Below are 137,173 nucleotides of genomic sequence, written 5' to 3' on the forward strand. Positions count from 1 at the left end.
CCCTCTCATAATCAGGTAACTACACTGTGAGCTCAAACTTACTTTGGAGCCAGATGTCAGTTCAGTCATGTCTGTGATATCTGCCTTGTACGAAGCTGATTCCAGCTCTTGGTCAGAGTGGTCATGGTATGTCTGTTTGGTTCCAGGTGGTACACATCACAGTGGATGATCTCCATCATGTTCCAATCAACTGACAGCTTTTTCATTCTTATTTGTGTGGCTCATTGTTAATGCAAAAGTTGCAGTTTTTCCTCAGTACTTCGGGTTATGTTGAGTCTGAAAACTAAGATGTTATGTACAGGTTTTGCTGTTAAGTTTTTGCTCTAAGTTCTCTGATAAATCTGCAAATACCCTGCTGTGATTAACTTCCCAATTAAAAAAGTAGTTAAATGTTATTATTGTGACTCTTACAGGTTTTCAATTTGTTGTGCCTTTCAGATTAATCTGTCATGATGTGCCATAATCTGCTCATGATCTCACATTTGATTGTAACTATCAGTCCATGTTTGAGAAGGCACGGTTTAAAGGTGACATATTTTACCCTTTTAAGACAAGTTTAGATTGGTCTCAGAGGCCCCCAAAACATGCCTGTGAAGTTTCTTGCAGAGAAAACACTCTAGTATTGGATTTTTGCATGTCTAAAAACCCCTCTGTTTCAGCCCTGCTCAGAACAAGCTGTTTCTGTGTCTGTGGCTTTAAATGTTGATGAGCTGTCTGACTCCGTCTGAGAGGAGGATCAGGAGAGGAGGGCGGAACTTTCTTCCAAGCGGGAACCTGAGGATGGGGCTAAATCCCCACGTGACATCATGAAGGGAAAATCTGAGAACGGCCAGGGGCACACATGTTTGCTAGAAAAGCCTAAAAAAGTGTATTTTGCACCTCTAAGTCAGTGGCCTAAAGTGGGCCGTGGGCCCCCGGGGGGGGGCACAGCAAGGTAAAGCTAAGCAACACCAGCTGATGACTTCAGTACTGCAGAAGAGGAGCAGTTTTTTGATGTCACCTCAGATTCAACAATATTGCAGTTCAAGTCCAAGACATTTTCTGCATTTTGAATTGGAAAAGTGGAAAAGTAGTTCAGTACCCACTGCTAGGCTCGAGCCTTGGCTGCACTCTTTTCTTTTGCAACATCCTACCAGTATGAGTATACAAAAAAAAAAAAAAAAATCAAAGCTGGCCATTGAAAAATTAACTTAGATTGATAGTCTCACAGCTGCACCCAAGACTCAGGAAGATCCATAGCTCTAAATAAGCCCACAGTCATCAATGAAATTATTGCTGGACTGGGTGTATAAATTTTAAAGACGTCATAAAGTTTTTATTTTCAGGAATTGGTTCATATTCACAGAATTTTAAAACTCAAAATTTTTAGGTTTTATGTTGTAAATTCAAGAAAAATCAGAATTTGCAAAAATCAGAATGACGGTGTGTTAGTCCTACATTTATGTTGATATGTAAGGTTAGGGGTGGGGGAGCTGAAAATATTTTCAACTGCCAGGGGGGCCTGACAGAAAATGTTTGGGACCCACTGGTTTAAGTTAACCAACTTGCATGTAGATTAATAGCTTTCTCAATTCACTTAATGAAGTTCTAAGAGTCAAGTAATTATGCCATTAAAAATGTATTGGTAGCTCTTGAATTGAAGGGGTGAGTCTCTCTGGAGGTAAGTCAGTGACTGGGGAGTAAGTCACAATTATGAGATAAAAAGTCAAAATTATGAGATAAAAGTCACAATTATGAGATAAAAAGTCAAAATTATGAGATAAAAAGTCACAGTTATGAGATAAAAAGTCAAAAATATTAGATAAAAAGTTAAAATTCTGAGATAAAAAGTAGCAATTTTTAGATAAAAGTCACAATTATGAAATAAAAAGTCAAAATTAAGAGATGAAAAGTCGCAATTACTAGATAAGTCACAATTATGAAATAAAATTTAACAATTTAGAGATAAAAACTCGAAATTATTACATAAAAAATGAAATTATGAAATAAAACAATTATGAGATAAAAGGTCGCAATTATTAGATAAAAAGTCACAATTATGAAATAAAAAGTCAAAATTAATAGATAAAAGGTCGAAATTATGAGATAAAAATACATGATTATGACCAACAAAGTTGAAATTAAGAGATAAGGCGTGATTCTGAAATAAAAAGTCAGAATTACATGGTTAAGTGTCAAAATTATGAGATGAAAAGTCACAATTATGAGATCGAAAGTCAGTGGTGAGACAAAAATCACAATTATGAGATAAAAAGTCGAAATTATGAACTAAAAAGTCAAAATTATAAGATAAAAAGTTGAAAATATGAGATTAAAGATGAAATTATACGTTAGGAAATCGAAATTATGAGATAAATCGAAATTATGACATAAAAAGTCTAAATTACCAGATAGACAGTCAGGCCTAATTATAACATAGAGGGTCAAAATTATGAGATAAGTCATAATTAAGACTTTTTTCTCACAATTATGACTTAGGATATTTTTTTTATTGCGTAACATCCACATTTTTCTCTTTTAAGTGGCGGAAATTGGCTTCCATACATTGCGCTTTGCCTGGTCATCAATGTAGCCATGGTTCCGACAGGTGGGTGTAATTGCAGATCATAGCCGCCACGGGGCGCTGTAAGCAAGGCATGACTTTGTTTGCCGGAGTCTGTATTGTTCCTGACGATGGATGACAGTGCAAGCACAAGAAAATCAGTGTGAGTACGAAGCAGTTCAGGGACTTTGTATTTGAGTAAAAACTTGGACAGCAGTGTTGGTCTCAGGTCTGGATTCAGTCTTCAGCTCGTGCTCGGGTCGGTGCGTCGTGCTGCAGCTGCGGCCATCATATGGAAGCAGCAGCGTGCACGTGAAATGACAGTGTGGGAAACTTCTCCTAAAGTGCCATGTAGCACACCAACACAACTCGGAGCGTCTTTTAGGTGAAGGGAGAACTTTCTCTGTTACGGCAGCACTTCAACGGGACACGATGCTGAATAACTCCGATAATAACGAACATCCAGCCGGGGAGAGCAGCGGAGACGAACCGAGCAGAGGGGGCCACTCCGAGCTGGTCATGTATCTTACCTGTCTACCGGAGAGATACCGAATCGCCAAGTTCACCCTGGCGGCTCACCTGCTCTGCTGGGCCCTTCTCAGATGGTACCAGGTGAGATTCCGTCCTACCGATTTAGGATTTAAAATATGTTGACGAATAGGACAAAGCTAGATACAGATCTGGAAACTTAGTGATGCTGGAGGGGAGAGCGAAGAAAACCTGAGGCTGCAGCCTGCTGTTGTAAACAGTAGGATGAATTGAGATAATATTAGGACACATTTTGTTTCTTTTCTTTCTTGCCATAAAGTTCATTTACATACACGGAAGATGTCACCCATCTATATCTAAAGAAAATCGTTATCTAAGGTTGAACGACCCGCACTTTCTTTTACAAACTGGTCACAACTTTCTGATGACGAACAAGACTTTAAAGGCTACCGAGCATTTTTAATTTCCCTCTATTGGGTCCAAACAGTGAAATTGAAATTTCACTGGAACACGTTTGACTAAGACAAGGTTTTAGACATTAAGGCATCATTTTAAAATAGAAAAGCAGGATTTATGTAGACATTTATTTTCCACAAGATGAAGGCAAAAGGCAGACACAAAGAAAGGTCCATGTCAGTGATCATCTTGTTGATGATAAGGGGTTTAAAGAGGAACCCTCTTTTTGCAGCATGCAACTTTTAACCCATTTCCCCACTTAGAACACATTTTGTCAATTTATAATCTCATTTCACCTTCATTTCTTCCCATTTTTGTCACTTTTAACTATTCTTTGCCACATTTAAACACATTCTTGCCACTTAATGTCCCATTTTACCTCAATTCCCCCATTTCTTCCACTTAAATACCCTTTCTATTACATTCTCTGCCTGTTTTTGTTTCTTTGCTTTTGCTTTCATTCCTATGAAACACTTCAACACTTAGTACCCCAACATTTGCCTATTCTAACCACATTTTACTTTTTGTTATGCCCATTTATGTCACTTTAAATGTGTTCCTGCCATTTTTCGCTAGTGTTTGCCACTTTTAACCAATTTTTGCAACTTTTTTTGCCTGATATCTTTTCCCTCTGTCAACCCACATTTGCCATTTTTTAATCAATTTTTGCCATTTTAAAGATTTCATTTCCCCTTCTTTTCTGCCCATTTTTTCCACCACTTTTAACCCATTTTAATTCTGTAAAAAAAAGGGGGTTAATATTTTTAAAGGCCACATGTTTAGCCCCTTTAGGACAAGTATATATTAGTCTCAGTGGTCCCCAAAACATGCATGGGAAGTCTGTTGCTGAAAAAAACACTCCAGTATTGGATTTTTGCATGTCTAAAACCCCTCCGTTTCAGCCCTGCTGAGAATGAGCTGTTTCTGTGGCTTTAAATGTTAATGAGCTGTCTGACTCCGCCCCTGCAAGGAAATGGGTGTGGCTTAATGGATGTGGCTCTCCTGAACCTCCTCTCAGCTGAGAGGAGGTTGCAGGAGAGGAGGGATGAACTCTCCTCCAAGCAGGGAGGGCCAACCGAACCTGGGGACGGGGCTACCTCCCCACATGACATCATGAGAGAAAAATCTGTGAACGGCTTGTTTCAGCACACATTTTCTGAAAGGTGGAGAAAGAGGTGGGGGGGGGGGTTGTATACTGGCCAGGGGCACATACTTTTGCTAGAGAAGCCAGAATAAAGTGTATTTTGCATAATATTTGATCTTTAACTTTACGTAAACCATGATTTTGACTGGGCCCAAGAGAGCTGTCGCTTTTATACCCCCTTATGGGCAGCCTTGATTTGATGTAAACTCCAAACGCTTTGACAGTTTTATGACCTTAAGATGAAATCCTGCAATGGCCAGTTCACCTAAGGAGCATGTCTTTGGTCTGTGGGAGGGAGCTGGAGTGCCCAGAGAGAGCCCACGCATGGACATGGAGAACATGCAAACTCTGCGAAGAAATACCATATAAATAACATAGATATACATCCACTACTGAACCAAGAACCTTTCAACAACACTAACACACACCTCTCCTCTTGTCATAGACACACCAGCTCTTCCTCACTCTTTTAGTTTCCTCTTCACAGTGGATCTCATCAAACATGCATATGAGAGAAAACTGGGTGTGCAGCCTTTTCTTTGCTAAAGTCAGCAGTTTTCAGCCTGAATGTGAGAGGAGGATCTGTTCAAACTCCACGCCAGGTCTCAGCTTGTTTTCATGTCAGTGTGGACTTGCAGAGAGGCATATCTGGCTGTCTGGGAGAATTATTAAATCACACTGCAGTGCCTGTTCAGACAGACAAAAAGAGGTTCATCGGTTTATAGTAAGATAGAGCAAATACAGCTTTTCAATGCAGGTAACATTACACTCCACCTTAACAATACATGTAGGCTATACTAGATTTCAATGATGATGGGCAGTGCCAGATTTCTGCTAACTCCTCAGTGTGATTGTAAATTAGCATTTCCTTTATCAACTTATTACATAGACTGGAGAAGCTGCTTTCAGTGATGTTTCAGTGTGCACAATAATGCCACTGTGGCAAAATTTCAGACAGATTTAAGCAGATAGACTAAAAACTGCAGTAATATGATGGCACAGAGGAAACTCAGTAAGTTGACTGAAAATATTTGAACCTGGGCTGTGTTTGCTACAGCTGACCATCTAAGAACCCAGAACATTCGTTTACATTGGATCATAACCAGATGAAGGTTTAAGTAATTTCCTGCTCTGTAGGAAACACTGATGCCAAGTGGGGATTAGAATGTTCAAGAATTAACTAAACAGTGGGATTAAAATAAAACAAGGAAGTTCCCCCCCCCGGGGCAATTCCACTACAAAAACCATTTAGACAAAGGAATGCTTAGTAAATCCCATAACCACAAGGCAAGCAATGTGATACTGACAACTACTGCTACTGCTACTACTAATGATAATGATGCTAGTAATAATGAAACAACAAGACTAGCTTAAAACCTATGGCTGACCACAACTGTCTGGGATGCCTGTTGAAATGTGCTCTGGCAGAGTGATGTTTTCATTTTAGTTTTTTTAGAATTGTAATTAGTTTTAGCCAAATTAATAGTAACTGGGTACTTAAATGTATCGCTACATGTTGTCCTCTTTCTCTCTCTCTCTCTCTGTGGAGACAAAGCCCTGAGCAATGCTATCCCCCCTCCCCTCCTGCTTTTCTGTTATCGCATCTGATCAGTTAAAATTCATACACAGAAACAAATGCACCGACACAGGCTACACCGATTCAGACAGCCCTTGAGAATAGTGAGGAGAAAATATCCAACCTTTATTCTATGCTCTTATGTGCATAGAGGACACATCACTACAAGAAACGTGCAGAAGTGCAAAAAAATTGCAGTACAACAAGTGTCCACTTGAGGCTGGCAGCAGGAACACCGGAAGTCCTGTCTGAACACCTGTAAAAAAGACATTTTTTTGCCCCTAGATATAAAGTAGTTTACAGCCTGGTTAAAAAAACAAATGTGTCTCATTCGCTAATGTCTTCATGTCCTCTCGCTGTATGGGGGTGGGGTTGTTGCACCACAATGGTTTAGATTATGCTTAGGAAAAACTTCACAGCAGAGTGAGAGGCACGTCTCATTTGATTGACAGATAGCTCGACAGTCAGAAGCTATGTTTCTGTCAACCAGAATGCTTGCTAGCTAGCTGACAGGAAGTTGAGCTTAATAAGCAGGCCTTTAGGTTGATCCAAAGTTCAATATGGAAGCCACCACAGACGGCTGATGTCAGACAGGCTTTGTCCAATTCTTTCTACAGTCTATAGTTTTAACAAGAACAGTGGTCCAGTTCTGAGTAAACTGCAGCAGTCCTACAGTGACATCTGAGCTAACAGCTGATGCGGCAGCCCACCACCATGATTGCAAAGCGATTGCGAAACAGGCCAGGAGTAGAGCGAGAACATGTTTTTCTGTTGCAGAAAGCTTTCAGTGTTGCTCTTGGCGCTTGCTGTAATGAAGAAATGATGTCCATTTCTGACAAAAGTGCAGCTGTGGCTACGTACGAGCTAACCGCTCCACTAGTAGGCCATGTATACAAGCATTCACACAAGAAACCCTTTCCCCCAAACTGTCACAAACCCATGCTGAAGCAGGTTGGCAGAAGAGCATAAAACCCCTTTCTTATTATTTATTTCATACAGAAACGTGATCCAGTTCTAGTAAAACTGATGCTATGCTAAAGCTACACCCAAGATAGTCATCACATCGTAGACAGCCTTTGAAAACTGCCTCAAGTACAACTAAACCTCGCCCATAGCTACTGCCTCGTACTCCTCCAGTGACATTGATTTGTCCAGAAGTGTTCGATATGGAACAAATGTTGTGAATTGAAGCTTTTCGAGGTGGATTTGCCTGATGACAGAGGTGCAGTCTGGCAAACCCATCTGCTTTGCAAGGTTACAAATCTGGAGGAGCTTGAACGGGCGGTCGAAGAAGAACGGGCTGGGATTTCTCAGGAGATGTGCCAGAGACTGCAGGCTGTTATCCAGCAACAAGGAGACACAACTAACTGTTAGCGAATAGTTTATACTCTGGTAGTTTTTTGTTTATGTGATATAATTTTATTTCTGTGTGCAAATTAAAATAATGTAAGTATCCAAAATAAAACTATGATGTTTGTAAAAAGTGTGTTTAAAAATCCTTGCTCTGTTTAACAGCACAGATAATGATACCAGCATCAAGTACTGGTGCTGAACAGTTATACAGCCCTTAGGAGCATCCCCAGTTTTTAATCCATAAGAATAAATCTTTGTGGCTCGTTTTATTTTGAAACCAATATTACGCATTTACTCTGAATACACTGTAGAATAACAGGCTGCTTTTAAGAATGTGCCGTGTTTTCATGAAAGGTCTATTATAGAGATATTATGCCCTTTCAGCTGACATGCCTGCACATTGACTTGACAAACAGTTAACCAGTTTAATACAGGGGTGTGTCAGGAAAAGGGTCAGCACACATGGTGTAAAACTTTCCTCAGGTTCTTGCCTTTTCAGCGCTGATTGCAGGGACAAGCAAAGTCATGTCTTGAATTTAAATGCAGGCTACTCTCTGCTCAGCAACAGAGGTGTAGTGGCTCAGATCCAGGCCAGACTGAGCCTGCTTATTTCAAAATATGGCTCCTTTAAGAAGCATGCTACCATCTCTATATCTCCAGGTGTACATCCAGTTGTGTTTACTTCAATTTTGAATCACAAAATAAGAAGAGAGAAGATGGCTGAAAAAATTCATGTTAGAGGAGTATTGGAGTATGCTGAAGTTTGCTGAATAACTTCTTGAAAGAAGAACCCCATTAAAAGAAGAATGTAAAAGTATTCTTGAAAATGCTCCCCATGCTAATTTTCTTTTTTTCTCCATAGAAACTCAGATGCCAGTCTGCTCCATTTGAGGTAAGAAACTACCAGAAAATTAACCATCATTAAAGACGCTGTGAAGTGAGAATAAATCAGTGTTTAGGTTTGTTGTGTCACTGTGTTATGAACTCCCAGGTCAAATTTCAGTCAAATAAAACATCTCTAACTTTATATATTAAGCTTCAAAATCATGAAAATTGAGGTGGTAAAATGTTCTCCAGGGTGGTGTGGCCATGTCTGTTGAATTAGGTGAAGCCACGCCCACTCAGGAGAAATAGGATCTGTTATGATGCATTAAATGATTCATAGACCACTGTGGTTTATAGATTTGGTAAATTTACCTCACAATGAACAAAAAAACAGAAATTAACTGGCTGTTAACTTTCAATGAAGGCAGTGACCTCAGCTATCAACAGACTGTACTGAGGTGAACTGCTATGTGATTTTATATTGTAGTGGTAGAGGGGCGGCACCATTCCCCACATATTTGCCCCGCCCACATTGAACCAGGAAAGAGGCAAAAAACTTTCTAATGGTCTAAATAAAAAATTCAGTCATATGTAGATCTCAGTGTTTTCACATGTTTACAGCAACCATATTCCATACCTAGTGTGTGCCCTGAAGTCAGGGGTGGAGTCAGACAGCTCATTAACATTTAAAGCCACAGACAAAGAAACAGCTCGTTCTGAGCAGGGCTGAAACAGAGGAGTTTTTAGACATGCAAAAATCCAATACTGGAGTGTTTTTTCAGTATCAAACAAACAGGCATGTTTTGGGGACCTCTGAGACCGATATAAACTTGTCTTAAAGGGCTAAAATATGTAACCTTTAATATCCTGACTGCCTCTGTAGCTGGGATGAGTAAATTCCCCCGACACTAAACGCAGTATTTGGCTGACTGCATTAAGTTAAGGTACTCAGTGCTTTTGTGTGTTTAGGGGATGGGATAGATCTTTGAAGCTCTCGAGCGTCAGTGAGCTCCACCTTTTCCCAAACAGCCTAGACCAAAAAGTAGCAGGAAACTTTATAAAGACTATTATTGCTCATACATGTGCATACATTCTAACATTGTTCTTAGTCTTGTCACATGTTATCAGCAATAAACAGTGCATTCTCAAAGTGTTCAGACCCCTTCACTTTGTTCTGTTTTCTTATTTTGCAGTGTGATGCTACAGTAAAAAAAAATCAATGTTATTCTCATTATTCTACACTCAGTTAGGGGCCTATGATTTCTGCGTTAACGGAATTGCGAACGGAATCGTGGAATTGGTCAATAAAAATGGAATTTACAATTTAACCTGGAAATTGCGGAAATTGAATGAATTTGACTGAAATGCTGTGTTTTTTTAGAAAGAGGAACGCATATCTGAGGATTATGTTGGGGGAGGGGCAATAAAGCGTGGCACAACTTGTCCCTCACTTACAAACACTCAACCCGCCCCCTCCTAAACAATGGGCTTTATGCATGAACTGCTTCCGCATTTGGCATTAGACTGCTCCCACACTTCCAATCGGAGAAGGGAAAGGCCTATGATGGCAAATTTGTTGCGGTTTACTCGCTGTTTGCATGAGTTACCTGAGCTGACTGTCAATGACGAGTTAAATTTAGCTGAAGACGTACATTGCAGCACGCAGCAACGATGTCCAGAGGTGCTTTTAACCTGTTTTTGAAACATCATTTTAGCATTTTTGGATGCCAAGCAATGATGATAGAGTAAACACAAACAACAATCGAAACAAAAAAAACAAACGAAACGGAAAAATGAAGGCAGTATAGGAGGGTTTAGATTCTGTTTTGGCCTAGCACGTATCGTTGGGCGGAAGTTGTGAAGCGGCCTTATTTTCCACCGGAAATACGCCACCCCCTGCCGTGCATAGAGCCCAATACAGCATGTCAAAGTGGCTTCACGAAACACCGTCAAACATCATGTAGCCCCATACGGGGCAGTACCATTGGACATAATGTTGCACCTTCAGGAAAACTCATCTGGCTCCGAGTTATTTTACTTTATCACACCACCTGAGCGGTGTGCCTCATGTTAGCTCAACCATCGGAGGCTCAAATTCAAGTCGGACGGACTCAAGATTTTATGAAGTCTAAATGATGTTAAATTTGAGCAACAGTTAGTTTAATAATTAACCCTGTAGATTGTGTAGTTCCCTTTGATTGCTTAACGAGCCAATATGTGTCTGTATTAACGTAGCGTTCTGATATGAGGCAGACGGACAGACAGTGAGGAGGGAGAGAGATGAGGAGAGAACCGTTACAGCCAGGAGTTAAACACAATGCATAATCAAACTGCATGCACTGTTACATATTGAGAGAGCAAAGGAAAGTTTAGGTAGGTAACAGGTTTAACCATTTTATTTTAATGTGACCTTCTTATTAAGTTACTATCACTCTGTGTTTGAGAGAACAGAAGGATTTCTTTGTTTACATTGTAAACATCAGTTAGGATGTGATTATACATGTGAATGTATCTTGAAATGTTGGAAATATCTGACTGTTACACTGGTTATAATTGTTTTATATCAAGGTTATCGAAACAACGGCTCCTGGGCCAATTTTGGCGCTTTTCCAATAAATATAAGGTTATTTCTGTTTAATTAGTGAACATTTGATTCATTTAGAGTGCTTAACAAATTTTTTGACCACCCTACCAAAGTAAGGTTTATGCCACAGCTGCCCTAAATTAACAGCATTGGTAATTACCAAAATCATTTTTTATGTTTCTGCAATGATTAATACACCAATATGTAGAAGCTCTTTAACCCAAATGATATTTTTAATGCTAAAATATAATTATTAATGTTATCCATGAATTTTCAAATTTACTGATTTACAAAAAAACTGAAAAAATAGTAAAGCACATTATTATTTCTTGATTAATATGTCAAATTATAGTTATTTACTTGCATTCCTGAACAGAAAAATGAGTTTTAGTGGTTGAATGTTATTCTTGATTCATTTCAGACTTCTCAGAGAAGCCCAGTGAGCCGCCTCAAATTTGGGTGAATTCTGTTTGAAATCCCTCATTCCTGTTCAAAATGGTAAAACGTAGTGAGCTCACTGAAAATGAAAGAGTCTGAATTAAAGCATTTCATGATGCTGGATGGTCTTTGAGACAAATATGACAGGTGGTCTAATAAATCCAGTTTCTCTTGTCTTTTCTGAGTATTGGCAAATGCACTGGGGAAAGCGGTTTTCATGTTTGGATGGAGCAGAACAGGCTGTAGCTTGTTAATGCCTTTGGCCATGAAAATATCTGTGTGAATACAGTGTTTCCCCTAGGTTTTCAGCTTTTTTTTTTTTTTTTTTTTGGTGGGGGGGTGCACCGACAAACACTTAAAGGCGTCATGGTGTTCATGTGGTTCTTTGATATCTATGATTATTTATTTATGCATGTATGATTGACAGGGTTGGAAATGAACTTTTTTGCCGTCCTGCCACATCAGGAGCAACTTTAGGACTGTATCATACCAGTATGAAGTGTAAAGTTAAGATATGCTGTCATAAAGGCCTCCCCACATGTAAATGTATCCGACATCTGATAGATTTAACAAATGAATAACCAAAAAATCTATTCAGAAAATAGTTTATTATAACATTTAACATATTTATAATAGGTAAGAATGTATTTTGGTAAATGTTTTTCACGATGATTGTCCTCCACTGACTTTATCTACTCATTTTCTCTTTCTTCACTATTATTCATACACATTGCATGTCTCCATCTCCTACTGTTGTCTCTATGCCTGTGATCTTTTGTCAATACTCCTACGTTTATAAAGGTTGAAGAGCTTCTGTCGTGATCTGCATGTGGACTAGGTTTATTTAAGAGCGTAAATAACTGTCATGAATATCGCCAATAGTGTCAGGTGCTATGAGAAACATGCACGTGAGGAATAAAAAAAATAAAAGGGGTCGTCCTCCAGTTTATTGATCCCTGGTAATTGAATGTTAAAACAATCACTGATTTTGATGACGTTTCCCATCGGTTTGTCAGTTTACAGCGTTATATACGGGGATTGCAGGACTTTCCGGTATTACAAGTGTCAGACTTGTTGCGAGAATTTAATGAATTGTGCGCAATTACTGCAATCTCGCACCGAAATCCAGCGCTTGTTTAACTATCTCAGACGTAAAACAAGCGGGGCATCGGTTCATTCACAACGTTGGGGGGGGCGCCCCCCTATAGAATGGTAGGGGAAACACTGCTTTGATTGATTTTGTAAATCCATTGTATAACTCAATCACTATCAATATAGTAATCTAAAAAACAGATTTCTACAAAGTAATGCCAGTTACAAAAAATGTCTGGTATGAAATAAGAGACTTCATTAATATTTACCCCCTTCAAGTCTGTATTTAGCAAATGCACCTTTGGCTGCAATTACAGCTCTGAGTCTGTATGGACAGGTCTCAGTCAGGCTCAAATGTCTGGACACTGCAGTTTTACTCAAACTCTGTCAGGTTGCACAGGGATCAAGCTTTTTATATCCAGCCACACATTCTCTATTGGACTGAGGTCTGGGCTTTGACTCAGCCACTCCAGAGCATTCCCCTCTTTGTCTTTAAACCATTTCTGACTAGCTCTTTATGCTTCAGCTCATTGTCTTGCTGGAAAACAAATCTTCTCCAAAGCCGTAGTTCTCTTGCAGACTGAATTGTGCTCCAGGATTTTCCTATATATTCATTTTAAACTCTACCTTTGCAAGCCTTCCAGGGTCAGCTGCTGAGAAGCATCTCCACAGCATGATGCTGCCACCATCATGCTTCACAGTGGGGGTGGTGTGTTTGTGGTCATGTGCAGTGTTTTAGTGTCTTGTCTGATGGCCTGTTTTCAACTGTAGCTTGTGACTGTTAAAGTGCTTTGAGTAGTCAGATGACTAGAAAGGTGCTGTATAAGCTCAAGTCCATTTGGTACCACAGTACTCTAAACTTTAGGGTGAGTTACCTTATCCTTGACTTTCTTCTTTATTTCTATGTTTTAAACAGGAATGCTTGATAAGTAAAATACTATGGACAGTTTTATCAGACCTCGATTGTTTCCCATTTTAAAGTGTATTTCCACAACAGTGATGCAAATGATGCTCAACCATCATTTTACCTCAAGTCATTCATAAAGCTTTTTGCAGTAGTACAGTGTCCCCTTCCCTGGCAGGGCCCCTTTGTCCCCCATCATGCCTCTGGGATATTCATATTGAGTGTAAACATCACGGGGACACCCTGAAATGGCACTATGAATAAGCCAAGTGCTTAGTTTCTTTGTCTTTTTAACCCCCGCGAAGGGCTAAGTTGAGTTTTAAGAGCATCAAGTGTTGCAGGCAAAGCTGTCACATTCCTCTCAGAAGTTTCATGGTGGAGTGGGGTTGGTGGGGTTACAGGGTGATGGGCTGCCGTCCAGGCCTAAACACACAGTGTTGAAGTTGATACGAGAGATAGCCAGGAATTTATCTCTTTTCACATTCAGCCAAGCTGAGGGAAATGGATGACTAGAAAACACTCAGCTGTCCCATTTCCCATGCTCCCTCATTGTATCTATGGCTCTGAAAAAGGCCTCAGTCTTTTCATTTAACTTACAGTGTCTCTACATTGTCCTGGCATGTTCCCAGTTGCTTTGATTGCAGACCCCTGACTTTCCAAGTACTGTAAAAAGACTTTCTTTGTGTAGGTATTGTTGTATCAACTGAGTTTGTGGTAATAAAATCACTTCAGCTGTTACTTTGTATTTGGGCCTAGTAAATAGTAACATTTCATCTGCAAGTGCAAAGCAACATCTCCTCTTGGCTGCAGGTATTACCCGCAATTTCCACATACGATGACTGCGCCACGCACCGAAGCACCACAGGTTTGCTCTGACAGAAGGTGAGCAACCTCGGCCACTGGAAACGTATTAGAGCAGCCTTGATCAGCGGGCAGAGATCACGGGAGAACATGCGTGTGCACACAGGAATAGTATATCAACAGTGGACTGTTTCACCTTTTGGGGTTCAATTTATTATCCATTCCAGTATAAGTCCATGATATTATTGCTTCCACCATTGGGTGAGTACTTTAGGAAGTTAAAAGGTTAATGTTTGCTTAAAGGATCTGTGGTTTTATTTAATGTCCTCAAAAGTTAACTTTTCCTCATCTATAGAGTGGTGCAGTCATGACGTAATTTTGTAGGCAAACCCAGAAGTTAGTGTCGCATGGGTTCCCTCGGCATTGAGCCTATGGGATTTTTCAATGGGTTTTTGGATTATTGCTAAGAATAAGATCTGTGTCCAATAAAAGTTTATGAAACTTACATGTTTTGTTCATAAAGATAATCATTATAAATTGATAATATAAGCATCATATCTGGTTCATTAATCTAACTGATAAAAGGAAAAAAAAAGCTAACGTCATGCTATATTGAACTACAACACGGTCAACTGAATTTAACGTCATCAGTCGCGGATACAAATGAACAGCAGGCTCAGTTGCTGAGCTTCGTATGATGATGTACAGGTACATATCAAAAAATGAGAATATCATGAAAAGGTTCAATATTTTTTGTCACTCATTTCAGAAAGTGAAACCCATATATTATATAGACTCATTACACAGAGAGTAAAATATTTCAAGCCTTTATTTCTTGAAATGTTGATGATTATGGCTTACAGATAATGAAAACCCAAATTGTTTAAGCAAACATTAACCCAACAAACGCTGTAGGCCTTGTCAGCTGTCTTTTAGCAACCGCCTTTATTAAGACGTGAAAAAATACACAATTCAAAGGTGGGACACATTTCAGATGTATTTTATGTCGTAGGATAAAACGTTAAACTCTCTTGAGCTCGTGTTCACCACAGATCTTATTTCAGGCATTTAACCGAAAAATCATTCAAAAATCCCATAGACTTTCAGAAGAGGGAACTGGAAGTGCTAAAATGCTAACTCACTTTCCTGTTTTAGGACTCATTCCTGCACCACTCTATGTAGCTCTGTGACCCACTGACCTCTTGGTGACCCTTTGCTCTCACTGCAGGATGAGACATAATGTTGATATAGTGATGATAGGAGTCCGTGCATGTGTATTATTTTGAAAGAACGGGATTGTAACCGGAGACTGTGTTGTAGGGTTTCCTTCAGCCCAATGAACATCCATGTGATCGCATATTAATGCAAAAGTTCTTTAATGATAACACTCACATACCACATAATCACCAAAACTAAATCAATTTCTTTGACCGGTGCCCGTCTTCAGTCCTTTCCAGTATTCAAAGTCTAACTCAAAATTCTTCTCCAGTGAGGAGCACAGCCTCACTGCTCTGCTGTGTGTGAGTCAGTCCCCAGCTCCAGCCTGCTACTGCAGAGAGACAAAAGAGCCTGATTAACTCACAGAAATCACCTGTGTCAATCAGCATTGACACTGCTTCCCTGAGCCACTCCCATACCTCTCTCCCCTTCAGCTCAGCTGAACCACACCCCACTACCACACGGATATTTTACGCTTGTGGCTTCCTGTTTGGAGCTTTCTGATTGACAGGCATTGATGTGGTTTGGAAGCGGCTGGCACTGAAAATAGACCTGCAGCATATCTCGAATGAAGCAAAGCAGAGTGGCGCTACAGGGACGCACTGCTGGGATCACAAGTTTCCACATTCCTGATTTTTTATCTAATTGTTTTTAATCTACATTTTCAAATTTAATGACTTCAAAAGGATATTTTGAATCATCGTGGTTACATTTTTGTTCTGGGTACATCTGCAGACTTTATACTGGTGGGCCAATTATAATAAAGCTATTATCTGATCTTGTGGACCTGGTCTAACTGTACTACAGGCCGGATTTGGCCCCCAGTCCTTGAGTTTGACCCCTCTGCTCTTGGTGTTAACTTTTAGCATTATGCCAATGTTGCAGTGCTGTGTTAGCAACAGTGCACTGGCCGCTGCCAGAACTGTCCAACAGGAATAAAAGAAACAAGAGTTTCCCAAATCTCCAAGGTTTTCTTCTTTTTACAGCAGATGAGCTGGACAAACAGCCTGGATGAATGCTCACTGTCTTGGTCACTTGCTGAATGGTACCACCTCTGCCTCAATTTGAGCCAGGACTAACCCTGTATATCCAACTCTTGCTCTTAAGGAGGAAGGAGGGGAATGATGGATAACCCAGGTGGTAAACGACAGATTGTTGGCAGCTTATCTGTCTTGGGCCTTGCATCCACTATGTCCAGCACCTGGTTGTGTAAGACTCCTGCAGCGGCTGTATGTCTCCTCCATGTATTTTCTTGCTACAGCTTCTCAGTGTGGGTGAAGCAGCCACTGCAGGGCAGTTAGGACAATGCTGGCATGCTTTGGGCCCAGGCAAGACCTACTCTGGGGGTGGTAGTTAATCCAGTCCGGCCACTTAGACAAATCCAGATGTTGGACTTGGTTTCTTGGCTTTAAAAAATATCTTTTTTGGAATATGCTCTTTGTAGGGAAAGTGCTGCTGTGCTTCAAATTGCTGTAAAAAAAGAGGGAGTAAATTACATGGTCAAAGTTAAATAAATACCACCAAGGTGTTGCTTTACCTTGTGCCAATGCATAGGCTAAATTGATAAAGGTTATGAGAGACAGCTTCTACGTATGTTAGGCAAAAGGCTTTAGATGTCTCCAGCAATTTGTCTTTAAAAAGTAACAATGTATTTTCAGACTTTTTATCCTCTTATTAATAAAAGAATCAATAGGTAGAGTTTGAAACGGGATTGAGGGAATGGGGAATGATGTGGCAAAGGAGCCACAGGTCAGACTTGAATCTGAGCCACACACTAACGTGGGCTATGACCTAAAAATGTCATCTGTCTTCAAGTCTTGAATCTTCATTATGCTGTCCAAGTTGTGATTATCCTGAGCTGTCTTTTTTATATGGAAACAAGACAAATGCTTTATATCTGCATATTTGTTAAAATCTCACCAAGAAGAAAAGGACAAAAGAAGTTGCTCCAACCCTTGACCTCACAAGAAGCACTGCCCTCACTGATGATGATGATGATGATGATGATGTGTGTTCTTTTTCCTTGTCTGTGACATCATTTGTTTGCCCTGTCCTCGGGTCGGACCAGGTTCCTTTGATCCACCTCTAACCCAGATTCCTCCAGCAGCTGAAAATAAAAAGCAGAGAACAGGGTAGGAAAGGCCAGTCGATGGGCAGAATGGAAAGGGGAGTGCCAAAGAAAGCATTCCATAAACAGGAGGATGAAATGAGCCAGGGGGAACGCACTGACTGACTTTTCTTTTTCTGGACCTGTGGTTTCTATGCCTGGTCATTAGTTTTCTCTGTACCACCAGGCCAGGACAACAGATCTGTGTTTGTGTGCAAGGGTGTGCATGCAACAGACACAAGAGAGGGAAAATGACTGGACATGCAGCAGACAGCCTTCCCTCACATGGATCCTTGGTGTTGTTTTGCAAAGTTATACTGTGGTAGAGAATACTGTAGTAATGCTGTTAAACTAGAGAACGGTACTAGCCATGGTTAACCAACGGCGCCTAAAGTGAGCCCCCTGCCCAAGCATTGTTCAGCAACCTTTTCTATTTTCCATCTGCTGAAAGAGCTGAGACCCCCTCTCCAAAACAAGGCATCATTCAAAACACAGAGTAGTCACAGGTTAAAGGTTAAGCCCTGTATACAATTCAAGGCTTATGGACCTTGCACGATCTAACATCACAGTCAACTTTGCTGCAGTCATGCTGCTGTTGGCCACATATAAGGAAGCCTGATATTCTCACTTTGATGACACCATTTGCGTCAATGGCTTGGTATGGAGGCCTCCACATATACATGCATTGCCTGTAAAATACTTACTTCCCCTTTGATATTTAACTCTTTTTATTTGTCTTATAAATCAGTCATGGCCAATATAGTTCGGCTTTTTAAAAAATTTTTTGACAAAAAAACAAGAGTAACATCTGGACCCTGCATTTTACTCCATTCTTCTCAACCGCTCAAGTCCTGTCAGGTTGCACGGGGATCAGGCGTGAACAGCTCTTTTCAATTCCAGCCACAAATCCTCTATTGGATTGAGGTCTGGGCTTCAACTCAGCCACTACACAACTTTCACCTTGTTGTCTCTAAACCATTTCTGTGAAGCTTTCCCAGAATGCTTCAGGTTATTGCATTTCTGGAAGATCTTCCCCTAAGCTGTATTTCCCTTCTAGGATATCCTATATTTTACCATATTTATTTTACCTTCTACCTTTACCTTCCAGGGTCAGCTGCCAAGAAGCATCCCCGCAACATGATTCTGCCACCACCACCATGCTTAACAGAGGGGATGGTGTGTTTGTGGTGATGTCAGTGTCTGGCGTCTTGTCTGATGGCCAAAAAGCTCCACTTTGGTCTCATCAAACCAAAGAGCTTTCTTCCTCATGATCATGGAGTCTCCCACATACCTTTTGGTGAACTCTAGTCCAGATTTAATCTGAGTTTTCTTCAACAGTGGCTTTCTCTTTGCCACTGTCCCATAAAGCTTTGACTGGTGAAGAACCTGGGTAACAGCTGTTGTTTGCAGAGTCTCTCCCATCTCAGCTGCTGAAGCTTGGAACTCCTTCAGAGTTGCTGTAGGTGCCTTTGTGACCTCTCTCACTGGTCTCGTTCTTGCACGCTCACTAAATTTATGAGGACAACCTGATCTCATCTAGGCAGATTTACACGTGCTGTATTCATTCATTTCTTGATGATGGATTTAATTGAACTTCAGGGGAAGATTCAGTGCCTTGGAAATGTTTTTGTATCCATCTGCTGGCTTAAACTTGTCATTACCTTTTCTCTGAGTTGTGTGGAGTGTTCTTTTGTTTTCATGGTATAATGGTAGCAAGGAATAGTGATGAACGAGGGGGTGAACATTTTTTATAGACACTGTAACAATGCATCTGCAGCTTTAACATGGTAAGCTCATGGGATCTGACCATTAATTCAAAAAAGAAGGTTCCTGTCCTGATAAATGGTGTTCAAAGGGTTCCATAGTTTCCCAGGGTGGAAAGGTAGAGGGCTCAGCTTAGAGATAAGGTGAGACGCTTGGAAGGATCTCGAAGTAGAGCCACTGCTCTTTCACGTCGAAAGGAGCCAGTTGTGGTGGTTCGGGCATCTGATCAGGATGCCTCTTGGGCACCTTCCTGTGGTCTTCTGGGCACGTCCTACTGGGAGGAGACCCTGAGGCAGACCCAGAACTCGCTGGAGGGATTATATATCCCATCTGGCCTGGCAGTGCCTTGGAATCCCTCAGGAGGAACTGGAAAGTGTTGCAGGGGAGAGGGACGTCTGGGTTGACTTGCTTCGCCTGTTGCCACCATGACCCGACCGGGAGACAATGGATGGATGGAAAGGTAGAGGATGATGCAGTGTATGGCCAAACATGCTCCTGTCTGCTGTGGAAAGTGACTCTAGTAGAGGGTAGAGCATGTGAAAAACACTTGGACTTCATTTGTGCTCCTTTTCAACAACATAGAAACCAAAAACAGTGACTCTCCAAAAACAGTCAAGAGCTGCACTAATCCAGAGGAGGTTGAAAGGGCTTTCTTCCCTCTATAATGGAGCTCATTAACTGTACACAAAAAACAGCTCTGCTAACTTCACTGTTCAGTAGCCACTAGTTCTATTTTCATTCATGTTGACAAGCAGTATTAGTGGCAGAGAAATCATGAGTTTTATTGTGATATCTCTGCAGATCCTTAAAGCATGGAACAAAACAATTAAAGAATGGCATGGAGAGAAATTAATTTCCTACTCCAAGCTACTGCATGCAACATAATGCCACTTTAGCTTAAATTAATTCTGATTATTGCATGCCACTGAAATATAGATTGTGATATTATAAATGGCATTAATGCTTAAATTTCCCTTTGAATATTTTGTCCTTCAAAACAAAAACCTTAATAGGTCAGATTCAAACAACCACTCAGGGTAATGTTGCCTCCAACTAGCCAGTAACAGAGATGTAAGGAGAATTTTGTGATTACTTGGCATCAGTTTATACCTACCTATACAGGCACTCTACATTTCCTGGGTTACCAACAGCTACAGGAGGAAATCATCATGCATTTGCTCCTTCATTTGCATAACAAGCACTGCAGGGGCCCAGACCTACTCTGAGAACCCAAAGAACGTTGGTGCTTGTGCAGAGATCCCTCAACTTTTCTCTTCTCTGCCCACTTAATACTGTGCATTGCTTTCCAACACTGAATCATGACGACACAGTGGGCTAAACTACAGGGAGTCTAAACAGATAAAATCTGCAGAAACAAACAGAGAGACGGCATACTTTTGTTTAAACTGCACATTTTCTTTTGTGAATAGTTTATGGAAAGGTTTTGACAGCCCCTCTGTTGCCCCTTCAGTGGTTGAGGACAGCACATTCTGACTTTAGGGTTCATATAGGCTGTTAGATTGTGCTCATTTTGCTTTTAAATTAGTTAAAATCAGACAGTCAGCTCGATGAAAACAAAGCTGGTGTTATGCAACTTCATTGGCTGAACTTCTCACTCTCTCCCTCCCTCACACTCTCTCTGTAATCAGGCCTAAGTCTGTTTAAAATAGCCACAGGTTGTAACGTTGGAGCTTCCACAGACCTATAGACCTAGTTAAAGGAGCCACACTGAAACCAGCTCCTGGCAAGAGAAAGGTAGAGAAGAGATGTCAGCTATAAGCTACTATGACTAAATTCTACAAGAATGCTTAGTGTTTTGTATTTCCTCCACACTATTTTCCAGGTAAGCACTGTTGTATTGTTTTTAGTGTAGTGAATAGAAAATTAATGTTCTGACTTAAAGGTAGCTGCCCTTTACACATCCCTTGTTTGGAAATATCCATGTTCTAGTTAGGTAAATATGCTTCAGCATACTGTAGATAGAGAGAACAAGATGTATGAACCAGAGGGAATAATCAGCTTTTCTAAGGATGGAGCCTTTAGCAGCAGTTTGAACACTTCAGCTGTTAGAGCATCTGCTACTTCTGTGCTCTAGAAACTACATGTCAGAACAGACAGGAGCGGCATGGAGGCAGTGCTATTAATGAATCTACAATTTAAATGTGTTTGCACCTCACTTTGCTGCTGAATTTGCTAAACTACAGAGAGGAATGTACTGACAACTATTGTTGCTGGATCACTTAAGAATTTAAGGATCCATAGGATTTATTTTGGACTAATTCTTGGAGAAATTGTTGCCATTGAATTTCAAAACCAATATTTACCTTATGTGTATTAAACCTTGTCCAGCAGTTTGTTTATCTGGTGGAAAGTTCACACTGTACTTTCTTTAGGCTTGCACTGGATTGGTTGGCCTGTCAGTCAAAAGTGTACTGCTGTAGGAATATGGAGTACATAAAGCTTACTGTTTTAAGGCGCATTCACACCAGAGATGTTTGGTCCACTTTAAAAATTCTGGTCTGGGTGTGCAGATGGTCGAGTGGTTTACGGCGCTACCCATGCACACGGGTGGCCTGGGTTCAAATCCGGCCTGTTGCCCTTTACCGCATGTCTCTTCCTTTCCCTGGATTTCTGGTTTTGTCTTCTTCTCAGTGTCTTTTTCCTCTTCACCGCTCTTTGTTTGGGACAACAGAGCCACAAACGTTTTGTTTTGTTCGTTTGACCAAGGGTAATGTGAATGTGAACCAAACCAAAGTGTAACAGTGTTGATATTTCAGTTCCAAAACGAACTGAGTCCCCCGGACTATCAGGTTTGAAATTGACCTTAGAGTTTGAAGAACCTGATTGACCTGTTGATAAGGAAGAGAGACAAGGTCTCAGCTATCAGGGATGAAAAGTAACTAATTACATTTACTCATAATACTGTAAGTGAATAACTTTCTTGAGTATGTTTTTGCTACTGTGCGGTGCATCCATGGCCAGGCAGAATTTGGATCAATGACGTGGTTTGGTGCAATAAAAAAGTTACATAATAACCACAACTATAATCAACTCCAGTGTTCTTGTAATAAAAATCAAGTTCCTTATCATGACTTTTAAACTTCACAAAAAAATTAAGGAAATTTGTGTTTGTTAGATTATTTCTTTTTTGTAACAATGCTTCTTGGCTATAAATCTTATACTGTTGGAAAGCCTGTTTATTTCCCTTTTAAATAGAGCCACATTTGTAAGGAAAATGCATTTTTGGCATGAACAGCAGAATTAGGATGTGGGTTGAACCAATGCAAAATTTGCCAAATCTTCTTTGCCACTGCCAAACAACTTATTCTAGTGATGCTGTGACTCTTGTTTTGAGCCTCTGGTGCCTCCAGGTTCTGACAATCAGGAAAGATATTGAGATGAGAATCTGCAACCAGTGGCAATTAGGGCTGAACAATTTAGGAAAATAATAAAATTGCGATTTTCTTTACCCACTGTTGTGAATGTGATTTAATATGCGATTATTTATTTTGAACAAAAACAAGCAATAATTCATTCTGTACAATAGCCAACATGATATTAGATTAAACTAGGGCTGAACAATTGTGAAAAAAATATGGAATTGTGATGATTTTGACTCATTTTGCAAGTTGGATATGAAATGCTGCATTAAAGAGAATGGTCATTTTTATATAATTTTCATATTTGACAAGAAAAAACAAACAAAAATTAAGAAAGTAGGATTTTTTGTGCTCTATTCAAAAAATATGCCACCAGAAAGACTGCATGATATGTAATGCATAATGCCTCTGCTGCAAATAAGTTTCATGCTGGTATTTTGACACAAAATTCAGGTTAAATAAATATTGCACTTTCTGCGATTCAAAAATTGCATAAGGCCATATTGCGATTCAATCTAATTTGCGATTAATTGCCCATCCCTAGAGGCAATCCCATATCTTAACAGTCTGGGACTTAACTCCAAGATGAAAACTCTCTCCCCCACTCTGTGGGATGAGCTTGGGCATGCTGTTGGTGCCAGAGTGACTAACATAACCACACTGGCTGACTGGTGACAAATGCTGGTTGAAGAATGGGATGCCATTCCACAGCAGTGTGACCAGGTTGGTGACCATGCATGAAGAGGAAGTGCAAGATCTTCTGTTTGGCATTGGCAGAGAAGATTTGGCAAATTTGTCATGGGCGCAACCTACATACTCAGCTCTGCTGCTCATCCCACAAATGCATGTACCTTACAAAAGTGGCACCATTTAAAAGGAAATAAACAGACTTTACAACAGTATGATATTTATTTGCAAGAAAGATTTGTGCTAAGTTTAGATCTATAAAAGAGCTGTTTTTCTTTTTGTTTTGTTTTTTTCTGAAACTGGATGAAACAGTTGTAATGGTGCCTCCTCTGCTTGCAGGGATGCATGGTGCTCTGCACAGATCTTTGGCCTGCTTCTTGTATGATGTGATTTTAAATCATATGGTGGCAATTCTGTTTCCCATGGGGAAAGTCTTACGGGAATAAAAACTGGATACCACCCAATACTAGACTGGAGATTTGCTCACACTAGGTTTTGGGGAAGGAAAGAGCTTGAGTGAGCTGAAAGGGTCTGCAGAGTAAGAGCCACCATCATGGCTAACAATGGCTGCAACTGTGGAGAAGATGTGAAAGAAAGTTGCTGATTGCAGTGTGTCAGTAAAACCATTGTATCATCATGGTATAAAACCCCACTAAACCAATCTCGACATATTCTCCACAGAAAGCTCTATCCAGGATGAAGTGAAGTTTCGGCGAGTAGGATGCAAATGTTATATTCAGCATTATGAACACTGTGTTGATGGTCGGGGGCTTTAACCACAGTGATTCAGGCCTGTATGTGAGTGGAGCTAAGAGCTGGATTCCACCAAGGGAACCACACCCTGTGGTTCCATCAGCTGCTGTTTTTATGTCATTTTTGAGGTCGTCTTTAAGATTAGTCGTAAACAGTATACTTCTTAAATATTATAATCACACGTCTTGACTAAGCTGTCAAACTCAGTGAAATATACAGGGAGGATAAATTAGAACCTCTTGAATGTTAATTGAGAAGAAGACAGACAGTCCATAATGTGGCATGAACCCTTGCATCATCAGTGGATGTTCAAGTTGAATCATTATGTCAGTGTGGGACAGTGACAAGCTTGAATACTGCAGAGTTTCCTTTGCTTTCCCACTGCTATGACACAGATTCCCCTACGCATTCATTCCAGTTCCATGTCCTCTAACACCTTTTTAACTCTGGAAGAATACTTCCGTTATATCGAATGTAATATCTAATTCTGAGAAATTAGCATGACTTTCCAGATAAAATGAATGAAGCTAAGATTTCTCCAGTGAAGATTTAGTGTAGGAGAGCTGCTCAACAGAGTGTTTTTGGCCTGTTTCTTTCCCACACTGTGCTATTGGTATTCCGACCCACATCTCAGAGGCCTGTTTGGCCTCCCTTTGTGCTATGTTTCCATGGCAGTGTCCTCTTGAGGGGACACACAAGCTGGCTGTAGTCAAAGGCTGTTTGTGTGTTTGTGCATTTGTGTGCACATGTGTACTTTCATACATACCCAAAAGCTTTTTGCTTTTCAGATATACAAATAGAGCTCCCCCAGGGGATATTTTATCATCACTGTTGATTATGGTTTAGAGGTCACACATTTTACCCTTTTGAGACAAGTTTATATTGGTCTCAGAGGTCCCCAAAACATGCCTGTGAAGTTTGTTTCTGAAAAAAAAAAACACTCCAGTATTGGATTTTAGCATGTTTAAAAACCTCTCTGTTCCAACTCCTGTCTGAACAAGCTGTTTCTGTGTCTGTGGCTTTAAATGTTAATGAGCTGTCTGACTCCGCCCCTGCCCTCGCCCCTCTCAGGAAATTGATCTGGATGTGTACAAAAATATCTATCTATCTATATACATATATATATATATATATATATATATATATATATATATATATATATATATATATATATATATAATCGCCGATATATATATATCGCCCAGGCCTAATTTAACCGTTTACAAACTTTTCAGGGCTGTCCAATCGTTTCAAGGACTGCTTTTGACTTTTGGTTGTCATTTTCATCCAGTAGATCAGGGGCCAAAATCACAATTTGGGTCCAACCTGAGGGCCAAACAGGGTCAGAATTCCACCATAAACAATATAAGTTTAAAGGCTCAAAATCTGGGATAAAATTTCAAACTAATTAGCTCAAAAGGTCAAAACATGGCAATTCAAGTCAAAATAATGCTTTTAAAAGGCAAATATATGAGATAGAAAGTTCGAGTCATGAGTTTTAAAGGTCAATATATGAGATCAGATTTAAAATCATCAGTTTAAAACGTCAAGGCGTGAGAGAAAAAATTACATTTTGAGTTTTTAAGGTCAAAATATTACTTAAATTTAAAATAAATGATCTAAAATGGCAAATTATGAGATAAAATTCAAAGTAAGGAGCAAAATAGGTCAAAATGTGAGAAAAAAAATCAAAATCCTGAGTTTAAAAGGTCAGAATATTACTTAAAAAGTTTAAAATTGGGATTCTAGAACAGGGGTGTCCAAACTTATTCCTCTGAGGGCCACACACAGAAGTATAAAAACATGTTTGAGCCACTTTTATATCCACAAGGTGAGGTGTATGTTGTTAATTAAATCAGAAGCAGAATAAAGGAGGAGCTGGGGTGGAGGAGGGTACCAAGAGCAGCTTGCAGAGAGAGAGAGAGTATGGCCAGGCAAGAGCAGTTTAAATGAGAGTGGCTGGCCGATAGTGTGCTTAGAGCAAATCAGCTGGCCATCAGCTGATGAGGGTTTATGTTAGATCAGCTGATCGGGGAAGACCTTGACTCCATGGCCTGCCTGAACTAATGCTAAAAGCTTGATTTAATGGCTGACATGAAAAACAGACAATCAGTTTTAGGGTTTTGGGATGCCAGTTAGATTTCAGGGGGCCGTGTTTTAGTTACCAATGGCTCAGCCCTGGGAAAATTTTTGTTACTGCTATTTGCTGCTGAAACTCATCAGAGAGTTAGAAAACAAGATATTATTTTGATAAAATAATTTTACCATATACAGAGTTGTACCAGTCTAGTCACAAAAAACACTTTAATAAGTTCTTCTTGTTGGGATGTTTCTAGAATTTGCTGAAGGCCAATCAAAACTGGACTGCGGGCCACATTTGGCCCCCAGGCCATAGTTTGGACACCCCTGATCTAGAAGGTCAAAGAAAAAGATTAAATGTCAAAATTGTGAATTGAAAAGGTCAAAATATGAAATAAAAGTCAAAACCATTACTGTGTGTCTGCTGTGTGACTGTAAAATGCAAAATTAAGAATATAAAATAAAAACAGAAATGTGTTTTCCCACATTCCCACACTGTTTTTATCTAATTATTTTAACTTTTTACTTTTTTCTAATTTTTATGACTTAACAAGGATATCTTAAATCATCATGGTTAAGTTGACATTTTTACACTGAAGGAAATCTGTAGCCCTCAAACCAGTGGGCCAATAATAAAAATATGATAGGATCTGGTGGTCTGGGTGTGGTCTTGGCCCCTGCCTTGAGTTTAACACCTCTGCAGTAGATTGTTACTTCCTGTCTTCTGATATTCTAAATGACATCAGTGTGGCTCAGTCAAAGCTTTGCTCTTCCTCGTCTGTTTCTCCAGAGCTAAATGAAAAGCTGCCTCCTCACTTTTATGTGTCCCCTGAATGAAGACATTGTTTGAAACTGCGATGCTTTGTGCTCAGAGCTGATGTGATCATTTAGCAAGCAAATGTGCCCACCCCTACTCTGTGGTGAATCTTAACCTTTTCCCTTATTCATGACATCATTTCTACCCACACATCCCAGATTTATCAACTTCCTGCATATGAAATTATCAAATGAAGTAGAAATTCACTGTTGTTCAAGCTTCAGTCTCCTCTAGGTCAGTGATCATCAACTGGAGGCCCGGGGGCCACATCAGGCCCCTCACGGCTTCCCATCCTGTCCCCAGGGGATTATTAAATTCAGAAAATTTAAGAGGGAGAAATATGGCATGCTATTCTTAAGCTTTTTTTCCTTTGAAGTTTAGATAAAACCTTCAACCTAGCGGCTTATCAGACAAGAAGCACACTAGCATTTGTGTAATTTGATACCACATACTTAGTATTTTTATTTTGATCAAACTTGCGCATCAATTTTCCACATAAGCCTCTTTGAGAGTGTAACCAGCATATTAGCATCACACTCAGTGATAGACATCAAGAAAACTCCAGAAATATGTAGTGAAAATATCTTTAACGCCCCCTTGTTCCTGTCTGGAGTAAAGGCGATAGAGACTGGAGATAGTGAGGGGTTGGGGGTGGGAGATTTCTCAGATTCTTGGGAGAATTGTGGACAGGCCAGGGGCACATATTTTTATTAGAAAAGCCTGAAACGTGATTTTGCATTATATGTGACCTTTCAGAAGAGTCCATTTCTAACTTTGTAAGAGTCAATAATGAAACATAAATAGTGTTAAGGTTCCAACTCTCTAAAAAGAGTCACATCAACATTCTGTGCTGTGGATTCACATAGACACAGTAAAAGAAGTGCCAGTATGAACTCTGACAGTGTTAAATTGAGTTTGCCGGTTTTGCTGTGTAGGTTCTAATGCTGGGCAGGCTGTGGCACTAAAGGGTACAACTGGTACATGGCATTACTGTATCATGTAAAAATGTAGATTTGACTTAAGTCTTCTGGTTCTGAAGTTAAATAACCTGCCGATCACAATATGATTTATTTCTTAAAAAGTTTGCTGCTCTGGTCCCTTCTAGCTCAGTTCTTACTCACTCACACTCTCCCCTAATGTCCCACCCACAACGCGATCTTATTGGCTAAGATGTCACAAGTTCTAACCTCTCTCCACTGCAGCCTCACTGAAGAGAGACAGAGCAGGCTGGAATCTCAGATGTGTTGCTGCTGGACGGAGCTCGCCCTTGAAGCACAACAATCCCATATGATAAATTGATTATCATTTTTCACATTAAATCAGCGAGCAGGGGGGTGGAAGAGAGTGGAAAGGAGTGCATGTTTATGTGCCATAGAGTGAGAGAAAAAAGAGATGTACCTTGGTTTATTTATTGAGCATTAGAAAAATCCTTCAGCCTACTTCCTCCTGTAACCCTTGCCTTATAATCGTTATTTTTAGACTCATCAAGGATTTAATAGAAGGCTGGTGGAGGTGTGCGTTCTGCTCTGCATGTTGACAGGTGCCTGTAATGTGATTTTTAAAGACCTGGCAGTAATACCGTATACCCCGGTAAAATCTGGGAAGGGAACGACGGTGTTAAAAATAAATATCACCCAATCATTTCACTGGAAACCTTTCGCTCTATCTTAAATGAAAGACAACGCTTGACTATGAAAGAGTGCTTGTGCTTTTAAGTCCTTACTGTGGTTCCTAATCGTTCACTTTAAAATATGATCTAGCTCTAATTCTGAATTATTGTTTGTCTTAACATACTGTTTATTATCTGTCTCTTGAATTTATTATTTATTATGACGTGTGCTGCCAACCTCTCAGCCTTGTGAAAGAGATCTCGATCTCAATGGGTCTTCATCTGGTTAAGTAGAGGTTAAATTGAAAAAATAATAATCCTAGTGTGTAGTGCTTTAACCACCCCCAGGGAAAGTGGGGTCTCCAGTGTCTGGCACCTTTATTTAGGGATCATGAACTGGGAAGTTTGGGAACACACTGGATAATAGTATTGGCCATGTGCTTGCTTGGATAAGTATGGTGAGAAGCTGGAGTGCTGTGCCTCAACCAGTCACTCCACTATTTGCTAGAAAGGGATCTCTGCTAAGCCTGTAAGCTGATTTCAGACACTCAACTATAATTAATTAGCAGAAAATAAACACTGGTCACTCTGTGAATGGATTAACCAATGGTTAGAGGTTTTAGTTTTTGGCCCCGCCCCTCTAGCTGAGGCCTGCTCTGCATTGGTGTCCAGCTGGTTGGTGGGGGATTTTAGAATTGAACAGGAGATTCTTGACTAAAGACGACTTTTCAAACAACAGAGTTGTTTCCCTCTCTGGACAGTTCTTTAATCTTTAAATCATGAACGCGATGATATCATATCTTTTTTACATAATTACATATTTTTATTATATAATGTAATTATAATGTGTGTTTGTGTGAGATGTCACTTGTGTCAGTGTACTTAGTGTACCTTTTCCTGCCCTTGTAATGAGTTTGTCATGCAACCTGTGCAGCCTGCACTGTTGGAGTAGCACATCTTTATTTAGAGCCAGGCGTCTTAGTGTCTTTCCTTGTTATTGAGACACAGAGTTCACTGTGAACCTGCTGTGTTGAGTACGGATTAAGGCATAGCTGCTGGAGAAGATCCACTTCTTGGACATGCAGTGGAAAGGAGAGGTCTTCTTCAACAGCATGCTGCTTCATCTCTCATGTCAAGGCCAGGCACTGCATGTAGACGCCGATGGATGGATCTGATATATAAGACTCGGAGCTCTTATGAAAATGCTGAAGGAGAAGAAGGATGGAGTAAAAATGCAGTGGGAACTCTGAGCATGTGGAGGAACTTAAAGACCCCCTCAGTGCATCTATGAACTGTGTGGTTATGTTTATGAGCATATGTACCAGGGACATCATGGGAGCAGTGCTTAGCTGGCTTGCTGCTCGCCTTCATGCTCTGCTTCTGGATACAAGTGAAGCACTGAAACATTTACAGGTATGTTAGATTCTGATGTTTGCAGTATTTCATTAAGGTACTTAGGCTGTAGCAGCCTGTTGCTGGCATGCTAGCATTGTCTCAGTGCAGCTGCAGCAAAGACAAAATTTGCAATTATCTCTTGTATGTAAGAGTTTTTATTGATGTCATAGAAATCCTTGGATAATCATCTTCCTTTTTCATTCATTTATCAGTTTAAAGAAAGTTATAACTACAACTGGCTCTGGATGATGGTATGAGCACTGATTTTTTAAAAGTATATTTTATTACAACTAAAACAAAAACAAGTAAACTGGGAGAATAAGGTCTTTTCCTGCCACTGGATTAAGTAAATTAATCTCTCCCAGCTTGTCTGTACGGGGGCGGCAGTAAATCAGTTTGTAAGGACGTGGGTTGGGATCACAAGGGTCACCAGTTAAGTCCTGAAGTCTGGAAATCGGTCCTGTAGTTGGAGAGGTGCAGGTTGACTTCCTGGGTACAAGAGACGGGTGATATGGACTAAAAAATTTATCACGATAGTTTGCTGTATTTATTGCGATAATGATATAAATCACTATTAAAAAAATAGGACCGTTTAACAGAACCTTTTTGGCAAGGTGAAATGTATCAAATGGGCTGCTTAACTACACCAGCTACATATAAACATATCTACATTTCTATAATTATATAAATAGATATCAGTTCATGAAAGGCTATTTTAGTAAAAAAAAAAAAATACCTATGTTGTATCTACATTTAAAAGATTCAAAGAGAAGTTTAGTTGGAAATAGTACAAAGAATGTTCCAACTTGGCACATTATTAAAAATATCAGGGTTTGCATTAAAAATTGACCCTGAACTAGAAGTATTTACATCACTATTTTACCTCCATGTGGCCCATTCTGGACATGCCCTCTTTTGTCCAGTTTGCCTCTATCTCTAGTGTTTAAATCCAAAATGCAGTCTGATATCCTCTTTTAAGTCTGGAGCTTCCTTCAGTGGAGCAGAGCTGCCAGGCTCCACCATGTTTGTTTTTACATGTAAGTCACTTACTGCAAGTCCAAGTTGAAACTCTTGTTGTTATATTAATAAAAATAAAAATAAGTAAATTTGATCAATTATTGTTAACTAAGTTTGATTAGGGCCATAATTTGTGCGGCTGTGAAACGGAGGAATAGCTCCTCGTTTAACAACAAACTCATCCTCTGTTTCAACTCCGCCCTCCGCCATGTTTGTTAGGCTTCTGCATGTGAGTTGCGACTGCGTCGCAGTTGATGACATATTTGTGTGTGACGGTTGCAGACACGTCATCAACCATAAGTTATTGTTATTATCGGTGAATGCTGTTTTCTCATCGTGGAAAGTTTTTTTCACACTATATCACGATCACGAACGATAAGATATCGCCCATTCCTACTGGGTACTGCAGAGGTGCTGTTGAGCAAGGCAGTGAACCCTTAAACGTCTAAGATGTTCTTTTCTAGGCATCACCACCACACTCTGATATCTGTTAGTTTATTTCCATAGGAAGCTGCTTGTGCGTGGGGCAGCGGTGGCTCAGTGGGCGATGTTGGTTGTCTTAACTGGGAGGTTGGGAATTGATCTTCTGCAGTCACATGTCTGTGCATCCCTTACCTACTGCTGCTTCAATCATGTGTGAATGCTCATGGATGCGTATGAATGAGATTAGTCCACTGATGGCTGCTCATCATAGCAGCCTTCACCATCACTGTGTGGATGCAAAATAAATGACAGTGAATGGTTCAAGTCCCTCTATCATTTACCATTTAAATGTATTTCAGCCTGTGTGTGTGGCACATGCTCAATAACAAAGACCTGAATTTCCCCAGAAGGGATTTATTGAGTGTATATATCTTTTTCTTAAATAGCTGAGCATGCACGATTTGCACGAGTTCACTACAGGAAGCCAAAGATCTTTACAGTATAACTTCAAGTAAAAGCCTAAATGAGACAGGCTTCAATTATATGTATTTTATATGTGAATGTATATGTATGGATTTGAAAAAAAAAGTATGCAGAAAGGGTATAAAAAGATAATATCAAGTCAAATTTAGCACAGTTTTATTTTGAAAAAGACTTCATGAAATCTTTTACTAATAAATGAAAAAAATACATAAATTGTGAAATACTCTGTCTTTTACAGTGTTGACTATTGCTGATTATAAAATGATTATTTTCCTCATTAAGGGTGAAGCAAACCTACACAAAACTCACCAATCCTGCGTTCACCATTCAGACCAAAACCCTGCAATCTAGTTCACCGTTCAGGCCAAAACCCGGCAGTCTGGTCCACCATTCATGCTCACAGCTGTGATTACATTAGTCTGTTATCTGTGCTGATGAACACTAGACCAGTTTCTGAGAAGTTCATGACATGAGAGCGTTTTTAGACCTCATTCTAGAAGCTCTCCTGTGTGATCAGGGTGGGGAAAAAAGCTTGTTTGGAGGCAGGAACATTGTAAGTCCTCATTGTTGGTATTTTGAACTGTTAGGCTGAGATAAGTCTCCGTAGTTGTGGAGAGGTGGATCACATTTGTCCGCTGCTGGGATGGGCTGATGGGAATGTAGTTCCCATGTCCACGCTGCTCCACTAAAAAAACTACACTTTCTGCTCTGAAGACTTACCATTTGAAATCATCACATGTCCGGGATGGTATTTTTTACCAATACCGTTACACCCCTAATATCTAATGTGCTTTGATCAGGTGACAGTCAACACACACACAACATAAGTCAACACTTATTTTGAAGGACTGCTCATAGAGTTGCCTATTTGTGGTTTTGTGGGGATAAGCTGTAAGTTTCTTGCTAGTGTTGTGATCAGATCCTAGTTTCTACTTCTCTTATTTTTATCTTTTCTGTCCCCACAGCCCCAGGCTGCCCTTGAGGACTCCCCCCACACTGCACAATTATGCTTGGTGGAGGGCAATTTGTGTCCTGGCTCACTGGAATGGTGTGAAAACGGCGGTGGAGAGGCTGACACATCTGACGACTTTTTTGACTTCCGCTCTTGCCACAGTGACACCCTATCGGATTTAAGTCCCGATGAGGAGGACACTTTGGATGCCCTACTTGGACAAGAGGACACCTTTGTTGGCCAACAAGCATCTGGCAACAGCGTCCACATTAGACAGAGTAAAGCCAGACGGAGAGAGTCCGTGACGGCTAAGGACTCCTGCAGAAATGCAACAGGGACTTTTTCTGAAAAATCCACTTGTAGCAGGAGAAAAAGCCCAGAGAGCCATGCTGACCACGCTACTCCCTCGAAGCACAGCACAAGGGACTTTTGCTCAGTTGAGATCCGACCCTTTCAAAGAACGGTGGACTTTAACCAAGAACAGTCCCCTTTACAGGATGTTAGAACTGAAACTCATGTCAAGGAAACCACAGAGCCATACAGTTCGCATGCACAAAGCCAACAAAACACCTTTGACACAAAGGTAAATAGTACAAAAGACACTCAGGAAGTGAATGCACTGGCTAATGTAAGCAATTCCACCAGATGTGATGGATCAACAGACTCCGATACATTTGTGATACATATAGATCCCACAGGGGACAAGACTGTGGAGTCACAGCAGCAGCAAAGAAAGGAAGTTAAAAGTTTACAGCAAGAACAAACTGATAAAGAAATATGGGACACAGTAGAAGACGGATTTCAAACGTCGTTTTTGGGAAACACGGCATTAGGCAGATGCATCACTGACAATGATGATCAACATTACTGGGGAAGAAATGTGGACCTCCAGGGTGAAACCAATGAAGACTTTGAGAAAGAGGCTAGAAGAGTGCACAGTGAGGATAGAAATGACATGTGCAAGAGTGCAGGTGCATGTTTTACTAAAGCATGTCAGAAAATAGAGTCTGATTGTAAGAGCAATACATGCATAACTTGTAAAGATTTCCCTGATGTAGACGTACAAACATTTAACAGCACTTTAGCACCATCATGCTGTAAATCTGAGAAAAGATACTTCAAAACAGAAACTTCTGAAGCAAGTCCAGACATCGCAGAGTCAAAAGGTGCACCACATACCATGATGTCTGAGCTTAGGGCCACACTTGATATGCAAATCAGTTCATTGGCTCACAAGGTGGATACTTGTCGCTCAACATCTCATTGTGAGGAAAGCACAAATAGACATTTGACAGACTCTCAGGTTTGCACATGTGAAACAAAGCCCAAGGATACGGAATGGGTTTCACATGTCTGCTTCCAGACGGATGATATGGGATGTTTTGGTGCTTCAGCAGATGGAACTAAACCACCTGGGACTGTTAATGAAATCTGTTCTTCAATCACATTTTCCAAGGAAACTACAGCCTCTTTTCCATTGGATTTCTCTGTAAAGCCAACTGTTGATCCAAAACTTCCAGTTCCGGTCTTGCTTGTCCCATCAACAGACTCGAGCAAGAGGGATCTCACTGAGATGCAAGTAGATCAAAAACAATCTCAGAGCACAAGGTTACAACCACTGCAAGTTCCAGATCCAGCTCAGGATGTAATCCCTAATCACTTGGATCAGACTACTGCTGCAATAGAAATATCCACTCACAGGAAACTCAAAATCTCTTGCTCTGTAGGCAATGAGTCCCACTCAGTTAAAGTCAAATCGGACACTGATAAAGAGTCTGAAGAGTACCTGCCTCATCATGCATCCTCGAAAAATGTTCTGCTTTCTTCTGCAAACCAAGATACAGAGAGTATCTCCCCTGTGGTGTTGAGAAAGTTTGAAAGAGAGAGAAGGAAGCTTGGACCAACCTGCTCTCTTGTCTTGCACAGTAAGAAGCCAGAGGGCGGCCGTGATTATCTCGACCAGGAAGAAACTGTTGAAGCAGTAAGCAAAATTGATTATTCAGTTTCACAACTTAGCACAACAGAGCCTCAAATAGTTCCCATAGCTTCTGCCAGTGATATAGATGTGCCTTGTGTGCCTGGTGAGATACGAATGACATTGACCTGTCCTGAGTCGACTCTGGACAGCTGCAGAAAAGACATTGGCCTAGATGATGAAGCTCAGAAGGTTGTTTCCTACACAAATACCAGCACAGTTTCTAGTCAATTTAAACAGGTTTATCACAAGCATAACGGCTCTGAACGTCCCTGTAGCCCTCTAGCCTCTGTGTGTCTATTCTCAGACTCTAATAATAACACTAGGACAAGTTTGAAAGGTGTGGAGAGAGGGGACAACGTTGGATGTTTCCCAGGGGAAACCCAAGGCACCTATCAAAGCAATGGGAAAATAATTTGTCCCTTTGTTGGGCCATCAAATGTGGAATCTAGCTTGGAGACCACAGGCAAGCCCCAGATGTGCCGGTCTTTGCACGACCAAAGACACACCTGGAGCAGTGAGCACATTTACCTTGATAACTCCTGCAGTTTAAGCTTTGCTCAAAAAACAGAGAGTAAGAAGATAGAAAGAGATGGAAGTCCCAATTCTTTAGTGTTCACTTCAGAAAGCCCAGGCCTGTTAGCAGAAATAGAAGAACATTTTCACTGTTGTGTTGAGAGTTTACCAGACAGAGGAACAATTGGCTCATCCCAAACTTTTTTGGACAATGCACTGGCCGATGAGTGGAAAGACCACATACAGGTCAGCTTGCCAGCTCCACAGCAGGAAGTGGGGCTAGTTGGGTACCCAAACCTTGATGTCAACCACAGCCTGCTTGCGGTCAGTAGTTTAGATACAATTCTGGAGGCTGGGCGTTTACTAGAAAACTGCAAAACAGCAGGCACTGATTTTAAAAAAGTAGCTAAGGAAGACTTTGGGACCATGGGGCCTACTTATGAATTTATGGATGATCTGGACATTTCTAGTCTCGAGAGTCCACACTGTCAGCAAGACACTTCTGAGTTAGAATCCAATTACAACATTGCAAACCAAGAGCACTGTAGACCTATGAATTGTGCCTATGATGCTGTGTCTTACACCTCTGCTAGCAGCAGCTGTGATGACTTGGAGAATCCTAACTTTGCTCTTTCAGCCAAAAACTCCAGCACTGACAAAATGATCAAGAGAAGCAAAACAAAGGGCTACCAGATGGGAAAACAAAGCTCTAAGTTTTCCGTCTTTTCCAAAATCCCTTCCTTAAAGAAGGCTAAGGGCGCGAAGGGTTCCAAGAGTGAGGAGGTACCCAAAGAGGTATCTGATGGAGGAGGTGAGGGTCTTCTGATTGAGCAAGACAGTGAGGTTTCTTTTAAAGGTGACATCCTCTGCCAGCCAGTTATACAGTTATCCTCATTGCATTGTGATGCCGAGGAAGAGGACTATGGCTTTTTTTCTTCTATCCCGCACACTTGCCATGTTCGTCACGTCACCAGTGAGGGGAACAGCATGGGAGATAATGGAGTACCAGGTCCTGACAGTCCCCTCTTTGGGCAGGTCCAGTCACCTACTGGGGAGGCTTACAAGAGAAGCAAGAGCAATGACAATTTAAACATCCGCATGCGCTTTGCACAAGCACAGAAGTCGTTTTCCAGCCTGTTTGAGTCCCGTTCAGTTGACAAGGAGAATGAGGAACAGGCTACTGTTGGCATTGATATTGATCCTGGTAAAACAAAACAATCCTGGAGAAGACTGAAAAAGGCCAAGCAAGCTGAGATGCTTAAAAGAACTCGTTCAGTGCCAGACGGGGAATGTATAAGTAAGGCCTCTGGGAATGAATGCAGAGACTTTACATCCTCTCCACCTCTGCCTAGGCACAGCGGTCAGAGGTCACCTTCCTCTCTCCGAGCACTTTGCCACACTGATCCGCTCTCAAAGCGTGGAGTTCCTCAAGGGAGTGAAAAGGAAAACTACCATAGGTCTAAATCTGAGGGTCAGCAGAGAAAATGGTCATTAGGTGCTCAACCTTCCGCAATTTTTATGTCTAGTTCACCTCCAGTATTAAATAACTCTGATTCCTCCCTGTCCAGACAAACCAGCCCCTTTTCACCTTTGAGCCCCTGCTCACTTGGTTCCCTTGCTCATCAGGTTTCACCCCCCCACACCAGGTACCACCCTGCAGCTAGTGAGGGCTACACTGGAAGCCCCCTGAGACCAATGAGCCCTAAACCTCACAGCCCTAAATTAGCAGCTCAGCGGAAAATGTATTATTATCCTCATCTCGCGAAGTCTAGTTCTTTCTTACCTGTTCTTCTGGGCCAGTCGGTCAGTGTGGAGGGATTGAAAGACCCCCCTGAGAGACCCAAAACCCTAAAACCCTCAGCTAACTCTCTGGAACTCAGCCTCAACCCCCAGGATTTGGCCGAAAGCAGAACCGACTGCCATTCACACGTCAGTCTGTATGCCATTGGCTACATCAACGGAGAAGAGGTAAGGAAGCATCCTTCATGAAACAAAAATGTCTATTCACCAAAAATATACTGCTGTCTTAGTCATAAGATATGCAAGCCCAGTTCCAAAAAAGTTAAGACGCTGTGTAAAATATACATAAAAAGAGAATGCATTGATTTGATAATCTCAAAACTCAGATTTTATTCACAAAAAAACAAACAACATATCAAATGTTGAAAATGAGACATTTTACTATTTCATGAAAAATATTTGCTCATTTTAAATTTAATGTCACCAACAAAACTCAAAAAACATAGGGTTAGGGCCATGTTACCATTCTGTACCATCCTCTCTTCTTTAAACAACAGTCTGTAAACATCTGGGAAGTGAGGAGACCATGCTGTTGTGATGGATGTGGTATGTGGTCTAGCATTGTCTTGCTGAATTATGCAAGGTCATTCCTGAAAGAGACATCTTGATGGGAGCATTGATAATTCCTTTCCAGATGTGTAAACTGCTCATGCCATAGACATTAATAGGTTCTTTTAAGAAGGTGTCACGCAGCAGCGGAGAACACACCTTGGAGGGCAAGAAGTGATGTCTTCATAGAGAAACTGCCAAAAAGGCCATGTTTTGAGCATTTTATGACTATGTTAAGCATTCAGAGTGCTAAAATATAAACATTCTTAGTTATTAGGCTACTTTTTGTCCCGAAAGTTGTGAAATATTCAGTGGATTGAATAATGACAAAGGATGGAGGAAAGGAAACTGGCACTTAGACAGGAACTAGCTACTGTGGCTCACATTAAATAGCACAGTTTCATTTGTGAACGCCTCATTATCTCTTGACCCCTCACCCCACAAGGTTTATTTGGTTGATAGTACATCACCATTTCAGTTAAAGCATGTCTATGACAAAACAAGATATTTTTACATGTTAAAGGGGCTCACTAGCCTTTTAAGTTAGTAGAAGACTCCTTGAGACTCGTGTCTCCCTTCATCTGGCTAGATGACACTAGGAGGTCTGCAGGGCTGAGTATTTGCAATATTGATCACCCACCCTGTTTGTAATGCAGTGAGGGCCATCCAACTTTCAGCCTTGTTCCTTGCACACACAGATTTTTCCATATTCTCGGAATCTTTTTAATGATGTTGTGGACTGTAGACGGAGGGATATTCAAAGCCTTTACATTGAGGAACGTTTTTCTGAAATTGCTGCAGTATGTTAAAGTGTTTTTCCAGATTGGTGATCCTCTGCCTATCTTTACGCCTGAGAGTCTCTGCATCTCTAAAATTCTCCTTTTATTACTCATCATTTCTAATTAGCTCTATTAGTTGCAAAATGCTCCTCCAGCTGTTTTTCATTAGTATCATCATCATCATCATCATAGTTCATCTAGTATTTTTCATGAAATGGTAAAATGTCTTAGTTTCAACAACTGTTTTTAGGTTCTTTTGTGGATAAAAAAATTGGTTTATTAGAAAATTTCCCTTTTCATTTACATTTGACACAGCATCCCAATTCTTTGGTAATTGGGATGAACTTGTGTAGGTATTTTAACTCTTGAATGCTTTTATATAATACAGTAGCTGACTGGACTTACATGAATCATCAGCTGTTCAGTGGTGTATGTTTTGTGCCCCCTCTCCAAACAGTTTTCTACTCAGGGTTGGGCATGAACACTGAATACATCCCTTCAGTTAACGGGCTTGATGCTATGATGTTTTTGTTGGAACTGAAAGTTTCACAGAACATGAGTTTAGTTCACCCTTGAAATAGAGACGGATTGTTTGTGCTCTGAGAGGTACAGATAGTTTCTAGCACTGGGTGCCAAAGCAGATTTACTGCAACCTTAAGCCTCCTGCTCGTCAGTATATCCCAGCCTGAGTGTACGGTTACAGTACCACCTGAGGTATGCTTTTAAGAACGAGGGCCTGGTCTGATTTTCGTTGATGAGATTACTCACGTTTTCACACAATTGTTTTATTCTGAATTTGTTTCCGGGGCGGTTCGTTATTGAAGTCACCTGCAAAGTTTTGTAGCCCTTTGTTGGGTTCACTGCTGAACTGTCTTCACAACAAACGTAAGTCACGAAAAGGTGTTTGTGAAAGCTATTTCAATCATTTAAAACACACACACAAAAAAAAAATACAAAAAAACTCTTTAATGTCAAAGTGAAAACAGATGTCTTCAAAGTAATGCCAATTAAATAATAAAAATATGTAAGATAAAATGAGTGATTGCATAAATATTCACCCCCTTTCTAGTCAGTGTTTTGTAGATTCCCCCCTTGGCTGCAATCACAGCACTGAGTGGATAGGTCTCAACCAGACTCAAACATCTGGACTCTGCAATTTTACTCCATTCTTCTTTTCAAGACTGCTCAAGCACCAATTCTGTGTAGCTTTTGCTGTATTCTTTGGGCCATTTACTTACTGGAAAATAAATCTTCTCCCAAGCTGTAGTTCTCTCGCAGATTGAATAAGATTTTCCTCCATGATTTTCCTATATTTTCCTGCATTTATTTTACCCTCTACCTCTGCATGCCTTTCAGGGCCGGCTGCCTAGAAGCACCCCTACAGCATGATGCTGCCACCACTGTGCTTCACAGTGGGGATGGTGTGTTTGTGGTATGTCAGTGTTTGGCGTCTTGTCTGAAGGCCAAAAAGCACCAATTTGGTCTCACCAGACCAAAGAACTTTCTTTCACTTGACCACTGATTCTCCCACGTGCCTTTTGTCAAGATTGATTCTGAGTTTTCTTCAACAGCAGCTGTCTCTTTGCCACTCTCCCATAAAGCTTTGACTGGTAAAGAACTCGGCCAACAGTTGTTGTCTGCAGAGTCTCTCCCATCTCAGTTGCTGAAGCTTGGAACTCCTTCAGAGTAGTCATAGGTGTCTTGGTGGTCTCTCTCATCGGTCTCCTTCTTGCACACTCACTCAGTTTGTGAGGACGATCTGATCTAGGCAGATTTGCACTTGTGCCTTAGTCCTTCATTTCTTGATGATAGATGTAACTGAACTCTGGGGATGTTCAAAGCCTTGGAAATGTTTTGGCTCCATCCCCTGACTTGTACTTTTCAATAAGCATTTCTTTGACTGAATTGGAATGTTCTTTTGACTCCATGGTGTAATGGTAGCCAGGAATCCTGATTAGACAGTGACTAGACCTTCCTGACACAGGTGACTTTATACTTAAATCACTTGAGACACATTTACTGCAGTGATCCCCATTTAACTGATTTTTAAACTACTAGCACCAATTGCCTGGAGCTCTGTTGTATTCAGTCAGTCACTTTTGAAGGTGTGTGAATATTTATGCAATCAGTTATTTTACCTGACATATTCTTGTTTAATTGAAATAACTTTGTATAAATCTGTTTTCACTTTGACAATAAAAAGTTTTTTTTGTATTTTGTTTGGTCAAAAAGCCAAATTTTTTTAACCATGATTGATTTATAAAATCATTTGTGATGTAGCACATCAAAAAAGTTGTGAAAGAGGATTGAGGACTACAGCAGCTGTCGTATAGTGTTGGACTTAGCCACAATAAGGGGCATGTATAAAAAATAGAAATATATGAGCTCATTTTGAATCTGATGGCAGCAGAATGAAATGCCTTTACTGCCAAGGGAGCTCACACAATATCATTAAGCATTTATTTTAGCACACTGTGAATTTGAGGACATACATGTCAGATGTGTTGTGGTCTCCAGCCACAGGTAGCAGTATCAGCTGCTGGTCACAGAACGGTTGAGTCTGCTCCACTTACTATCATCTCCTAACATATCTGCCAGCATGGATCTATAACAGTAGGATTGAATTAATAGTTGTTTAATTGTCATCATCAGAGCCTTGCAGTGTTGCTGCTGGGGTATCTCCCTCTGTCTTCTGGGATTTAGAACAACTCACTCTTTTTCCTGTTTGCCCTCTGTGACCTCTGCGAGGACAGAAACAGCAGCCCACAGTAGAATTTTAGATTTCCATTCTGTGGTCAGCAGCTCACATCCTACCTCCCCGCCACTTCTCACAATAGTCCTGTACTCCACAAGAGATAACTGGAGCACAGGCCCCCCCTTGTGGTTCTTATCAGACTAGGAAATGAGATTTGACCGTCAAAAAGCTCTTTCAACACAGGATTTTCCCTCAAGCTAGACTCCTACTCAGTACACAATACCCTTCAGCCCTGCCAATCTCATAATCAGAACTATTTGTGTGGGTATATTGTGGTCTATTGTTCCTTTGCTCTTTCTTTAGCTACAGTATAGCAGCCAAGCTGTTACTATCTGGGCCTAACACGTGTACCCAAAGCACTCCACTGCAATGTGACGGCATGTTGCATCATCTTTCATTGTGATCTGGCTGATTAAAGCTACTATCACATTTAAAAACAGCTTATTGCTTAATTAATGGGGTCCTGCCAGTTCATCTCAGCTGTCTCTGAGTACTCTGAACTAATGACATCTCAAATGCCTTTACATATAAGAGGCAGGTACAACCCTACAGAAAACCAGGACTTCTTAGATCTAGGTGCTCCATCTTAACCTGTCCACTTATATTTACCAAGGTGCTTCTCAATAACCCTTAAACTGAATCTTTCACTTTGATTCAACTCAACAGCTGAACAAAAATGTCTGAATCTTCCTTATTTTTACTAGGGATGCATGATAGTGGATTTTTGCAGATATTTACAGATTAATTTAGGCCGATACCGATATTTACCTCCGCCAAGGAGGTTTTGTGATCAGCAGGGTTTGTTAGTTTGTTTGTTAGTTTTAGTTTGTTTGTTAGCAACATAACTCAAAAATGTATGGCTGCATTTTGATGAAATTTTTTAGGAAATGTCACAAATGGCATAAGGAAGAACTGATTAGATTTTGGGACTTATCTGGATCACCATCTGGATCCAGGAATTTTTTTAAAGGATTCTTTACTATTGGGAGATAGGGCTAATGGCGGAGGTCTGCGCTCTCCCTTTTCTTTTCTAGTTAAATATGCTTCTCTGACAAGAAATTTCAGTCCTTTTGGACACACTTTAAGATTTGAGGATGACCAAAGAAACAAACTTAAGTCCTTAAAAAGCACTTTAAAGTTTAAAGAATGGGGAAAAAAAAAAGATAAAAGACCTCAACTGACATAGGTTGGCTTAAAACTCCCCTAATTTATTAGCATATGTGGACAAAATTTAAAGTCGATGCTGAAATACAATACAATACTTATACCGATACCAGACCAAACCAGACCGATAATATCGCGCATCCCTAATTTTTTGCTAAATGAGAGCTAGTGAACTGTTCGTCTAAATGGTATTAAGAAACATTTCATGTAAGGGATGCATGATTTTGGGGAGAACAACAGTATCTGCTGCTGATGACTTATGAAGTTAATTATGGTTTTGGCAGATGTAAATATGCCACATTTATCTGCCATATTTTTTCATATTGATTCATTGAAAGTTGTAGGTCAGAAGTAGGGATGGGAATTTAATAGCAAATTAGATTAAATCAAAATCAGAATTTTCAAATTGCAGAAGTTGCAATATTTCTTTTACCTGAAATTTGTGCCAAAATACCATTTTAAAATATTTTTGTCATCAGAGAGATTATGCATTACATATGCAATCATAGTGCTGTTTTCTAGAATGGTCAACAAAAATCCTACTTTCTTCATTTCTGTACATTTTTTTGATTAAATATGAGGATGACATAAAAATTATGACTCCATTCATTACAATAATTCATATCCAATTGCAATAGCAGTCAAAATCACAACTGGATATTTATTTCAAAATTGTTCAGCCCTAGTTTTATCTAATATTGTGTTGGTGATAATATAGAATGATTTGTTGATTGTGTTTGTTGTAAAATGCATGAGGAAAAAAATTGCAATTACATTATTTTCCCAAATCATTCATCCTTAGTCTGAAGTACAACTAGTTTAATATTTTGCTCTTCAGAAGAGTTAGTTTTTTTTTTTTTTTTTCCCCTCAGGAAACCTGATGTCTTATTACGTATTAGGGGTGTAACAGTTCACGAGATCGGCACAGGTTCGGTTCGTTGATAAAAAAGGAAAAATAAGGTTCCAGATTTATAATTCTAGATGCCCCTTACCCTTTAATAATAATAACAATAATTATTATTATTGTTATTATTTTCCTTTATGAACATTAGTGCAGCTAATGCCTTTGTTACATTTGAAAAATACATTTGAATCAATAAATCCTTTGCTTGATCTAGTGTTATTGAGAACTATAGTTGGTAGCCTGTGATATATTACACATCAGACAAAAAGTGGAAAACATAAAAACATGCAAAATGAAATCAACACAGAAAATAACTTAATATCTCTTGATTTAAAAAATAAAAAAATAAAAATGAACACAACATGAAATGCAAATTGAAATGTGTGCTTTAAAGAGCAATTTATCATATTAATGATTTATAAAGTGCGCCGTCGATTCATTTTTAATAAAACGCCAGTGCAGTAGTTATTCGCGTTCAATCCTGACTCATGTTCGTCAGTGAAGGACCAAAGACTAGCTCATACAAACACAGGAGCTGAGAGGAGGATCAGGAGAGAGGGCAGAACTTTCTTCCAAGTGGGGAGGGCCAACTGAATCTGGGGGCGGGGCTAACTCCCCACATGACATCATAAGGGAAAAATCTGAAAACAGCTTTTTTCAGCACACATTTTCTGAAAGGTGGAGAGAGAGGAGAGGGGAATGGATTTTTCTGATTCTTGGGGGAATTGTGGACAGGCCAGGGGCACATATTTTAGCTAGAAAACCCTGAAAAAGTGTATTTTGCATAATATGTGACCTTTAAAGGACAGTTGATGCAATAGCTGACCCGAACCTAACCATTGAACTGTACCCTCATAAGGGAACGCAAAACGGTGGCTATCCTCCCCGCCAGATCAGAACAAGAAAGCAGCTGATGGGGATGACAGAGGGGAAAGCTTCTATGGTTCCTGCTTGGTTGAGGAGTGGCCGCTGGGTGGACGTGGACCATGATGGAAGTAGCCGACAGCAAAGGAGAAGGTGTTCAGACGACCTCTGGATTGAAGAGCAAAAGAAAAACAAACGTAAACTGGCCAGAGTTATCAGAGGGAGCCTGGACCAACTCAACACAATGTTATCTCAAGATATGGACAAAGTAAGATCTTGCCACTGCACTGAGCTGATTAAACAAAGATCCAGACCTTGGAAATCTTTGTAATTCTTATCGCCATCTTTCTCCGCCCTGCTTCTGAGATTCCATCCCTTCTGAATCGTTTGTTTCTGTCTGATGAATTCTTAAAGCCTTTCTTGGAAATTCAGCCTGGCTCTCTCTCTCACCACTTTACTCTTTGTCTTATATGGCCTTTTATTCTATTTTCCTGCATTGTTCTCCACTTAGATGCATGACCATTCATCTTGAAATCTTGTTGCATATAAATGTGTTGTTTCTAATGAAGTATTTTCCTCTTGGGGTTAATGCCCAGTTCACCAGTAGTTATTGGTATTGTCAATTGAACGTTTCCATTTTCTTTCCAACAGACTGATGCTGGAGTTGCTACAGGGCCCACCAAAGCCTTCCGGGGCATGCCCCTCAAGGCCCATTGCTTTTCCCAAAGCACCCCCATTGGTCTTGACTGCCTGGGCTGGAGGAGCCGCTTCTCCTACTCATGTAAGTACCAAATCTTGTTCAGGTTTCTTAATTTTAGCTGCTGCATTTGACCAAGATTTCTGCTGGGGTGTTATTGGCTGCATAGCCAGAAAAGGACCCTAACAACTCACTTATCACAAGCAATATGGGGAAGTCTGTGGTAGGTGTTGTCTGAAAGTGAGTTTGCCTCAAAACATGATGACATTTTAGCACCGTGATGGTGTAACTCACATCCTTGTGGGTGGAGGGAGGTTGGCCAGCAGAGGCAGTGGTTGCAGTGTTGTGCTTTAAAGCTCCCTAACTCTGATCGTCTTAAAACTTGGCTCACGTTATGTCAGTTTAGTTGTTTGTTGAACCAAAGAACTTACAAGTATTTAACATGAAGTGTGTTTGAATACAGTTAAACATTCAGCCTTTGAAATTAGTATCCTTTTGTCTCAGATTAAAGGTGAATTTACCTTATAGTGTAAGGTATTAATTTTCACCTCTTCCTTTACAAGCCTTTCCTGGAATGGCTGCTGAGAAGCATCCCACCAGCATGATGCTGCCACCACCGTGCTTCGCAGTGGGGGTGGTGTGTTTGTGGTCATGTGTAGAGTCTCAGAGCATCTTGTCTAAGGGTCAAAAGCACCATTTTGGTCTCATCAGACCAAAGAATTTTCTTCCTCTTGACCATGGAGTTTCCCACATTCCTTTTGGTGAACTCTAGTCTAGATTTGAACCCGGCCAAAAGTTGTTGTCTGCAGAGTCTCTCCAATCTCAGCTGCTGAAGCTTGGAACTCCTTCAGAGTAGACATAGGTGTCTTGGTGGCCTCTCTCACTGGTCTCCTTCTTGCACACTCACTCAGTCTGTGGCCTGATCTAGGCAGGTTTACACATGTTGCATATTCCTTCAATTTCATGATGTTGGATTCAACTGAACTCTGGAGGATGTTCAGTGCCTTGGAATTTTTTTGTACCCCTCTTGACTTAAATTTTCAATAACCTTTTTTCTGAGTTGCTTTGAGTGTTCTTATATTTTACTGGTGTAATGGTATCCAGGAATACTGATTAGACAGTGACTGGACCTTCCAGACACAGATGTCTTTATACATTAATCACTTCAGACACAATTACTGCAATTATCCCCATTTCACTGGTTAGGAGACTACCAGCACCAGTTGCCTGGAGCTCTTGGTCACATCAGAGGGGGTGAATATTTATGCAGTCACTTATTTTATATCACATGTTTTTGTTTAATTGGCATTTCTTTGTATAAATCTTATATTATATTGACCATGATTGATTTATAAAATTAACTAAAGGGTAAAAAACAATCCAAGGTGGTGTTTCAGGAACTGTGGTTGTCAAAGAGGAAACTAAAGGATATTATCTAGGTCCCTTCTTTAACTACCAGAGAAAAAAACCCATAATATTCTGGCATGGCACATCAACATGGCCACATTCCTCTTCTTCAACATCACAGACTGCACATCTATACTTTGTCCTTTAGGCACATTTTACACAATAAATATTTAATAGAATAAATTTTATCACTTGAATTTAGGGCATCAGATGGTTTTGTCCAATAATTCAGATTATCTTTCTTTACAGTAGATAGTTAACACTGTGCATCCAGCATTATCACAAAAGTACTTTGCACTAAATGAGTATTCTCACATTTTGTAGCTTGATCTTTTCCTTGTGGCACTAAAACATCATGAAAAGTCAGTGATCTATGTAGCTGATGAGCCTTTTAACTTTTGTGAGATTTCTTTTAGAAATGCAGTTCCTCGTTTGACCAGCAGGCTGCAGTAAACTCTCACTGAAACTCAAAGCTTTCAGCCCCTCTGATAATACAGCTGCTTACCGAGAGACACTATTCAATTCTACCATAATGTGGGGAGGATTTATTTATTTATTTATTTTGGCTCCATTTATATTTTGGGTTGTTGTAATTCCAAAGTAAAGATCAAATAACTGATCACCCTTAATTCAGAACAGCATTAGCAACATTAGAACGGGGGTTTTCAACTGGTGGGTCTGGACCCAAAAGTGGGTCGTGGAGCAGTTTACAATGGGTCGTGAATGTATGTCTGAAAAAATGGTGGCAAAAGTCTATGAAGAACATGCATCCATACCTTTTGTTTTACTGTTTTATTGTAATAATGGGTAAATTTAAATGTTGTATCAATATTTAAACTCATTTATCTCCTTTTTTTCCTTAAAAAAAAGCTGCTCTTACCATTTTAATGAAAAAATTTCACAAGATCTCTGGAAAACTGGCAAAAATGTACACGTTATCATGGGGAAAGGGGTGTAAAAAATGTCAGTTTTGTTCTGTTTTCCTTTTCCTGTCATAAATTCTGTTTCATCCAAGATCTTAAATGCATTTTCATTTACTAAACGTGCATTGTTGAACATTTTTGGAAATTTGGTTCACGATATGTCATCACTGATAGTAGTGGGTCCTGAGGCTAGTATAGTTGAGAACCACTGATCTAGAATGTCCGTCTGGGTTCAGGAAGTGGGAGGCAGCCATAAGGAATAAATGGGAATGGGGGAAGTTAGTACTTAACGGCTCTAAATGGATCTTTATGCTGCAACTGTCATAAAAACATTCTACTTACATTGAGTACGATTTCTACACTTTAAAGAAAAGTGATTTTTTTTTATCAGTTTTACAAATTTACCTGGGGTGGAGGAGATCAATATCACAAATACTCAGTCCTTCAGACCTCCTAGCATCGTCACGCCACATAAAGGGAAACAAGAGTCTTGAAGAGTCTAGTACTGAGCTAGGATTCTAGCTTAGCCTCTTTAACATACATGAAAATTCTCATTTTGTCCTAAACAGGCTTTAATTAAAATGTTGCTGTACTATCAGCCAAAATAACCTTGTGGGGTGTGTGGCCGAGTGATAACGTGCCGTTCACGAACAAGCCTGTGCTATGAAACGGCTCTTAATGTTAGCCACGGTATCTAGATCCCATTTGAGTGCCGGTTATCTCTCCTCCATCTTTTGCCTGTATTTAATCGACTTTTATAAAGCCAACCAAATGAAGAGCCATTTCGGAGTCAAACAACCAGCTCTATTGAGCTGAAGTGAATGATATAAATCTCTTAAAAGAAATTAATTTCTTTATGCAGGAATCCCTTCTTGGCCCCCAAGGGGAGTTCTAAGCTACTGCGTGACATCATTTGCAAACAACCTACTGAACCTTCTCCCCAGTTGACCTTGTCAACAAGATAGCAAGCAGAACACCGGTTTTATGTTGAATGGGCAATTTTAAAGCTCTGTACATTTTGTACATGTCCCTCACTTTACTTTTGGTTTAAATGCAATGCATATCATATTTTTACCCCTTTAAGCCAAGTTTAAATTAGTCTCAGAGAAACATGCCTGTGAAGTCTGTTGCTGAAAAAACACTCCAGTATTGGATTTTTGCATGTCTAAGGTGGCTTTCACACTAGGGGCCCGGTCCCTGATCCGAATGCACTTGAGCCCAAAGTCTGGTTCGTTTTGGTAGTGTGAATGCAAACGAACCGCGCCCAGGCTCCGGGCCCGGGGCCACTTGAAGAGGGTGATCTTGGGCGCGATTCAAGTGGACTCTAGCACGGTTCGGATGAGATGTGAATGCAACCGTGCCCAGATACGGGACAAAGCGTTGTGTCAGCTTTATGACGTCATGGTAAGAACTAAAGTTCTTTCCACATCGCGGCAGTTTGTTCACATTTTTCCTCAATAAAGGGCGGAAATCATCAGAATCCAGCCAATAAACAGTCAGTGAGTTGGCAAGTTAGAGTCAGTGAGAGGAGGTGCAAAGGCAATAAATGTCTCCTGTGCGACCCCATTTAATCCTCTGAGCTGTAGTAGATGTGCAGATACGAAGAGTGAAGTTGCTTAAAAATGATTTTAATCATCCATTGCTGCAGGATGGACTTTTTGCCGGGTCAGAACAAAAATAATCTTTGCTCAGGTCATGATCCCAGTGGTTGCCATGGTAGCTTCTTCTTCCTCCTCCTTTGAGGGGTTGTAAACCAGCTACGTGCATACCACTACATGTTGTTTCAGACTGAGTAAATACGCAATTGGGCCCCGGCATGGTTCTATGTTGCTAGTGTGAAAGCAAGGCGGGGTGGGGGTGGGGATCGCGCCGTGGCGTGATTCAAAACAACTGGGCCTAATGTGAAAGCGCCCTTAGAACCCCTCTGTTTCAGCCCTGCTCAGAACGAGCTGTTTCTGTGTCTGTAGCTTTAAATGTTAATGAGCCGTCTGACTCTACCTCTGACCCCGGCCCTCTCAGGAATTGGGTGTGGCTTAATGAATGCGGCATGCAGACAATGTAAAGGAATCCTGTCCTTACACAGGCAGCAGCTGCAGACCTGAAAACTACCTTTGGAGAAAGACGACTCTGATCGGTTTCTCTTCAGCTATCGTCTTAAGTCCTGCCCCTTCTTGATTCCAAGCAGGCTGACAAAAACAGCTGGCACTAAGCGCTCAGAACACTGGACTACATTGGTTTTGAATAAGAATAAGCACTGCCAGAATTAATAAAGCCAGCAATGGAGAAAAATATGAAGGTGTTTACTTAATTTCCTCATGAGTTTTTAAATGTACAACTACCACATGACATGTTGTTAAGCCAGTAAAACTATAGCAAACTGTAGCAATCTGTCTTTTTCTGTTTTTAAGAAATGGAAACCTAAATCCATCCTAAAGAAAGACACTAAGACTCTAAAAGGCAGATGTCTCAAACCTTAAAGGTCAAATATTATGCAAAATACACTTTTTCAGGCTTTTCTAGCAAAAATATGTACCCCTTGCCTGTCCGCAATCCCCCTTAGGAATCAGAATCAGCTGCCAGCTGAGTGGAAGATCAGGAGAATCACATTCATTTTCTGAGAGGTGTGGACTCAGGGGCGGAGCCAGACAGCTCAGTAGTATTTCAGTCTACAGTCACAGAAACAGCTTTTTCTGAGCAAGGCTGAAAGAGAGGGAATTTTAGACATGCAAAAATCTAATACTTGGGTTTTTTTTCATAAACAAACCTTACAGGCATGTTTTGGAGACCTCTGAGATCAATAAAAACATGTCTCAAAGGGGTGAAATATGTGCCCCTTTAAATGAAAGCAACCTTTTTTAATTTGCACACAGCATGAAGTTAATGTCAAAGGTGCAGGTAAAAAATGTGTGCCTGTCAGGGCTAGACGATTTTTGAAAAACAAAAGTGATTATTTTCCCCCAACATTGCGATTTTTACATGCAATAATTTTTTTTTAAGTTCCTCGTCTTTGTATTTTTCAACAAACACAAGTGATGAATCATTCCATATTTATAACATAAAACATACAAAAATTAGGAAAGTATTTTTATAAACACATTTTAGAAAATAACGTAAAGTTTGAATGATATCTAAAGCATAACATCCCTGGTGCAAAAAGTATTAAACTGGTATTTGGACACACATTTCAGGTTAAAAAAGTATTGCATCTTCTGTGATTGATTTCAAGATTGCAGCAAGCAATACTGATGTTTAATTGAAATTTCAATTATCTGCCCAGCTCTGGCACCTAGTAAAAAAGCTTTAATTTTTTAAAGCTCAGATATCCTGAATTTTATTTGCCAAACACTGTTGAACTCTTTTTTTTCTATTTTCTGATATCTCTTTTCATAGAAAAAAACAATGAAATGAAACAGATTTTCTTGATGTAGAAGCTGCATCTATTAAAAGTGTACATTTCCAAAATGTTAACTTTATCTGACTCATTGTAGTTGCAGATTGTTAGTGCAGTGAAAGTGTATTCATTGAATGTTTACTCTGAGAGTCACTGTAGATTTTTAAAAATCAACATTTAGTCTGAACTTCTTCAGTCTATGTGTTTGTGTATGTGTTTATGTGGGTGTGTGTAAGGGTTGACTGAGGGAGGGCTGGCTCTTTCAGTATTCCGCTGTACCCAGTGTATCCTGCACCATTAGTTAGCCATCCATGCTGTCACTAGCAGGCAATTGACAGAGTCGGGCTGCAGAAACCTCCCTGTTGGACCCCCACTGATGTCAGCCTGGAGATACAGAGAGAGAGAGAGCGAGAGACAAACAGAGAGAGAGGCAGAGAGAGAGAGATTGACTGAGAGTTAATGTGAGGAAATGAAGCAGTGTGCAAATGGGTAGAAAGACCCAGAGCAACAAGAGCAGAGAGAGAGGAAGCAGCTTCTGCATAGGAAACGATCAGGAGCAGAGAGTTTGAGAGAGGAGAGAGCGCTGTTTTCTACATGTGAGGAGGACACAGCAAATTGACAGCTGAAGCTTACCTCAGCGAATAGTGCGGTTGATCAACCAGGAGGACACCTCCCCTTCCTCCTCCTCCTCTGCACTCTCTCCCTACTGGGAGAACAAACCACCTGCTCAGGCGCCTCGCCTCCTCTGCATTTCCACTAACGTCTTCACTGCCCACTTCCATTTACCCCCTTGTGTTGGGCATCTTAATTGGGATGCGGACCCAGCAGGGCTCAGATGGGGGGGTTCCTCTGCCAGGAGGCAGCTGTGGAAGCAGTGGCAGTGGCAGCTCGGGGCTGTCACCTGGGTCGGACTCAGATGGAGGAAGCCCCACAGGCAGGGTGGTGGACAGCATTGTGGATGGAGGTCTCGGGGTTGGTGGATGTATCGGAGGAGGTGGAGGAGGAGGCAGCTTGGGCGGCACTCTGAGGGGGGTCCTGTCTCGCTATTGGAGCTTAGAGAGTCTACACTCCACCACAGGTAAGCGCTCTGCACATACGATGCAGGTCTGTGCAAAAATCACTAAAGTACAACATGTGACTTGCACATTTTAGATATAAAGTATGCTTTTTAATGCACGGAAAGGCACTGTATACAGTCACATGTGCCTGCAGAGCTGACACACTGCCGTAAGGTTAATGTGAGCCACAGGGACGGATTAGAGGAACTGTGTGTGCACGTTTGTGTCATGCCAGTTGACACCCTCTGACAGTGTAGATCTTGTGTTGATGTTTGGGTGGGCCAGCTGCATGGCTCTGTATTCTTGCACAAAGAGCTGGGATCTTTAAAAGCTTTAGCTGTGGGTGCTTTATTTCTCAGTCGTATTTTCACTGGTTGAAATATATGTGCTGGTCGGTTTTACACACGGTTTTTATACGCTTCGTGCATGCATTGTTTGCCAAGGGTGAACTCACTCTGCCCCCAAGTAGCAAAAAAAAAAAAAAATGACTAAGCATCCCAAACATTCCCTACTTGGACTCCGTGTCATGTGCAACTGTTAAAAAATCAGTTATATATTTTAACTGTTTTATTTTCCTGATGTTATATGACCATTTATTTAAAAATGACAGCCCACAGGTGACTAGAAACACCATGAAAGAAATGTCATGGAGATGTTATGGACAAGGTATGTGAGGAACACCTATACCTACAATCCTGTGATTATATGACCAGTTTAATTTAGAAGCTGATGAGGTTTTGAGTTATATACATATACCTTTGCATCTCATGCAAAAGTATATGGATGCTCTACTGTCACCAACCTAGTCAGCCTTTTCCTCCACTGACATTGCAGAACAGCTACATGAAAGAATAGTATATAAGTGGCTCAACAGCATAGGACAAAGTGTGCACCTGTGACAAAACCAGTGGGATTTATTCTCTTTCCTCGTCTTTGTCACATTGTTATCTCTATGAATTGATGTGCATTTTAACTTATAAGACATGTAGTGTGTACATTTTGCTAGAGGAGGGTTGAAGTTGTACAGTAGAGTGGGAGGAGAGTGTGCAGAGCTGAATATTCCCATTGGACCACAGGGAAGTGTTTGTTGCCTGGTAGGAGGTGGACAAGTAAGCATACGTTCAGACATTTTGTTGGTAAAGAATGCATGCATAGAATAAGTTGTTTCCCTTTTTTTCTTAGTAATGGCAGTACTTCTTTCTCTAGCATGCACTCATGAACACACATATGGGAAACTGTCACACTTACAACCCTATACCACTCACGTATTTGTGCAAAACCAGGACAAAACATGTCAAAAGTTATTTTTTCCTCTTGGACGGATCATAACATTTCATTTTTGGAGGATAGAGAGTGCAAGCCCTAACACTGTCGGAGCAAGTAGCAAATGTGGATCCCAAACTTCTCAGTAATATTTTAATTTTCAAGTAGCGTTGTTACAATCCCAATTCCAAAAAAGTTAGGGCGCTGTGTAAAATGTAAATAAAAACAAAATGCAAATCCCACAAATCCATACATTATCCACAATAGAACATAAAAAAACATATCAGATGTGTAAACTGGGACATTTTACCATTTCATAATATATTAGCAGCAGCAACCCATCTCAAAAAAGTAGGGACAGGGTAACAAAAAGTGAGTGGCTCTAACGAAACAGCTGGAAGAACATTTTGCAACTCAACAGGTCAGTAACATGGCTGGGTATAAAAGCAGCATTTTGGAGAGGCAGAGTCTCAGAAATAAAGATGTGCAGAGGTTTAAACAGGGATGTAATTGTGGAACAATTTCAGAAAATATTCCCCAATGTAAAATTGTGAAGACTATGAATATCCAACCATCTACAGTACATAATATCATCAGAATATTCAGAGAATCTGGAGAAAACTCCGTGCAAAAGAGGCGAGGCTGAAGGTCAAATTGAATACCTGTGATTTTTGGGCCCTCAGATGGCACTGCATTGAAAACAGGCCTGCTTCTGTAATCTGCCATGTCATCCACAAATGCAAGTTAAATCTACTGTGCAAAGAAGAAGCCATATGTGAACAAAATCCAGAAAAGCTGCTGTCTTCTCTGGGCCAAATCTCATTTAAAATAGAGCAAAGCATAGTGGAAAACTGTTCTGTGGTCAGATTGTAAGTTTTTAGAAACCATGCACGCCATATCCTGTGGACCAAAGAGCAGAGAGACTGATCAGCTTGTTATCCTGACTCAGTTCTAAAGCCTGCATCTCTGATGGTGTCTGATTGCATTAGTGCCTATGCTGTGGGCAGCGTACTCGTCTGGAGCATTGCTGTTAGTGAGTATATAGAGGTTTTGGAGCAACATATGATCCCATTTAGACGTCTTTTTCAGTGAAGACCTTAGATATTTCAGCATCACACTGCTAAACCACCAAGAGTTTGGAACTGGTCTGAGAAAACATTTGGCACAGCAGAACACAAAAAAACCCAACAAGGAAGACCCAGGACTGTTGAGCAGCTAGAATTCTACATCAGATAAGAATGGGACAACATTCTTCTCCTAAAACTCCATCAACTAGCCTCATAATTTCACAGGCTTAGTTTACAGGCTGTTGATTAAAGAAGAGGGGGTGCCTTACACAGTGGTCAACATTGTACTGTCCCAATTTTTTTGAGATGTTTTCCTACCAACTTACTCTTGACTGCAGTCTAGCTTTGTGAAAAAACAATTTTTTTGAAAAAGTAGTTTGAATATTTTTATAAGCAAGAACTTTAACTCAAGAATTTGGTGAAGCAACTTCTGGAGCAATCACTGACTCTACTAATAAAGTTCTGTACTTTGTAAACCACATCAGCATTGAAGGCTTCGTCTTTGACCAAGCTTCATGATAGAGTTTAAGAAATGTGGGCTATTTTTAAATATCAAGAAGAAGACTTAATTGTCAAAAAAGTCAAATGCTGGTAAAGTTGTTCTTGTTATCAGCGTTGTTATTGCTTCCTGTAAGTAGGCCATGGGGTGAACAGTGTTTGGAGTTTATATCTTAACTGATAGATAATACAGATTAATATGGGAAGATTTTTATTTTATTAGGCTTGTGATTTATTTTCAAAGACGTTCTTATTTTGTGGTGGAGGCTGGGGTACAGTGGCACAATGACCTCTGTCTCCTGACAACAATGAGCCAGTCTGACTCATAGTAAACTCTTTTCTTTCTTTCTCTCCCTGCCTCCCCACATCTCTTTGTCTCTTGTAGTCTCTCTCTAACCCCTAAAGTAAGTGTCTGTTTTTAAAGTCCCGGGTTTAAAATAAGGTCACCCTTTTTGTGTTAGATCTTGTTTTTAAAGATTCAAATTTCCCTTTGTGAAAAGATCTGGAAATAATTTAACAGGAATAAGCTCCAGAAGTCCCGTCTCTGCACCCCGCCGCTGTATCCCACTTTTATCTCCAACTGCAGTTTTAACTCCAAATCAATTTGCAGAATTTGTGAAATGGAAATTACTTTGCATGTCATTATTTCAACCAGAGATCATAGACCAGGTAAAGAGTTTTTTAAACAACATGGTGCAAGGACCGAATGGTTAGAATAGTTTGCAGCCAAGTGTTGGATGAATTCCAATTTCAGTTGAACTTGTAGAACTTTGCCTACTTTGCAATTCCACCAAATGCCAAGAACATCTGAGTAAAATCCAAAACATTTTATTGAAAGGAATTTATACAGAAGAGTGCATTCACACCCTGGGAATGGGAAGTGCCTTTTTAGTGCATTTCTTCCTTAATATGAGACATTTCTGTTTAGTAAGTACACAACATGAGGTGCTGCTTTTATTGAACAGAGTCCTCAATTGAAAACAAGAAGTAAACAATGGGTGGAGCTGAGCAGCACTGCTCTTTTTCCATAATATAGTGTTTTTTTTACAGACGACATCACATCACCCCAATGTTAGCATCTTAACATTGGCTTCCTGTTAGTTCTAGAAAACATTTAAAGATTTTTCTCATTACTTTTAAAGTGCCAAAGGGTCTGGCTCCAATCTATCTAACGGAACTTTTAACCCCGTATGAGCCAGCCCGCACCCTGAGATCCTCGGGTGGGGGCCTCCTGGTCGTTCCAAAGTCAAGATTTAAAACTAAAGGGGACAGGGCCATTTCCATCAGGGCCCCTTGGCTTTGGAACGACCTACCTGAGGAGTTAAGGTGTGCAGAAACAGTCACTGCTTTTAAATCACTTCTTAAAACTCATTTTTACAGACTTGCTTTTATGTGATGTTGTCCTCTTACTCCTTCATATTCCTTTAATCATCTTTCTACCTTTTTATCTCCATTTTTTTATTATTACCATTACTACTGTTTTTACTATTATTATTTTTGCTACCACTGGGTTTTAGCTTTTACTCTTCCTATTCGTGTTTTAATGTCTCTTATTCCCTTTATTGTTTAGATTTCCTTTTAACCATGATCTTAGTTTTTATTTAGGCTGATCTTTTTGGTGTTGGCCTTTACCCTCATGCTACTTGCTTTTTCCTTCCTCTTACCTACTCACTTACAATTATGTTTCATTATAATAATACCTATTTCAATGTTTTTAGCACTTACTGCTTCTCTTTTAGTTGCTTTTTAAAACATGGTCCCCTTTGTCTCAGGTTTTGTAGCTGGGTTCCTGTGTTGGCTGGGTACTCATGGGTTCTCATGATACCTCGCTGATGCCTCAGTTCTGATGATATCCTAGGATGTCTTAGGTCTAATGACATCTTGGCTGTCTCATTTCTAGTGGTGTCATGGGATATCTAAGCTCTATGTTTAGGTTCTAGTAACGTCTCATATTGTCTGGGTAATAATGTTGTGTGTTGCTTCATTTTTTCTGCATGTCAAAGCACTTTGTAAATCCTTGTTGTTAAAGGTGCTATACAAATAAAGTTATTATTGTTATTATTATTATTATTGTTTTGGTTGAGAGCCCCCTGGTGGCAGAATTATACATACTGCACATTTAACCTCCAAAGAGAGATAATGCAGTGACATTTCATTGCATATCAGTGCAATGACTCTAAACTTTTCTATTTCTATTACTGGCATGTTTCTGCTAACTTTTGCCCGCGTGCGCTGTTAAGTACAACAAGGCCAACTAGTAACTCTGGAGTGCACTGTGCCCCCAAACACATCATACTCACTCACATACATGCACACACTGCCAGAGACCCTTATCTGAGGGGCAAGGAGCAGTGAGGGGAGGAGGGAAAGATGTCTGAAAGCATCCATCACTAAAAATGTGAGACACGGGGCACTCGGGGAAATGGGTCACTGTGGAAAAGCAAATCAGCCTGAGGCTTCTTAGTGCTTTACCTCTGCTAAAGTTACTCAGATGAGATAGGGACAATGGGAACAAGGAACTGCCTACTTCTGCTGTGAATTCTGTAGTTTTATACTTTTCATTTATTCACTTCAGCTCAACTTCACTAAAGAATTGATTTCGACCACTGAAGAGTACACTGCAGTGCTTCCACTTGTAGTGGGGGAAAGTAGTGCATTTGGATGCTACAGGACTACGAGATCAATCAAGCAACTTAGCTACTAAGCTATAGCTATGTCATCAGGCCACAGTAATGCCTTTTGGAGCAATGCCAGATTTTTCTTGGCACCATTTTATGAGTTTTAAATCCTCAGACATGAGCTTTTGGGTATTAGATAGTATAAAAGAAGAAAGACTGAGTGTGTGTTCATTTTACAGTCTGATATATGAAATGAGCTGTTTGGTCCTAAGGGACTCAGATTACTTTTTTTTTTTTTTTTTAACATTTTTAATTGCATAAAAATAACAATGCATGAAAATCAATGCTGCTGAAAATCATTGGCATATATCAGGCTATGATAACCAGAAAAAAATATTTTGGACTTTGCATGTAGTATATTGAAAATAACCAATATTTTCATTTTTTAAAATCTCAAACAGGGATTTCCGTGATAGAACTTGGCCAATAAGGGATTAAAATGTTTCAAAGTTATGAATTCTTGATTTTTATGGCAGGAAGAGGTGTTGCTTTAAAAATTAACTCAAAAAAGTAGAAGGAAAAAAAATTAATGTATGATAATTCAATTGCCTCATTTACACAATGAGCCATTTTGGTTCAAAGTGACATAAACATGTTTTTTTTTTCTTTTTATTTACATTTTAATTGCATAAAACTGACTGTGATAACCAGAAAAAATGTGTTTGACTTTGCATGCAGTATATTGAAAATAACTATTTTCATTGTTTACAATCTTAAACACCAGGGATTTCCATGATAGAACCTGGCCAATATATATTTTTTATTTTCTATGATAAGAAGAGATGTTGTGTGAAAAAAAGTCTGTAAAGTAGAAGAAAAACTCAATGAATGATTATTTCACAGCCTGATATATGAAATGAGCCATTTGACCTCAAACAGGTGTAATTAAAAAGTGTAGTTAGGCAAAAGGCTTCACCTTAACTTGCCCGCATTTATCTCAAACATTTACATTGAATTCGTAGATCCTTAGAAAGACTTCTCATGCTTAGGTTCCAAAGTTTTGTTTAATGCTGGAACTAGTTTCCAGTCACGAAAATCATTATTTACATTGACAAATACTTTTGATTGCTATTTCCAGAAGACCTAGTTAATGAACTGTCCCAGTTTGAGCTTGATGGGATTGATTCTGTAAAAGCTGAAATAAAACTCTGGCATGCTGTTGTGTAACTTACTCTCTTTAAGATAGTGAATGTGTTGTTGTAAAGGGGAGAACCATGGCTAGGCTCAAGCACAAAGTGTTGAAGATGACCTTATATGCAAACATTTCATCCCATCTTCTGTAAGAAAATCAGAAATATTACTGAGACTAATTTTGATAAGGAGAGGAAAACAATCACTCTGTTTTGAAATGGATTGAGAATCCTCGTGATCCTTATTGCACCATGTTGTCCTGGCTGTCTGAAGATGATCAATAAAATGTATGGTTTAAGTCATCTCAGCAGTGAACCTGAGTGTCAAAGCAGAAGAATGATCCAAAGTGCAAAGAGCAATTAACTCCTCTAATGGCAGTATTGTTTCCAAACAGCCCATTAGCTCATGTCAGAGGAGCATGCTGTGTTCCATAAAAGAGATTGAATGCTGTGGTGCTCCTCGTTCAGGGGCACATGTCATCATGTAGCGGCTGAAGAGAGGGTTTTTTTCTGTAATCAATCATTTACTTTTTTCACATTAGTATAGATAAAATTGAAAATTTAGACAAAACAACTGTTTTGGTTTTTTTTTTCCTAAAATGTGGAATAATTTGATAAAAGTTAGTCATTTTAATCAATAGGGATAGCTTCATGTTACATGATAAATTAATTCAACTCTTACTGATGTTTCTTCACACTTCTTAGTTTATTTTTGGGCAAACCCTTGAATACACCTGTGTTTGGTAGTGCCTTGTCATTTAAGTGAATATGCATCATTGCATGCCTTTGCCATACGTAGATTTTCTTGTTTTACCTTGAGGATACAAGATATTTTACTAGTAAGAGCAGAGTTCCTACATTTTACCTCAATACCATTACACTACAAAGTTATTTCATTTGGATACTTGTTAGGGCCTGAGCACTGACCTCGGAGTGAGGATCCAAGGGAAACTGCAGGGGTTTTTAGATATAATTAATATTTCAGCCCTATTCGGCTTGTTTTGAGGGCCTTAACATGCCTAAAACCCTCCAGATAAATGTCGTCCATGGGAATTGAGTGCATGAACGTGCATGAAAATTGGTACACAAATGTACCATGGTTAGACAAAAAAAATCTCTTGCGACCAGCCTCTAAATCATTGGTTCCCAATCTTGGGTCTTGGACCCTCCACGGGGGGCACAGGGCTATGTCTGCTCTGAGGCTGCCAAAACTAGATTTGCAAATATTGACTAAAACCATGATAAAGAAGTTGTTAAGAAGTTTATACAATGGTCTTTTAATAAGAAAAGCATGCATAGGACTTTTTTAGGGTTTTATCAGTGAAACTGTTAAAATCTATGTTGATTTTGATGGCAGTGTGTCACTTTTTCTTCTCTCTTGGGTCTTGGGGGAAGCTTTGCTTTTCTTAGGTACATGAAGGGGGGGCTCCAAGGAAAAATGTTTGGGAAACACTGCTCTAAATGTACAGGAAGTGCACTACAACCAGTTAAAGGTCATAATTTGGCCATTTATTGCTGTTTTGGAGAACCATCACGGGTGTCACATCTGAAGGATCTCCACCTACAGATTTCATTGGGTTGTCTCTAAATTTATTGTCCTTATACTAGACAAGATGGACATCTAAAAGTGTGCTGTGAGTTTTCATCATAGGGTGCAGTCATAACTGGCCGTAACTGTTTTTCTACTTTTTTTTAAGTGTTACAACTATTTTAATTCCATATAACTCTGCAGTGTTTATGTCAGTCATCACCAAACTTTAGAGGGCTACAATGACCCTGAATACGTTCATGCATCAACATCATTACTGTGTCACAGTGCCCCCCTTCTGCAAACTGGAAATTTCCTTATGATTTGTCATTTTTTCTTCCAAAACAACTCCACACATTCAGCCCCTGCAAACCATTCTTCCTAGGCTTATGATTTTTGGTCTGCATATTGATCATCATCAGACCTACAAAAAAGCCTCTTGGATCAATGCCCAAATCCCAACAGGAAGTCCGCCAGCTTCATTTCAATGTCAAATTAAGGCATTTTTGATGATGCAAATGACTTCAACCTGTTGTAACATTTGTATTCATCATTCTATCTTCTTCTACAGTATCACACTGAGCTCACATGTGACCCTCTCATTTTTATATTTTTATCTTTCACAGTCTCCTCCCTATATTCTGCATATTCAATGTAGATATTTTTTTGTTGCTGTGACCTTAAAATCTATCAGTTTTGAACCTTTTATATCTGTGAGCCTCCATGATGAATTACACACACACAAAAAAGAGGGTTTGAGTATAGATGCTGCAGATGTTGGCACCTGTAGTGATTCAGATACTTCTTATAAAAGCTGTTTGACATACACACCATTGTATGCACTTTTTAAAGCAGCTAGTAGCTTATACCCAGGCTGAAAACAGGTTAACGCCATCTTTGTGGAACTAGGCATTTCATGGGTATGAATAATCTTCGAAAAGTTTAAAATCCAACATTACACAGTGTAATTAACCACTCCCATGTGGATGTTTTGGCTGCACCTCCACTAAACAGAATGCTAAAAATATTCCATTCTCTTTGTTGGAAAAAGAGGAGAAGAAGAAAGTGTTTTCTCCATGTCTGTGCTCTCCATTGGCAGGCAGATAGTGGCTTTTTCCTTTCTACTTTAAATAGATTTTTTCTCAGATAGCAAGGAATGACGACCCCCATTGGCTGAATAGAACAGGGACTAGAACTTGCTAGTTATTCTCATTCTGCTTCTCTGTGGAGCTTAAATCAGCATTTTTTTTATTTGTATTCTGACCCCTGCCTACCTGGAGGAAGCCACAGTGTGCAGGTTTCACCAAACATTTGATGATAAGAAAGCTGTGTACATGCTGGCTGTACAGCGTACAGTATTGATCAACATCCGTGCTGATAGACAGCACAGACCTGATCAGGAGTAATTCAGAAGCTGGAGGGAGTCCTGCTATGGTAACAGATCTCTCAACTGCAAACACCCGATCTAAATCAGACTGTAAGTCATTTTTAAATGTACAAACTTAGTTATCTTATTTAAACTATAGTTTCTCAAGACATTAATTTCAAACGCCTGCATCTCTCATGGTAAGGGGTTCCATTGGAGCCTATGGTGTGGGCAGCCCACACATCTGGAAAGGAACTATCAATGCTGAAAAGTATAGAGAAGTTTTAGAGCAACATATGCTCCCATCCAGATAACCTCTCTTCCAGTGCATATTTCAACAAGACCATCATAACCATATGTAGCATCCATCACAGCAGCATGGCGTTGCAGTAGAAGAGGTGCCTGCCTGCAGTCCAGACCTTTCAACAGTAGATAACAGTAGAAAAGAAGACCAAGGACTTTTGAGCTGCTAGAATCCTACATAAGACAAGAATGGGACAACATTCCTCCCCCAGATTTCCAGCAACTGGTCTCCTCACTTCCCAGACATTTAACATTGGTAAAAAGAAGGGGGGTGCACAATGGTAAACATGAAACTGTCCCAACTTTTTTGTGATGTGTTGCTGCCAGCATTATTTATACTTATAATTATGTTTCACGAAATGGTAAAATGCCTTGGTTTCAACTAGGGCTGCGTGATATTGGATTTTTGCCGATATCCAATATGCCGACATTTACAGCTTCATTTTAGCCCATACCAATATTTATTTTTATTTATGGGTTTTGGACAAACAATTTCAGTCATTCTGGACACACTTTATGGTTTGAGGATGACCAAGGAAACAAACTTTGGTCCTTTAAAAAACAATTTAAAGTTGAAAGAATGGGGATAAATAAGGACAGAGACCTCAGCTGACATTGGTCTGTTGGTTCTGCCAAAAAATCCACTAATTAATAAGTAATATTGAGAAATTTTACAGTTGGTGCAAAAATACACAGACAAAATATCGGATGTGAATATCAGCAGAAATTTTGATATCTGCCAGTAAAACAGAGCCCGACCTCTCTATATAGAAGATTGCTGATTTATGAATGGTACTTTTAATGGAAGCCGTTTCATTCCAAATACTTCTATAGGGATGCTCAGTATTGGATTTCTGCAGGAGCGTTGAAGCACACAGTCTAGTTGTTGTTTTATGTTTGGGCCTTCATTTGAAATGGTCAGGACTCTCAGTGGGCCCCCTTCAGTCTGCTGAGCCCTAGACCACCACCTCTGCCTGCTATGTAAGGCTAATATTCGATTGAAACTGCCGATACATACATATGGGCGACATGTGGACTCTAAATTTTCACAACTGCTGATACTTAGCTTTTTAAGCTAATGTGCTGATAATGTCATGCATCCCTAATATTTCTCAATGTTAGACCATTTGCTGCTGCATCTGAAGAAGGCTCTGAAGTCTTATCTTGACATTTAAAGTCTGACCTTTCAGGAAACACAGGGCAGGCTGAGAATGTTTGGTATGTAGTGATAGGATGCAGATCCTGTCCCCCTTAAGAAGGTAACACCTTATGGTGCTGACTGACAGAGCAGGTGTCACTAACAGGAAACTGGCAGCAGTATCAAAGTACTGTCAAAGTGATTGGTTCTCAGAATGGCCATTACCTTTAATGCATGGCAATCTGTCACTGGTACATTTTGTTTGAGATTTGCGCCAATATGGACTTAGCTCCACTGGTTTTACCCATGAACATTAGCTCAGTCTTGATGATGAGCCTTCCTTATATCATTCTTGTATAATATATTTTAGGGCCCTGAATTCGCTTACATTGGTTGTGCTTTCATCAAAGCTATTTCTCTGAACCAGGGGGTCGTACCATAAGTGAAATCAGACGGTAAGCCTGATCTTTTGAGCCTAAAGTCAGTTATCCATGCCATGAAACTGGCTCTCTTCACCTCTCTCTAGATCAGTGTGTGACTTACTCTTCACTCTTATCCTTGTAAGGACCAGGCTGTGAATCAGTATTAAAGTTTAAGAGTTGCACTGCATCAGGCTTAAAGATTAGAAATAAAAGACAATCACCAGCAGTATGTCAGATGTAGAAAAACAAGCGTTTCATTGATGTATAAATTAGGAATTTTCTGCAGTGTTCTTTAGTGCAGCAGCATTGTTTTCAAACACATCAACGTTAATGCATTTATTATCACATCTCATCATCTCTTCTCATTGGTTATTCAGAACTAGGCAGCCTGTGATCATTCCTGTTTTTTTGTGCAGAGGAAGTGTCAAATGACACACTTAACTTTCCCTTTTCTGTGAGCATACACACAGCCTGAAGCAGAAAGCCTGGGTCATCAGAGAAAATCAATAATCAGCTCCATGATATTCAAAATCTAAAACTAGGGCTTAAAGCTTTTTTAAACTTATAAATCCAAAGAAAGAAGGAAGTATGAAGTTTTCTTTTAAATGAACTAGGCCTAACCAGGAGAAAAAAACTTAAAAAAAAAAAAAAAAAGCACAGACGAGCAGCAGCACATGTCAAAGTTTAAGACAATGAGCAGCACAATTAAACTCTAAACGATTCTTCTTTCTTACAGAGGTGATTATTTCAGCATTCTACAGCCTGCTGTGCTGTGCACTACGGAGATGTAAATTATTTTGCATTAAAAGGCTTAGAAAATGTGTGCACTTTTTAGCATATTTGTAGGGCTTTTATCAGCTAGTTAAAATAATAAAGAAAACAGTACATTTACTGAAATTGCAAAATAAGTTTATATGAATAGGATGTGTGTGCTTAGGTGGGAAGCGTTCTAATCAGAAACTCATTACGGAAAACAGATTATATACCGATTATGATGCTGTATGGAGATCAGGTGTTATGTTTTAACAAGTGACCGTGTTAACTGGTGACTTTTCAGCTGAAGTGTCCAAAGCCCTGAACATTTTGTCTTATTTCTAATATATGCATAGAAAATATGACTTTAATAAATAAACTAAACAAAGGTTCCCTTTTGGTTTTCGGTAGCTGATATTACTCCAGATGGTGATTTGTGCTGGTCTTTATTATCACATGCCACATCAGAGAGTACAGGCTAGTATGGTGGCTGGAGGTGGCTGGAGCCTATCCAAGCTGTCATTGGGCAAGAGGCGGGGTACACCCTGGACTGGTCACCAGTCAGTCACAGGAGGGAAGCCATGCATGCACAGGGAGAACATGCGAACTCCCGGCTATAATGTGTTCTGCATAAATGTCATTGGTGACCCAAAAACAATCTCCCACAACCCATCTGTGGGTCCCAACCTAGACTTTGGGAATGAATGGTTTAGGCAGTACGTACGTTTAGCCATGTTAACATTACTGACAAGAGAGCTAATGCTATCAGCACAGCTAACACATCTGTCTGCAGCATCTGTGTTGGAGATGGTGCATGAGGAAACTACCAGCAGCAAGTTTGCTTTGCTCAAACTGTCTGCTGTTTAAAATGTTCATATTGATTCTTTAACATTTTGAATTAAATCAGAATCATACAATTTTTTTTTTTTGATTCTGACTTGAATTGCTTGTTTTGAGCACCTCTAGTGGAGTGGCCGGTGCTACATCTGAACAAGCATTTAAATAACTTTCTGTTGCGACTAATGAAAGAATGGATCATGACTACTTCCACTTGGGTTGCTGCAAAAACTAGATGAATAATCACTGTCACAGATGCAGTCAGAGGGTTCTCTTCTTTATGACCATACCATTTACTGTGCCCTTGCCAGTTCTATAGTGTAGTATTAGAGTAATGATACTGGGATATTAAAGCAGAGGCCTGCAATATGTATGAATGACTTTCCACTATGTATGTCTGAAAGTCCAAAGTCTTCATCTAAGATGTTTCAGATTCCTGAAAAGAGCCTCTACCTCTCTCTCCTCCTATTGTCCTTCATTTGCCCATCCCCCCCTCATGTCCTCTCCCTCCCAGTCTGCCCATTTCTCTTATGATAATGCAGACGAAGGTGTGCAGCAGCATGAGGAAGGATGCTGAGGGTTTTTACAGAGCTGAAGATTAGGAGATTGTGTTTGTGTGTCACAGTCCGTGACGTGCCAGTCATTGTGTTTGTGTCCTTGTACTGCATATGTGACGGCTTTCATGCACTGCCCATGTATGGCTGTAAACACAGAGTGAGAGGAATAATGCAGCACAGACTCCACACCTCCCCCTCCTCCCTCATTTCTCTTCACTTCACTTGGTCAGAGCCTGGAAGTCCTCAGACAGCACGCTTACATGTATGATATAGTGGAGCTGTGGTTCTAGCTGGCTAGACCGTTCAAATTGTTGACACCAGAATTATGAGTGGGTTAAACAAATTGTTAACATTTTTAGCACTTTAGGCACACAGTCTTGGTCAAATGCTCCACCTAAACTGTCTAAACACTAGTAGCCACTGTAGTTGTCCATAAAGGGGACATATTATAGAAAAATCACTTTTTCAGGCTTATCTAAAAAAAAGTATGTGCCCTTGGCCTGTCCACAATCCCCTCAAGTACCAGAAAAATCCATGCCCTCCCCCTCTCTTTCACCACCTTTCAGAAAATGTATGCTGAAACAAGCTGTTCTCAGATTTTCCCCTGATGATGTCATGTAGGGAGTTAGCCCCGCAGGTTGGGTTGGCCCTCCAGATTTGGCAGAAAGTTCCGCCCTCCTCTCGTGATCCTCCTCTCAGCTGGCAGCTGGGAGGAAGATCAGGAGCACCACATACATTAGGCTACATCCATTTCCCAAAAGGGGCGGAGTCAGACAGCTCACTAACATTTAAAGCAACAGACAAAAACAGCTCTTTCTGAGTAGGGCTGAAACAGAGGGGTTTTTAGACATTCAAAAATCCAATACTGGAGTGTTTTTTCAGCAACAAACTTCACAGGCATGATTTGGGGACCTCTGAGATCAATATAAACTTGTCTTAAAGGCTAAAATATGTCCCCTTTAATGACTACTGCCTTGCTGCCACAATGATCTTTAATCCAATATAAACAACATACTAACTGCTTTAGCAATGATAATATCTTGCAGGAACAGCACAGTTTAGCACTTTTTTCATCCAGAAAATTGGAATAAAGTTGTTCAGAGGTCATGTCAGGTTATACTCATGTACAACCGAAGTATCGTGTGGCGATTTTCAGCTCAGGATTGTGGACATTAACCTGCAGCACTGCTAGCACTGCTAGCCACATTCACATTGATGTCCACCAAACTAAGGGTTTTGTCTGGAGGCCATAAAGTACTATTTTGGTCGCATCAGACCTAAGAACTTTCTCCCACTTGACCATGGAGTCTCCCACATGCCTTTGGGTAAACTCTGGAGGAGATTTAATCTGAGTTTTTTTCAAGTTTATAACTCCTTCAGAGTAGTCATAGGTGTCTTGGTGGCCTCTCTCACTAGTCTCCTTCTTGCATGCTAACTCAGTTTGTGAGGACGGCCTGATTCTTGATGAAGGATGTAACTGGACTCTGGGGGATGTTCAGTGCCTTGAAGATTTTTTTGTACCCATGCTCTACCTTCCAGTTACCTTTTCTCTGAGTTGCTTAGAGTGTTCCTTTGTTTTCATGGTGTAATGGTAGCTAGGAATACTGATGAACCAGAGACCTTCCAGACACAGGTGTCATTACACTACAATCAATAAAAGGATAAAACATCCAAGGGAGTGACATTTTTTATAAGTACTCTATATTGTCCCAGTTCAGATCCCTTATAAACCAGTTGTCTATAACTGAGGCCATTCGACCTTTTTGTTTACCAGCAGCTGCCTTTCTGTCATCTTCTTTCAGTCTCTGGCTCTACTAACTGCAGTAAGTGTCATTGCTCCCTCTTCACCTCATCTTCATTTAAAATAAAGGGAGAGCTGTTTTGGTGAGAGGGGCAGACAACATGGACAACACAGCTTGCAGCACAGTAATCATTTAATCTTGGTTATCTTTTTGCCATGCTCGTGGGAAGCTAAACTCATGATTGAAAATGAAACTTGATTTATTGCTCAGCACCAGGTAAAATCACAGCAGAATTACAAAAGAGACAACAATAATGCATGCAGTTGTTTCACTTTATTATTTTAGAACACACAGTCTCACAGAGCTCTGCCATATACTTTCTAACTCTCTATTTATAGTTTTTATCCTTTACTTTATGTCTCCGGGGGGACTAAGTACTTTGTTGTGAGTCTTCTCAAAGCTCATGAAGGGAGATGTAAAGGTAAGCTAAGATTGAGCCAATTCTATGTTGTAATACATTTCCAAAGCTCTAAAATAACAAAGATTAGATTTTCTGCCTTGTAAATGCTTTTGTGTCGTGATTTTGAAATCTGCAGCAATGCAAATTGACATACTGTCCTACCATACAATTTAGTCCAGCAGCTGCTTGTCGCATAATGGGTTCTGATCAGCCACTGTGTTGTGAATTTATCCTTCTGGATCCAAAGATGTCATTGTATTACAGTTTTAACCACCAAATGTGGTTCAGATCTAATATACTAAATTTTCTATCCTGACCTTTCAAGAGTAACCTGTCTACAACCTAGAAAAGTCTTTGTCTTTGCAATCTGACATCTGCTTTTTGAGTGTATTTGATGCCTGGTTTTCAACCTTGATTGTCAACAAGGACAGGGCCAGTTACACTAGCTCATTTATTTATTTATTTGCATATGTTCACTGTTTCTGCAAACATTTAAAAAATTCGATCAAGACCTATCCAGACAGACTCAGAGCTGTGGTTGCAGCCAAAGGTGCATCTATTAAATACTGACTTGAAGGGTGTGAATATTTATTTATGCAGTCAGGCATTTTACATTACATAGTTACTTAAAGGTCACATATTATGTAAAATAGGCTTTTACAGGCTTTTCTAGCAAAAGTATGTGCCCCTGGCCTGTCCACAATTCCCCATACCAGAAGAATCCACCACCCCCTCCCCTCCATCTTTCAGAAAATGTGTGCTGAAACAAGCCGTTCTCAGATTTTCCATTCATGATGTCATGTGGGGAGTTAGCCCCGCCCCCATGTTTGGTTGGCCCTCCTCGCTTGGAGGGAAGTTCCGCCCTTCTCTCCTGATCTTCTGGATGAGGAGAGCCACATCCATTAAGTCACATCCATTCCCCGAGAGGGGCGGAGTCAGACAGCTCATTAACATTTAAAGCCACAGACACAGATACAGCTCGTTATGAGAAGGGCTGAAACAGAGGGGTTTTTAGACATGCAAAAATCCAATACTGGAGTGTTTTTTCAGCAACAAACTTCACAGGCATGATTTGAGGACCTCTGAGACCAACATAAACTTGTCCTGAAAGGGTGAAATATGTGACCTCGAATTGACATTATTTTGTAGAAATCTGTTTTCTCTTTGACATGAAATGTTATTTTTATAGCCAAATTAAATCTACCATGAATGATTTTAAAAATCAATAGAAGGGTAAAACATCCAAGGGGGTAAACATTTTATAAGCACTATATAAAGGATAATTTTTGACCTCTGATCTCAATCTACAAGGCATACTCTAAGGTAGTGAGCTTTCACAATAACAGCCTCCCTGGACATTAATCCTTATAAAAGTTAGCATGTGTATTTACACAAACAGCGCTGTAGCAGAAAGGGTTAACCTGAATGTAGATGAAATCCACTTCTCTCAGTGCTGTTACTCGTTCTAAAAATCCAACCAGCCACGTGCTTGGATCATCCAATTTATTGTCCTGTCAAATAATAAGAGCACACATAATCCCCACATTGGACAGACGCTTATGGTTGTTTTACTTCTATGCTTTTAACCAAAGCCTTTATTTTATGTCGCTCTGACCTCAAAAACCACCTACAACAATGTTACAGAATACTCCCAGTTCAGTACAGCAGTCATAACCACATTTTTAAAATACATTTGACTGAAATCTAACAGTGCATCAGCTCAGACGTATTCATTATGTGGCTGTATATGAACCATGGCATCCAAACCATGAAGGTTCAGGGACAACACAAATACTGTTTCACTGTAGGTTTTGTAAGTTGGGCTTTTTTTTTTGTCAAATTTGCAAACTTTCAACGTTTTAACTCCATATTGACAGAGCAAATGCTCATCAAATCTGTTGACCTACAAAACCCTAAAGCTGCATGTTCACACTTTCTGTCCATACCGTATTAATCCACGAGATCATAGCGCTCTAGTCTAAATCTGGGTTGGATGATTTTGGCCCCTGGGGGAAGGTGACAGTTTAAGGGTCATCCCAAGCCCCCCGTTTCCCACCAGTTTTTGTCCTTGAGGGATATTCGTAGGCTGACAGGGTGATGGCTGTTTCAGCCTCCAGAGGACAACATATTCCATAGTGAGTACATGTAAAGGCTTAAAACAGCAGAAGTGGAACCACTTTCACTCCAGAGGCGCACTTTTGTCCCTGTGACTGTAGATTACCAAGAGTTAAACACATGTTACTCCCAGAATCTCACAACCACAAACAAATGTTTTCAATCAAGGAAAGATTTTTTTGGCTTTCTCATTTGGTCACTTGATTTACACTTGAGCACTAGCCTGTTTTATTGTGTTTCCTGGCCACATTTTTTTAATTAAGTGAAGCAAAACAAGAAAAGACAGATGAACAAATTTTTTTTAACTTAAGAAATTTTACTTGACACTTCCTATTAAAGACATTGATTTCTTGATCATTTACATACAGCTGTTCATTGAAGCAGAGCATTTCTTAAGAGGAGTACAGCGCTTTACAATATGTAATGCTTTCATCTTCTTTTGATATTTACAGTTATGGCAGTTTGCAAACATCAAAAGTGCTACAACCTCAAGCCACTGTCTTTCTGTTGTGCTTCATTGCAACCAGGCAGTGATAATGGAATCAAATCTTACTACTGTAATTGGCAGTGAGTCTGTCTGTATGTCTCAATTTGCATGCCACATCATTGCTCCAATTCTCTTTGATTCCTCTCAGAGGACTTCTTGGGTGTACTGGTTCAAAACTGGTGCCAAACAAAAATCATAAATATATACAGATTTTCTTTAAAATCCAAAATTGTTGCAGCTTTTGCTTCACTTTGCCCCCCTCCCCATCCGGACCCCATTACATCACTTCTGCTGTATAACGCATATGCTTACTCCACCACAATGTTGAAGATGAGATGACTTTGGCTATGGAACAAACTCTCTAAAAGATGATAACTACTCCAAGCTCATGAGTCTGATTTTCTTTAAAACTGAGAGAGAAAGTGACAGAATTGGAAAACATCTGGTCAAGACAATGTATTTGGCATGCCTGGATGAGATGGTACACCTGCTCCATGATCCCAGGTTTAAGTAATCTATCTTTAAAACACTTCTCCATGCTCATATCAAACAAGATAACACTGGAGATGGGTTACAAGTTGGTGTAAGAAATCACAGTTTATTTGCTGTTACTTGTCAATTGTAGTTGGCCGTGCTGCAAAAGCATGATGTTTAAATATACGGCCGTCTCTGTGCAGCCAAACAGTGTGATGCTTTCTTTAAGCCCAACAATAAAGTGTGATCAGAAGAACCTAAATAAGTCAGAAAGTACAGCCTTGATGCTTCCATTGTCAAGTTGTAGGCCAATCACTGCACTTATGCACCGCTTTTCAGAGACGTTGAGCCATTATGGAGTTATTAAGGAAAAAACAGCCTTTTCCATGCACATTTGCATTATTGCATTATAAGTCACATATTATGCAAAATACAAATTTTCAGCCTTTTCTGACAAAAATATGTGTCCCTGGCCTTTCCACAGTTCCCTCAAGTACCAGAAGAATCCACCACCCCCTCCCCCTCCATCTTTCAGAAAATGTTTGCTGAAACAAGTCGTTCTCAAATTTCCTCTCATGATTTCATGTGGAGAGTTAGCCCCGCCCCCAGGTTCAGTTGGCCCTCCCCATTTCGAGGAAAGTTACGCCCTTCTCTCCTGATCTTGCTCTCAGCAGAATCAGGAAAGGCACGTCCATTAAGTCACGTCCTTTTCATGAGGGGTGGAGTCAGACAGCTCATTAACATTTAAAGCCACAGACACAGAAATAGCTCATTGTGAGCAGACCTGAAACAGAGGGGTTTTTAGACATGCAAAAATGCAATACTGGAGTGTTTTTTTAGCAACAAACTTCACAGGCATGTTTTGGGGACCTCTGAGACCAATATAAACTTGTCTTAAGGGTAAAAATGTGACCTTTAAGCATCTAATATAGAGTTAAGAGTAATCTACTGTCTGTGAGAGCTGATGAAAGTACGCTGCAGTTTTTATGATGCGCAAACTTTCCAGAGATTGGGAAACAAATCCACTTTAGTAAGACTTAAAAATACATAATGTGTATATCAGGTTGGTAAATATTGGTTTGACATTGCTTGTACTAAGCTACAACCAGGAGTTGAATCAGTCTGAGACTCCAAGCTTCTTCTTTTTATCTATGTGTGGCACTGTTATGCATGACAAGTGTTGTGGTTTTCTTTCACTTTTCCTTCATTCAGGGAGGAAACTGGTGCTTAAGTGTACAGGTTAAGTTTACCTGAGATAATAATCACATTTTTTTATTTATCTTCTATATCAGAAACTTTTTGAAAGTTCAAAAAAATCATTGCCCAACCAAAATTATGATGCATATTTAAATCTTATTTTTCCTGTTTTTGATAATTTTGTGTGTTAAACTGTCATGAACAGCTCTGAGGGTTTTAATGGAGCACTGTCTGTGCCCAAAACCTCTTTATGTGTCTGTAAACTTCTACTGATTTTTCTTTGATGGAATTTTTTGCATATTCATACAGAGCAGAAATCCTTAAAACTACGATGATAGATTTGCTTCTCCTCCTGGAATGAGGAATTAGGATCTTGATTAAGTGTTTAAAAGTGAGGATTTGTGTGCTGTATTTAGAGAAAGGATGTAGAAAATGATTTAAGCAGTGGCATAAACAGAAGGGGTTAGCTCATCAGCAGCCTTTCAGTTTGTTAAAGAGTTTCTTTCATTCCTTGTATGTTTTTTAGTGTGTGCTAGCAGCTTATCACACACAGCATGCAGACCTGGAAATCATCACTTGTCAGCCTTAGCATTCATTTGGTGGAAGTCTCCCAGTGTAGGAAAAAGCTTGTCAGAATTCCTCTTCAAGACTGCAGAACACAAGATACATTAAGTCAGTGACTTTCTTGTTTCTCTGAAACGCTGGTCAGAACAGGCCAGGAGGGTTGAGTGTATTGTTCCTTGAAAAAAAAAGTAAATAAAAAAGTGCTTTTCCTGATATAGCCACTTAGCCCAGCCTGGAGGTTTTACAGAACACATCAGAGTTAGTGCATACTGTCAAAAGCGTCCATGGGAAAGAGGAAGAAAACATCTTCCTAACTAATATACACAAATCAGTCAGAATGTTATGACAACGGAAAGGTGGAGTAGTTATCCCTGTAAAGTGAGACCTGTCTGTGGGTGGGATATTTTAGGCTTTTCTAAAGTTTTTGTGAAGGAAGCAGAAAAATGGGCAAAGAGTCAGAATGTGTGCAACTTTGACGAGGGCCACATAATAATAGGCTGGACAGCTGAGTCAGCACATCTCCAAAACTGCAGCTCTTGTGGAGTTTCCCTGGTCTGAAGTGGTTTTAGCTACCAAAGTCTTCCAAGGAAACAAAAAAGACAAGACATAGGGTGATGGACGGCCAGGATGATGTGAGTTGAAGCCACAGCTGGCCAGAGCAGTTTTTTTGAACAGAAAAGCTGTAATAGTAACTTAGAGCTCTGTGCGGGACTCTTTTAAAGGGATTTCTGACCATTACTGCTAGCTCCAGCATCATGTGCCATCCACTCCTGCACGCCCTTGCGACAGGTGTGTCAAATCCCACCCGCATCCTGCACAGATTCTGACAATCCATGTTAAATAATCAGAATAACAGTGCGTTTATTTAAGGGCTGTTTTGATAAGTTAAGTTAAGCACCACCCTGATTCAGTTTCCTCTCTGAATGAAAAAACAACCACATCTTTGTCATGCATAATGGTGCCACACATGGATTACCTACAAGACTGGAATAATATTTACTTTATAAGCCAGGATACCTTACCATACCACAGATTATCCAACACCAAGGCCATAATAGTGTCTGTTTTTATATTTATTGATTAATTAATTTTGTCTGGGGTTTTTGTTGGTTGTTTTTTTTTTTGTTGATTTGTTGTGTTTTCTTGTTACTGTTCTGTGTATTTCCACTTTATCACTAATAAGATGGAAAAAAAGTAATAGCAATTTCAAAGTAATATTTACCAGCCTTATATACATACATTTATCCTAATTTACTTTAAAGTCATACAGAGGGGAAATTGTTTCCTGATCTCTGTAAAATTTGTGCATCGTAAAACTGGAGCACACTTCCATCAGCTCTTGCAGATAGTAGTCTAATCTTTGTTAGCACTGTTATCGCCCTCATCATTGGGTGCTTTATGCAATAAGGCGAATTTGCATGGAAAGGGGTGTTTTCCCCCAAATAACTGCATAAAGGCTCAGCATCTCTGCACACTGGTGCGTATGTGTGGTGATAGGCCTACAACTTGATTAAGGCTGTGCCTTATTTGCAAAGCTTTAGTGTGTGCACTTTTAAGTGGACCTTAAACAAAGCGTCACACAGACCCCAACCCCCCAGACCCCAGCAACGTGTGACACATCTCCTGTATTATCTTGTTTTATATAAGCACGGAGAAGTTCTTCAAAGTCAGCGTACTTTGATCAGGGATTATGGAGCAGGTGCATCATCTCATCAGAATACGTTTCCTTGTGGGTGTGTGTCAAGAAAGTCCAGTTGTTTTCCTGCTCTGTCACTTACTCTTACGAGCTTGTAGTAAATTAAACGCTTTCAACGTGGGTGTGGCATCATTCACAGCTCTGACATCTGAATTTCGAGGTAAATGGAATGACGGAGAAGTCCCTGAACATTTGGGATTTTATTGAAAATCTGTAAATATTTATAATTTTTTGTCATGGCACTAGTTTCGAGCCAGTACACCCAGGAAGTCTTCAGAGAGGTTTAAATAACAAGTTGAGCAATGTTCTGGCATGCAAATTGACACAGACAGACATGCCCCCCATTTATAGTCAGAGAAGTAAAGTATTACTTCCTTATTTCTGCCATTGTTTTTCTTGTCTCAGTAAAATCTTGAAATGCCAGCTGAGAGCACAGTTGTATCTCTGAGGCACTTTAGGTTTCAGAGATAATGGTCGGGGTAGATAAGGCTATTCTAAACTGCTGCATAATCCATAATCTAAGTTAAGGAAAGCCAGAGAGTGCTGTGAAAAATGAACCCCTGAGACAGACAGAGTGTCATCAGCTCACAAGCAAAAGGACATTTAGGAAGTGTGTTTGTGTGGGGGTGGGGTTGGTATCACTTCTTCAGATTCAGAGCCTCAACGGAGACTTACAGGAACAAGAACTGTCCTTACTGTTGTAGCAACTCTCAGTTTCTACAGGTAGTATCAGAATGAACACAGTTGATCAGGCCCCCAGGCATGCAGTGTGTTTTCTTATTATCAGGTGTAATCTCTAAGTGTGTGAACATACAGGAAAGCCCGCTTGGAGTTTGCAAAAAAAAAAAAAAAAATCCAAATAAAAATGTAAGCTGGCTGGTATGTGCTTTGCACTGAGAAGAAGCTTCCGTCTAGCCACTCTGCCATAAAACCCAGATGGTGAAGAGCTGCAGTGATGTTTGTCCTTCTGGAACTTTGTCACATCCCCACACATCTCTGGAGTTCAGTAAGAGTCCATCAGGTTCTCTCTTACACAGGCCTTTCTTCCCAGATTGCTCAGTTTGGCCAGGCAACCACCCCTTGGAAGAGTCCTGGTTGTGCTCAACTTCTTCTATTTGAGAATTATGGAGGCCACTGGGCTCTTGGGAACCTTCTGTGAATATTTTTGTAGCCTTCCCCGGATCTGTGCCTTGCAACAATTCTGTCTCTGAGCTCTGCAGGCAGTTCCTTTGACCTCATGGCTTGGTTTTTGCTCTGATATGCTTTTCCAGCTGCAATGCCTTCTATAGAGAGGTGTGTGCCTTTCTAAATCATGTCCAATGAGTTTCATTTACCAGAGGTGGATTTTAATCAAGCTGTAGAAAAATCTCAGCAAAGATCAAGTGAGGCATTTGAGCTAAATTCCAAGTGTTTTGCAAAGGGTCTGGTTTTTAATCTTTAATAATTTGCTAAAATTAGTTAGATTCTGTAGTGTTGTTTTGATTCTGATACCAGTATCAGAAATACGTCTGATACTGCTTAAAGTGCAGGTATTGGTATCGGCGAGTGCATGAGTTTATGCACCGATCTGATACTGTTTAGCTTAATATTTTGCTTCATTTAGCCATGCTAAATGTTTGCGCTATAAACCGGAAATCAATTCTTCTTTGCTGCTGGAAAGCACTGCATGCACTGGCTACCATTTTTAGAGCACTGAAGAAGCAAAGGACTCAATGCAGCAGCAAAGAATGGTCAATGCGTGACAGTTTTTCTCTGCATGTGATCTTTAAAATGCCTCCCAGACTTGTGCTGTTTTTCCTCTTGAAGTTAGCCATTGTGCCTCCCAATAAACGCTATTGATGCCTTTGAATCCCGTGCAGCAGCATTTTCAGCGAGCCTGGAACTTGTATGAGTTTTGGGGACTTAAATGATTAAATCCACACCAGTAAACCCAATATTGAACGTCTTTTTATCCTCTTTAATTGAATTACGATCATTTATTACTGCTAACGTGAATGCTGTATCATGTGATGCTGCCTGAATAGAGCATGATGTAGATAGAGTCTGTGATGCATCCCCCTGTATTATTGTTAATTTGATATTTAGCAGTAAAACTCACAATAATCAGCAGAAAAACAACTTTAAGGTCACAGAGATGCTGTAGATTTTGATTCTGTTTGTTGAGCCATGATCTGAGACAAATATAGGTCTAAAGTAATTTGCTGCAGAGTCAGTCCAGAAAGTTCACACTGGTATCAGATCAGTACTCGGTATCAGCCGATACCCAACACCTTGGTATCAGAATTATATCAGGAAGGAAAAATTTGTATTGGAACACCCCTAAAATTCTGTTTCACTTTGTCATGATAGGGTACTACTGAGTGTAGATTAATGAGAATAAAATCTATTTTTCAGTAGCATCAGGCTGCAACATAACGAAATTGAAAAAAAGTGAAGGGGGTCTGAATACTTCCTGAATGCACTGCCTTCATGATTAAACATTGGGATGCTAGAGCCCTGATGTGCACTATCAAAGCTCCTCAGTGTAGACTGATGGAGTCTCAGAAGAAGACAGAAATATCATGTGACTTTCCTATTTGTGCTCATTTGGACTTACAGACAATAGATGACATGTAATCTGATGTTGCTGCCATGATTAGATTCTCAATGACAGTGATTATCATATATCAATGTGTTCTTCTGCAGCTTTGTACCTGTCGTCTGCAGTGCTTTTTTTTCCTTCTGCTTCTCACACCTAAGTCTGTCATCCACCCTCAGGCCAGGCTAGCTGAATTCTTCCAAACCCAATTTATAAAAGTCTACCTTGAATTTCAATGAGAACCACTGGGATAAACTCAGTCAGGCTTCAGTTCTGCACCATATGGTTAGAGAGCTGCAGCTACAAAAGCAAAACCACTTGCTTCTATTTATGCCTACAAAGGAGCACAGATAAAAGGTTGTGTGTGTCTGAATCTGTGAAAGTGAAGCGAGATAAACATGCATGGCTGTCAGTATTTGTGTTAGGTAGCCTCATGACCAGAAGTCTATTTTGTGCAGATCAATACACAAACGGAAACTGGTGCTTGTACTGCTGATCCACATTGACCACCATTTTTATATCCAGGTCTTGTTTGATGAGGCTGTTACAGATGACCTATTAACTGTCCTCAAGACAGCACAGTTTGCTGTAGTTTACCTAGCAACAAGGAGGTATAGCTGAAGTCACTGTGAGGCTATGTAATAACTGTGATATAGAGAAGATCGTGTTAGCCTAGATTTGAATGTGATTGTTCTTTCGAGGCCACTGAAGTTGTCGTCTGCTCGCTTCCCTAAACACAGCACTGGGTGTGTGTTATCTCCTTAACACATGCAGCCAGAAGTAAAGTATTGAGAAGAATTGAATGGATGACAAATTATCCAAAAGAGCTGTTTAAATAATTGATGTCTTCGGTTATATGTTGCAAAAGTCTGGTAACTGACACACCGTTCACCTTAAGCCTCTTTGCCTTTTTGGCTTCCTTAACATCAGCAGGAACCCTGCATGATCAGACAAGTTCATCTTGTTGGATAGATATTTGTGTCTCCTGTGTAGGCTATATTGAACTAAAAAACGCTCTAGATATCTGCATTTTGAGTAAGTTTGAGTTTGTGAACTTACCAGGAGGCCGCCATGTTGATCCACACTGGTAGTGTGGTGTCACTTAGACGCAGCGCTCCTCACCATTGCTATGCAGTAACCGCTGTTTTAGACTGGCAGCCAGTGTTCAGGCTGCATCTCAGAGACACTGCACGTCATATGCATGGAGAATTTTAAGATTTGAGGTCTCTTCTATTTTTTCCTTGCATCATGAGTGGTTATCGGTCGAGCTAGACATGAAAATGATAAATACAGAGCCATATTTACCTTGTTGTAGCAAATATGTACTTTCACATGGGTAGAATATGTTTGAAATCTGTTTCTTGATGAACCAGATGAAGGCCACAAGCTAAAATGTGTGTAATAAAGTTGCTCTCTAAACTTTTACTATTTATGAAGCTTTCTGTTTCTACACAGTTCAGAATGTTGCAGGTAAAGATAAACACAGTACGAAAACACTTCCCGTTTGTGCATTTCAAAGTAAAGCCCACTTTAGCATTTCTTTGGAGAAACTCCCTTCATTTCTACATAATGCTTTTATTTTGAAAAGCCACCGGCACACTTCCACTACACACTAAACCCAGTCACTTGTAGGGAGGTTAATTGAGGTCAAACTTAGGAGGAATGACAGAACAAACATACTGCCAGTCTGAAACAACGGTTACTGCATGGGAACGGTGAGGAGCGCTACGGCTAAGTGACGTCACAGTATCAGTGCGGACCAACACAGGGCAGCCTCCTGGTGAGTTTATGAGCTCAAACTTACTCAAAATGCAGATATCTAGGGTATCTAGTGAGTTTCTTCGTTCAATATACATACGACAGATACAAATATCTATCCAACACAGGGTTTCCTCCAGGATTTTGAAACAGTGGGGGAGGGCTTGCCTACCCCCCCCCCCCCCCCCCCCCATTTTTTTTTTTTTTTTTTTCTTTTTAAGTAAAATTGTCACTTAATGTTTTTAGAAATAAAACAAACATTGGGGTCCATTGAACATGGCTATATGTAGTAATGTTAGAGTTTAAATGTCTATATTCTTAAAACTAAAAGAAAACAACTTTTTTTTTAGTTCTGTTAAATTATGTAACTTGAACATGCCACAGGATAAACATGCAAAGATTTTTTTTTTTTTTTTTTCCAAAAAGGGAAAATTATATTTTTTATGCTTTTACTTTGCCTCCCCCCTTACAAAAATACATGAACACTTTAAGATCATACTAATAACAACAGCCTGGGAATATGATTTGAATGAAAGTGGGATTCTGGTTTTATTACGTCCTCTTGCAGTTATTTTATCCCAGAGGAGCCACAGGTAAGCCTCAGCCTATGAAAGTTATCAACATTAGGATAACTCATAAACATTTATCACTCACATATTCAACAAGCTACCATCAGTTCATTAATGCTTGTCGACCTGTTCGCACGGACGGACACACAAACGATCTCTCCTCTCTGTCACAAATACACAGACACACACGCACAGCTGCTCCTGTTGCCCTGTGACTGTGAAGCTCGCGCTTCTCCTTCCTCTATCCAAATGTCATGGATTAGATGAACGCCTGACAGTCAATTGCTGTTGTTTTTGTCCAGTCTTGTATTGTAACAGAAACGGAACCAAAGTTCCACTGGAGTTTTTACGACAACGTGCTATTTTTAGATTGCTAGCGTCTCATCTCCATCATGAGACACGGTTGATGATGAATATAACTCCTCTAGTTTACAGCTAATCATCAGATTATAATCAGGGAAGTACTAAACTAAGTGAAATTCATACAGTATAATTTACATTTTTATATTTGATAAAAAAATATTATAATTCTGAAGGCATGGCGGCTTTTATTTTTGGCATGGATCAATTACGGAAACGCTGCAACAAGATCAACGTGTCTGATCATGCAGGGTTCCTTTAAAAGAGTGGTACTTTCCTTTAATGAATTTGCAGGTTGAGAATTTCTCCAATGTCACCCTGAAGGATCCAGTAAGAGTTTGTGCGTGTTCATACTGTGCTGCAGAACAGCATGTTTTTTTTAATCCACTCTCAGAGCACAGGTGTCTTTGCTGCTGGTTCTCACCATAAATATACAACATTGTCACATTTTCACACATTTCTGGAGTTTTCCTTGACTTTTCCCCCAGCTTTTTCTTCCATCTGTGCTGTATTGTTGCCAAACAGATGGAAGAAAGAAAAGTACTTTTAAATTAGATTTGAACACATTGGCGCAGGTGGGAATTGAGTCACCACAAATCCCAGGGGAGGACTGAACCTGTAACTGCCAGTGCATAGTGAAGCTTCATACCCATATCTTAGCTTATGCTCAGAAAAACCTGAGGCATCTTCCTCTTTTTCCTGGAAGAGCAAAGTCATCTAGAGATCAGGGAAGAGACGGTCCATTAAACTCTGCACAGTGTGAGGTTGTCTGTGTCCAACTCTACTTGCAGGGCACATGCAGCTGAGGAGCTGAGAGCAAAGCTGTCACCTTGAAGGAACATTAAACAAAATTTCAAACCCTAGTCCATCACTACCTGTAATACATAAGAATGTTTTGATACCATTTCTTTTTTATTTACAGGTTAGGCATGTAATCATACTGGGTCCCACTGAAGACATGAACCTTCAGAAGCTGTTCACCAATGTGAAAGTTCCTGTTACTAAAAGGCATTAGGGGATTTGCTGCAGGTGGTCACTGTCTTATTTTAGTAGCATTATTCAAACTAGAGGATGTAGGGCCTTGTTTTACAACTGATGCTATTCAAAGTCCATCTCCTTGCTCTGAATGCATCTGTAACCAGGCCTCCTTCCACCTCATCAGACTGCTTCACCACAGCAGCCCTCCAGCCTCCACTCCTCAGATGCCAACCTGCTGTCTACACTACTTAAGGCCAAGCGCTGATCCATGGGCTTCCTGATAGCTGCCCCTTCCTCTGAAACTCTTCCTCCCTAAGGTTATTAACATGCTTTAGTCAAACATGAAGCTTTGCCATCCCTCCTTCAACTCCCCCTCCCTTCCTTTCCTTTCCCTTGTCCTGGTTAGCGGGGCAAGTGATTGTCAGCGTGAGGCTGTCCAGTCACACGTGGGTAGCAGACACGTGCCCCGCTGCAGCCAGCAGCACACACACATCCAGTAAAAACGCAACCATTACGCTTGAATTCCTCAGCCGACCACAAAAACACACACTCGTGCCAGTGAGTATTGAGTGTTCTCTCTGCAGACAAAGCTGATCCACTAACATGGCTAACCCACATCCAGAGGGTCAGGATGATTAAATGTTACAGCTCAAGCTCAAATGCTAACATGCTTTGCTTTAGCTTCCTACAGTCACACACATAACACTTGCAGGAGCATTGAAATCATTGTTCTGTGATCCCATCAGCATCCCAGTCTCACACACCAACACACCCACACATAGACATTTTCCAAGGACAAGCTGACCACTCAAGCGAGGAACAAACAGTAAACAGTGCGATTCACTTCTCCCTCCCTGTTGTGGGTGACACAGTGGCCTTTATGAACCTTCTGCTGTTTAGGAGGCGGCATTGATAGCTTCTGCTCTCTGTGGATGAGTAAAGACAAAAGGATGCGCTTTTTCTTGCCACTCCCAGCCCTCATTCAGACCAAAGATTCCTGATGCTCGTCTTAGATCAGTTGAAACAGGCACTTTCAGATGTGTGAACTGAGTCGTTGAAGCTTGAGTCAGCCTGGCTGGTGGTGTTGCCTGTGGTTCATTTTGTCAGGTCACCAACAGCTGGATTCGGAGCATACGGCATGCCATGTGTCTCAACAGCCAATCAGCATCCAGAGTCCAGAGAGCTGCATGTGGTCATCTGGTGCAGTGGCGGAGTTTTGGTTAAAAGAGAGAGAGATATTTTCATCACTTTGTTTGGGGAGCTTTCTGAAATGCTGTGTCATTATCAGTCCTTCCCTAGAGAAATACAGTCTTAGTGCTGAGTGTTTGCACCACTTACTACAGGCAAAGCTGCCCGTAAGGGGGAATAAAGGGGAGAGCTTTCTGGGGCCTAGCCAAACTGGGGGCCCGTGGAGGTCAGGAAAAGCATGGCCCATTGTAAAGCAAAGCTGTGATATCCATAGTTTTAACCTGAATATGAACCACTCTTATCACAGCAACAAAAATGATTTTTATTTTTGTTCATGCTGGGGTACAGTGTAGCATTTTCAAAATGTAAACCCCTTTTCCTAAAACAAAATTACCTTTTTATTTGTAATGTTATCAACATGGATGGGCACATTGACTAAACCATCTGGAAAGTAATGTCGACTTCATAGCTAAAAAATTCTGTGCAGAAACATCAGGATACCAGAGAATGAAGTCAAAGAAATTGAAACAACAAAAAGAAAAAAGTCATTAATAATTGTAAATAAAGATGAAAATTGGCAAAGTGGGTTAAAAGTGGCAAAATTTGGAAGAAAGAGGTGTTGAAAAATAGGTTAAGGAGTGGCTAAAATTGACTAAAATCTGCAAAATCAGGTTTAAAGAGGAAAAAAAGTGTGAAAAAGCAGCAAATACCATTTATTACAAGCAAAGAAGGGGCTGAAAGGGACTTAAAGTTGTGAAAAGTGGTTAAAAAGTGACATGAGTTGGTTAAAGTAGCAAAAATGGGTGGCTGAAGCAGTGAAAGGGGTTAAAAAGTTCACAAAAATCAGGATACCAGAGAATAAAGTAGATTAAAACAACATTAAGGGGGATGAAATGATAATTGCAAAATAAAGATGAAAATTGGCGAAGTGGGTTAAAAGTGGCAGAACTTGGAAGAAAGAAGTGGTAAAAAATTGGTAAAAATTAGTTTGTAAAGGGCAAAAAGTGAGCTAAAAGCAGCAGAAATCATCTATAAAGTGAAGAAAAGGGGCAAAAGGGGACTTAAAGTGGTGAAAAATGGTTAAAAAGTGGGGAAACAAATTTAGCAAAAAAGGGCAGAAACAGTGATGAAAAGGAGATTAAAAAGTGGCATTAATAATTCGATTTTACATAAGAACCCAATAATAGCTTGACACTCTTTTAGCTTCAAAATGAAGTAACTGTTTGCCAGGCATCGATTATACCGATCCAACTGAAATGCATTGATATCATCGATAAATCACAACCAGGGAGAGCCCATTCACTAGGTTTTTCAGGGTTTAGCTAACAGTGGGCAGGCATGACTACCTGTTGTCCCTTAATGACAGAACTGCTGGAAGTAATTGAGAGAAATTGAAAAAAGATTGGCTATCTCTGGCCTGAAGCTCATGGAATAAATTGCCCCTGGGTATATTCTGTCCATTTACGCGTAAATTGGTGGCCCCAAAGCCTGGATCCTTTTTATTCTTTTACTAATGAATCTAGTCAGTGTATGTTTCTTTGTAGGGATGCATAATAATAATTGGTACTGATGAATTACCAATCAATATTGCAAATATGTTATGTGATTTTATTATTACTATGATAAAACATTAACTTATAAAATCCACACAAGTGTGTCTGTAAAACATGCTCTGCACAGTTCCTGTAGGGAGGGAAAATGTTCTTTAGTGTTTCAGTGGATCTCTTAGGTCACGCAAGAGCTGTCACCCTAATAACAGACTATAAACAGAATATGAAGAGGCAGTAGCTTCAAGCATTAGCACTAAAGCTAAAGAATAATGCTAATGCCGTGAAGATTCAGCTGGCATTTGAAAACGACAGCCAAAAGGCAAAGCTATAAATGACAAAATTAGTCTGACAGTCTCTTGATATGCTGCTAATTCAGTAGACCTAATCGCACGGGATTAGTATCACCTTTGGACCTCTGAAAATTTGTAATAATCATGGAGGATGTCTGGGTTTTTAATCCTTTAAGAATTGGCAATGTCTGCCCAGTAAAAATTCTGGGGCAAATTGCCCACCATATTTCAGCTCACACAGAGATCCACGGGTAAAACTAATCCTGTGCGAATCAGCATCTCTGTAATTTAGGGCATATGTATGTATTCAATCATTTGAATTGACATGCAGGTACAAATAGTAATGAAAACAGTATTAGAACTTACTGAATGAAATTAAGGTATAATCATGCTTACCAATCCTTATCAGTATCAATGAAAAAACTCATGATAGATCAGCCCTATGTCCAAGTTTGGATAGGTGAACTGCTGAGCTAGGACTTCAAAAGCCTTACCAAACTAAGGTTTATGGGTCTGAACTGAGGGTTAATTTACATTTTTTAAATGTTGGATCCAGTGATTATACAGATTAGGAAAGGCATCTGCTCCTTGAATAGTGGGAGGTCACCACTATTCATTTTTGTGTTGGCTGAACAGTGTGGCAACATGAGGAACAAAAGAGTGCTTGTAATTATGTAGTCTAGCAGGAGAAATAGTTTCCCATGTCCCCACAGGGCTTTGTAGGGAACCTCATAGTGAAGGTTTTTTATGTTGTTTAGGTTAACTGGTAGGCCATAAAATTGATTTCATGACCCACTTGAATATAGGTCCAGTGTGCAGTAAAATCACTGACTTTAATTTTCAGCTAAAATTAAAAATAACAGTTTCAATAACCCTAATCCTATACCCTTTAAAAAGGGCATCATCCTAAAGCCCAACAAGAGGGCGGATGCAAATTCTACTAACTTTAGACAGGGGAAGGTTCCAGGGTGATGTCATCAGGGTGACCTTTGTGCAGATGTTTAAAAAAGGAATTTTCCACAGAGTGACCCCCACCTCTTAACAGATCCTCAGCAGAATCCTGGTTTTCAGCCATAAGCCTTTAAAGTTTCCTGTAGGATATCTAAAAAACCTGAGCCTGATTATATTTGCACTTGTTCGACATGACCAGTTTTACTAACACGCAAAAAGGAGGCAACTGCCTGGAGGTATCTGCTTCAAGAGGCCTCAAGATATAGTCATTAGAGGTGTGCGTCAACTAAGAAGTAAAAGGCTAAAATAACATTTAAGCTCAGTTGGTAAAGTAGGCACTTGTATACAGAGGCTGGAGTCCTCAAAGCACTGGTCAGGGGATTGATTCCTGGTCTTGTGATGTTTGGTACATGTCTTCTCCGACTCTCCCAATATATATTCTCTTTGTCTTCAGCTTTCCTATCTAAATAAAGGCAGAAAAAAATAAGAAAAATAACTAGGCTAAGATTTATTTCACTGATGAAGGCAAGTGTTTTAAATGTAGATAAGTGGTGAAAGTGTATGGAATAGCAACAAAAAGTTTATTTATGGAGTTCCATAAACTAAGCAATTGAAAGGGCTTTAATGGATTAAAAACAGATTATTATAACTTAAGTACTATGAAAAGAAATCTCACTTTGAATATAAATAAAATATTTAATTTAAGGTAAATGGCTGCATAAATATTTACCCCCTTCAAGTCAGTATTTAGTAGAGTCACCTTTGGCTGCAATCACAGCACTGAGTCTGTTTGGATAGGTCTAAATCAGGCTCAAACACCTGGATGCAGTAATTTAACTCCATTCTTGTTTGCAAAACTGCTAAAGCTCTGTTGGATGTAGGTCGGTCACTCCAGAACATTCACCTTGTTGTCTTTAAACCGTTTCTGTGTAGCTTTCTCTGTATGCTTCGGGTCATTGTCTTACTTGAAAAGAAATGCTCTCCCAAGCTGTAGTTCTCTTGCAGAATAAATATGATTGTCCTCCAAGATTGTCCTTTATTTTGCTGCATTCATGTTACCCTCTACCTTTACAAGCCTTCCAGGGCCGGCTGCCTAGAAGCATCCCCACAGCATGTTACTGCCACCACCATGCTTCACAGTGGGGATGGTGCGTTTGTGGTGATGTGCAGTGTTTGGTACTATTGTTGTCTCATCAGACCAAAGAACTTTCTTCCTCTTGGCCATGGAGTCTCCCAAATGCCTTTCGGCCAACTGTAGTTGAGATTTATTATGATTTATCCTGAACATGCCACTCTCCCATAAAGCTTTGACTGGTGGAGAACCCGGCCAACAGTTGTTGTCTGCAGAGTCTCTCCCATCTTAGCTGCTGAAGCTTGGAACTTCTTCAGAGTAGTCATAGGTGTCTTGGTGGCCTCTCTTACTGGTCTCCTTATTGCACGCTCACTCAGTGTGTGTGGACTGCCTGATCTAGGCAGATTTACACGTGCCATATTCCTTTCATTTCTCGATGATGGATTCAAATGAACTCTGGGGGATGTTCAGGGCCTTGGAAATTTTTGTATCCATCCCCTGACTTGTACTTTTCAATAACCTTTTCTCTGAATTGCTTGGAGTGTTCTGTTGTCATCATGGCGTAATGGTTTCCAGGAATACTGATCAACTAGTTTCTCCACAGGTGTATTTATACTTAAATCATTTGAGGCACTCAGGTGATCCCCATTTCACTAACTGTAAGACTACTTGCACCAACTGTCTGGACCTCTGTTGAATTAGGTCAGTCACTTTAAAGGGGGTGGAAATTTATGCAGTCAATTTTACATTACATATTTTTATTTGATTGGCATGACTTTGTAGAAATATGTTTTTACTTTGACTTTAAAGAGTTTTTATTCATCAGAAAAGCCAAATAATATTGACTATGATTGATATATAAAATCAGTCAAAGGGTAAAACATCTGAGGGGGTGACTACTTTGTTGTGTCACACTTCTTTTAACCCTCCAGACAGCAGGACTTCTCTGCACAAACGTGAAGACCGGTCAAAACCTGAGCTCTCAGCATCACACCCCATCAGTCAGGATGTCCTACACTGCCCCCATAAGGAAAGCATCCGCAACTTCCACATTTCTACTAAATGCAGTGATGGCAATGTGGAATGCTGTTTCAAAGACATCTTGTTGTTAATCCAACCAGATGTTGGCTTTAGAGGATTTCTTATTGTCCCCTCTTAGTCTGAAAAAATATGTACATATATAAGCCCTTAAATTATTTTTTTTGCTTTAGGTTATCTTTTCCACCCAAGGGACAGCATGTGCTTTTTCATCTGGCTCCATGGTTGCCAAGGATACGTCTTATGTGGAAACAGCTGTCAGCCAGGCAGCCGAGGGTGACGCCTATGATGAGGTGTGGCGGCAAGTTTATTTTTAGCTCATCAGTCAGGTAGCCACAAGCTGTGAGTTCAGACACTTCAGAGGATGCTTCTTTGATTGGGAGAAATACAAAGGCTGCTTTGTGAAAGCCTTAGCATGTTGTCATAGTTAAAATGAGATGTCTTAGCCAGTGTTGGATTTAGAATAATCTTATGTTCCCAAAGTCAGTTAATCACCATATCGTATGTGAATGGCTCACTATAGACATGTCCAAGTAGCAAAAGCAGGCCATTTACAGCGGATTGGTTCATTAAAGAGCGAGATGCTTTTGCATCTTTTGCACCCTGACATGCACTGCTGTGGATAATGTTTTGGTTATGTAGGTTGGAATGTAGCCATGGGAACAATCTCCATGGTTACAACTTACAGGCATTCACATTAGTCATTGCCAGGGAGTGCTAGACCCCTGGGTGCTTTGAGATTTCTGATAACAGTTCAAAAATGCTGAAGGACTGCAAATGCCTGTAATTCCTTGTGTGATGCAGAATTTGCTGAAGCAGCTCTTCAAAAATTAAAACTAAGATTAAAAATAAGGACAACTGCATCATGAAAGGACCATATTTATACAGTATACTTACCTTATGCTTCATAAAAACATGGGGGTTATACTTTCCAATTTTCTCTTGACCTCTGGTGGCTGACATGTTAACCGTCTGAGTCTCTGTGTAAGTTAGAAGTTGTAAGACTTGATTATGTGCAAAAAAATATTAAATAGGACTAAAACTGGATAAAGTTTTCTATTAATACGTTTTTATTATTGGAATTTGTATTTGCTCTGTGTGAGGATGCCACAATATTTGAATAATTGGGCTTTGACTCAGCCACTCCAGAACATTCCCCAATTTGTCTTCAAACCATTTCTGTGTAGTGAAATGTCTTGTCCTGAATAAGGGTTTTCCTGTATTATTATGCCACATTCATTTTACCCTCTACCTCTAGGGTAAAATGGAGGTATTCTTGTGAAAGAAAGCTTGCTGTGTTCATCATCAAGCATGTTCAGGCTCCCTGACCATGGACAGCTTATACTGTTTGCCTATGACGCTGTAGCTAATATTCATCTCTATATCTGGAATACAAGCCTCTTTCATGACACCAGAGCCTCATTTGACAAACAAATTGTGCAGCACATCAAGAAATTCTAACGCTTAAACACTTTAAATCAAAAGTATGTAAAAATGGTCAAATGTCAAACCCCACCAGCCTGTGATTTTTATTTGTTCTACCAATTAAGGGATTTAAAAAAGTGCATATGTAAAATAGTGTTTGACTAATTTTTGAGTCAGTGTATGACACTTAATGCTGTCTTTGTTTTCCCTTTCTCTTCTGTTCCCTTCATATTTTAGCTGTGGTTGTTCCTGATGGGGCATCAGAGAAGGCCGGGCTTGGGGATGAATTGGGCAGTGAAGAGGACTTGCTGTATGAAGAGTTTCGTGGATCTGGACATCGTTTTGGACACCCGGGAGGAGGAGGGGGAGAACAGTTGGCCATCAATGAGGTGAGCAATGTGTCTTTACCTTCAATGATGGATTCATCAGAATTATGTAGAACAACACTGTAATTACCAAGAGTCATCTTTGTTGGATTGAAGAGTAAACTACAGTATATCTCTATATGTAATATGCTGTATTTTCTTAAAAATACAACATATTCCATACACACACACAGATTAATTCACAAACAACCAGATAACATTGCTAAGCAAATGGATAAGCCAGATTCCATGCCTATCAAGGGAAAATCCTTGTCAGACATGGAGCCATAGTGCCAGGTCTGAACGGACCTGATCGATCAGCATCATTTAAGGGAAAACGTGGCTGTAGCTACAGGTGGAGTTTAGTTGCACTGGATGCCGATAGCAGTCACTGCCAGAAGTGTAGCATTTAGCTCGGATGTAGCTCTCGTATAGTTGCAGGTTTATCACAACTGGACCACACTTCTAGACCAAAGAACCACACTGAAAGCTTCTCTTGCCTCTTTGCCTTGAAGATGTTTTTGCAATTCTCTCAACTGGCCTCAGCATAAGTTTTATCCACCAGCAAGTTTTATCTGCCGCTGTTTGTTAACTACGGTAGCGCCTGTCTGTCAAACTCAGGTCACTACCAGAGCTATGCATGCCTGTTATCTCATTTGGTATAGTCCCTCTGATTGACCACTTATCAATGTGACAGACAGAACGTTCTTCCAGTCATCTTCTGAGAAATTCCTGCCCTTCCCAAACACTTTGCATGAGAGGTTTCCAAGATGAATGTGAAGTATATTACATGCAGCAGATATATGAAACTGTCTATAAGGCATGTCAGCCTAATAACCAGAGTCTCATCTCAAAAGTAAAAAGTAATCAAAGGAGGGGGGAGCAGTGACTTGCCTTTTGTTTGTTAATAGAAGTCCATAGTGTAGGTGGCAGTCAGAACTGAAAGTCTGAGGCACTCTGATATAATAAAAATCCCTTATTCAAACAGGGATGTCACCGCGTTTCGACTTCAGATAGTCTTCATCAGGACATAATGAGCAGATGAGACACACATGCTTAAATAAAAAAGGGTCATCATATGACAAAATCATGTGACACAAGGGTCACCACAACATATAAAAACATGCAAAGATACTGCATAAAGCTCTTATTGGAATAGTGGTATAAATAGTTCATGATGACATATCACATTAAGGGCTTCGCAAGTTTAAATGAGGAAAAAGTCACCACAAAATGGATTCACTGCAAAATATGTCAAGACTACATCAAACATGGACTCTGTAAAATGACAGCAAGGTTCCTGGAGTTTAGCATAGTATCACTTGTTACAAACGGTCAAAAAAAACACTTCTTTAGAGGAGCAATGTTGATGATAAACCTAAGATCGAAAAGAACTGGAATGTTATTGAAAACAGTTCAAATTACTATAGGATTTACCATCAGGACTGTGTCATCAGGAAAAAAGTAAAGTAAAATTTAACTTAGAGTAGAGTAGCCACAAGCTAATTGTGGCTAGGTTTTAGCAACCTGCTGCATCTACAGTTGTAGCAATTTTGTGTAGCACGTGTCTTTGTTGGCTTAGTTTGGCAGTAGAGATGCCTGATAGCTTAAAAAGTGAATGATTTGTAATGGCAGATATGAAAATTTCTGCAGATATTTACAACTGATATTTTGACTATAAAAATCTGCCCATATCTTGGCAGTAAAAACAAATACTGTAAGTGAGTGAAGTTCAAAGCTTTTCTTTTTTTCATCATCATTCCTTAAAGAGGGTTTCAAGGACTGAAAATAGGCTGTAGGCTTTGGTAACCACCTAATGCTGCCACCACTGTGAAGCACGGTGGTGGTGGCATCATGCTGTGGGGATGCTTCTTGGCAGTCAGCCTGGGAATGCTTTTAAAGATAGAGTGCCACTTATTTTACATAACATTTTGTTTAAATGGTAGTGTTGTGCTCAAGACCACACTATGTGAGACCAAGACTTCTTGAGACCAGAGTGCACCGAGACCAAGACACGACCAAGACTTTTGGGGGTCGAGACAAGTCAAGACCAAGACCGAGACAAGCCAAGACAAGACCAAGACCATGAAAATCAAAAAAAAAAAAAAAAAAAAACCTAGACAAGGTTGAACTGTTAAAGAGCATTCTCTCTTTAATTTTAGTTTTCTTTTTAATACATTTGGCAGATAAAAACAAGGTGTCTGCAACTCTTTCAAAGCACGACATGCAAAATCTCAAATTTGTCCAACTAACTTCTTGTAAAAAAATAAATCCTTGTATGTATCTAAAAGCCACTAACAAGTCTGGACTTATTTTAAATATCTGAGAATTAGATTTTTATCTACATTTGTCAGGTGAGTGAGGCCTAAAGTAAGTGTTCAGAGGTATTTCTGACTAGAAATAAGATGGAATGATGTCTGACCTTTTGCAGGTGTAGCTATTTGTTGTTTTAGCAAATTAATGAAATCGAAGAATAGCAGATCGGGGCTGGTCTCGACCGGTCTTGATGGATAATCCCAAGTCCGGCCTGTCCAAGACTGAGTAAAAATGCTCTTCTAGTCTTGAGACCGGTGTCAAGACCAAGACTGTTCTCGAGTACTACCCCACTATTACTTGGCATTACTTTGTAGAAATCTGTTTTCATTCTGACATTAAAGAGAATTTTTTTGTTAATTTTTTGTCAAAAAAAAACAACAAAAAAACAAATTATATCAACCATCTTTGATTTATAAAATTCTTAAAAGGGTAAATAATCAGAGGGCTTGAATAATTTTTAAGGGCTCTGTAAACATAAACCTCAGGTGTTCAGTTTCCTCCGTGATTGCTCAACTTACCCCTGGCTCTGATCAACTTACCCCTAACCTGGAGCATCCTTTTTTCAGGAGCTTATATTTCCAGAGAGCTTAATTATACATTCATGCTGATAATTTCATTTGATAGCAGAGATCTTGAAATTAAAGGTCCATGCTTTCATTCTACTCCTTTGCATTTTTCCTGACCTTGAGGGCGGCATGAGTAAAAATTGGCTCTTCTTACCTCATTCTCCCTTATGTGGAATCGATTTCAGTTAGGGTTAGAGTGCAGCTCTGTGCAGCAGAGAAAGAAGATGCAGATTGCAAAGCTTCTCTTCATAATCAGTGGCAAAACAGAAGCTTGGTGTCCAAATAATGTATGCATATTTGTGCTTGAATATCCTTAGTGTAATATGCTTTGTCAAAGGGACGTAAAGGAGGGAACAACTGATGCACAGTCCAGAGGGATATAAAAAGGTACAGAAGCTAGAGTAGCATTTCTATCTGTTATTTCAGAACAAGGCATGACAGTAAAGAGAATACTGTAGATATTTGAATTCCTAAGCATTTTTAGAGTGTTTATTTAAAGTACCACTAAATAGTAGTATGAGATAAACATGCAATTTCATAGCACCGCAGTGACTCTTCTTTATTCAGCATGTAATATTTTGTAAATGGCTGGCTTGCTTTTCTTTTTCTGTCGGCCTGCCTGAATAGCATTTATCTTATTTGTCTGTTTTTGATTTTGTTCTCTGGACTCTTTTTTTGTTCTCAGTGGGTGGGTTGATAGTGACCAAGCAAAATCCTGCACACCCGCTTGGTTTTCTTCTTCTAACAGACTAAAAGACAGACATGACAGTGTCTGTGCTTTGCTGCCATCTTGTGGCCAACTGCTGTCAACTATCACCAAGCATGATGTGATAAAGTGAGCATATCAACAAAATGGTGCTGTGTGGGCTCTGTCAAACCATTGCAGTGAGGCTCCACTGATGAAGATTCATGAGTGAATGTTAACTTTCCTCCAGATGAAGCCTTTCAGAGGTCATCATTTTTTTCTTCTAACATTTAAACTCTATCTTTCAGGATCAAAACTAACAATCAAACAAAGCGGTTGTGGGAATAAGCGTGAAAAAAAATGTAACAACCACTGGAAGGTCATCAAAATAATACTATTAAGTAAAAAAAAAACTGCTGATACTTGTAAGTGAATAAATGTCTCTGACATTTCATCAACCGCATTTAGGAGCCTGTGAATCGACTAAGTCCTGACTTACAGTTCTGGATCTTATTTCTCACAGTGTCTTTTTTTTAATGTAATGCTAAAATGGCAACTTAATAACTAATATTAGTGTTATGCTGTAAGGTTATTATAGTCAACTAAAACTAACTAAATGACTTAAACTAAAACCTAAAAATCATCATCATTCAGTTGTCTTACACTGACATTAAATTGGGAGATAAGTATTAAAATGAGTTTTTATTGGTACATGTTCGTCCTTCTGTACTTATAACTTCCTTAGCATTATTAATCCCAATAACAGTACAAATTCAATGTCAAATTTCCCCAAGAAGCACAAATTAAAATGAATTTAAAGTCACAGAGAGATTTGGATAGACAGAGCTCGGTATAGCTGCTAGTACAGGAGATCAAGGGGTTAAAATCTTATTGAAAACAGTCAAATTAAAACAGCTTTGTATACATTTTTTTCCTTTCATAATTTCTCTTAATGTGAGTATTAAGTCTACATGTTGCACAAACATCATCACATATTTCCTTTCTCTGTGTATCTGACCATTCTTAATTGTTTTCTTTTTTTGAATTAACACACTGGAGAACAGCTGAACTCCAGCTCGGTGAAGTCCTCTCTGTTTAATATCATATCAGTGGGCTCAGATGTATTGATTATGTCACCAAATCAATCACTCCCAACAACACGTTACAGTTGTTAACCCTGTGAATAAAGAGGCTGTTGTTACGGTGATAACTGAAGACTTCCGAGTATTAAATTAGAAAAGTGTTTATGGTCTGACAGAGGAGCAAAAATGTCCTCCTCTCCAACACCACATGATATTTGTCATCACCAAAGCTTACAGCATTAAGTAGCCTGGTAAGAGAGGGAGACAGGCAGCAGGCAGCCCGACACGTCCATGTGAGCGTTAAAGCGCTACTAGCACAGCTGGAGCTGTTTCCAAACTAACGGGACTTTATGAAATATTTACCACCACAGTGTCCTCTGACCTCAGACACACGATTTATAAATGCTCCGGATCAATCAGCTCACTGAAATCACTCCTCTGACCAGTCTGTGACACAAACAGGTGAGCCAATTGGTGCGCTGTGAGCGGAGTTAACTCCTCTCACAGCAAACCTTAGCTGTGCCCTTATTATTATTGTTGATAATATTTAGCATAAAATAAAAGTCTGTCCCTCCTCTCAGCACACTGGCATAGTTGAATGAAACAGTGAAACAAAACGACACTGATCTCCTGGCTGTGCATTAAATTACGCATAGACCAAAGGGAAGAGAGGGTGAAACCTCCTTTTATCATCCACTCCAATATATCTCATTGTTTATCAGAGAACAGGAGAAGACACACTGCAGACTTTCACAGCACAAATGTTTTTTCAGAATGTGCATAGTATTCTCGTAAAATCGTGTAACTCCTGATGTGCATAGAAAGGCACCCACATATATTTTTAAATCTCACGTATCCCTGGAGTGCCTTCACGTACCGCTATTTGAGAACCACTAAACTACAATATTTTTTATTTGCTGACAATTCCATCCATAAAGTGGAAACTTAATCGGCAGACAAACACATCAAGTACAAAACAACTTCTGCTGCAGAGTGAATGTAAACTGTTGCCTTGAAGCCTCTCATTTTCAACAATGTTGATAGTCTGCAGTCTTTGGCAACCCATTTAGTGGTTTTATTAGCCAGCTTAGTGGTTATTAGTTTTGTTGACAAATCCAGGACTGCTGTAGTCAGTCAGTGTAGCTTGACAACTGCGGCTTGATTCGTGTTGTGTTTGGGTTTTATCCAAACTTTCATTTGGTAGCTTTATAAATCAGATTTTGCTGTTGAGGTGACCTGAGTGTGTCTCTTCACTTTCACCTCTTCGCCCCAGGCAAACATCTGTGCTGGAGGACTACAGGAGGAAGCTGTGGTCAAACCAAGTCATATGATTAATTTGCATTAATGCTGTAAACTTTCCAGATTAATCATAAGCGTTAACGTGTTAATTTTAACAGCACTGGGATTACACAGTACTCTCAGATTTAACACTCTGTGTTAAATTAGCACTGTTGATTTTGCTTTGTAGGGTTAATGGAAGCCACTCTTAATAGGCATTATAAATTATAACACTGGATAGAGTAAACTTACACTATACTACACACTTACGTTATTCAAAATCAACACAAACCAGTGCTAAATTTTTAACCATCAACTACTGTTGATTTAACTTTGTCGTCTTATAAAAAATGTAACAAATGTGTAGTTTTAATTTTATGTAGTGTGGTATATAGACACTTTAAAGGTCACATATTTTACCCCTTTAAGACAAGTTAATATTGGTCTCAGAGGTCCCCAAAACATGCCTGTGAGGTTTGTTGCTGAAAAAACAATCCTGTATTGGATTTTTGCATGTCTAAAAACCCCTCTGTTTCACCCCTGCTCAGAACGAGCTGTTTCTGTGTCTGTGCCTTTAAATGTTGCTGAGCTGTCTGACTCCACCCCGTCAGGAAATGGGTGTGGCTCAGCTGGCAGCTGAGAGGAGGATCAGGCGAGGAGGGCAGAACTTTCTCCCAAGCGGGGTGGGCCAACCGCACCTGGGGGCGATGCCAACTCCCCGCATGACATCATGAGTGGAAAATATGAGAATGGCTTGTTTCAGTACGCAGTTGGAGATTGTGGACAGGTCAAGGGCACATATTTTTGCTAGAAAAGCCTGAAAAAGTGTGTTTTGCACCAGCTCTATAGATGTTGAATCAACTCTGCTGATTTTGTCATGTACACCCAAGGCTGGAGAGTATAAAATGGCCTGATTTGATAAAAGAAAACGTCAGACAGTAATCTGTGCAAAAGAAGTCCTGACCATGACTGAGTGCATGAATGAGATTTGAAATTTCATGAAATTTCAGTTTTATCAATCCCTTCTTTGGACTGATGTTTTGTGATTTACTGTAAGCCATAATCATCAGGATGGAAAAAAAGTCTTGAAATATTTCTCTTTGTAATGGTAAATCTAAAATGCATGGAATTTTCTCTTATCACAGGAAAAATGACAATATTCTATTATTTGTACCTTTTAAAATACAAATACTTTTATTTACTGGACTGTCATTTGCACTTCATTGTAAATGTAAAAAAATGCAGAAAGTGCACTCATGCATTAACACAAACATACTCATGATTTCCCTTGAGATCCGTCCATTATTCTGCATGGTATCCACCAAACCCCTCCCTCTGTCCCTAACAACCAGCTCCTCCTCAGCCTCCTCTCCCTCCAACGGGTTGCTAAGGCCCTGCCTCAACCAGTCTGGTATCCAGGATACGCTGACACATTCTGCATCCTGATTGGCTGCCAGTTATACTAGGGTGGGTGCACGAAAATAGGAAGGGCAGGAAGGCGGGGGGGAGAAAAAAAGGGAGATCCTGGTAGTTAGATAGATGGCTGAGGTTGCACAGCTCCAGGCAGAGCACCGAGCACCATTTTAGCAGGAGCTGTTAACAGACAGAGTAGGTGGGCAGAGACGGAGGGAGAGAGGAGAAAGAAAACAGGCCAGAAGGAGAACAAATGGCTGGATGGTTTGCGATGCAGAAAAGGAATAAGTGCATGTAGGTTACAGTGAAGGAACAAGCTGGAACAAAAGCGGACAGAAGGCTGGAAGAAGAGGAATGAAAAGACGTGGAGGTATGAGCATGATCAGAAGAAAGGCAGCATCCTGTGCCCCGTTTTTTATCCTGACCAAAGAGAGCAAGAAAATAGAAAATTAATTCTAGCCCAGTGAAGATTGGAAGAAGAAGGAGAGAGGGGAGTTGTCTATTTCACCAAAAAAGGAGAAGCAGAGTAAAAGAGGACAAGGGGGCGATGCTCAGCACGTAACATACAAATAGCCTCACAGTGTATACATCCTCTCACACGCTGACATAGATAGGCACCCAGCCTCCACTGGCAGGCCGGGGCAACACTGGGCAAAGTGGCAGGAGAGGCACAGGAGCCGACCGCCGGAGCCGAGCGGAGGAGGAGAGCAACATTAGGCGACAGCGACGGAGACAGTCAAGGGGGACGAGTCGACGCGGTGTGGTGTGGAGGCTCGGCGCTGAGGGAAAGGCGACGGGGGAGGGGTAGCGGTGCTGAAGAGGAGGAAGAGGAGGAGGCCAGGGGACTCATGGCTCGTGGAAGCGGCTCGGGGAGGTGGAGCAGGCAGAGGATGGGATTCTTCAATGCATTGCTGCGCTGCAACCTTCCCCCAGAGACCCAGAAGGTGGTGGTGTTCCTCATCATGATGCTGCTCATCATTATCAACGTGGTGCTCATGTTCCTGCTGGCCTTCCAGTAGAGAAAAAACCCACTGACCGCTTCTCTCTGACACAAATAAACACAGACAAAACACACACTTACACACAGATGCTCTTGAACACATGGCTCTGCATGGAGGAAAAGACCAGATAAACTAAACACAGTGGAACCAAGGATTGGTGTAGGACCCCCTGCTGGGATTGATGGGTGTCCAACATGGCAGCATCAGAAAGAAGGTACATCAGGAGGAGAGGGGCGGTCATTTGGCATGAAAATATAGATGATTATATTCCTTGTATTTTAGAATAGGGTCATTAGACTTCTAGGAAACATAATTTATGTCATCTTCAATTTAACCTGAAGCCTTTTTCTTAATTTTATTTACATTTTTTGTTGGTGGCTTTGAGCTCCAACTACTTAGGTCCTTCCTTATCGACCTCCTAAATAAGTTGTCATTTCATAAGAAAAGTGTTTGAGTGTCCATGTTTTAAAATCAGGCTTATGTATGGTCTGAAGTCATATGAAAGTCTACTTTTTGCATGAACAACCCTTAAAAAGTGAGAGTAGTACACAGATTTTTCAGGTGATGTAACACACTCTGCAGCAACCTTGTTATAGCTCCTAGGCTCTTAGATAACCTGGGCTGATAGTGTTAAACTTGGCAGTTTTAGCAGAAGTGAGCAGTCAGGATGAAAATGAACCCATTCTACAGCCTATTAGACTGTATTGTAAGTCTTCTCATGATTGTAATAGCTTACATTTTTAGTAGAAAACCAAAGGCATTTTAATTTCAAACACCATAAGAATGAGTCTTAGAGTCTCAAAATCTACAAAGGAGAAAAGACAAAGAAACAGAATGTTCTAGCTGACACAGTCTTTTAGACGAGGAATTAAATTAAATTTTAAACATTTAATACCCTAAACTGCAGGCCTATAGGACACTACAGGCTTTGTCAATATGAGCTCAGGGCTTTGTAAGCATTTGCAGCATTAGTTATTATCCTATTAAAGCTATTTAAAGGTGAAAATGTGCACACTTTTTTTTAACCTTCGTTTTTTCTAGAAGGCTGCAAAGGAAACATTATTGTACTTTGTGTTCTCACATTCTGCATGTCTGACATGTGCAGAATTATCCCATACTGGGATTATATGTTGTCCATTTTTTATCTTTGGAATTTTTTACATTTTGAGATCATTACTTTAGTATCAGTTTAATATACCTTATGAAATATGAAAAAAAAAAGCTTTTTGGTTTATGACCCTTTAAAATAGCACTCACTGAGAACAAATTCTCAGACAGATCTACTTAGAAAAATCTAGGCAACTTTTTGCGTTTTTAAAATGTTGATTAGCAAGATAAGAACAAAAAATCAAAGTACCTTTGACTTACATTTTTTTGTGCAGATTAAACAAAATTAGTTTTTCCATCCATTTTCTATACCACTTATCCTGTGGGGGGTCTCGGGGGGCTGTCATTGAGAGAGAGGCGGGGTACACCCTGGACTGGTCGCCAGTCAGTTGCAGGGTTAAAATTAGTCTTTAAGTTACTTAATCTTTCCTTTGAAATACATGTAATTCCAAGTACACTCAATTTGTAAAATCAACTTAGTTTGACAATGTAGTTGAACAAAACCACTTTGTTTCATTTAGTTTTATAATTTTACTTCCAAAATTAGAATTTGATTTGCAAATATTAATAAACAGTTAATACCAGTAGTTCTCAACTGGTGGGTCCAGACCCAAAAGTAGGGTCATGAAGCTCTTTCAAGTGTGTGCCAGGGGAAAAAAATCTAGTAAAACTTCTATTGTATGGAAGCCCTAACAGCACATACATACTAGGTTTTCCTATGATGATGAGTAAATATCAGTTTTTGTCACAAGATTTTAACTTATTTTCCTCTTTTTCTTTGGATAAAAGCATGTTCATTTAAAAAATTGATTATTTTGGCCTGGCCCTTTGATTGATTATGTTCTTCCCATTTAGGGTCCAGACTGCCAAATTCTTTATTAGAAAAATTTGAGTGCTTGAAAATGTTCAAAAGATTGGGTCAGATATCTCCTAAGGAGTTGGTGGTGGGTCCTGGTGCCTGACAAGTTAACAACCACTAGTTTATACGACGGTCTTTTGGTAAGAAAATCCTGCTGAAGAGCCACTTCATCATGATTTTATCAATGAAGCAGTTTAATGGATGTTGATTTTTAGCAACAATATGATGATATAACTTTTTCGTTTGGGTCTTGGGGGGTGCTACAAGGAAAAATGGTTGGAAACCACTGCACTAAAGCAGGGGTGTCCAAACTATGGCTCTGGGGCCAAATGTGGCTACCAAGCCATTTTCGACTGGCCCTCAACAAATTCTTGAAATTAAATGAAATATGGTCTATATTAGAGAATGAATATTGTACTTGACTGTATTAGTCTTCTTAGTTTCATCACAGAGCTACCATGCTAATTCTGTAAACAAATGTTTGACAAGATGAATTCAGCCATGTTTATATTTTTGTATGACTAGATTTATATAACACTGTAAATACTAAGTATTTTGGCAACCAAAATAAAAAAAATATCTTGATGTATAACAGTCTGATAGATCATGACAGCAAATAACACCGATGACGTTTCAGGGACAGAGCCAGTGATATCAGCGGCTGACCAGAGCCCCCTGAAATCTGATTGGCCACCCTGAACTCCTTAGAAGGATTGGCTATTTGCCTTGCCACCCATTAAATAGTCATTTTACATGCCCATTTACCAAGCATGTATTAACTTGGATTTGACTGGTTTTACTAACTTAAATATCCCCAAGGTGATGTTTATAAAAGTGGACCCCTCAAGATAGTTTCTCACGTCTTTGACTCCACCTCATAGCTGAATTTATCAAAGAGGGCTTAAATTTAGAGTTACAAAAAAATGTTACCAGACAGTCCAACTTACTGTCAGGAAGGGCTCGCTTCACTCATGGTGCAAAAGTGTTGAACATTAAAAACAACAAAAATGCATCAGAAACATGAGCAATGGAATCTCAGCATGACCTCTGTGCAACAGGAGACATCTGATCTCACCTGAACATATTTTAACACATCTAGATACATATAAACACTCTGCCCTAAAGCATCATGAGAAAATTCAGCCTACATACCCCCACATTTGAATTCCACCAATCTTACCCACCTTCACTGCACTCAGTCAACAGTTCGGTCATTCCTAATGTTAAAAAAGCTATTATATTACCAATTTAAAATTAACCGCAATGCGTCACAGGGGTAATGAAGTTAATTCATGGGTAGTGTAGTATTTGTAGTTTTGAATAACAGCATGAAACTGAGGAAGAATAACAAGATTATGTTTACTTACATGGATTAATTTAGAAAGATTGGCTTACATTACCTGTTTTGTTCTTGATCAGGAGAAACTTCACAATGTCCTGTTTTGAACAAACAGAAATGACTTCAAAATGAGGTGTATCTATGTAAAGCTAGAAACATGGATTTTTATTGTTGATATCACAGATTAAAATGAGTTGTCCACAATCCCCCCAAGTAGGGTTGTTCCGATTTCAATACCCGTATCGGAAATACGTCCGATACTGCTTTAAATGCAGGTATTGGAATCAGGAAGTACACAAGTTTATGCACCGATCCAGTTTGGTTTAACTTTATATTTTGCTTCGTTTAGCCATGCTAAATGTTAGCATAGTGGCTGCATGACAGTTTTTCTCTGAATTTGATCATTAAAATGCCTTCCAGACCGGCACGATAAAAATAGATGATAAAAAGTGACACAGTTTATCAAAAGTTAAATAACTTTTGAACCATACATCGCTGCCTCTTACTCCTTTTTTCTCCTCAAGCTAGCTGTTGTGTCGTCAAATTGACGCTATTGATGCCTTTGAATCCCTTGCAGCGGCATTTTTAACGAGCCTGGAACTTGTGTGACTTTGAGGACTTTAATGGTTAAATCCACACCAGTAAACCCGATACTGAACATCTTTTTATCATTTAAAATAAATTACGACCAGTTATTGCAACTAATGCTAACTTGAATGCTAACTGCCATATTTGTTTTGGTCTGTCAGCCAGATGCAGGCTGTTCCCGTAATCACGTCATGGTGCCTGAGTAGAGCATGAGAGAGAGAGAGAAAGAGAGAGAGAGCCTATGATGCAGCCACCCGTATTATTATTCTAATATTTAGCAGTAAAACTCAATAATCAGCAAGAAAACAACTTCAGGGTCACAGAGATGCTGTACATTATGATTCTATTTGTTGAGCCATGTCCTGAGTCAAATAGAGGTCTAAAATAATTTGCTAGTCTGTACAGTCAGTCCAGAAAGTTCATGGTGGTATCAGATCAGTACTCAGGATCAGCCGATACCCAACACCTTGGTATCGGAATCGTATCAGGAAGGAAAAAAATGCAAAACTATTGCATGTCCAGGATATGAGGGATAGGGTACATGGGCTGGGCTGTCTGTCTGTCTGTCTGTCTCTGTTAAAGCCACATCTGGTCTGGTAGCGACCCGTTCTTTGTCTTGAAGCTCAGCCTGTTTTCAAACAGCTGCATGAAGCTGTTTACTATCCCAACATTTAATTAGAGGATATTGTGGTGTCATGTTGTCAAAGAAGAACCTGGAGATAAAGACAGCAGAAAGGCAAGATGGTGTGGGTGTGTTGCTTAGCAACAGCCACATTGTCTGTTTCCCTTATTGCCATCAGTGGTGCTAAGAAAATGAAATGATTTTTTTTCTAGAACGACAATAGTAGGTATGATGAAGAAGAGCACACTTTTTTTCTGCTATCCCCGAAAGAGGCAGCCTGCAGAGAGGATGGATTGTGGGCTGATGGGTTCTAGCTTTGTGCAGCCTCTGCAAGAATAAGAGACTAAACAGCATAATGGATACCCTCATGGAGCAAGGGGCCATGTTGACGCAGTCAAATTGGCAGCGTGTACGAGGCAGTGTGAAATATGACCACTGCAGTGTCTTCATCAATAACACTGGCTCGGTTTCTCTTCTGTGTTCACTCTGTTCGGCTCCTTCGCCTCCTTTTCTCTGTCTGTCACACTTCCTCTTTGGGTCTTGGTTTACTCAGCTCTTTATTGATCTCTTGTTCTGCACATTGACTTCATCAGTTGATGTTTGATGTTTGTTGCCTGTGTCAAAGCTGATCCATTTGTGAGGCTCATGTAATAGCATGTTATAGCACTACTGGGCTAATTATCGATCTGACTTTGATCTTATAACATCAAAACAAACTGTATGCTCTTTTAGCCATTAGTAGGCCAGCTGATGTCAGAGCTGCCTTATTGGCCTTTGTATCTGCATAACAACTGTCTCCATCTAGAAGGACGACTGGAAGAGGTTGCTTTTTTTCCCTTAAGTCATATTAATGTGAACAATACAAAATTGTCTTATTTATTATTCATTGGCAATGCAACCCCTTTCTATTTTAGACAATCAACAGTGGCAATGATAAGTAATTTGGCCTTATCATGATGCTTTCAAATGTTGCATGAAGAAAGCAGAATTGCAGTTTTTAGTGAGAAATCTGAATAAATCCGGTACTTATAAGGAGAAATGTGTTTATTTAAAATTATCAATATAAAATATATATAAAGCATTAGTTGAGTTAAAAACATATTGTCTCATTTTCCCTTCTTAGTACACAGATATTCCTACTAATATTACTCTCCATAAAGAGTTTGATCATTAAGAAGTGTTAATAAGAGACCAATAGATTGTTATCCAATGTATGTTTGTATTTTGCCGTCAAGATCTGATAAAAACTGTCGCTAAAGCTACATCTGAGCTAATAGCTTCACCGCAGCAGTCATTGCTACTAAGCCCTAAAACCCTAAAAGTAGAGTGGAAGCATCTTTTCTGCCATAAAAGGTTTTTAGTGCAATTCTTTGGACTTCTTTGCTCTTGTTTTAAAAAGAAATGTGGCCCAGTTCAGATAAAATTGCCGCTGTGACTACATCCAAGCTAATCGCTCCACCAGAATTCACTGAATTTATTGGCTCACGGTACAATTAAACCCTGCCTGCTAGAGGTAGGGGTGGACTGATTATCAGCCTGGCCAATTATTGATGCAGATATTTAGCATATGGCATATTATCAGTCTAGTAGAAGATCATTTATCTTCTACAGCATGGGTTCCCAAATTTTCAGTCCTTGACCCTCAAAATAACAGCATCAAAGACTGGGACCCCCATTTTTCCTGGAGGTGGCTGTGATGTTGCACAAAACCTTGAATACTAATGTACATGTAGTTCATTTTTTCATATTTTACTTCCATTTAAGCAAAGATCTCACTTGATTACTATGTTTTTATTTCAAATTGAACTCATTCTATCACTCTTTTTAAAATAATGGATAAAATTTACCACTTTAAATCAGATTAAATTTCTCTTTGTTACCTTGGAAAGCATCACTTAACCCCCCCGGGGGTCCCGCTCCCCCATTTTGGGAGTCACTGTTCTATAGCAACATAAAACATGAAACATAGAATAGTGCATGTATGCATGTGTGTCTGTTGCAAAAGACTGTATGATGTTGTGGCTGATGCTTACAGCTGGAAGGAGTGATTAGAAGTGTCTTACCCCTCTCACCCCTGCCCATGTTGGAATATGGAGATACATCTGCAGTTTAGTAATAACTGATTGGTTAAATGACTAAAACTCAACTGTTAGAATCATGACATTTAACCTGTGTCCCCTCCTCTGTGCAGCTGATCAGTGATGGCAGCGTGGTGTATGCTGAGGCTCTCTGGGACCATGTCACCATGGACGACCAGGAGCTGGGCTTCAAAGCTGGGGATGTCATCGAAGTAGTGGATGCCACGAACAAAGAGTGGTGGTGGGGTCGCATCATGGACAGCGAGGGATGGTTTCCTGCCAGCTTTGTGCGGGTAAAAGAAGAATGCATTATCTTTCACAGTCGTGGCATTTTTTTTTATTCACGGAAAATTTGAATTCTGTGTGTGTATCACTGAAGCCTGCGTCATGGTAGGCTTGTTCTTTTCTTAAGCCAAACTCCTCAAGTACGACAGGAACCACACTGTATAAAATTCCTCAACAGCAGCTTTTTTAAATTTTGGAAATGTTGTCCATATGTCTTTAGTCAAAGGTACTCTCTTTCCTCCTCAGTTGCGTGTAAACCAGGATGAGCCTATGGAGGAGTATCTGGCCCACCTGGAGGAGGCTCAGACAGGAGATAAGGACCGGGCAGGGCGGGGCTTGTTGCTGGGACCTGGTTTACCCTGCAAAGAACAAATGAGGACCAATGTTATCAATGAGATCATGAGCACAGAGAGAGACTACATCAAACATCTGAAAGACATCTGTGAGGTGTGCAAAACATGATTCTGTGCTGTCTGAAAGAGAATGTGCTTCAGTACTAATAAACCTAAAAACATTTGCCTGATGGGTTGATGCACTTCAGGAACGATATGTTTAAGTTTGGTTTTTCTAATCACTGACCCATAAAGTAGGGGCAACAGTCCATTAGATTTGTTATTTTTAGTGATGCACAATATGTTGTTTTTTATTGATAACTGATAATTTTGTACTCCTGAATACCAATAAGAATCGATTTTTTTTTTTTCAATTGTTGATTTAAAAAAGAAGTTTATTCAGTGTATTTGTGCACATCTGGGGGTAAGAAGGGGTTAATTTGTAGTGAGCAAAGATATTTTTAATGGATTCTAACTGACATCACTCATGTTCACTTTAAAAAACAAAGAACTATTCTGACTTTATAACTGCTTTTTTTAATGTGAAACATTTGTGTACCAGACAAAGTACACAATCAACTGACATACGTTTTTCCCCTGATATGAATTATAGTATCTTGACAAGTGGTCAGTTCTAACATTTCAATCAACTAAACAAAAATTCAGCTGACTTATGTCAAATCAGACATAAAACCGAATGATAACAGGCTGTCATGATTGAGAAATGGAAATGTTTGGGTGTTGTTTTTGCCACATAAGTTAGAAATAAAGAGTGCTGAAGTTTTACACAAAGTTTTAAAATATGCGCTGACAAGTCATATCGGAAATAGGTTAAATATGTTATGTTAATATGTTAAGTACACTGTGGTCTGATGCTAAACTTCTGCTCCTAATATAGATCAGACTGAATAAAACCACATCAGACAGAGCAGGCAGGGATACGTCTATGAAAGCAGCGGTGGATCAGGAGACTGTCAGACTGATTTTTTCGTTGTCAGCTTTGCCTTTTGGCTCTGGCTAACTTTCTGCAGTTTCGAATGTCCGCCGAATCAGTATTCTTTCTGTTGCTAGCCTTTGGCTTGGTCCTAATGCTAGCGGCTACTGCCACTTCATTTTAACATCATTATGATGATGACTTTTAAGTGACTAATAAGATCCGTTGTGTTAAAACTAGAGGACTTTTTTCTATTCTTCTGGATCTTTGTGGGGCAAATTTTACAAAAACTGTCATTATCCTCTCTATAAATACTGAATAACTCCACCAATACTGCCGTGTTATTAGCCTCTTAGCACTGAGGCTGCTTCCTCTTCTTCCCTCGTGGTTAACAGCGGGTCACGTATCGCTGCCCCACCTTATTATCGGTGGGTGTTATCGGTTAATATTTTATCAACAGGATAAAAAAAATATGCAAAATACATGCAATATCGACCGATAATTTATCGGTACATCTCTTGTTATCTTCTTTATCATGACCCAGTCACCTCTCTTACAGGCCTGTCCCTTCCCCCATACTCCCCACTGTTTACTCCTGTTAAGGGGAATTATCAGGAAGGAGGTGAAATATTAGCGTTAAAATCAAGAGTTTGATAAAGAAAAAAGTTTAAAGTCAGTGCAGTGTTAATCAAGATGCAGCAAAATTATTACATGTAGAAACAGGTGGAGGAGAGGTGTTGGGCAAAAAGCAGGGGTATATTGTAAGCAAGAGGGGCATAACGAAAGTAGCGGAGCTAAAGAGGGAGGGAGGGTGAGTTAGGTCTGTATAATGTCATAATTTCCCTTCCCTTTTTTAAAGATTTATGAAAAAACTGAGCTAAAATTTGTGACCAAAATGGACTAGCACTTTTCTATTCATGTGAATAAATGTGGTTTCACACTCCAGGCCAACTTACCCATTCACACCTATGTATTCACACAGTGATGGAGAAGATTGGTGGCCATCAGTATTAACTAATCCCATTCATACGCATCCATACATATTTACATGCCACCACCGCAGCTGTGGAAGAATTTGGGTTAAGTGTCTTACCAAAGCACACATGGACATGGGGATCAAACCCCTGACCTTCTGGTTAAGTGCAACCGACTCTACCTACCGATCCACAACCTTTCAAAAGAATAAAGAGAAGGTTGTTTAAATACTTAAACAGTATCATGAAAGTACTCTATTTCATTTAATGCCCATACTTTAGCCCATCTTCAGTTATGTAGATGTACGTCAGTATTTTTATTAATGCTGAGTTTGAGTTCTAAACATTTTGAATAGTATTTAGCAGGACAAACTTGGTATGAATATCTATTAAAATTGTTTTATTCATATCAACTTTGAAAAAGTGTTTTATTTGTACACAGGGAGGGTCCCCTCGGCAGAATTTGCCATCTTGGATTTTTGCATCTTGAATGTTTCCACTACCACTGAAGAGAGCAAATAACAGATTCATTTCTGCTGAGAACTGAGCATTGCGATCTAGAAACTGACTATCAGATGTAACTAAATTTGCCAAGTTATACACGTTATACCTTCAAGTATTTTAGTATTATACCAATAGAAAAGCTGCATAATATGTATTTATGAGTTTAGAAAACAAACTTATCTAAAGAAGAAAAGAACTTAGTACCGTGGTTGTTATAAACTTAACACAAAAAGTAAGGAAATTTGTGTTTGGTAGATTATTTCTTTCTTGTAACAGTGATTCTTGGCAATAAATCTTAAACCGTTTGAAAGCCTGTTTATTTCCCTTTTAAATTCAATTAAAATGGTAGTAAAATAGAGGTAAATGGTGCCACATTTGTTAGAAACATGCATCTGTGGGATGAGCAGCAGAGCTGAGTATGTAGGTTGCGCCTGTGGGTACCCCCAGGTGCTGACAATCAGTTGCCTGGTCTGCATCTGTTATGTTCAGTAATGAGTCCAGATTTTGCCTCCAGCAGTTGGATCATAGGGTCAAAGTGTGGAGAAGATGCTGAGAGTGCTATGCAGACTGCTGTAGAGTAACCTCATTTGGTGGAGGCAGTGTGATGGTGTTGGGTGGCATCTCCCTCACTGCAACAAGGCTTGTCATCATTGGAGGTAATCTTAATGCAGAGAGACATGGAGATGAGATTCTGCAACCAGTGGTAATCCCATAGCTCCACAGTCTGGAGCCGAACTCTATCCTCCAAGATGAAAATGCTGGCCCCCACAGTGCGGGGTTTATTAGAGTCTATCTCCAGAATTTGTGAGTGGTGAGGATGGAATGTCCTGCCAGCAGTCCTGACCTCAACCCCATTGAACACTTGTGAGATTAGCTTGAGAGTGGCCAGAGTGACCAACACAACCATACTGACTGACTGACTTGTGACAAATGCTGGTTGAAGAATGGGATGCCATCCCACAGCAGTGTGTGACCAGAATGAGGAGAAGGAGCCAGGCTGTTGGCACTCCTTAATTCTGGAGGTAGTCTCGGATAAACCTTGCTCTGCATTGGCAGAGAAGATATGGCAATTTTTTCATAGGCGCAACCCACATACTCAGCTCTGCTGCCCATCCTACAAATACATGTTCCTTACAAATGTGGCACCATTTAAAAGAGAAATAAACAAGCTTTCCAACAGTATAAGAATTATTGCCAAGAAGCATTGTTACAAGAAAAAAATAATTATTTAAAAAAAAAAAACGAAGCATTTTTGCAAAATAAAACTAAACTAACACGCAGGAAAAGCTTACTAAAGCTAACTGAAACTGAGAAAAAAAAACTGTAAAAATGAAATAAGAATCAAAACTAATGAAAAATCCAAAAATATTATAATCTTTCTTACCACAGAGATGGAGTTGTGTAGAAATTAATAGTACAATAAAATGATGACAAGAGGAGAAGCTGTGTCTGACATTTTTAGAATTCTGTTTTTTTCTGTACAATAATCAGGTTTATTAACTTAAATAGTTTGAAGATAGAATTTATAGTTGTGTTCTTTTATATCAAAGGTACTGACAACATATCTGATACCTCAGACAGCATGCATATTTATGATAAAATGATGGAGAAAAGCTGTTAAAGATGCACAGCTTACCTATCAACTCCTGGCTAATTCACCCCAGTATATTTAGTTCGCACAGCATCTTCACTGCATATAAAATGGTGGAATATCTAGCTACAACTACAGTATAAGGCCTGTAGTGTATCTTTAACTACTTTTCTTCCTCATGTCATGATAAACGTGCATCTAAAGTAAATGGTGATATGATAAATAAACCTTGAAGAGTGCTGTCAGCTTGAAATGGCTTCTTCGTAAAGACAACAGTGAGGCTGGACAGATGTAAACAAGTAAGCCTAAGAGCCATGGAAATTATGTATGGGCTGATATTTGTGTAAAACGCAGGAAACGTAGTTACAATGGCAAGTTGTCTGTTGCAATACAAGTCCAAGTTCATTTTCCGTTGTGCATTTGATAATAGATAAGTCATGGCCACCAAAAGCAACTTAAGTATGGTGGGAATGAGTTTTCCCATTTTCATTACACAACTCAAACAATGAACAAGACTGCATCCTGCATCCTGGCTTGGCTGTGGTGAGGTTAGCTCACTCATTTGGTCATCTTTGATGTGAAAGGGTTTGACGGCATCCATAACTAATCTGTATTTACATTTAACTGTTTCTAACAGGGTTATATCAAACAGTGCCGCAAGAGGACAGACATGTTCAACGAGGAGCAGCTTCGTACTATCTTTGGCAATATTGAAGAGATCTACCGATTCCAGAGAAAGTTTCTGAAAGGTCTGGAGAAAAAGTTCAACAAGGAGCAGCCCCACCTCAGTGAGATTGGCTGCTGTTTCCTAGAACATGTAAGCGTGGAGTCAAAATCTGTTTTATAGGTTGAATTAAAGTCCGGCTCAGACTACATGAACTAAGCCAGATTTAAACCCGACTGCAACGTCGCATCTCATTGTCAAAACTCAAGCCCCATTTAGAGCAATGGGAATGACAAACGATCTTGTAGTGCGACATAATTAAGGATGCGTCCAAGACGCCCCACGACCAGGACTCGACAACACTAGCATGTCAGAATTTTTCTTGTATCATCGTCTAGTTTAACACCCTGACCTGACGTCAACGATGTGAATCCTGACGTCTACCAACAGGAGAGTATTTACTCCTTATCTTTGCGCCATCATTTACAAGAATCCCCTTTTCTCCCTTCAGAGAACTAATGTGTACTTTTTATTTTATTTTATTTACGTTATTACACGCATACCTTAAGTTCTATGTGAAGGTGAGCCAGTCTGTATTGTCCTCCTCTTGATATATCCTTACTTATTATCTATTATCCAAACTATAATTGTTTCTTATTTTCCTTTTTTAAGAGCAAAAGACTGCTACAGTCACATAGAGCATTTCTGTTGCAGAGTGATTGACACGCTTTGACCCGCCCCCCGACAACCTGTGAACTTGCACTCAGTCACAGAGACAGTGGTGTCGTCAGCATACAGTGAGCGGTCTGGATCCCTCTTGTAGTATGGCCAAGCTGCCGGCCAAGACGGGACAAGATTTTGGTCGCATCGTCTGACATGGTGCTGTCGTGAATGGCCAAAGAAATCGTGTAGTCTGAGCCGGCCTTAAGAGAACTTGGAAGATTAGAATACCTGCAGTCTGTGACTAAAATGTGAAACAGTTTTCCTGTTTCTAACCCTGCTCCTTTTTTGCAGCAAACAGATTTCCAGATCTATTCAGAGTACTGCAACAACCACCCCAATGCCTGCGTCCAGCTCTCCAAGCTTATGAAGGTCAACAAGTATGTGTTTTTCTTTGAGGCCTGCCGACTGCTCCAAAAGATGATAGACATTTCCTTAGATGGCTTCTTGCTCACCCCTGTTCAGAAGATCTGCAAGTACCCACTACAGCTGGCTGAGCTGCTCAAATACACCAACCCTCAGCACAGGTGACTGCAAACTCTTGATTAGCTTCAGGAAACTACCGAGGGTTATATCGCAAGATTTCGTATTCAATGTCTTTTTTATTTATAAATGAATACTAGAGCTGATTTGTAGGTTGCAGCCATCTTGCCGTGGCCGCCATACCTTTGGTGGCAGCTAAGCATCTGCAGGAAAAGATTGATTAAAAATGTCAGCAGCTGAAAAAACTTCCTTAATCAGACATTGAAACATTAGTAATATTTCACATATATATTGTACACATTAGTTACAGGGCTTGATATGAACTTTTTGCTGACCAGCAGTAGCTAGTAGTTTTGCAAAATTATTAGCCACTCAGCATTTCCACTAACCAATTTTGTTGTTGGGAAACTATGTGTGTTATACATCTAACTGGGTATGTCTGGTATGAGATGAAACACATACTCTATTTTCCCACATCAGCATGATCGATCTAAGCTCTTATCTTAATAAAGCACTTCCGCCTTTATATATGAAACAGCACATTACAGAGGTATGTCATATTTCACTGTTAGAGACAATCATCTAAGAGTCTATCACTGTATTTTTTTGAAGTTCATACTAATGTTAAAACACTGACTGTTGATTAGAGGAAAAAATGCCGCAGGTTTCATAAACATATCTAACACTTGCTCTGACAAATCTTCAGCATGTTCAGTGTCAACCCTCTCCTCTCCTTTATTTACCTTTAAACCTCTTTAATCATTCAGGGGGGAATTGTCTTTATACAGTGGCGTGAAAAAGTATTTGCCCCCTTTTTTAATTCCTGATTTTTGTTGTATATTTATCACATTTAAATGTTTCAGATCATCAAACCAATTTTAATATCTCACCAAGACGACCCAAGTAAATACAAAATGCAGTTTCTAAATGATGATTTTATTTATCAAGGGAAAAAAATCCAAACTTGTCTGGCCCTATGTAAAAAAGTAATTGCCCCCTGAATCTAATAACTGGTTGTACCACCCTTGGCAGCAAAAACTGAAATCAAGCATTTGTGATAACTGGTGATGAGTCTTACGCATCTCTGTGGAGGAATTTTGGCCCATTCTTCTTTGCAGAATTGTTTTAACTCAGCCAAATTGGAAGGTTTTCCAGCATGAAATGCCACTTTAAGGTCACACCACAGCATCTCAATTGGATTCAAGTCCAGACTTTGACTTGGCTACCTTAATTTTTTTTGTTTTGAGCCATTCAGAGGTGGACTTGCTGGTATGTTTTAGGTCTTTTTAGTCCCAAAAAATGAGACATTTCTAGCTGTTATTTGTGGTGTCAGGCTTTAAAAGGTTAAAAGCAATCAGTAAGGGGGCAAATACCTTTTCACAGCACTGTATGAATCTTTCTCACAACGTTAAAATATATAATCCAGATTTTAATTATTTAAAAAGCAAGGCTTTATTTATTGTGTTGTTAGTGGGAGCAATTCACATTTTATTTATATTCACAGTTGAGATCCAGACACACCCAAAAACCTGCTTTTTAAACTGTAAAAGAGAATATTTATAAGTGGAATGTGGCTGCTCTTACACACATGACAGTAAACTTTTTATATGATACAGGAGGCAATTTTGAAATTTTCTCAATGTCTGCTATTTGCCTGTTGGGCTACTAAGTTAGTTAGTTAGCTAGCTATCTAGCTAGTTAGCTAGTTAAAAAATAAGAAGTATTGATGGATTAACCATGAGGGCTCAGCTTTAAAATCTGCCTCTATGTGACTGCTTCATTTTCAGGGACTACAAAGATGTTGAGGCAGCCTTAAATGCCATGAAGAACGTGGCCAGACTTATCAATGAGAGAAAACGGCGACTTGAGAACATCGACAAGATAGCTCAGTGGCAGAGCTCAATAGAGGACTGGGAGGTATGGCACACACACCTTTGTGCTACAGCACTGTTCTGAATCTCTGTAACAGGGCTTAGTGTCAAATAACCTCCATGTGTGTGTTTTATTCCATGCAGGGTGAAGATGTCTTGAGTAGGAGCTCTGAACTTATCTTTTCTGGGGAGTTGACCAAGTTGTCCCAGCCTCAAGCGAAGAGTCAACAGAGAATGTTTTTCCTCTTTGACCATCAGATGGTTTACTGCAAAAAGGTGCCTAACAAAGCATGCAGAAAGAATAATCATGAGAGGTCATGAAAGGACTACTTTTGACTGTGCATGCTACTTTCATTTAGTCAAACATAAGTCTTTTCAGGATTTACCTTCGTGTTGCTGAGTTGATTCTTGGCTGAATTTTCCATCCCATTTTCCACAGGATCTCTTACGCCGGGACATGCTGTATTATAAGGGTCGGATGGACATGGACCACATGGAGGTTATAGACGTGGAGGATGGCAAGGAGAAGTACTTCAACATCAGTGTGAAGAACGCCCTGAAGCTACGGTCACTAGTCAGTGATGAGGTCCATCTTTTGTGTGCCAAAAAGCCCGAGCAGAAACAGCGCTGGCTCCGAGCTTTCACTGACGAAAGGATGCAAGTCCAACATGACCGTGAGACAGGTCAGATTACCTTCACAATCTTAATCAGCCTCAAGTCATAGACTTTACCTGATTGCAAAAACAAATTAGTTCAGCCATTCTTCAGATATAGACAAGACAAATGCACATGTCTATATTAATTCTGCGCAGTTTTGCAAAATTGTGTGACCATAATTATAATACAATATGATACAATGTGATAAGACAACCTTTATTGTCCCATTAGGGGAACTTGTCTTGGACTCCAAGTGCTGCACACATTAAGCTGCCAGATAATAACATGTAAGGGATAAATTAGGATATTAGAAACAATAATCCAAATACTAATACGCTTAGATATTGCGATATTTTGCAGCACAATCCTGTATCATTGATTTTTATTGATTAAATGTAAATGTATATGTACTTTATTTATATAGCCCTTTACAACACCCCACAGGTGACCAAAGTGCTTTACAAAAAATCAAATAGCATTAAAAACACAGCACAAGAAAAATCCATAAAGATGAAAATAACAGCATTTATAAATACAGATTAGAAGCATAAAACACTCACAGCACTACTAGGTATTAAAAGCCATCCTGAATAAATAAGTCTTTAGTTTTGATTTGAAGAGGCTCAAGTCAGAGATAACACGCATATCAAGGGGGAGATTATTCCAGAGCCTGGGTGCAGCAACAGAAAATGCTCGGTCACCCCAGTGTTTGTATTTTGACCTGAGAATTTCCAACAAAAGTTGGTTGGATGACCTCAAAGCCCTGCCATGTTCCCAAATAGTTAAAATCTCTGAGATTTGACTAGATAGATTTGATCAATAATTTACTTTTGTGTTGTAATTCATCCTCCAACCACTAGTTGGCAGCAGGCATTCAGCTGTTTTGCTCTTCTCTCTTTAGACAAAGAGATCGAGCCAGCCTTCCAGCCTCAGAGAACAGTTTGCTTGTGCTGCCAGGAAAAAAATATGCAGCAAAAAGAATATGATGAATAGAAGCCATAAATGGACATACAGAACAGCTATACATTTTTTTAAGTTTTCTTGTGTTGGCAAGTCAATTCCAGTTTTTTTCTCAAGATTTGAAATTGTTCATCTCCTTTTTCTGGATAGCAAAGCTGGTTCTCCTACAATAATTAGGATTTTACTTGAGAAATTACCAAACTCCCACACTTTCTTAGGAATATTGTAGCAGAATAAAATGTATGCCCTCTTGTTCTTCCATAATGATGAGCTTTTTAAAGCATTTTCTCCCCCCATCTTTTATGTTCTGTTTATGGTCCAAACTGTAAGAGTTCTTATTGAATTGAACATTTTGAAGAATTTGGGCCACTATTTTTCATCAGGTTAGTTCTTATGCCTGGCCAGTTGAGAACCACTGCTTTGAATCACAAACTGCAGTGTTTTGTGCAGTTATGTGAATGCGGTTAGATTAACTGTGCAAATAATATCACATATAACTCAGTGCCAAGGATTCCTTCTTCCTCCATGTTCTTCTCTCCAGCTGATGTACTGCATACATAAATCCTAGAGTGACTGTCAGTCTGCTGGCTCTAGAAACAAAGCTTTTAGTTGCCAATTATTTATACAGGCTTTTATCACTTCCAACAATAAAGTGGTTTTAAAGAAAAATTGATGGTGTTTTTTCTTCTCCCAGGCTTTTCTCTCACAGAGGTCCAGAAGAAACAGGCCATGTTGAATGCCTGCAAAAGCCATCCAGCTGGGAAACCCAAAGGTACGCTCCCAGACACTCACTGGAAGTCAAGCAGTTGGACTGGGGTAGTTTTACATCCAGCATAAGGATGCACGAGATGGGATTTTTGCAGATTTCTGATACGCTGATATATGGTTTATACTGCTGATATGTACAGCCAATATATCAGCATTAAATACTGCTATTATCTATTAGCATACTGACCATATCATGCATCCCTTATCCAACACTAAACACCTGAACAAGAAGGAAGCTTCTAATTGGAGTCAAGGCCTACCCAGTCTCCATAAATAGGCAACAGCAGCAATACAGTGGGTGATCATTTACATATAGAGCAGGAAAGTGACATCTAATAATAAATTGTTGCTTGGGATAAAATTTCAGACACTTTTCAATATCAGGTCTAAACTGTTGTGCCTAGAATGGTCCATTTGAGAGGGTCTGTACAGGAACTGGATGTTTACAGCAAGAATATTAGGATATTATGCAAGTCAGATAAAAAAAAAATGTTGACCCTCTAAGAAGAATTTTCATTCATAGACTCTATGCTTAGTCCAGACTCCTTTGGCACTAATTACTGCATCATTGCAGCAGTGGAGGCAATCAGTCTGTGGCACTGCTGAGGTGTTATTAAGACCAGGTTGCTTTGATAGCAGCCTTTAGCTCACCTAGATTCTTGAGTCTGGTATCTCTCATCTTCCTCTTGACATTTCCCGTGAGATTCTCTACAGCAGGGGTGTCCAAACGTTTTCCTCTCAGGGCCACATACGGAAACATATGAGCATGTTGGAGCCACTTTAATATCCACAAGGTGAGATGTATGATGTTAATTAAGTCAGAAGCAAAATAAAGGAGGAGCTGGGGTGGAGGAGGGTACCAAGAGCAGTTTGCAGAGAGTTACAGAGCATGGCCAGGCATGAGCAGTTTAAATGAGAGCGGCTGGCCAATAGCGTGCTTAGAGCAAATCAGCTGGCCATCAGCTGATGAGGGCTTGTATTAGATCAGCTGATCGGGGAAGACCTTGACTCCGTGGCCTGCCTGAACTATTGCTCAACGCTTGATTTAATGGATGACAAGAAAAACACAGAATCAGTTTCAGGTTTTTGGGATGCCAGTTAGATTTCAGGGGGCCATGTTTGGTCCAAGCTACCACTGGCTCAGCCCCTGGAAAATTTTTGTTACTGTTATTTGCTGCTGAAACTCATCAGGGAGTTAGAAAACAAGATATTTTGTTTGCCAGTAGTTTTACCATGTACAGAATTGTACCAGTTTAGTCACAAAAAAAAACAATTTAATAAATTCTTCCTGTTTGGATGTTTCCAGAGTTTGCTCAGGCCATATTTGGCCCCGGGGCCATAGTGTGGACACCCCTGCTCTACAGGGTTCAAGTACTGATTACAGTGATATGTTGGGTTATGATTATCATGATTTGAAATTATAATATCATTACTTCTCTATTATGTGGGTCAACAGCAGCAGGTTGTTGATACCCATGATTATGGTACCAAGTGTGTGGCATTTAAAATAATAAGAAATGTGTTGAAGGGCCAATTTTTCATGGGCACAACCCACATACTCAGCTCAGCAGCTCATATGTAACAAATCTACCAAACACACATTTCCTTAATATTTGTGCTAAATTTAGATGTAAGGCTGATATCAATAGATGAAGCAGACTGCTTTATTGAACAAAAAAAATCTTACCCTGAAAACCGCACAAAGTCTCAGTGCATTATCAGTGTCCAAATGTCTTTCTCGCCGGGCTTGGACACAGGCCACCTTCCTATGTATAATATATAAGCACCAATCAATAATGCATAGAGCAGCACTTTTATTAAGACAGTATGACCTGTATTTCTGAGGAGTTTCTTTCAAGAAGCTAAGTAAAGGTTTTAGTGGTACTAAAAATATCACTCTTTCAAAATAGAACAGCAGAGTTATTTATGAAGAAAGTTACAAGATATCAAGGAGACAGGCCTTTAAAATAAACATAAGCTTTTATATTTCTCCACTTCACTGTTGTTTGATCGCTGTTAAGCGACTTTTAATAAAACTCAACTCCAGTTAGTAAAACATATCAGCAGTGTAAAGGACATAATCGTCCACTTTGCTGGTAGGCCTTCAAAGATTACCTGTGAGTGTTTGATGTGACTGGCAGTAGCTTAACCGAGCCTGAAGAAAGAAATAACAAATAAAAAGGCGATTTCTGTTTCTATCAAGAGAGGTTTAATACAACAGTAATTTATTTTACAAAGTTAAATGAATGAATTAATTTTAATGGATGTCTTTGGTGATTAGACTTCATAGTAATGACTTCATTTGCTTAAAGGGGTGGTGAGACAAATGGTAGGAATAGGATACTGCCTATGGAGTCTAGACACTGGTGGTTGTGTTGATGAGTGATCAGATGAGAAGTAGACTTCTGAGAAACTGAACCACGAAACCAATGAGATGGTATGGAGAAGGAGACTGAGGTATGCAGGATGAAATGAGCAGAAGACCAGTGAGGATCTGGACTAGTTGGATCTGGTTGGATTACTGACTAAATTACCAACTTTTCAAACTTGAGAATTTGGAGTTTTTTCTTGAAAATTGAATTGAAAATTAGGTTTTTTCTCGTTTGGCCCTAATACACTATCATAATAATGAATAATTAATACATAGACCTTTTGTGAAGAACAAGTGTATGTATGCCCATTATGTTGAGATTTTGTCAATAAAACAATAGAAATTAATGCTTATTTTTCCAAGTGGGTCCTGAGGGGGCTTACCTTTTCTTAGATATGTGTAGGGGATGCCCTAAGGAAAGAAAGTTCTGTTATGTATGATGATACTTTCTGTTCTTCTTTTTAGCGGTGACCAGACCGTACTACGACTTTCTCCTGCGACAGAAGCACCCCTCCCTACCCACTGCTTTACCCCAGCAGCAAGTCTTCATGCTTGCCGAGCCCAAGCGCAAAACCTCCACTTTCTGGCATAACATCGGAAGACTGACACCTTTCAAGAAGTAAAAACAACCCAGAAAGAAGAAGAAAAGCAGCGGAGGGAGGGAACAGAGGAGGAGAAAAAGAGCTTTCTGCTCGTGCCTGAATTGACCCTTTTGAATTCTTCCCCTCCTTTCTTTCTTACATACTCCTAACATTGCTCTAATTGTCATACTGATTTATTGTATAGATGAAGAAGATTAGGATGAGAAGATTATTTTTGAAAGCACTTTATAGGTTGGTTAACAATCAGATTAAATTATGGTCTCCTGGAGTGAAAAAGGGAGAGTGGACTACTACTTCTACACCTTCAATCAAGCGCCGATTGGTAACATTAACATTACTACTGTACTGCTGCGAGTGAACGTGGAACAACTGACTGTTTTCATCCCAATGAAAATGGCGGCTGTCTGCAAAACGATTTCATTTTTTTCTGTTTTACTTTTTTATGGTTTGACAGATGCCAAGTGCTCACAGTGCCCAAGTTTTTGTTTTTATATTTGTTTATTTTATGTCTACAGTTAAAGAAATGCTAAAATAGGGATTGTATTTTTTGTGTCTACATTGAAAAAATAAGGGCATATGGGATTGAAATTTACTTTGCTTTACCATTTGCAATGATATTATTTCAGTCAAATTTCTGCTGGATTGTTGAGTATTTTGTGACCTCTATCTACAAAAATTTTGTTGTGTATGTCTGGTGCATTTGTGACATTGTGCACACTTGATAAAAGTCAAAATGCTGCCAATGCAATTATAATAGAAACTTTAATTTCAACAAACAGCAGAAATGTACACACTCCAGCGACACATTCCTCGAGTCTGATCCTTGACTCCTCCTTAGAACTACCATGTCAGTGAGGTAAACAAACAAGCCGTTTCTCTTCTTTTTCCTTTTTTTTAAGTGCCATTTGAAGTGTGTCAATGATGATTTACAATGACGTGCATGGATGTGAAGAAAAAAACTGTGAAGAATATTTTTTTATCTCTGAAGACCCCTGCTATATTTAACTACATTCAGGAACCAATGATTCTGACAGCATTAATGACATTCTTTTATCTACCTGTGCTTCTGATATCATGTACTCCTGCTCTCTGTATCCGGTCTTTATAATAATCTCATTTCAGATCAATGCAGCCCAGTGATATTGCTCTGTAAGTGCATTTAGTGAAATGTACTCCTTTCACTTTTATGTTCAAGTGTTTTCGCTTCTGATATGGAATATTAAACACTCCTAAGATGACAAAATATGGCAATCAGTGGGCATAACTTTTTTCTGTCTTACTAAAAGATTGTTGTCGGTTATGATGAGGTTTGGCTATTAAAACACAAAACTAATGCCGTCATACAGTTTTAATGAATCTAATATGGACATTTTTCAGTGTATTTTTCCTTAAATATTCTCCCCTTCTGCATCAACACACCACTGCATTCAGGTCTTTTTCTTATGGAAAAGGATTAGGGACACCGAAAAAAAAACAATTGAGACGTAACTGTTTTTTGACTTGTGGGAAAAAAGTCAGAATTCTGACTTAAATCTAAGAATTCTGACTTAAAACTTTAAATTCTGACTTTAATCTCAGAATTCTGATTTTAATCTTGGAATTCTGACTCAAATCTCAGGATTCTTACTGTAATCTCAGAATTCTGACATTTTCAGGAGTCAGAATCTAACTTTAATCTCAGCATTCTGAATCTAATCTCAAAATTCTGACTCTTAATCTCAGAATTCTGACTTTTTCTCACAAGTAAAAAAAAAAACATTACATCTCGATTTTGTTTTTTTTCAGTGGCCCTAATCCTCTTCCGTATTTGCAAATCACAGCAGTGCAGTAGGTCTTCTTCAGACGGTTGTCTCAGAGCCTCTGTTGTTCTTTGAGCACAGATTGAATTTTAGGAAAAAGTTAGTGCTAGATCAGAGGAAGGCGATCGAGCTATTTGGGTCAGAAACTGCTTTATCGAGAGCTCAGCGCGTTGTCTTAAAGAAGAATGAAACCATTTTTCCACAGTTGTGCTTCTTCTGACTTTTTCTCATCCTTTTTTCTACAACCTGGTTATAATAATGTTGATCCACAGCAGAGTTAATTTAGTTAACAAGAATGATGAAGAAAAATGTTCATTAACAACCTTTTTTCAACGAGGAAGACAGGACGAGGACGGGCTAAAAATAGATTACTGACGATAAAAACTAGTAGATGAGTAAGTAGATGAACTTTGTTACAGAGATAAGTCTAAAATGTCTGTGCTGGACTGACAGACATTCAGAATATATATATATATATATATTCTCATTAATCTACACCCAGTACCCCGTCTGGACAAAGTAAAAACAGAATTTTAGAAGTTTTAGCAAATTTATTAAAAATTACAACTAAAATATTACATTGAAATGAATATTCAGACTGTTTGCAAAAACACTTGAAATCTAGTTCAGGTTCCTTCCATTTCTCTCAATCTTTGCTAAGATGTTTGTACACCTTGATTGGAGTTCAACCTGTGGTAAAATAAACTGATTGGACATGATTTGGAAAGGTTCACATCTCTCTATAGAAGGGCTTCCAAGCTGACAGTGATATCAGAGCAAAAACCAAGCCATGAAGTCAAAGGAACTGCCTGCAGAGCTCAGAGACAGGATTGTGGCAAGGCACAGATTTCAGCAAGGCTATAAAAAAATTGAACCACACTGCTCAGGAGTTTCAAACTTAAGGCTGGGGGGCCAAGTCCGGTCCGTGGTACAGTTACACCCGGCCCACCTGGCCCACTGTTTTGAGGTCTGCAGATTTCCTCCAGTTTAAAAATGTAAACTTAACCATGATGATTTAAAATACCCTTGTTAAGTCATAAAAATTAGAAAACAGTAAAAAGTAAAAAAAAAAATACCTTAAAAAGTCAGGAATGTGGTAAAATACATTTATGTTTTCATTTCATATTCTTAATTTTGCATCTCAGTTATGATGCAAAGTTATGGTTTTGACTTTTTATTTCATATGTTGACCTTTTTAATTCAAAATTTTGACTTTATATCTTAGTTTTAAGATCCTCAATTTTACATTTTTTAGTAATATTTTGACATTTAAACTTATAATTAGGATTTTTATCACATTTTGACCTTTTTAGCTCCTTACTTTGACTTTTATTTCATAATTTGACCTTTTAATCCTCAATTTAAAGTTTTTGAGTAATATTTTGACCTTTTAAACTCACAATTTAAATGTTTTTCTCATGCATTGATGTTTTAAACCGATGATTTTGAATTTATCTCATATTTTGACAAGTAAGAATCATGATTTCAACTTTCTATCTCATATATTTGCCTTTTAAAAAACATAATTTTTTGACTTTAAGTGCCATGTTTTGAACCTTTTGAGCTAATAAGTTTGAATTTTTATCTCAGATTTTTAACTTTTAAACTTATCATTTTGACCCTTTTCAATCTTAAAATCCTTTATCATCAGGGCTAAGGCTTTTTTCCCCCCATAATTCATTGCTGGTGAATATGAGGTTGACGGTGTATGGTTAAATGTGGATGCTACTTGGCCCTCAGGTTGGACCCAAATTCAGAATTTTGCCCCCTGCCGTGATTAAGTTTGACATCCCTGCATTAGCTGGATGCTATTTTGAACAGTTAGGGGAGAAGGGCCTTAGTAGGAGACAGTCTGTGTGGAGATGGGAGAAAGCTCCAGATTCACCGATTTTGGCTTTATGGCCGAGTGGCAAGAAGGAAGACTCTCCTCAGGGCAAAACACATGAAAGCCCAGAGTCTAGTGAGGTTCATGTTGTCCTCTGGTTGGCCATTGAAAAGTAATTTTTCACATACAGTAACAATTACTCATTAGTGCCACCTGCTGGTTCTTCATATCCTCAGTTAGTGGAGTGATGACCAACACTTCAGCATCTTTCAGAGCTCACTTCCGATCAAATGTTGTCATGTTACCTGGCAATCTGAAAAGGCAGTGAGTGACGCACATACTTCAAGAAGTCATTTAGAGATACGTCTAGGAGGAAAGAAAACAAACAGGACAAGTATGGACTGAAAAGACTCCTAGCACACTGAAAGCACCCTGCTGGTCACAAATACATTTTTTTGTCCTGAAAAAGTATTTTTAAACTGTATTAACGTCATGACAACAATGAAAAAGACGCAGAGCTTTCCTATGACAAGCTTGGGAGAAACTACATCAGCCCTGTGTTCAGGGATTGAAGTGCACATTTCTTTGCTGTTACTTCTGCCATCTCTGCATCTGAACATAACGAGTCGCATAAGACTGCCTGCTGGTGTTGTGACCATCCTCCATGTCTGATTCATATGTATCCTCTTCCTCCTCGTCTTCCTCTTCTTCTTCATCTTCTTCCTCAAGCTCTTCATCCTCCTCTATGCCCCGCTGGCGCTGTAAAGTACTGCGAGGCTGGGAAAGAATAAAAACCTCAGGCTTTCTGTGTTATAACTTTCAGGACAGCTGTTCATTTTTGACTGAATAATTAAAGGTGTAAACACTCTTATAGGTAACAGACATGGAGCTCACCCTCCTGGTGCTGCCTGGATACTTGCTATGCTGTCTGGGGTTTTGACCTGAGGTAGAAGCCAGTGTTGACCTGAAGCTTTGACCTTTAGGGGAGGCCATGTGAGGACTAGGGTAACTGCTCATGAGGGGAGAAGGGTAGCTGCTGAGTGTGGTGTCCAGGCGTCCAGGCAGAGAATCTGACATCTTGATCCGCCCACTGAAGAGCTATGGAGATATGATCATGCTTACCATCAAAAAAGAGCTCCAGGATTTCAGTTTCTCTTACTTTTTTGAGCTAGATCACTGAATAAAACAACCAGGCCAATCTTAACTATGTTTACATGCACAGTAAAATCAGGCTATGGTTACAGCTAGGGGTCTGCACTGGGGGCAGGATCCTGCAGGACCCAACACAAATATTGCATGCAGTTTGGACAATGCCAGGGTGGGAGCAAAAAAAAAAAAAAAATGCCATGGAAAGCTGGTGAACGGAGGTGCAAACAAACTGCTGCACCTCCATTCACTTTGATGGAAAGATCCAGATCATACTACAATGCAATTAGAATTTTTATGAAAAATGAAGACAGGACCTCCAAGTTTCCATTATCATGAAGTACCTCTACATCCTTCTGAGTGTTTATTTCCTCCAGGTTGTGGCATGTATGTGAAAAGACCTCCAGTGCTTTAGCATGGAAGAGCATCTCCACCGTAATGAAGTCAATGAAAATCCTCTGCAAGAAGCAAAGAAATGGTTGTTTTCAGAGTGAAATAGACACTTAATCTGTTGAAGACTGTGTGTCTTACTTTGACATCCTCCAGCTTTTGTCTCTGAAAGTCTGTGATGGTCTCCTCCAGTTGTCTGATGCTGCTCTGGGCATTGTTGGAAGCCTTCTGAGCGTTTACTTCTGCCTGTTAATTAACACACAATACAGTAACGGTATGCTAAGATCCACAACACTGTGTAACTTATGTGATTGTATTCATGACATAATAGTTAAGATCATTACATTACCTGGGACTGTAAAATTTTTGTCAAGAAATTTTTCCTTAAGTGGGATTGGAATAGTTTAACATATAGTTTGATTTATCTTCATACACACAAACGAGTATAATGCAAGTGAAGACACAAAAGTATAACTTCTCGGCTGTTATATTAGGGGTTGTGCATGGGAATGGGACAGCATTCCTCTCCTGAAACTCCAAAAACTGGTCACATGTTTATAGCCTGTTGTTAAAAGAAGAGGGGATGCTACACAATAGTTAACATGGCCCTGTCCATACTTTTTTTGAGATGTGTTGCTGCCATCAAATTCAAAATGAGCTAATATTTTTCTTGAAATGATAAAATGTCTCAGTTTCAACATCTGATGTGTTGTTTTTGTTCTATTGTGAATCAAATATGGGTTTATGAGATTAGCGAATCATTACATTCTGTCTTTTAGCTACATTTTACACAGCGCCCCAACTTTTGGGGAATTGGGGTTGTACAAAATGACAGTCTTATGCTGCCTGGTGTATTTAAGGTTTTATATGTCTGTGACACTAAACCCTAAAATGACAACATTGTGATGAAAGATTAGATAATCTTCTGATCAGGATACAATGCTTTGTCGATCAGCCGGGTTCCTGAATCGGATCTTTTCCAGTTTCTGCAACTCCTTCAGCTCCTTGTTTAGATCGGTGCTTAACTTCTTCAGATCTGCCTGATTGTCAAAGGCACAAAAAAACAAAAAACAAAGGAGGTTTAAAAATTGATTAAAAAACACTAAATTTGATTTGATTAGACTTTTATTTATCTCAAACACAAAAATAACAAAATTAAATCATCCAATCAACCTTTGGTAATGACAAATTTAAAGTTTGAGAAGGGTCAGAAGGAATCTGAAAGCCTAAGTAGTCCTGCCCCTAACTACAATATTACTTCTCTTTATAAATTCATCACCTGATGTATGAAAATGGAGCAAACCACGGGCTTCACTTATTTTTGGATGTAAAACAACCAATCTGAGGCATATCAAAAAAGTAAACAATCATACATATAAGCATACACATATTTTTCTTCAATCCCCACCTACCTATTAGAATCTTGATCTGTGTACTGATCTTTTAATACTTTCTTATAACAGGATTGGAATTTCCTGATATTGTCACACATTTTAAGTGTAGCGCCAAGGCTGTTCCAAAGGAATACACCACAAACTGAAATAAACATGCTATTAAGAGTTGTTCAGACTGCAGGTTGTTTAAAATTGAATTCCCCCCATAAATTAAAGCCCCCTTTTCTACTTGAGAACAAACTTAATATACTCTCTGCAGTACTTTGTTTTTTTGCCTTGTATACATTTAGTGCAGTTTTAAACTTAGTTAAATCCATAACTTTTAGTACCTTAGACTTTAAAAATAGCAGGTTAGTATGATCATGATATCCTGCATGATTTATTATCCGTATCACTCTAGGTTGCTTTTGTATGTCTTTCCATATACTTTAATACAATAAGACAGATATGGTTCAATCAGAGTGCACTATAAAGAATGTTACGTTTCTTGATTTTGTATGTTTTTGTTTTTTCACTGACTATTCCAACACTTCTTGAGATCTTGGTGCACAAACATTTGTGGTTTCCAGCAGAGCTTGTGGTCTAAACACCCAAAAAACACTCTTTTGATCTTTACATTATCAATTTCCAGCTGAATTCCTCCCTCTGTTTTACCATTTCCAAACAACATAACCTGAGTTTTACTTAAATTTACAGTCAGCCCATTTTTGTCCAACCAACATTAAAGTTTACACAAATCCTCATTGACCACTTTTAAAAGCTAATGCAGATTCTCCCCAGAACATTAAATATCTGTATCATTCGCAGAAATAACACATATTCAATATTTAAGACACCACACAAATGTCATTTATGCACAGGATAAATAATTTGGGTCCCAGTACTGACCCCTGTGGGTCACCACAGGTAATGCTCAGGCATTTACACCTGTGGTGGCAGATCCGAACAAACTACATCCTGTTACTCCTGAGCCAAGACAGAACTACCCCTCTAACTCCACGTCTCTCCACCTTTTTAATAAGGATGTCATGGTGAACTGTATGAAAATCTTTCTTTAAATCCATGAATACTCCTAAGGTGTGTTTTTTCGTATCAGTACAGGTGGTGATTTCCTCTACAAGCTCCAATAATGCCATGGAGGTGGGTCTAAGCTGTTCTGAATCCATACTGACTGTCCATCAGAATGTTAGTTTTTCCACTAAATCATCCAGCTTTCTAATAAATAGCTTTTCAAGAATTTTTGAAAACTGAGACAACAAGGACTCAGGTCTTTAAGTTGTAAAAAGATGTTTTTCTCCAGCTTTAAATAATGGAATAACTTTCACAACCCTCATTTTTTTGTGGAATATTCCCTGCTGACAGGAAAGATTATATATGTGAGCTAGTGGCTCAACTATTCCCCCATTGTGAACTTAACCAGAGACTTATCAATACCTTCAGCATCTGCTGAAGTTTAGTTAGGACATTTGTTAATAATCTCTGTAATATCATCTTTGTGCACGGTTCCCAAACACAAAGACTCCAAATTTGTGTCACCAGATACCACCTCATCAATTACTGCTCCTCAATTTCTTGCCTCCTCAGCCAATTTGGGACCCACCTCCAGAAAAAACTGATAAACAGAATGCTGCAGAATAACATCTTATTCAAGGTCTTCTGTGATTAGAGACATTTTGAAAATGAATGTTTTTATTTAGCATGATTTTATCAAATGTAACAAAATAGTTTATTCTTTGCCATTTTTTAAGTGTCATTCTATACTGCATTGATTATTGATTCTTTAAGGGGTGCAGTGGTTAAAGGCACACCCTCTATATCCAGGTAGCCCAGGTTCAAGTCTGACTTATGGCTACTTTCTGCATTTATTCACGTCCCTGTTCCCAACTCTATCCACTGTCCTCCCCTATTAATAAAGGCATAAAAAGACCTAAATATACATGTATAGAACATCATATACATTTTTAACTTAGTCTCAGTATTTTTGGAATTTGTCATTCTGACATCAGTGTGAACTGTAGCAAGAAGACAAGAGTAGCTAAAGAAATTAAGGGTTCATATTTTGCTGTAGTGTTCACAGATATTTTAGCATCTGAAAAAATATATGGCTCAGAGGCAGACTCACCCTTTTATTTTTAACAATGTCTCCGTAGGCTTTCAGAGGAGTAACAACTCTGGTCTCCAGTCTCTCCACCTGAAACAGTAAAACCTCTGTTATGACCACTAAGGCTAACTGCAGAGAACTTAGCTCATTCATAAAATATGGTTATAGAATAACTAGAACTCCTGACCTGGGCCTGTCTGTAGTCCTGCACCATGGCGAGATCCTCCGCCAGGTTTTTCAGGCCGATTTGGAGCTCTGGGTCCTCTGTGCTGGAGAAGTCATAGAGCTGAGCCACCAACAGGTCTGCCTTATCTCTTAGCCGGGCTGTCTTCCTGGTGTATGAGGCCAGCAGGGTGCAGATCTCACCCAGGTACTTCTCAGCATGCTTCACTGTTTGCTCCATGCTCTTTACCTGCACGTCCCTGTTGGGATAAGTCAGGAGAAAAATAATCGACTACATGTTTTTGCTGTAGTAAGCCAGCTTTTTATCATTCTGACACCAGCACCTCAGTTTTAGAGAGAATTGTAGAGAGAACTTAATCAGCTCCTGTGAAAAATAAAAGCTCAGACTCCTACCTGGAAAAGAGATTAGTCATGTTTTCTTTGTTGTTCTCCCCACAGCTTCTCTGGTCTGTTTACCTTGACTGCTTCTCACCTTAACCAGGTAACAGGGAACTGTTGCCATGGAAACACCAACAGCAGGACAGCTTTGGGGGAAGTGTAGCCAACACTTATGGCCACATGATGGCAGCAGTGTGCTGTTGAATGTTGAAGCTATTTCAGTTTCTCCACTGGGTGATGAGAGAAAGCCATTAAAATCCTTTAAAAATGCAAGGTAATCTATGTAGCAGTTTGAGAAAGCTGTGGTCTATGATTTACACCAAAATGCTTATTTATCATAGTTGAGGTTTTCTTTGATCCTAGTTGAGGTTATTTTTTAGGTCCACGTGATCTTTGGCCAAAACTATTTCGAGCATGGTCAGAGGAAGGTCAATATTAAGCCACAATCTAGTAAGACAGAGTGTATAAATAGTATTCGACCCCTGGATGTTTCACCCTTTACTGATTTTATAAAGGGCTGCACGGTGGCACAGGGGTTACCATTGTTGCCTCACAGCAAGAAGGGTCCCTGGTTCGCTTCCTAGTCAGGACCTTTCTGTGTGGAGTTTGCATGTTCTCCCCATGCATGCGTGGGTTCTCTCCGGGTACTCTGGCTTCCTCCCACCACCAAAGTCATACTCATTAGGTTAATTGGTAACTCTTAATTGGCTGTAGGTGTGAATGTGAACATGTCTGTCATGCATGTCTATCTGTCTTTATATGTCAGCCCTGTGATCGACTGGTGACTGGTCCAGGGTGTACCCTGCCTCTCGCTCAATGACAGCTGGGATACGCTCCAGCCCTCCTGCAACCCTCAACGGGACAAGCGGTATAGAAAATGGATAGATGGATAGATGGAAAACAGATAAAGTAAGTAGTTTATATAAAGTAATGTCAATTAGATGAAAATATGCAAAGTAAAATCAGTGATTGCATAAATATTCACCCCCTTCAAGTCAGAATTTAGGAGATACACATTTGGCTGCAATCACAGCACTGAGTCATTGTGGGTAGGTCTTAATCAGGCTCAAACATCTGGGCACTGCAACTTTGCTCCATTCTTCTTTGCGAAACTGCTCAAGCTCTGTCAGATTGCACTGTATGCTTTGGTTCATTGCCTTACTGGAAAATAAATCTTCTCCCAAGCCATCCTAAATGATTTTCCTCTGTTTTGCTCCATTCATTTTATCCTCTACCTTTACAAGACTTCCAGGTCTGGCTGCCAAGAAGAAGAAACATCCCCACAGCATGATGCTGCCACCATCGAGTTTTACAGTGGGGATGATCTGCTTATGGTGTTGGCAGTGTTTGGTATCTGCCTGATGGCAAAAAACACCCTTCTGGTGAACTCTAGTCAAGATTGAATGTGAGTTTTCTTCACCAGTGGCTTTCTCTTTGTCACTCCCCCATAAAACTTTGACTGGTGAAGAACCCAGCCAACAGTTGTTTGCAGAGTCTCTCCCATCTCAGCTGCTGAAGCTTGAAAGTCCTTCAGAGTAGTCATAAGTGTCTTGGTGGCCTCTCTCACCAGTCTGCTTCTTGCACGCTCACTCAGGTTGTGAGGTCAGCCTGATCTACGCAGATTTACACTTATTCCTTCATTTCATGATGATAGATTTAGATGAACTCTGTTCAGTGCCTTGGAATTGTTTTTCTATGCATCCCCTGACTTGTACTTACCAGTAACCTTTTCTCTGAGTTGTTTGGAGTGATCTTTTGTCTTCAAGGTGTAATGGTAGCCAGGAATCAACTGTGACTGGACCTTTCAGACACAGATATCTCTTGAGATGCATTCACTGCACTCAGATGATCCTATTTCTCTAAATGGGAGACTACCCTTTCATATTTTTATTTAATCGACATTACTTTTCTGCTTTCACTTTAATATTAAAGAAGTTTTGTTGTATTTTTTTGAAAAAAAAAAGGCAAATTATATTTGCCATGATTAATTTATAAAATCAATAAAAGGGTGAAACATCCAAGGGGCTACTTTTATAGGCATTGTCAGTGTGGTTAAAACATCATGATAATGTTTATAACAGTGTCAGAGCCAGTGAGGACATCAGACGCAGGTCCATTTTTGTTGAGTGATACTGGTTCACACCTTTCTCTTACTTTCTTATTGTTTTTCATATTCTACAGAACCAAGCCTCTGCAGATCTGTTAGAGTTATCTTTTTTAAAACATTGGGTTCTGTCTATTTCAATCTGACTGGTTACGCTGCAAATAAAAATACTTCCTTGAGTCACATAGCTGAGAATAGCAGTCATTTCTTCTCTCTAACTCCTATGTGGAGTTGAAAACTTCCGTGTGAATTTATTTCAGTCTATTATCTTAAATCTTGGTTATCCTGAGGGTCTCTGTGGCTCGTTTGGTGGTTTATTGACAAACCTTTTCTGATGTGGGTCCAGTACAGATCATCTGGAGCAGAAATAGTCTGTATTCACTGCGGCAGATGTTTGAGTAATGGCTCTTTTGTCATTCAGTCTTTATTTCTTTAACTCCAAACGGTGATTGTCCTGGTTGTGATCTTTATATTTGTGGCTATCAGAAAAAGTGTGTAGCACAATACACCTATTACTGTATATGTGCGTGCATGTTTGTGTGAGTGCATGTGTGTCTCAGCTTGTACCCCCTCCATGCTTGTCCACCTGTCCCCCCATCTGTCTTGCTTTAACGGGCTCTTGTAATCTCTCAATCTTTTGCTGTGTATCTGTCTCAGCCCAACATTCCTATTGATGTGTCACCCACCGTGCCCACCTATGTTTAGTGCAAGCCTCTGTTATAGAAAACAGCTCTCACTTTGTTCTGATGAAGTGTGACAGCAACAGAAGCTTGGAAATTAGCCACTAAAGCACTGGAGGTGATTAATTTGCTGGTTGTCAGACCACAATATAAGACAAGATTAAAGGTAGCCAAAGAATAGGCAAAGAAGACTTTGTTTCTAGTGTTTGATAATAAGTAGGCTGGGAGTTTGACTCTATCTCAGGCCACTAAGTCCACATAAAGCACTAACTGTGTCAGCATTGTTCCTTTTTCTACAAACAAGAGGGTTGCTAGTGAACCACAAAGGAAGGTGGTTGGTCCAGAGGGAGCACCTGGCTTTAAGCATTCATTAACTAGCTGTTGTTTAAAGTTTTTTCAACCACTGTCTGTCTCACAGGCAGTGGCATCCCACCACCATTATGAAGGTACCAAAGAACAGCATACATAACTGCTACCCAGTGTCACTCACTGTGATGTCCTGGTAAGTTTTTCCCTGCTTTTGAAGACCTTCATTCTATGTTTCTTCTTGAAGACTGTTGGCTATGCTGTCTGCTAAGTGCCAAATATAGTAAAAGTATATACCACGTTGATGAAAAAGAGCAAAGAGCATATCTGAGCGATTTGTGATACTTTAGCACTTCTGATTGATACCTTTCCTAGCTCCCAAACATCAGGTACTAAGGCCTGTACTTTCTTGTGAGCTGCTTTTTCATCCAAAGTCAAATCATCATACAGACACACTGCACCCACTCATGTTGATTATCAGCCCACAGCTTGTTCTTAACTTACAATTCAAGTACAACGAGGAGGCAGGAATCACCGTGGGTTTATTTGGTAGGACTTATTTCCAATGAAAATATCTTTACAATAAAGATACAGGATGCAGAATTTCTGCACTGAATTACACACACGCACACATACACCCACACACACACACACACACATATATATAAAAGAAACTTTTAAAGGTCACACATTTTACTCCTTTAAGACAAGTTTATATTGGTCTCAGAGGTCCCCAAAACATGTCTGTGAAGTTTGTTGCTGAAAAAAACACTTCACTGTTGGATGTTTGTATGTCTAAAAAAGCCTCTGTTTCAGCCCTGCTCAGAACGAGCTGTTTCTGTGTCTGCAGCTTTAAATGTTAATGAGCTGTCTGACTCTGACTCTGACTCTGGAAATGGTCCTGATCCACCTCTTTGCTGCCAGCTAAGAGGGGGACCAGGAGAAGAGGGCAGAACTTTCTTCCGAGCGGGGAGGGCCAACTGAACCTGGAGGTTATACCCCACCTGACATTATGAGGGGAAAATCTGAGAATGCCTTGTTTCAGCACACATTTTCTGAAAGGTAGAGAAAGAGAGGTGGAAGGGAATAGATTTTTCTGGTGGGGGCTGTGGACAGGCCTAAAAAACTGCATTTACATAATATGTCCCCTTTAATTACTATATTTGTAACTGCACTTTTCTTGTCATGGTGGCTGCCATGGGTTCACAGGTTGCAAGCTCAATTGCCTAAAATCACCTCCGTAACATGGATCCCCCCAGACTCCTTCTTAGTAGTAGTCTTCTCGTTCAATAAATACAGTACTTCATTATGCCTTTTTAATAAACAGTAAACTGACTTTTTTCATTCATAAATTTCTCATGATAAGGAAGAAATGCACTTAAAATTGGACTTTTGCAGTTGTGCTAGAAGCAATCCTGGAATGCACAAGCTGGACTTTCAAATGCAGGATCGCACTTTCAGTCCTAACCTTGCAAAGCAGATGGACTGGACAGATTTCATGTCCATCATCAGGCAAATTCATCTTGCAAAGCTCCAATCTGAAATGGTTGTACCCAATCTGAAAACAGACCTTACCAATGAACGTCATTTAAAGACCCTGTAAAGTAAAATGAGGTTTTGGCATATGATAGATCACTGTTATGAACCCCCAGGTCAAATTACAGTCAAATAAAGCATCTCCAAGTTTATAAAATTAAGCTTCAAATCATGAAAAACGAGGCAGTAAAATCTGGTCCAGGATGGTGTGGGTGTGTCTGTTGAATGAGCTGAAGCCACGCCCACTCAGGAGGAATATGATCCTCTCAGGTTTTGAAAATGTTACAATCTGAATGGAGGAAAGCACTCACGCCATTTGCCTGTCTCTTGACCTTAGAAGAAGAGACAAAGTCTGTTCAAATCTCTGCTATGATGCTTTTAATGATCCCTAGACCACTGTGACAACAGACTGTACTGAGACGAACTGCTCTGTGATTTTAGATTGTGACAAACTGTGATGAGGAGTGGCTCATAGATAAGGTGAATGAGTTTAACAAGCCCACATGCAGTAAGCATTAGCAGCTATCTTTTATTTAGAACCACAGATAAACACATACAGGCCATGTAGTCTGCAGCATTAACCCCCTCACTCATGGTGTCATACTTGGAAAAATATTTTCCCCTAAAGACATGAACCAATGAACAAAACATGCATAACTGTAACTTTGCAATGAAACATGAACATTATAGAATGTTACAAGAGTGAATTCCTTTGTACAAAATAATCCCAGAAGTCCCTGCTCCCTTCAATAATATTGTAGTGTTTAAGGGGCGGGGTCATTCCCTACTGTGGGCTCATGATATCATGAGCACACATATTGGCCCCGCCCACATGAAACCAAGCCAGGAAAGAGGTGAAATGGCTAAATCCAGAATTCAGCCACATGTAGATCTCAGTTTTTCACATGTTTACAGCAACCATTTTCCCACATATCTAGAGTGTTAAGACAAAAACTTTGGATTTCCCTTTAAAGGGTCTTTAAGGAGACTGATGTGGCTCCTATAGCTATAGCTGTAGCTATAGCTATAGGAGCAATATCATCCAAACAGGGCCACATTGCTTGATTTAAACAAAATAGCTGCATGACAATTCCTCTTTGCGGAGAAAACATTTTCTCCTCACCGGCCTCGGCATGAGTCTTATCAACCATCAAACTCCACACTGTTTGTTAACGACAGCAGCACCTGCTTACTGAGCTCAGGTTATTGATAGAGCACATACCTACTACCTTTATTTATCTTGTTGCTCTGAAATGCCCATAAAGAATGTGACAGAACATTCGTCTATAACCTTTTGAGAATTTTTAGAAAAGTCCTTCCCTTACCCAAATGAATGTGAAATATATCCCATGCATACATGGCACGTTCTATCTAGCATGTCAGGTTGTATTTCTCCATCGTTATGAAAGTTTATGGCTGAAAACAAAAGGTTGGTTTCTGTTTAGTAAATGCACCTTATGAAGTTGCGTTTTTTTAACAGAGTCCTCAATTTAAATAGGATGACAGGTGAACAAATTATAATTGCTTTGGTTGAGAGTCCCCTAGTAGTGAAATGTTACATACTAAATCTATAATTCCTGTTAAAGATACATTGCACATAAAGAATTGCAAGCAGGAGTACATCTGTATAGGGCTATTCAGTTTCTACAATGTGCCATGGAATTCCAAGGTTTATGGTCTATGGGTGAAGCAGCACACAGCGGCTCCTCTTGATCGGTAGCCTCTTACACAATCCAAAGCTGACCTTGAAATAATGGTGGGATGATAATTGAAAGTCAGCATGGCAGTAATACAATATACAGGGCTCTGAATAATTCATGACTGCACCTGGTTACAGAACTCTGAGCCCTAGTCTGTTAGCAATGTGTTAGGTGCACCAAATTTGTAAAAGAAATCAAGTTTACAACTGCTGACCTCCTCTGCTTTTTTGCCCTTGAGTGTGTAGGTCCTTCTGGTAGAATCATTGACCATGATGTGCTGATTAGCAGCTTCTGTTGGTGCTAGTTTAGTTAGTACCAACCAGTTCAAAGAGTGATATAACCTAGATAATAAAGACTGAAGATTTAAGATGTGAGCTCTGCACCAGGATTGACATTGAAAGCTGACTGTGCCTTTGTCTTGTTTTTTTAGGAATTTAACCCTTCTCTCTTGGATTGATTTTGTAATAACTAATGAATCTGATTAAACATTTTGTCAATTGCATTATTACAAACTCTATGAAAATATAGCATTCAAGAGCTATCTTTCCTTGAAAAGGTGCTCAAATAGTTACAACTCTAATTCCAAAAAAGTTGAGGCGCTAAGTAAAATGTAATACAAACAAAATGCACTGATTTTATTAACAACAGAACAAAATCAGCATAGATGTTGAAACTGGGACAGGGCCATGGTTACCTTAGCAACCCATCTTCTTTTAACAACAGTCTGTAAACATCTGGGAAGTGAGGAGACCAACTGGAATTTTGTGAGAGGAATGTTGTCCCATTTTTGTCTGATGTAGGATACGAGCTGCTCAACCGTCCTGGGCCCTCTTCACTAGATTTTTCTTTCTTTCTTTCTTTTTTAATCTGCCAAATGTTTTCTCCTGATGAAAGGTCAGGCAGGCCAGTTCAGCACCCAGACTCTTCAACCGTGAAGCCATGCTGTTGTGATGGATGCAGTATGTGGTTTAGCATTGTCTTGCTGAAATATGGAAGACCTTCCATGAAAGAGGCATTGTCTGGATGGAAGCATAATATACTTTTGAGCGCTGATAGTTCCAGAGATGCAGGCTTTTGAACTATGTGCTGAGCTGGGTGGTCCCTCTCATCTTTGGCTGCAGGAAATAATGTCTGTGCCCCCCCCCCCCCCCAACAAAAAAAAATCAAATTTGGATTCATCTGACCACATAACAGTTTTCCAATTTGCCTCAGCCTATTTTAAATGAGCTTTGGCCCAGAGAAGATGGCAGCATGTTTGGATCAGGCTCATATGTGGCATCTTCTTTGCATGAATGGCTTTAACTTGCTTTTGTGGATGGCACGATGAACTATGTTGACAGACAATGAGTCCTGGAAGTATTCCTGTGCCCTTGCAGTGATCTTGAGTCTAGAATTACGCCTGTTTATAATGCAGTGCTGCCCAAGGCCCCAAAGATCACAAGTACCCAATACTGACCCACTGCACTCACTGAAGCATGCATTCACAGAGGTTAATTCCCTCGTCTTTAATATGATGTCTTCTCAGGCCACATAGACCCTCAGGTCTGAAATTGTGAGTAATGCTAGCATTCAAACATTTACAGACTGGCTCTTGACACATCACTCTATCCATCAGTAAATCAAATCACTGCTGACTGAAGTCTTTGCTGCCCTGCTTTATTATGACCAAATGTCAAAGTTGTGATCAACTAAAGATGCCAAACAAAATCAAATTAAAAGACCCTTAAAAACTCTCTTGTATCAGATGTCTTGGCAGTCAGTTCGGTGGTTGTCAAAACACTTCAGGCTGAATGAGGATGGATGAACTGAATGATGAAAATATTCCCACTGGTTTGAAGAACTGAACGCCCTCAGTTGATTTATGACTGTGCTGTCTTTAAAACCGTTCAATTTTGTTTCTTAGTCTGTGAAACCGTGTCATAAAATGAAGGTTTTACATGTTTTGACAATGCCAAACAAGTATGATTGTTATCTTTGACAAGTTAGTCAGAGGATTCAGCTCATTCTGCTGTGAGCCTGTAGCCAACACTTGAGTGTTTATTCTTAAAAATTCACATTAGTGTGTGTGTGAATGACTAAGCTTTGTTAGCTTCATGCTAGTTTGTGTCAGGAGTAAGAAAGTGCTGAAGAAGTTGTTCATGCTGTCTATATATGGAAGATAAGCTAGCAGAGCAGTAAACAAAAGAACCTAAGAGCACTTTCTCCAGTGACAGATCTGCTTTATGACGGAGGTGATGAAGGTGTGGAGGTGATGAAGGTGAGGAGGTCTAGGAGGATTTTTCTGCCTGTCTGGCTAGACTGGAGGAGGAGAGAGGAATAGAAACAGTAAGAATATAGACTCTGATGAGTCTCTGTTTCATAGAGAGTCACACATAAAGATCAAATCAGGTTTTTGCTTTGAAAAATGTTTTTTTTTATAGAGTTACGTTTTGAAGAAACAAACTTTCACATTTGTCTGTTTAGTATCTGTTGCAATGGATGTCATGAAATAGAAAAAAAGAAGTGAATGTCACAAAATCTTACATTACCTTTAAAATGAGCCCTGCATGATCAGACAACTTCAACTTGTTGGCTAGATATTTGTATCTCTCATTTGCAAATTGAACTTAAAAACTCACTATCTGCATTATCAGAAATTTGAGTTTATAAACTCACCATGTTTTAGTCCGCATTTAAGATTTGAGGTCTGTTCTATTTTTTCCCTGCACCACAAGTGGTTATTGTTCAGACTAAACTGGAAAATGATAGATACAGAGCTATATCTACCTTGTTGTAGCAAGTATGTAAGTCCACATTGGTAGAATATGTTTGAAATCTGTTTCTTGATGAACCATATGAAGGCCACAAGCTAAAATGCATCTGCTTAATAAAGTTGTTCCCCAAACTTCTACTATTTATGAAGCTTTCTGTTTCCACACAGTTTCAAATGTTGCAGGTAAAGATAAACACAGTAGTAATGCACTAATGCTTTTCAAAGTAAAAGCCCACTTTAGCATCCCTATGGATAAACTACCTTTGTACATAATGCTTTTATTTTGAAAAGCTACCAGCATGCTTCATGTGGAGAGACAAAGCCAACATGCAGCAAACTCGTGCCTGGTATAAAAGCTGTTATGGCAGCAACAGCTGCAAGCAACAAAACATGATACTAGTCTGAAACAGCGGTTACTATAGCAACGGTGAGGAGAGCTAGAGACGTCACAGTACCAGTGCAGACCAAAACATGGCAGCCTCCTTGTGACTTTATGAGCTCAAATTTGAGATCTAGGATATCTAGTGAGTTTTTTAGTTCAATATGAGAAATACAAATATCTATCCAAGATGAACTTGTCTGATCATGCAGGGTTCCTTTGAACCTTTATGATAGGGTTTTAGTTTTAAAATCAGCGCTATTTCTTCATCTTTCCCAGAGTTCAGCCTTCAGTTTTATTTTCATGAGAACTTTGGGATCTTATGTTCAACACAAACGTAATGGTATCTAAACATTTTTTAGAAATTATTCAATTAGTCTTAGTAAAATAACTTTTAAAAAAACACCTTTATTGTAATGAAAAAGACAGATTGTGTCTTAAATCATTCCTTTTCCCTATATTCTGGACTAGGAGGGTTTGTTGTAGTCCAATCACTCAGTGTGCAGAGTGAGAGTAGACTGTTAAACCTTCCATCAGCAAATCCAAACCAATGCTGGTTGAGTACGCAGTCAAACCACAGCACAGCTGTGACAGACCGGACAGATATCCAGATATCCAGTGGAAGTCTGGGGTTACCACACAGGTGCAACACCTGGTATTATTTGTCATGAGAGACACTCCGTAGGATAAAGCTCAGAGTTTTAACCTACACACATTTATTTATTACATCAGTGTTATATTCTGTATATGCTTAGTGTCCCTCTGGGCTACCCGTACTTCAGGCATGTGCACTGAGATATGTTGTTATCCTAAGGCGAGGAATGAGTGTAGTTCAGGCAGGTATTCACGCAGTCTGTTTGTAAGCCTAAAGCAAGAAATAAAGCTATAAATGTGGCACACGTCAAGAGAGACCAATTATTCTCCTCATAAACCTAACAATATTACAATCAGCTCACGGAAGAGTGTTTTTACTGATTGTCACTGAGATGTTTCTACACCTTGTTTGGAGTCCACCTGTGGTAAATTAAATTGACTGGACATGGTTTGAAAAGGCAACCACCTTGCTGAAGAAAGAAAAAGTTCCTGCTCTGCGCTTGCAGACTGTCAGAGTGACAGAAACTGTGTAAGATTGTAAAATTGTTGCAGGAGTATTAGACATAAATCTCTGAGGTTTTACTTTGTGGTGTAAATCCTGAAGATTTTGCCAGCTTGAGGCTTTTTTTGCACATGTATGAAATACAGAGAGAGTGCTTGCGTAACACGTATCTGGTGTTCACAAACAGTGCCTGAAAGAGTGTCAGAGATCGTGAACACTCTTGGTTCAGACTTAACACGGTCCATCTGTCACTGAAGCTCAAACTGTGACTTCCCAATATTATTTGACTGTTGAGCGTGTCAGCGTGTTGGATGTAAGACAGACTGTTACTCATGACAAAAATGTTCTGAATCAGTTCCCTGACTTCTCTTGAGCTCTGACCCTCTCTGCTGTCATGTCTTGTCACTGAGGCAGTGTGAGATGTTCACATACCACCTGCTGCTTCTCTCTGTACTGTGACCCCCCCTCCTCACAGTGTGTTAAACTTATCAGATAAAAAAAAAGTTTCCTTCTCCACTGAATAAGCAGTCCTAAATCACTTTTCTTTAAATGATAATCATGTTGAAATACCATGACCTTTATGCAAAATGTCTCATTTATAAAATCCAAATTAGAAATGGTTTGACTCTCCAGTGATTCACAGTGTGAGTACAGGAAAGCTTTTATCACTAAGAGAGAAGGACCCTC

At 39.7% G+C, this 137,173-nt stretch overlaps 2 protein-coding genes across 4 annotated transcripts; one reads left to right on the forward strand and one right to left on the reverse strand.

The window, feature by feature from the left end:
• Positions 1-2,636: 2,636 nt before the first annotated feature.
• On the forward strand, positions 2,637-117,951 carry arhgef4 (Rho guanine nucleotide exchange factor (GEF) 4). Of its 3 annotated transcripts, XM_041814436.1 has the most exons (15): positions 2,637-3,154; positions 8,423-8,452; positions 32,902-37,347; positions 44,190-44,462; positions 44,846-44,975; positions 87,940-88,091; positions 103,115-103,294; positions 103,533-103,733; positions 108,259-108,438; positions 109,300-109,532; positions 111,276-111,405; positions 111,504-111,635; positions 111,799-112,042; positions 113,671-113,748; positions 116,581-117,951. In XM_041814436.1, the coding sequence occupies exons 1-15, from the start codon at positions 2,975-2,977 to the stop codon at positions 116,736-116,738; spliced, it is 6,747 nt and encodes a 2,248-aa protein (XP_041670370.1). In that variant the 5' UTR covers positions 2,637-2,974; the 3' UTR covers positions 116,739-117,951. The 3 variants fall into 3 exon arrangements, with proteins under 3 accessions (XP_041670370.1, XP_041670371.1, XP_041670372.1); XM_041814437.1 differs by lacking the exons at positions 2,637-3,154; positions 8,423-8,452; positions 32,902-37,347; positions 44,190-44,462; positions 44,846-44,975 and adding an exon at positions 51,058-51,690; XM_041814438.1 differs by lacking the exons at positions 2,637-3,154; positions 8,423-8,452; positions 32,902-37,347; ... (1 more) ...; positions 44,846-44,975; positions 87,940-88,091 and adding an exon at positions 95,552-96,622.
• Positions 117,952-120,932: 2,981 nt separating this feature from the next.
• LOC121527594 (CBY1-interacting BAR domain-containing protein 2-like) lies at positions 120,933-125,968 on the reverse strand. Its single transcript, XM_041814609.1, has 9 exons — positions 125,949-125,968; positions 125,560-125,794; positions 125,394-125,462; positions 122,816-122,917; positions 122,227-122,232; positions 122,019-122,123; positions 121,832-121,945; positions 121,236-121,439; positions 120,933-121,118 (listed from the first exon to the last, which is right to left on the reverse strand). The coding sequence occupies exons 1-9, from the start codon at positions 125,966-125,968 to the stop codon at positions 120,933-120,935; spliced, it is 1,041 nt and encodes a 346-aa protein (XP_041670543.1).
• Positions 125,969-137,173: the final 11,205 nt, after the last annotated feature.

Source organism: Cheilinus undulatus, linkage group 19, assembly GCF_018320785.1.
Source record: "Cheilinus undulatus linkage group 19, ASM1832078v1, whole genome shotgun sequence".
Lineage (NCBI taxonomy): Eukaryota > Metazoa > Chordata > Actinopteri > Labriformes > Labridae > Cheilinus > Cheilinus undulatus.

Coding starts and splice junctions, on each gene's coding strand:
- arhgef4 (XM_041814436.1), top strand. CDS start 2,975: ATGCTGAATAACTCCGATAATAACGAACATCCAGCCGGGGAGAGCAGC. Junction 88,092..103,114: donor AACAGTTGGCCATCAATGAG/GTGAGCAATGTG, acceptor TCCTCTGTGCAG/CTGATCAGTGATGGCAGCGT. Junction 109,533..111,275: donor TACACCAACCCTCAGCACAG/GTGACTGCAAAC, acceptor CTTCATTTTCAG/GGACTACAAAGATGTTGAGG.
- LOC121527594 (XM_041814609.1), bottom strand. CDS start 125,968: ATGACTAATCTCTTTTCCAG. Junction 125,463..125,559: donor AGGACTACAGACAGGCCCAG/GTCAGGAGTTCT, acceptor TTACTGTTTCAG/GTGGAGAGACTGGAGACCAG. Junction 121,119..121,235: donor ATCCAGGCAGCACCAGGAGG/GTGAGCTCCATG, acceptor ATTCTTTCCCAG/CCTCGCAGTACTTTACAGCG.